We start from the raw sequence: 144,179 nt of genomic DNA on the forward strand, positions 1-144,179 counted from the left end.
TGTTGTTGACATTATATGCACTTACGCGTCGATTGCCAACAAAACACAGACATTTGATGCAGTTTCACTCACCGCCTACGGTTTCGACTCATGACCGGGAACAAACAAACACAACCTGCTTCCGTAACCCGAACGAAGCTCATTGATGGGTGTGCTCTTGCTCTCATTCTGGTTGATGTGTGTCTGTGTGTGTGTGCCCATACAAGGAATACCGCTCTTTATGACGTCATACAGGGCCATACTCGGAAAAAACTTATTCGAATCCCGAAGAAGTGTATTTGGCACAAAAATACTCCATCAAAAAACTAATTTTTTAAAAATTTTGGGCATGTTTAGCATGAGAATCAACTCTTTAACAGTGTAAATAAGTCAGAATGCATGAAATAGCATCAGACCCCCCTCCCCTCTTAAAGGGATAGTTCACCCAAAAATGTAAATTCTGTCATCCTTTACTCACCCTCAAGTTGTTCCAAACCTGTATGAGTTTCTTTGTTCTGCTGAACACAAAAGAAGATATTCGGAAGCATGTTTGTAACCAAGCAGAGAGAGCAACCATTGACTACCATAGTAGGTACAAAAAAATACTATGGTAGTCAATGGTTGCTCTCTCTGCTTTGTTACAAACATTCTTTAAAATATCTTCTTTTGTGTTCAGCAGAACAAAGAAACTTATACAGGTTTGGAACAACTTGAGGGTGAGTAAAGGATGACAGAATTTTCATTTTTGGGTGAACTATCCCTTTAAGATAAAGACACACATAAACAGCCTTTCTTTCACAATTAAATGACAAAACTACAGTGGTGGTGGCGGTGGTGCAGGGATGACATAATTTTATAGGCCAAAACCTGGAAACGAGTTCACATTTTAGCACATTTCACAAACATTGCGTGGAAATTATGTAATATAGGCCTATACAATACTTATAGTAAGCTAAAACATTAAAAGAATGCATACTTTACAGAAGTTTCATCCCTAATGTGACGTATATCTGAGTGAAACTGCTTCTTGAACAACAAAAAATGCAGGACAGGACTTGATTTTTGTCCATCGGAATTGATTGGGTGGTTGTGGTTTGCTATTGGTTGATCTGATGTGAGTGACAGATTGCCCCGCCCTCGAGCCAGTAAACACATCATCAGAGAAGAGATGTTGCTGCAAGAGGGAGGGGAAGTTATTTTGATTAAAGATTTCGAGGACACATAGATTTAAAATAATGATGTGCATGGATAAATCATTAAAATCTGCAATATTTCTTAATAAATAAATAAGAATTATCAATTTTGATTTCATGGTGACTTGAATAGGCTACTGAAGGGGAAAACTGAAGCCCAAAAAATCTTGCACTCTGGTTTTGATGTAAACATTAGCTTCTGTTTTTGACGAGATCATGCTGTTGGTTGACAGTCCCTGAACCTCCTATTGTTCTAGCCTTGAGCTCTGACCGTGGTGCTGAAGGCTTTACACGCGCGCGCTTTACAACTGCTGTCATTCCTACATCACGCGCCATTAACTAATGTATACATTATATTGAAACGTACTGTTAGACGAGGATTTATAAAACAGTCCGGGCTATCTAAATGGATGTGCAGTGTTTGTATCCCTTGTAAAAAAAAAAAAAAAAACTAAAAAAAAACATCCATTTTATGTTGACGTTTGACGGTCAGGTCGTTATTGTCAAATCAGTTTTTTGGGGTTATTTTGCCCAGCTGAGCAATAGAGAGCAAAAATATGGTTCTAGAAATAAAAATGCAATAATACACTCTAAAAAATGCTGGGTTAAAAACAACCCAAGTGGGGTTGAAAATGGACAAACCCAGAAATTGGGTTGTTTTAAAGGGATAGTTCACCCAAAAATGAAAATGCTGTCATCTACTCACCCTCAAGTTGTTCCAAACCTGTATGAGTTTGTTTGTTCTGCTGAACACAAAAGAAGCTATTTTGAAGAATGTTTGTAATCAAGCAGATAGATAGAGCAACCATTGACTACCATAGGGAACAAAATACTATGGTAGTCAATGGTTGCTCTATCTGCTTGGTTACAAACATTCTTCAAAATATCTTCTTTTGTGTTCAGCAGAACAAAGAAACTCATACAGGTTTGGAACAACTTAAGGGTGAGTAAATGATGACATAATTTAAATATTTGGGTGAACTATCCCTTTAAGCAAACATTTAACCCAACCGCTGGGTTAAAACGACCCATTCACTGGGTTAAAACAACCCAATTGCTGGGTTAGTCCATTTTCAACTCAACTCGGGTTGTTTTTAACCCAGCATTTTTTAGAGTGTAATAATAATAAAAACACAAAGAAAAGAAATATAAAAACAGCAAATAAATATTTCGAGACAGACCTAAAAATACTAGAGTATTTACTATAGTAAACTGTTGTATACTGTATATATTATAGTATGTACAACACTTTGCTACAGCATACTGTAATGTTAACTGTAATGAACTGATAAACTGTAATAAATACTGTAGTATACTTTAGTTTTTACTACAGTAAACTGTAGTGTATTGTAATATAATATACCCTATAGTTGTAGAAAACTTAGTGCAGGTAAATTGATTTGTAAATTAATAGGTAAAGTAATTTGTTTATATTACTATAGTTGTTATATTACCACAAGAACTATAGAATTACCACAACAAATTAATTCAAGTACTTTATGGTTCAAAAACACTATAGTATTTCATATAAATTACTGTAGCATTTTTTCATGTGGAAGTCGACTTATTTTTTAACATCGAAATGGATTGGTCTGCGGTAATTGTTTACTGCATTGCAAATGACAATAAAATTAGCAAGATTTCTTCAGCAAGAATTTATATATTAAATATGTATATTAAAAAAATTGATGGCCACGTTTATTTTTTTAATCAAATATTATAAATCCCCAAAACAATTGCTGTTCAAATGAACATTATAAAATGTTAAATTCTTTGTGAATGTTAATTGATGTTCTTACAATGGAGTGGTATTGTAATTATTTTCAAGTAGGCCTATATAAATATTATATTGAGTAACAATTTGGCCTGTCGATCAAATAATATTTAATCAAATGAATTAAATGCTGCATAATGTAATTCATTGCATATCAATATTTGTAGAGAAAAAAAACATTTTATTATTGTTACTCAAGTATATATATTTTTTGCTATACTTGGACTCTGAGCCCTGTGACCCAAATGTGCCTGGTGGGATGAGATAGGTTTCAGAGTGATTTACTGTGAAAAGGTCACCATCTGCCTCTAGTGCCCCGAGATCCAGATCCAGATCCCCAACCCCTCCTCTTCCCTTCTGAGGTCACACATGCTGTATGGGCACAAAGCCTACATTATCCCAGACAAGACTGTGATTTAGATGGTCTTGAGAAAGATCTACCTTGATAATACTTGATAATTACTACTGAGTTGTTGTTGCTCACACATACGAGCAGAGAGCGGTATCACTACACTGCACCCTGCTGGTGAGACTGAATCAATGCTGTCGAGTATAAAGGCTCTTTATTGGCATCTACACCGATCAGGCATAACATTGTGAAGTGAATAACACTGATTATCTCTTCATCACGGCACCTGTTAGTGAGTGGGATATATTAGGCAGCAAGTGAACATTTTGTCCTCAAAGTTGATGTGTTAGAATCAAGAAAAATGGGCAAGCGTAAGGATTTGAGCGAGTTTGACAAGGGCCAAATTGTGATGGCTAGACGACTGGGTCAGAGCATCTGCAGCTCTCAGAGGTGGACAAAGTACACAACTCCATTACTTGAGTGAAAGTAAAAGTACTACTAGTCAAATATTACTCTGTTACAAGTGAAAGTTGTTAAAAACTATTTTGACTTAAGTAAAAGTACAGAAGTACTTGCTTTTAAAAGTGCTTAAGTATCAAAAGTAAATTTCCTTTTTATGTCAATGCATTATTTTATTATTATTGCATTGTTTTATAAATGTACGATATGCCATGGTGGTTTAAGCCAGTCAGTGATGCTCCATCTGACATGCTAGCATACGACCACCTTGAACTAATTTAAATACTTAAAAGTTTGACAGCTTTTTACAAAGCTGCTGTCACTTTAAGGCAGAATGCACAAATCCTACACACTGATACACATCCGATATTCCCCCAACTGTTTACGTTCACTTAAGACATAATCAACTTTGTTTACGTGAATACTTCCCAAAATGAAAATTTTGACATTTTGTGTGTATTGGTCTGTTTAAGTGTGAAAAAAACACAAAAGAAAGCTCTATTCAGTACTCGTGCTCTGGCATCTGAGAGGCACAAAAAAACTGACTGAACTGAGCTCTTTCATCATCCATATGTCTATGCTTCTCTTTCTCCCAGACATTTACATTTAGCAAAAAAGATCATCCACTGACTTGCAAAGCTGCTACAGAAACGACTTTTGACTTCGAGGACCTTGATAGAAATGTAGTGGAGTAAAAAGTACGATATTTGTCTTTCAAATGTAGTGAAGTTAAAGTAAAAGTTTCCCTAAAAAATAATACTTCAGTAAAGTACAGATACTCAAAAAGTGTACTTAAGTACAGTACTCAAGTAAATGTACTTCGTTACTGTCCACCTCTGGCAGCTCTTGTGGGATGTTCCCGGTCTGCAATGGTCAGAATCTATCAAAAGTGGTCCAAGGAAAAAACAGTGGTGAACCAGCGACAGGGTCATGGGCGGCCAAGGCTGGAACGTGTGGTCCGATCAAACAGACGAGATACAGTAACTCAAATTGCTCAAGAAATTAAAGGTAGGGTAGGTAAGAATGATCTAAAACACTTTTGTCCAAATTTATTTAAACTTTCTTTATATGTCAATACATAATTAAAATGTAAGTACTCTGAAAAAGAGAGTATAAAAATCGAGTGACTCTAGACTTTTTAATCTGCAATAAACACCGCTCATTATTTTCGTCCGGGACGAAACAAGTGATTGGCTTGGGCGCCTGTCACTCTCTCGTTACCATGGCTACCACCGCTTTTGCTCCAGGATCTGCCCACATGCGCACCAGTGTTGCCAAGTCGGGCTACTTCCACACTGTTGCCGCGGCTGTTTTTCATGTCCGCGGGTTGAAGCGACCCCAATTATGTGATATTTTGCCCCGGGATTTGTGAATTTTAGCAGGCAGCCCTACCAAAAAGACACATATTTTGCCCCCCAAATGCGATTTTTACTGGAGAAACACGATTGGGCTTGTTTTGGGCTAGTTTTGAGTAGCAATTGGGCGGATGTTGTTGTGAAAACCTGGCAACCCTGCCGCACCCGTTTGATTTGAGGAGTTCACGAGGCTGTATTTCTGCTGGACAGGTAATCTTTCATTTTGATTATACATTTTTTTGGTTTATGTTTTCATGAAGCATGTATCACTAGCACACGTAGCTGCCTAATATAGCTAACATAACATTACTTAGCATAAAGTTACAATGTTATACACTTAGCGAGCCATTAGTAGAGATGATAAATACTCAATATGCTTAGCTCAAGTTGATCGCTGTCGTGTTGAATTTCGCAAAATGTAACTTTAGATAACAAAATGCATGTGTAAAAGCTAGTACACCGCATCCAGGAACTTTTTTCAGAACTAAGTTAGCTTTAGCTACTACCCTCTGTCTAAACTCTTCTACCATGTTCACCGGGAACTTTACCTGCACGTTTATTTCGGCCCTTGGTTTGTTTTTATATTCTCTACCAATGTTTACTGATGTTTTTATCTTGTATCTGTGTGTGTCGTAGACACTGTGTTGTGTGTGTATTTTAAACTTTACCAGTATCGTTATTCTAGCTTGATAGTGAGTACTAAAAGACATTTTATTTGTTTATATTCATAATGATAAAGTTAGATTTTTTATTACATGTGATTCTGACATGATGTCACTACATGCACTTCTTCTCCGCTCGCCTCAGGTAAATAATGCGTCTTTCAGCTGAGCTGATCGCGGTCGGCGTGGCGCGTTCATGTGTTTTGGGGGCGTGGCTTTGGAAAGAGCCCAGAAGGGAGAAGGTGGAGTGAATGGAAATAATGAGCTGTCTTTAAAACAGTCGTGAGAGGTCTACAGACACTCAATTTACATTTTAATTATGTATTGATTTATAAAGAAAGTTTAAACAAATTTGGAAAAAAAGTTTTTTAACCAAATCTTACCTACCCTACCTTTAATGCTGGTTCTGATAGAAAGGTGTCAGAATACAGCGTATGGGGCTGCATAGCCGCAGACCAGTCAGGGTTCCCATGCTGACCCCAGTCCACCGCCGAAAGCCCCAACAGTGCATGTGAGCATCAGAACTGGACCACAGAGCAATGAAAGAAGGTGGCCTGGTCTGATGAATCATGTTTTCTTTTACATCACGTGGATGGCCGGGTGCGTGTGCGCCGCTTACCTGGGGAACACATGGCACCAGATGCACTATGGGAAGAAGGCAAGCCGGCGGAGGCAGTGATGCTTTGGGCAATGTTCTGCTGGGAAACCTTGGGTCCTGCCATCCATGTGGATGTTACTTTGATATGTAGCCTACCACCTACATAAGTATTGTTGCAGACATGTACACCCTTTCATGGAAACTGTATTCCCTGGTGGCTGAGACTCTTTCAGCAGATAATGCGCCCTGCCACAAAACAAAAATGGTTCAGGAATGGTTTTAGGAGCAAAACAATGAGTTTGAGGTGTTGACTTGGCCTCCAAATTCCCCAGATCTCAATCCAATCGAGCATCTGTGGGATGTGCTGAACAAACAAGTCCGATCCATGGAGGCCCCATCTCACAACTTACAGGACTTAAAGGATCTGCGGCTAACATCTTGGTGCCAGATACCACAGCACACCTTCAGGGCTCTAGAGGAGTCCATGCCTCGACGGGTCAGGGCTGTTTTGGCAGCAAAAGGGGGTCCAACACAATATTAGGAAGGTCAAAATGTTATGCTTGATCGGTGTATGTTTCCATGAAGTACCTTTAACATGTTTCCATCGCACAAAAGGTTCCTTATATATTTGTTATTCCATTATTTTTTTTAAATGTTCCTCACACTACACTCTAAATAAAGGTTCCAAAGGGGGCTTTTCACAGTCATTCCATTGAAGAACCAATTTTTGGTTCCGAAAGAACCTTTCCGTGAACAGATGACGTGAATATAGAAATACACTTGAAAAGATTTTGTCTAATGGGCTCTATAAGTAATAATAACTTTCAATAACATTGATTACATTATATATATATTAGTATTAGTATTAGGTACTTTACAGTTTTATTCATATTTTTTTCCACATACAAGTGAGCACAAAATGTATTTCCCTCAGGAGTAGCTTCACTTTTTGTGCAACCTTAATGTAATTAACATTTTTAAATTTGCATGTATTTATATTAAGATAATTAAATGAGAGCAGTAAAACAGTTGTACGGTTTTAGGTTTGTTTATTATGAATAATAATTGTGGTAAAATCTGCACACACTGTTCCATATCAAAGCAACATAAATGTATAACAATGACAAGTTGATCTTGAATTTCCAAAGACAGTAAGTGATCCTTTTAAGAAAAAAATAAAATAAATTATATGTATTTTATAGATAAATAGCTTCCTGTTTCATATATAAAAGCATCTTCTTATTCATCTAAAGTCTCTGCTACCAGTCTAAATGTATGTGATAATATACATACAAAATATGTACATAAACTCTCAGAAAGACAGACAGACAGACACACACACACACACGCGTACGCATGCACACACACGTTGGGTTTCCATGTATTATGGGGACATTCCATAGACATAGTGATTTTTATACTGTACAAACTGTATATTCTCTCCACTAACACTACCCCTACCCCTAAACCTACCCGGCCATCACACAAAACTTTCCATTTTACATTTGAAAAAAACATCACTTAGTATGATTTATAAGATGTTTTCATCATGGGGACCAAAGAATGTCACACACAGACACATACACACACACGCACGCACGCACGCACGCACGCACGCACGCACGCACGCACGCACGCACGCACGCACGCACGCACGCACACACACACACACACACACACACACACACACACACACACACACACACACACACACACACACACACTCTGAGAACTGAGTCAAGAGGTTATGGTAGACTAGTAGTTATAGCTGTGGGCTGGTAACAGAAAGTTCACGTTTGATCTGTGACACTAGAAACCCTTGAGTATTTTAACCGGAGGGCAATGGTCTTGCATTGTACATCGCTTTGGCTAAATGACTATACTATTTGCATATTTAATACTAATGCATTATGAATAATCCGCACAAACAATGCTGTCCTAAATGAATTCCGCCTGTGCACATATCCTTAGCAATCATTTATCAGAGGCCTGCAAAATTAAATGCACAACAAAAATGCTTTGTGCTTTCTGCTAATGATATTAAAACTGGCAGTGCTTCTAAAACGTTGATTCTGTGATGGCCATATTCGGTTAATTTATATTGTGGGCAACCAATAAAAACAGCCAGACATAAACACACAAACAAAAACATGTCACACAAAATAAATCACTAAAACATGGAACTGATATACATTCAGACAAAAGCGACCTAAAGAATGAGGATTAAATCAAATACTGCTCATCTTCTATTTATATCTCAGAAATGATGTGTGTGGACTAGATTCGATTTCTGTTCACACTGCACTCAATTCTGTACTGCTATCTTACAATTTAAGGGACTGAGACAAAACTATGTCTGTGTAAAAATCTATTACTGTTTTATGTCATTTTTTAGGCAATGATCTATGGGATTAAATTCCCGCCAAATGTACTGCGGTCACGGATCAAAAAACAATAAGTGTGATTTCAAAAATTAAAAACACGTGTAAAAATATATTGCACAAAATGAAAAAAAAATAATGCCAATATTATTATTATTATAAATGTGAATTTTTTTTTAAAGCACATTAAAAAAAAAAAGAGCATTGATCAAAGCTTCAAACACATAATCACAACTGCGCAGTTCAGTTACAAAGTTTAACTTCTTGAACTGAATATAAGATTTTTTTTCTTAAATGTCCACATAAACAAAAAATAGTTAATTGCTATAGCAACAGTAGACCAACGTTAATATACCCCCTCGTTCGCACAGGGGGGATTTAAAGTTCGAAATCATGTTTTTTTATTATCTGTGACCGCAGTACATTTGGCAGGAATTGAATCCCATAATAGTCATGTGATCATGTGCATTTACATGAAAACAAACGAATGCATTCTTTCTCTCCTTTTCACCTTCATATGCAACTTAATGAGAAGTGAAGGACGCACGTTATGCGTGTAACTGTGTGTTTTGTCATAGTTTGGTCACACAACTCCTCAGAAACGGGCTAAATGAGATGGAATACTAATTCTAATCATGTTGATTCTGATTCCAGATATGCTGATTGACTTGCAATTAAAAGAAACAGCTATGAAACACTTCATGTGTGACAAAAGCAAAAGGGCAACTTCTAGAATTGCTCTCACTTAACAATATCTTCATATATATGTCCATACTGTGGACTTGCGACATCAGTGCATTTGTTTAAAGATCATTTAAGGAATGGTTAAGTATTTGACAGTATAGTGTACTAAACAGTCCTAGCACTGCAGCTGACTCTTCATCAATAGGGAAAGAGCTCCTGTCAATCATTTGAGCCCATATGCGGAAACATTTGATAACTTTCACTGATTTCAGCTCAGTTCCAGGTGGATTTCCATTTGAACGCGACTGGCCTCTGATTGGCTGTCTCCGGAGATGCGATCGCTGATTGGCTGAGTTTTGGCTCTGGTTGGGGCTATTGTCTTTTGGCCCGCTGGGCACTTTGGGTACAGGACGCACAGCAGGCGGTCTTGTAATAGGAGTAGACGCAGAGTCGAGCCTGGACCACCATTACACAGTTATGTCGTCTGTCTTTACAGTTCTCATCTACAAAGACAGATAAGAAGAGAGAGAGGGGTTATAGTCTAAATCAGGGCTTTTCAATCTTTTAGATGCCATGGACCGCTAAACATGATCCTAACCCCCATCCTAATTAAAGGCAGCTATAGTATATTTTCATGCATAAAGATATGTTTCAAATATTTTGTTTCTATTGCATTACATCGTTGTGTCCGTTCTACTCACTGTACTGTACTGTTGTATGTAAGTTAGATGTATTTAATTCATTTATTTATATCGAATTATTTTAATCAAAAGTATGCATTTATTTAGTTCATCTTTATTTTCTTTTTTTACACTACATTTTTATTAAAATCAAGTTTTATTTATTTATGTAGTGTTTTGAAAATTTATTATTTTAATCAAATGTATTCATTTATTATTTATTTTTAAAACCAAATTGTATTTATTTATTTTAATTAAAGTGTGTTTATTTATTTATTTCTAAACAAATTTGTATTTATTTATTTTAATACATGTATTTTATCTAATGTATTATTTATTTATTTGTTTTTATTTTAATCAAATGTATTTATATATTTAGCTATTTCTTTTAATTTTTACACTACATTTTCATTTAAATCAAGTTTTATTAAATGTATTATTTTAATCAAATCTTATTCATTTTAATTGTTTTTATTTATTTATTTTAATCAAATGTTTTTATTTATGTAGTCATTTATTTTTTATTTAAATCAAATGTTATTTATTTATTTTAATTATTATTTTCTTTGAATCATATGTATGAATGTATTATATATTTTTAAAATCAAATTGTATTTATTTATTTTAATCAAATGTTTTTATTTATGTAGTTATTTATTTTTTATTAAATGTATTATTTTAATCAAATGTTATTCATTTTAATTGTTTTTATTTATTTATCTTGCTCAAATGTTTTTATTTATGTTTTATTTAAATCAAATGTTATTTATTTATATTAATTATTATTTTATTTTAATCATATGTATGAATGTATTATATATTTTTAAAATCAAATTGTATTTATTTATTTTAATCAAATGTTTTTATTTATGTAGTTATTTATTTTAATCCATTTATTTTTATCTAATGGATTGATTTAATATGAATTAATTAATTAATTTAAATTACATTTTATTAACAATTTTAATGTTATTTTAATAACATTTATTTATTTAGTTTAATCTTATTATTATTATTTTTAATTTAAATGTTACATAACTTTTCCACAGACCCCCTATCATTCCCCTGTGGCCTCTGGGGGGTCCTGGACCCCAGTTTGAAAATCCTGCAAAAACACACTCACACACACACACACCTTCAAAGGGACTGCAGGGTATGGTGTTACAGGACTGCTCATGCGCAGGTTTAGCGTCGAGATCGCAGACTGCGCTGTACTGTTTGTCTGCTGTGAGACACCGGACCTCCCGCGTCTGCACCCCTTCACCGCAGGAGCGAGAGCACTATACCGGAAGAGAGGGGAACTGAATAACAGCGGAAGAAGGGAAGATCCTGAAGGACAGATTGATTGACAGATGATGTCATCCTCACCGTGCTCCATTCGGTGGTGAACCACTGCGGTTTGCAGGGCTGCAGTTCGCACGGCTGCACTGGGGACGGTTTGTCCAGGTGGGAGCACTCACTGGAGCCGCTCACTGTGAAGTCACTTCCTGTCTTCCTCACGCAGATCACGTCCCTGCGCTGGGTGCCGTTCCCACACGCTACGTTACACTGTGGAGAGTGGACAGAGTCAACACAGCCAGTAGTTCACTGTTCTGTTCAGTTCTGTTCATCTTTATTCTATGCAGCTTTATTCTGCTCTATTCAATGTGATTCTATTTTATATTGTTCTATTCTACATTGTTCTGTTCTTTTCATCTTTATTCTATGCAACTTTATTCTATTCTACATGGTTCTATTATAGTATATTTTTTGTTCTATTTTATTTTATGACATTTCTTTGATGTCATTCTTTAGAATGTTCTAATTTGATTATTTTAATTGACCTGTATTTTGTTCTACGTTGTTGCACATTTACCTTTGTTCTTTTTCATCTTTATTCTATGCAATTTTATTTTTGTTCTATTCAATGATATTCTATTCTATTCCATTTGATTTTGTTCTATTTAATTGTATTCAGTTACTTTGATGCTATTCTATTCTACATTATTCTATTCTTTTTTAGAATTATTTGAACTTTTCTTATTGGCTAGTTCTGTTTAGTACTATTCTGTTATTCCATTCTGCATTGTTTTACATTTAACTTTGTTCTATTTCTATTCATCTTTATTCTATGCAACTCTAATCAACGATATTCTATTCTGTGTTATTCTGTTATATCTAATTTAGTTATATTTCCTTTTATTAGGTTTTCTTTAATGTTCTTATGTTCTACATAATTCTATTCAATTTTTTTACAATGATCTAATTGAATTATTTGAACTATTTGAAATAGAAGAATAGCAAATTCTATTCTATTCATCTTTATTCTATGCAACTTTATTCTGCTCTAATCAACAATATTATATTCTGAATTCTATTGTTTTAACAATTTGTTATTCTATTTTACATTATTTAATTTTGTTTAATATAATTGTATTCAATTCTGTACCGTTAAATTCAGTTTTAAATGTTGAATTATTTTAACTTTATTCTAATTCACATCTAATTGTTCTGTTCTGTACTATTCTGTTATTCCATTCTACATCTTTTTTCTATGCAACTTTATTCTGTTCTATTCAGTGTTATTCTATTCTACACTGTTCTATTATATTTTGTTCCATTTCATTTTACTCAATTCTGTTTGGTTTTCTTTGATGCTATTCTACATTCTATTCTTCCATTTTATTCTATTCTATTCCACTTAATTCATTGACATGTTCTTCAATTCTATATTCTATAATACAATTCTATCCTATTCTTACATAGACCTTTTATTTATGGATGTTTGTTGTCCTCACCTGTCCCCAGGGTCCAGTGTACCACAGGTGGGTGGATGTACAGGGACCCCCGTTACAGCCCTTCATATCAGCCGGTTTCTCTCCCACACATTCCACTCCGCCACCTCCTTCTCTCCTGCCTCCACCGGTCAAACACACCACCTCTCTCCGCTGGACACCCGGGCCGCACGTCGCAGAACACTGAGAGAGAAACAATGACCCACATTTAAAACATTTGATGAAATATCTCTACATGAATCTCACTGCTCAATACTCACAGTGTTTGTCCAGTCTGTGAAGTACCAATTAGTGACACAAGGACCCATGTGACAGTCCTCGGTGCGCTGTGGGCTGACCCTGTCATTGCACTCCCTGTCATTCACAGTGTTACCATGGTCACTGACACAGCGTACACTCCGGGTTCTCTTTCCCATTCCACAATCCACTGAACACTGTGGGGAAAAGATGCATTAACACACACACAGACAGACGGCTCAAACACATCTGTGTCTCTGGAGATAACCACATACACTTAGAGCAAAACAACTGATTTTCCACATCAGCTAGTCAGTTGGTTGCCTGAACAACTACTGTAGCCAGAACATGTTTCGTTAACACAACACAAGACACATTTTTGCATAGAAAACAGCTAGGCAGAAAGCAAAATGGAACAATACAGGGGTCTCAATTCACAAGGCTATTATCAAGCATCTTAAAAATGCAATGCTTGTGGTGGGACAAGAAACAACGCAAGATGCAGCGCCCAAAAACATCTACCTGCATGTGTGCAGCCTCACTGGAGGCTTAAAGGTGCACTGTGTCAATTTTAGCGGCATCTAGTGGTGAGTTTGCGAATTGCAACCGCCCACCGCTTACCCCTCCTTTTCGAAGCACATAGAGAATCTACGGTGGCCGACACAGGACAAAGATGTCGTCATCTGAGACAAAAAGACAGTGACTAGCGCTCTGTAGAGAAGTTTGTCCGTTTAGGGCTACTGTAGAAACATGGCGGCGCAAAATGGAGATGTCTAAGGTGATCCCAAGCGGCAACCTCCCGCAGTTTCTCTTGAAGCCAATACGGAAGTGACTTAAACTGCAGTTCATCGACTGGCCGCTAGAGACAGGCTCCAGAAGGGAGCAGAATCTCATTGAGCCCCATGTTAAAATGCCCAACTTTACAGCAGAAAAAAACACGTTTACAGTCTGGTACAAATTGTGGTTTTGGTCTATACGGCTAATTTTGCCCTTCATGACAACTGTGAGGGGGGTGAATTTTTTTATAACTCACTTGTTTACATTATATAAAGCCTTAAAGTTCTGCATAATTAAGGGCGTGGCCACTTTGAGTGACAGGTGGATTGCCGTTTGTCTGCCATTTGTCTCTCGAAAATTTTCAGTTGGCCAAATTGAATTTCTGTGAATTGATGCAATTTTATTCACAGAAATTCAATTTGGCCAACTGAAAAATTTAGATGTGATCAGTCACTAGAAAATTTTAAATTGGAGACTTTCAATGCGATATACAGTGTATTTCGATATGAAATATTAATTCAAAATCACCTACATTTATTATAGCTGCATATTTATACTTGAGAACGCTTTGACCCGCTACCACGGCGCATGATGCCTGATGCTGCGTTCACACCAAACGTGAATTGAGCGTCTGACGCGAGTGATTTAAATGTTAAGTCAATGGAAAGGCGCGTTGACGCGCGTGTGGAGGTCTCGCGGTACGGAAGGCGCGTTTCGCGCGGCGCGAAGGACGCGAATCCGCCTCCTTCGCGCGTCCAGTTCGCCCGAATGGCGCGAATTGGACGCGAATTGAGCGTCTTGCGCGATACACGCGTTACACGTGAATGGTGCTTTTGTGCATTCACGTGTTTGAAGCGAATTTCTGACGCCCGAGTTGAAAAATTTGAACTTTGGCGTCAATTCGCGCCGCGTTAACCAATCAGGAGCCTGCTCGCTGCGGTCACGTGGTAAAGTGACGTGATCAGAAACCCTGCATAATTTAAAAAAACAACTATTGTGTCACAAAATGTCGTTTTAAGACTTTTTCAGGTGAGAATGTAGTTGTTTAAAGCTCAAATCTGTGGGTTATTTATAAAGAGAGCCCCTATTTAATATAAAATAATTTTATGTTTTTGGAGTTGTGAGATCCAGGCGATCACCGGGCAATCACCGCTCATAACCCCAGCGAGGGCTGCCTTTCCTCAGCCAGTCCTTCTGCCGTCTGCTGCTGGCTGTGATGTCCTGTAGTGGTGCATCTTGTGTGGATCTAACGGGCGATCTTTGGTGTCATGAATCTATAATTTGTTGTCTGCCAAATCGTTTTGACTGAGGGCAAAGAGAAGTTTCATAACTTTATATTTTAAGGATATTTAAATATACATGCAGTGAAGATAATGTAGGAGTTGCCTGGACCACATTTGTGTGGCTATTAATGCTTAATATATATGTTTAATGAAAATGAAAAGAGGCAGAGTGGTGTTTTATGACATATTTCTTCTGGAGTGCCTTGAACGCGCGTCAATTTCGCTTCCAGCGCTCGATTTCTACTCGCGTCCAACTCGCTGCGGACGCGCAAATGCATTCAAAATGTTCGTGCATGAAACTAGACGCGGTAGACGTGATTTTGACCCTCAATTCGCGTTTGGTGTGAACGCAGCATAAGGGAACGTCTGCCAGTTCCACCATGTGGTTGAAACATATAATTTGTATTACATTGTATTAATTTGTAATTATTATTACCAATTCAAATCAAGCTTTGGAATTTGAACATGTCTGTTTTTAAATGTGAAAATTTGTTAATTTTTTTTTTAATGAATACAAATTATATGTTTCAACCACATGGTAAAATTGGCAGACGCTCCCTTAGGCATCATGCACCGTGGTAGCGGGTCAAAGCATTCTCGAGAATAAATATGCAGCTATATTGCATGTAGATGGTTTTGAATTTATATTTCATGTCGATATACAATGGTTACATACTGTTAAAATAGGTATTGATATCTTTGTGAGATTGCAGAATCTAGATCAGTGGACTAACTTTACCGCGCTCCGAGAGCCCCCTAGTGGTCGGGAGCATTTCCGTTGTGTTGTGGCTTTTTCATTGTGTTGTGGCTTAATTTCGGTGTGTTGTGGCTTGATTTTGTTGAGTTCTGGCTTAATTTCGATGTGTTGTGGCTTGATTTTGTTGAGTTCTGGCTTAATTTAGATGTGTTGTGGCTTGATTTCGTTGTGTTGTGGCTTAATTTCGGTGTATTGTGGCTTGATTTCATTGTGTTGTGGCTTAATTTCGGTGTGTTGTGGCTTGATTTTGTTGAGTTCTGGCTTAATTTCGATGTGTTGTGGCTTGATTTTGTTGAGTTCTGGCTTAATTTCGATGTGTTGTGGCTTGATTTCGTTGTGTTGTGGCTTAATTTCGGTGTATTGTGGCTTGATTTCGTTGTGTTGTGGCTTGATTTCGTTGAGTTGTGGCTTAATTTCGGTGTGTTGTGTTATTTATCATAATAAATACAATAGAAAGTGATAAATTCTAGTAAATGTGGTCAACATGAGTTTAAAAAGCTTGCAGAATGTTTTCCCCTCTTTTCATCAGTCATTGTAGTGGCTGTTTTAGATCATGATGATCAGATTCAACCTTCTCTGTAGTGTTTTACTACATTCTCAATAGAATTCAAATGGGTCGCACATTTTATCATCAGTGTCGCATAGGAACGGCATGCGCAAATCTTAACACTTTTGGAGCGCGCTGGTAAACGCACCTACAATGATTCGCTCGCCACTTAATTAAACATTTGGGCTTCGGTCACAGTCATATTACACAGACAATGGATCCGTTATAAAAGCGAGAAGTAGCGGTACACAAGAAAAAGTGCAGGTACGCTTAAGAGTAAAATGTAGAAGTGAGTACCGGTGAGTACCGCCCCACTTCCAGCACTGATTTGACATATAATTTTTACAAAATAATAAAAAAAAGTGAGCAAGTCAACCTCACACACACGTGTCTTACCGCGCTCCAGTTGGTGCTGACCTCCCAGTGGGAGCAGACGCGCGGGTGGCAGGGCTGTGTGGCATTGGGGCGGGAGAGACCGGAGCAGCGCTGAGGGTGAACCATCGTTGAAAGATTCCCAAAACTCAGCCTGCACTGTATGTGACGCTGCTGCACACCCCAACCGCAGGAAACACTGCACTCCGACCACACGCCCATATCCCAGCTACACACACATAAACAAATTAACTGAGATATACATATTAACCCAAACCAACAATCCATTCATGTATACAATGCCTGCTACAGACTCTGTGCTTTCATCAATCCTATAAGATCATTACATGTACGATATGGGTCTAATAAACTTGAGTACGACATGTATGTAGACTGTATGACGGTGAATGTCATCAGCATGTGTTAGTGGTAAACAAATAGAGCAAGATGAATCGCACTTTGGCAATTGTGGTTTTTATGTGCACTGAAAAAAGAGGAGGAAGCGAAAAATGGAGCTTGAGGTAAGTGGCTTTAAGTTTTAGCGCCATGTTGCGTTGATCAATATGCCATTTCATGTTGCATTTTTATTGGCTAGTCAGTAGACGTAGGTCGTAGCAGCAAACACACTGTGAGATGATCATGATAAATTTCTGACATTGTCAGAAAATGATCGCTGGCTATCTTTGGTCACAAGACCGTCTATGAACCTCTCTCACTGTATGACGTAGGACCACTGTTTTATGGGGTTAAGGGGGTTACCCTGCTTTTATCCATGCTAGGGAGTTCTTGCCCAGAATAGAACCATACCAAATCTAATGCTTTATGGAAAGTAACAGATGCTGTTTCATTAACACAAGACACCCTTTAAAAACAGCAAGACAGAAAGCAATATGGAACAATACAGGGGTCTCAATTCACAAGACTATTTTCAACTTGACACAGCTTCTTAAAAAATGCAATGCTTGTGACAGGACAGGAAACAATGCCAGATGCAGCGCCCAAAAATATCTACCTGCATGTGCTTTATGGAAAGTAACAGATGCTGTTGACAGAGCTTACATTGTATTTACCTGGAATATATAATAGATGGTTCTTGCGAAGACTTTTTAGTTAACTTTACTTAAAGCTGCAGTCCGTAACTTTTTGCGCTCTAGCGGTTAATAAACAGAACTGCATGCGTTTTGCGGTCGAACATTGCAGCCCGAGCTACTTCTCTCTGTTTATGTCTATGGTGAGTCACTCAGGGACTGTGCTCCTCCTCCGCTTTGAAATAGTCCCAATATAAACACTTATTATAAGCGTACCATAATGATTCAGGTTAAGACAAAAACACGGATTCCTGTTGTACATTCTCGTTATATAATTTTTGTAAAATTTGTCAAACTTACTTACATTTTTTTTGTAATCTGTACTGTTTGCAAGCTATGACTTCATTACTCAAAAAACTAGAGTAAACGTTACTTGACTGGTCATACATGTATATATATATATATAGTATTTGTGAATTAATTAATTAATGATATATAACACCTATTTCATGTCAGATAATTATCTTTTAACACAGGGGTTTTCAATCTTTTAGATGCCACGGACCCCCAAATATGATCATCCCTGTGTGAGGGACCCCCATCCTAAAATTTAAAAGGCATCTTTCTTTTATCAACACTACATTTTTACACAAAAAATGATAATAATCTAATGATCTAAAATTAGTTTAATTTACATTATTATATATTTTGTTCTGCATGTAGTAATGTATTATTATATATATATATATATATATATATATATATATATATATATATATATATATATATATATATATATATATATATATATATATATATATATATATATATAATTTATATTATTTTTTTTAATTCTTTATTAGATTTTGATGATTAATAACTAACTAATATTTTATTTATTTAGATCTAATTTATACTCATTTATTTTAATCTAATTATTATTATACATTTTTTTGTGCACAGTTTTTTAGACTTTTCCACGGACTCCCTGTCACTCTTTTGCAGCCCCCTGGAGGTCCCCGGACCAGGGTTTGAAAACCCTTGTTTAATCATTTTATCACTAACACTTATGGCTTATTAACTTATTAAATTATAATTGGGTTGATATAATCCCTCTATATTCCCTCTATATTTGTGACAATATCTTGCAATTGACCATGCTTGAGTCACACTCAGACTTCAACATTCAGCATGCAAAACACAACAATGGTGACAATTTTTTTTTTTTTTAATTAATAAGACCATTACCACTTTATTTGCTGTTGTTATTGGGGTTATACTGACAGCAAATAAAATGGTAAAATAAAGCAAAAAGTAATAAAACAAAGCAATTAATTTATTCCTGTCGCAATGCACTTTCTCAGATCACAGATATAATTAACAAAACTTAAATGGGTTAAGTAAGAACAAATTGGTGCAGCTTACTTAATTGAATTAAGGCAACGAGTTTGCACAATTTAAATAAACTGAACTTTTTTTTTTTACGGTGTACTTATTAAACTTGTCAAATGTTTTTGAAAGAAGTCTCTTCTGCTCACCCAAGGCTACATTTATTTGAATAAAAATACAATAAATACAGCAATACTGTGAAATATTATTACAATTTAAAAAAGATGTTTTCAATTTGAATATATTCTAAAATGTAATTTATTCCTGTGATCATTACTCCAGGCGTGTCACATGATCCTTTAGAAATCATTCTGATTTGATGCTCAAGACACATTTTTGATTATTATCAATGAAAACAGTTGTGCTGCTTCATATTTTATTTATTTAAAAGTATAAATATTTTGTAACAGTATAAATGTCTTTACCATCACTTTGATCAATCTAATGCATCCTTGCTCAATAAAAATATTAATTTCTTAAAACAATCTAATTGAACCCAAATGTTTTTGTATGTATTGTATGTACATGCACAGTTACTCACAATGGTGGACAAGGATGAACATTACATGGTTCCTCCTCTGGCCCGGGTTTGGTTGCAGAGTCGCACCTCCTCTCGTGGACTTCCTGCTCTGTGTGTCTGTTCACACACACAATCTCTCTGTACTGAGAGCCTGGATACACACAAACACAAATGTACACGTCAAACAAACAAAAATACACATAATACAACATTTTTAAGTGGTGAGTGGTGTAAAATTTGATGCCAAGGTGTTCTGGGCGGTTGTTTATGTAACCCCTCCTGATCGAACCGCCCACTCCAAGCGGGATTCGAACCCTGGTCCGCCGGCATGAGAGTCGGAAGCTCTAACAAGGAGGCTAAAGGCTGCAACCTCTAGTGTCAGTCACTAGAGCGTCTCTTGAGATCAGAGGAGTGAGGTTTACTTGCGCAGCAACTACTAGCTGGCCTCCGTTACATTTACACCCTCAAGTCACTGTGATTTTCTGATCTCTACATATATCTCTGTTTTTTGGGGTTTTGTTTAAATCACTAACTCTAAATCTGTGGAATAGATTGAGCAGACACCACTAACAAGAGTGCACACACTGGCTGCGTCCGAAACCTGGAAAATGCCGCCTTCGGAGGACAAATTTCACGGTAGGAAGGCATCAAGGCACATCCGAATCTAATGTTAGCTTCACTTCCTGCCTCCTGAGAGACCTTTATCTGATCGATTTTTGAAGGCAGCATAGATGTATCCTTCGCTGCCTTTGATATCCCACAATCCTGTGCTTTCCATTCTGTGACCGTTGAGCTGGAAAAAAAAGATGGCGTCCGAAAGTTGAGTTTGCTGGTCAGTCCGTGTGTAAATGTACGTTTTTTTACCAACATTTTCCACTTCTGATGTAATTTCTAGCGAGAAATTACTAATGTTTAAATATTATATTAAATAAAATTTATAAATATATTAAATATTTGATAAGTTCTCACCAAACCTCTCTTTATTTTGCTGTAGATCATTAAACTGTTACACTGCCTTAGAAGTCTGTCTGAAATTAGTTTTGAGAGGTGCCTTCATGCACAAACGCTGCCTTACAAGCCATTGTCTGATAAAGCAGTCAGGAAATGAGTCAACTGCCTAGGTTTTCGGACACAGCCACTGTCAGTTGTGGCAATCTGCAGCTCTTTAAACACACCAGAAGGAGGCAGTATAGAACAAATTCACACTGGGCAAATCAGCTTAATAAAAACCAGTGGTGAGCACTGAGAAACCCCCTCAAACACACTCACAGCCCTATAGAGAAACTCCCTAATAGTCTGGCACAAGTACGTTCTGTTCCACAGAGCTTGGCTTTCTTCATATGTCAGTAGGCAACGGGTTCATGTTCTCTGAGTGTTTCCAGCTCTCCTATTTCAAATAAACACAACATTAATCCACCACGTCCACTCTGGATCACAGGTTATAGACGAGCCACTCAAAGCAATAGTGTGAAATCATGAGAAGAGATTCATGTGAATGTCATGTGACTGATCACTCACTAATAGAGCTCCATGGCTTGTAGCAGAGAGGGGAAAATATAGGTATATATAAACACTCCGGTTCACAAGTTTGGGGTCAGTGAGAAAATTCAGCTTTGATCACAGGAATAAATTACATTTTTAATTTGACAGTAGCCTGAGTTGGGATGCAGATGTAAATTTATGTTCACTAACAAAATAAGTAACATCTGTAAAAATTGTAACAACCTAATTTTTACAAGGTAACATTTTATAAGGTAAAATGTGACCTTCTATAGTATTTGTATTACGTTAACCATAGGTAAAACCATGCATTGCACTTCACTACCATGGTTAACAAAAAGTAACTATATTGTTTCTGTTATTTGATATGAACAAAAGTTTAAAAGTAGCCATAAGACATTTACCATGTTGTTCCAAATATAAGATGACCCTGATTATAAGACAACCCCCCTTTTTCAAGATGTACCTTTTGGAAAAGGCTTTCTGAAGACCAAATCTTGTATTTTATAAAGAAAATGCTTATATTTGAAAATAATTTTCCTATTGCATATTTTTCATATTTAAATTTTTGTATTGAAAGTATGGTAAATACTGGTAAAATGTACAAACGATTACATTTAAAAATATTTTTTGGCATACTATAAAAATAACCTGTAGCCAATCTGAATTATATAACATCTAGGCTATCCATCTCATAGTGAAAACCATGTAGTCTACCAAAAGTTAATTAACAGTAGAAGTGAATCTGGGTACCATCTTATGTTTTAAAATCACGTACGGGGGAAGTTTGATACCGTCAGTGTGGCACGCAAACATGACAGTCGTGCGGCTCTTAGACGGTAAGATTTTCTTTGACTGTTAGCATTTTTAAGACTTTTTTTTATAATACACTATTTTTTTTTAGCACTTGCGATCTTCTAACATTTCACTCTGACACACAATATTTCTTGGCACACTCTTTTTTCGCGTATTTGGCAGCACCTATTGTTGCAGGTGTATTACTGACATGTAAAAGTCCAGACCCTGAATATAATATAAGACTAACCTGTTTTTTCAGATGTATTTCTACGAAAAAAATATTGTCTGCGTCCGAAATCGCGTACTATGTGAGTAGTTACTACATTTGAATTTGAACGAACTTCGCGACCATTATAAAAGTAAGTTCTATATAGTATGAATGAATGTAGTATGAATGTAATCCGGACCTACTACATCCGCCATGTTGTCATTATCATGTGACCTACCAGCGTCAGTTGCGTCCCATCACCTCCATTCATAAATCCACTTCCATGGCTTCATGGGATAGTAAAGTGTCCATTGTATGCACACTTCAGAATCTCGCCGGAAGTAGTAGCCTCGCCGAGTACTTTTCACCTACTTTTTTCAAATACTATGAATTCGGACATACTTCTCAGTTGGCGTACTGTTTTTCGCATACTATAGACTTGGTCGGCATTACTGGGAATGCCCACAAAACGTCATATCCGCCATATGCCGTGGGGGAAAACAAGCCATTAGAATGAATGCACGTAGACCTTGTTAGACACTTTATCTTTACTCTTTGTAATGATTACGATTTATTTTTGCTTGGTGCAGTCCCAAAAAGTTGCCATGTGGTGTTCTGCACCTCTAGTAAGTTAAAAAACCCTGATCTGAAGTTTTATACTGCTAAATAAACAGATGGAGCCGCTCGTCAATTCCAAAAGCCTGTTCAATACGTCCATTACAATTAACATGATGCTGGTATTATTGTAAAGAGTCGCATTTCATTAATTGCAATGGCAAAAGTTTGTTGAACAAAACGCCAATAAAGTCATACTTGTCACGTATGGGACTCGTTAAAGCAGTTTTTCATAATGCGTGAGGTTATTAATGTACAAAACATTCAAAAGTCTTCTTTATTTCATGATGGGAAGGGCTGGGCTCATGCTTGTGCTTCAAGCTGATAATCACATTATATGTACGACACTTGTACATTTTCTCGTCAAATGCATGCTGCTCCCACAAATATTACACGGCATAATAGCCTTTTGATGAAGACGGTTGCTATAAAAAAGCTAATACATTTTTTCCGCTATTGTCAGTAATTCTAATATTGTGACACTGACAACATATTGTCAACTCCAAATATCAATTTCATAGCACAAGACACGTTTTATGGTCATTTTAAAACGTTAAATGTATGTAATACATACTTTTAATCCATTAGGAACACTGAATTAACGTCTTCATGGAAAGACTGGGTAGTTTATGAAGTAGGCATGTCATACCTTTATGGGGGTCGGCGGAGCAGCATGTATTTTGATGAGAAAATGACACCTCTGGCCATTGATTCCGTCTAGTCGTCACAGATACTGTATGGACAATCTGGCACAGTTTTTCTTGATATCTTGCTCTGTCGAGTGGCAAAAGTGATTCTACACAGGCTATACTGGGTTACCCCATCCATTTACATTGTGGGGGAATGGACTGTTTTCCCCCACGTCGACTCCGCCCCCACGCCACGCCCCCAGCTATGACATGACACCGACCAGGTCTATAGTATTCGATTTCGGATGCAGCTATTGTCTTATATTCGGAACAATACGGCAGTATATAGGGATGCACCGATATGATTTTTTGGGGCCGATACCGATACCGATTTTAACAAACAATTATTGGCCGATACCGATATTTGCCACTTGCCCCCTATTAGAAATTTTGTCATTTAAAATAGTGTTTTTAAAGTAAAAAAACAAACAAAAAAAACATTATTAACTTATAGCCTACTAGCTAGTTTATTGCTGCATTATCAAATAATTTCTAATGAACATACACTGGATCCTTTTAACATTCACCAGGCCAACATAAATATTATATATATATATATATATATATATATATATATATATATATATATATATATATATATATACATACAATGAGTGTGTTTCAGTGTGTGTGTGTGTGTGTGTGTGTGAGAGAGAAAGAGGTAACATTAGGCTAAATGAAGTCGCGCGTCTCCATTCATTTACAGAGACAGAGAAACATGCAGGATATTTAAGTATTTTTGGGGCTCAATATTCACAGACACTAGTATGCATCGCGATTGATTTAAGTGTACTGACCAACGTTTTATTTATTCATCAAAACATTCCGTGCCATTCCGCATTATGCAGTAAATTCCGTTTTTATGACTGGATTCTGTCTGCGTTGTCTGCATCGCGGAAATGAATCCTTATGAAAGTTTAGTCAAGAGTAGTGAGCGATTTATTTTTTTGTTTGTTGGTCTTTTGTTGTTTGATAAACATTAAAACACAGACAGCAGCGCAGCAGGAATATTGCATATAATCTTGGATTATGCTGCAAACATTACACAGCTCAGTGCCTTCACGCAGTTCATTAATAAACCATCAGCTTGTTATATCGGCCTTTCTCATGATATAGCCGATATGCCGATGGTTGTAAATTGATAAAACAATTCGGCCGATATATCGGTGCAGCCCTAGTAGTATAATACAAATGCACAAAAACGGCTATAGCTTAACAAAAAATACTGTAATTATATTTCATTACTGCTTTGAAACATTTAATGTCTACATTAATAATATAATAACATTAATTATGAATATCCCACATTTCTGCCACAATCCCATGGTTTCAGTAAGTGTTACTACAGTAAATCATGGTAAATGTTGGCGACTTGTGGATTGAAAAGCCTTCTAACTGTATCGATGTGGCTCAACTTTTCTCCTATTTTGCGCGTCAGTGTTGTTGAGAATGTCAGCGCTGTTTCATCTGTCTTTAAACCTGTTTAAATCACGTGGCATTTGATTTGTGGTTTGTATGGGAGAACTCTGCAACAAACTTGGACGCATTTCATTACATCTCACAGCTGTTTAGTGGTCACGTGATCGAGGCGGTCAACAAATTCGCTCTAAGCTCGCACTGCGGTGTGTTTTCAACAAGCTGATAAATGTTCTGTGAAGTGTGCGGAAACAAGCGTACCCAGCATTTTTTGCATAGTACATAAACAATATATCGGACACTTATCAAACTTTTGTTATAATTTTAACGAGGACAATTATATGACGAGTTATCGTTTTATCACCAAGCCCTAATTCATATACTGCAAAAGATTGAATTTAGTCTGAATAGTTACTTTTGAATGGTCATCCATAGAGAAACAGGCCTTTTGATTGCATAATGGTGTAGTTATGGCATCTACCAGCAAGGGCATACCGGCCAAACATTGACCCCTTGACAACAACTCATATATATAAACTATGGCGACCTCTGACCTTTGCCACAGGTAGCAGTGCATTCTGTCAGCGCGCCTCTTCGCCACATGAATGCAGGCTGATTGTCCAGTGGGAGGTCCGTTCTTGGAGGGATCCGAGCATTACGGTTGGGTCCTAAACCCTGTGGGCGGGGCCTCTCAGGTAGCCGTCGATCAGATGCAGAGGAAAATGAGGAGGAAAATGGAGACGAGGAGGCAGAAGACAACACAGGAGGAGGAGCAACAGGGTTCTCGATTCCCCCTGAGACAGCACCTGCAACACAGAGATAAGCATGATGAGTCCTAGGCTAAATCCGACATCGCCCCCTGTAGCCTCAAATAGGATGTTATTTGAGTGGACGTGTCCGAAACCATAGTGGACGTTATTGAGTGCACTCTTTCAATCCCACATTGCACCGCAATAATGAGTATACAGCCGATATACACTCAACAGCTCTCCGAATTCACTCACTCGTTTTCATTCGATTTCGGATTCAGCCCTAGTGTGCTGCCTACCTAGAACAAACGCTAAACAAATAAGATTGGCTGAAAAAGTTTGTGATGCAACATTAAAACCCTTGTGAAAAAGAAGTACACTAAAGCCTGCTTTTAAAAAGAGTACTTATTAGGGAAATAATATACTTAAGTGCAACTGACTGTAATGTTTTTGAACACTTAATTGTATGCTAACTGGAATTCAATGAAAATGTTTTATAGTTTAAATTTACATTAAATGCTTAAGAGTGCTATTTCACCCACTTAAATAGGACTTAAGTCCATCTTTATAATATCTGCAATTTCATAATTACTTCGATTGTCTTTGAAATCTAATTAAAGTACAGCTGAATATAAGATTTTATATACTTTTTATACTAATGTCATTTCTATTGAAACTTAAATGTCATGTATTTAAATCTATTTGTAATGAAACTTTTGTAATGATAAAGTAACAATTGAGCACATTTAAAATGTATTAACTTTAAATGTAACATCAAATAACACACTAGAGTAAAAATACATGTGCTTTAGTATGTTAGTCAACACCTCAAAATAAGTGCATTTCTTTAAAGTACAACAAAAAAATATTAAAACATGATTTGAAATATACTTTAAAGTAAAACTTTACATTTGACATTATTACAAAGTGCACTTTTTAAAAGAGTACTTAACTGTGTTAAGAAAGATAGTGATAGGTTGCCACCTGTGCAATTCCAAGTCCATTCGTGAAATTTCCTCACTACTAAATATTCTACGGTCACTGTTAGTGGTATTATAACAAATGTGGAAGCAATTGGGAACAACAGCAACTCAGCCACGAAGTGGTAGGCCACGTAAAATCACAGAGCGGGGTCAGCGCATGCTGAGGCGCACTGTGCGCAGAAGTCGCCAACTTACAGTATAGCTACAGTAAATAGCTACAGACCTCCAAACTTCATGTGGCCTACAGATTAGCTCGGGAACAGTGTGTAGAGAGAGTCATGGAATGGGTTTCCATGGCCGAGCAGCTCATCCAAGCCTTACGTCACCAAGTGCAATGCAAAGCCTAAAGTGTAAAGATCGCCACCACTGGACTCTAGACTATTTTGGGTAAAACGGTACTTGCCTGACTGCATTGTGCCAAGTGTAAAGTTTGGTGGAGGGGGGATTGTGGTGTAGGGTTGTTTTATCAGGGTTTGGGCTTGGCCCCTTAGTTCCAGTGAAATGTACTCTTAATGCTTCAGCATACCAAGACATTTTGATACATTTTAGAAGAATGGTCACAGTTCCAATAAACACACTTCTAAACTTTGTAGAAAGCCTTCTCAGAAGAGTTGAAGCTGTTATAGCTGTAAAGAGTGGGACAACTCCATATTAAACCTTACAGATTAAGAATGGGATGTCATTCATGGCAAGTTCATGTGCATGTAAAGGCAGATGTCCCAAAACTTTTGGCAATATAGCGTATTATCTGCAAGTAGTGTTTTTTTTAAAATATACTTTTAAGATTTGAAGTGAACTACTGCACAAGTGCACATTCAATGCAATAAAGCACACTTCTCTTTCACAAGGGAAATGTCTGATCATCCTTAGAATATGCTGTTGTTATCTTAGCAACATTCAACATCAGACTGTTTAAAAAAATCGTGGGTCAGGTCAAACGAGTCAGGAAGCTGTCTCAGAAGGTAACTGCCTCTGTAGGGATAGTCAGCAAGGCAGCTCACTAGGTTTTAATTCCTGTGGTGTGCTGGTATTAGCTGGTTTAAGCTGATTTAGATGGTCTAGTCTGTTCCCAAGTTGCCAAAAATTGTTTTTAGCAGGGTTGGCACAGAACTAAAGCCTGATTCATGCTTTTTGGTTCATGTCACACACTCTCACAGTGACCCCATTCTCATAAAAACTCTGTTTAACATCATCTGATGTTACACACACACAATCATAGGCCCATTCTCCTGTAATGACCTTAAAAGGTTTCAACGGTGGCCAATAAGTGATGAGAGAAATAAGAGAAGACCGCTCAAGTGAAATATATCTGCGCGGCACACACATATAAACACTATAAATTTAGAGTGAGAGAGAAGATCATCAGGAGAGAAAAATAGAAACTGAGATGGCGAGAGAGAGAGAGAGAAAGACTGTGACAAGAAGACTGTAGGAAAACTCACTGATTTCTCGGAGAGCTGCCCGTCCTCGCTCTCTCTCTCTGTGTACTTCTCTCTCTCCGTCCCTCTGTTTCTCCACTGGGATGTAATATTCATAGTCTATGCCTGGATTCTGCCTGTGGAAAATAATCTACAGCAAGAGAGAGAGAGTAAAAACAGGTTAATAAACTCCAGCATAAGGTAACGTCTCGCTCCATGACCGCATTCCAGTTAGTATCAGCCGTATATCACTGATGAAAACACACTCGAACACACTCCTACACACTCAGCACTATGTGGACGCTCTTTTTCTTAACATCTAAATGAACTTAAAGCTGAAGCATATGAATATGAACTATTATTCATCACATTCTTCCAAGACCAAATGATCAGAGCTGTGCTATTCACGGTACGTTGATACTGTATGTCAACAATTGACTCTGACACCTAAACTAAACCAATGTAGAGCAATACTGACACTAGTATCACAACTTAAATACTGATATTGTGTGTATTTTTATTCTTTTCAAATATTTTCTTGTATTCTAGTTCTGTTAATTACTTCTCCCGGTCTACTTATACCCTGAGTTCTGTCTGTTCATTGTTCCTTGTCGTCTTTATGTGGTTCAAGATTCAAGATTCAAGAGTTTTATTTGTCACATACACAGTTATATACACAATATACAACTGGCAGTGAAATGTAAACAGGTCCGCTCCATGGACAGTGCAAATAACAGTTACAAGAAATTAAATAGAAATAGAATAAAATTAGAATAAAAAGTATTAACATAAGTAGAATTATAAATAAATCAAGTAAAAGATAAAAATAGGAAATAAGATAAAAATAAAAATATAAAAAATATGTGGATATGATAAGTGAGATAAACTGTAGACTTAAAAATAAGTGGTTAACATAAAATATATAATATGTATATATAAAGAAGTATAATGTGCAAGGTTTATTACAGGTTGTTACGCAGTAACAATAGGGACGTAAAGTGCAGTGCAATTGCAGTATGTGGATGTTAATGTTAAAAGACTGGATGTTTATGTGTGTGCGGGGGTGAAGTGAGTCACGTGACTGAGTTCAGGAGTCTGATGGCCTGGGGGAAGAAACTCCTCCTGAGTCTTTCAGTCTTTGCCATCAGGCTACGGAAGCGCTTACCAGATGGCAGCAGGGTGAAGTGAGAGTTTGCAGGGTGATTAAAGTCTCTGATGATTTTAGTAGCTCTACCTCTGCAGCGTTTGGTGAAGATGTCCTGCAGAGACGGGAGAGCTGAGCCTGAGATGCGCTCGGATAAGCGCACCACTCTTTGCAGGGCTTTGCAGTCGTGACTGGTGCTGTTCCCGTACCACGCTGTGATGCACTGAGTCAGGACACTTTCTATCGCCCCTCGATAGAAAGTTTTCAGGATGGCTGGTGAAACCCTGAATTTCCTCAGCTGGCGCAGGTGGTACAGTCTTTGCCTGGCTTTTTTCACCTGTGTCTGGATGTGTGTAGTCCAGGTCAGATCCTCGGAGATGTTCACACCCAGGTATTTGAAGCTGCTCACTCTCTCTACCGGTGTCCCGCTGATCATGAGAGGGGAGTATGACCGATGCTGTCTCTTCCTGAAGTCCACAATCAGTTCTTTGGTCTTGTTAACATTCAGAGAGAGACAGTTGTCCTGGCACCATGATGTCAGTTGCTCCACTTCGTCCAAGTATGCCGTCTCATTGTTGTTGGAGATGAGACCCAGGACAACAGTATCATCAGCAAACTTGATGATCGAGGTGGAGCTGTGTGTGGACAAACAGTCATGGGTGTAGAGAGAGTAGAGCAGGGGACTCAGCACACAGCCCTGTGGAGCTCCAACACTCAGGGTGATGGAGGTGGAGGTGAACTGGCCTACTCTCACCGCCTGGGGTCTGCCAGTGAGGAAATCTTCAATCCAGAGGCAGAGAGAAGAATTCAGGCCTAGATCCAGGAGTTTGTGTGTTAGCTTAATGGGAACTATGGTGTTAAAGGCTGAGCTATAGTCAATAAATAGCAGCCTGACATAGTTCCCACTTTTGCTGTCGATGTGAGTGAGGCAGGAGTGAAGGACGTGAGAAATGGCATCTTCAGTCGATCTATTGGGACGATAGGCAAACTGAAGAGGGTCCAAAGTGTCAGGAATGGAGGAGCAAATGTTGTTTTTAATGAGTCTCTCAAAGACCTTCATGACTAAAGATGTGAGAGCCACTGGACGATAGTCATTTAGGCAAGAGGGTTTACTGATCTTAGGTACAGGGATGATGGAGGATCGTTTGAAGGAGGTGGGGACAACAGATGTAGCAAGGGACTCGTTGAATATGGATGTAAAGAGCCCTGCGAGCTGATCAGCACAGGACCGCAGAACACGACCTGAAATACCATCCGGCCCAGCAGCTTTCCTGACATCCACACGTTTGAGTGCCCTCCGAACCTCGTCCTCCGAGACAGAGATCACGTGACCGTTGCTGCTCTGAGGGACTCTCTCTGACGCGTCACTCGCCGGAGTCGCGCTGCCGCGATTACCATCAAAGCGAGCGTAGAAAGAGTTTAACTCGTTCACCAGTAACGGATCAGCTCTCACCTCTGCAGAGGATTTAGTTCCAAAAGCACAGATGGTTCTCAGTCCCTGCCACATCCGCCGGGAGTCGTTGAGTTGGAAATGAGATTCCACTCGGTCTTTATAGCGGAGTTTTGCGGCTTTAACGGCGCGCCGGAGGGCGTAACATGAAGCTTTGTACTCCCTCATATCCCCCGTTAGGAGACCGGCATTGTAAGCGGTGGTGCGCGAGTTTACTGCAGTGCGAATTGAACTGTCCACCCACGGTTTCTGATTAGGGAAGGACGTTATAGTTATTGTTTGTGTGGCTTGCTCTGTCAGTGTGTTAATAAAGCAGAGCGCCACTTCTGTGAACTCGCTGACGTCCTCAGAACTCGCGCGGAACATGTCCCAGTCGACGTCATCAAGAGCTGCCTGTAGCGTGATCTCTGAATGGGATGACCAGCGTTTGACTTCCCTCCTCACCGGGGGCTCTTGAACGAGCCTTTGTTTATATTCCGGTGTGAGGAAAATGGCGGCATGGTCCGATTTGCCAAAAGCTGGCTGTGAACGAGCTTTGTAGGCGTTCTTAAACGGAGAGTAGCAATGATCCAGTGTGTTTGCTCCTCGTGTGGGACAGGAGACATGCTGGTGAAAGTTTGGCAATACTTTCTTTAGGTTTGCTTTGTTAAAATCACCCGCGACGATGAAAGCAGCGTCGGGGTGTTTGTTTATGAAGCCGCTGGTCACATCATGGAGGGCAGATAAAGCCAGCCCCGTGTCTGCTTGTGGTGGAATATAAACGGCAGTGGAGATGACCGAGGAAAACTCCCTCGGTAGGTAGAAAGGCCGGCACATGATAGTTAAATGTTCCAAGTGAGGCGAGCAGGATCGCGAAAGAATGGAGATGTTCCTAGGATCGCACCATTTCTTGTTTATCATGAAACACACTCCACCGCCTTTAGATTTCCCGGCCTCGGCTGTTCTGTCCATCCGAAAAACAGAGAAGTTCTCGGACGGCGTCACGGCTGTATCCGGGACCGCTGGCGTGAGCCATGTTTCGGACAGACAATAGATGTTGCAGTCTCTCATGTCCCGTTGAAAACTTATCCTGGCTCTAAGATCGTCCATCTTATTCTCCAAGGATTGGACATTTGCGAGCAAAATGCTCGGGAGAGGAGGACTGAATGCTCTTTTTCTCAGTCTGTTGCGGATCCCAGCGCGTTTCCCGCGGTGTTTTTTGAATCTTCGCCGTCGACTCGAGTGGCCATTGTTCAACTCGGCGTCCCGGCGAATCTCAGATGGAAGATTGGAGAAAGTGTCCTGAAACAGGTCAGTGTAGCGGTAACCAATTTCCAGAAGTGTTTTGCTGTCGTAACAGATCAAAGCAGATGATCCGTTGGAAAAAATAGAGAGTAAAAGAGAGTAGAATAATAAATAAAAGCAAAGTCTTAGCGGAGCGACCTGAACGGCGACCGAGCACGGCGGCGCCATCTTGTCATCAAGATTTGTGTTGTTACACACAAAAGTTGTGTTGTTACACACATTAACTGATCTCCTGAGTGTTCCCGTTTGGACTTATTAAAAAAAAAAGGGGGGGGGGGGGGTGAAAGAATGCTATTTCATGCATTCTGAGTTTTTTACACTATTAAAGACTTTGATGCCCATGCTAAACATGGCAAAAGTTTCAAAAAATACGTTGGACGTTAGATGGAGTATTACTGTGCCAAAAATACTCCTTCCTGTTTCTCACAAGTTTCGTAAAGTTTTTTCCGGTGCTGTGTTCCAATTCGTTTTTATCATGCCCTTCACTTGCTAACTTCCCTCCGTCTCGTTCATTCGGATGTGCGTCATTGCTTACGTTGCATGAGTGCCCACTACTGGCGGAACATTTGCAATGGACTGAACTAGAAAGTTCTAAGCCTTTGATCACTTGGAATCCACCATGGAGTTGATTTATTATTTATTTTTTTCCTTTACGAAATTGTTTAATGCAGCATCTTATATGTATATAGGTGTGTTTGGGTTGTTTTACATGTTTTTAAAAATAATTTAAATATCACTGTTGTTTGTGATGGGGTAAATTAAACACGATATTCGGTGACGTCTCAATCGTGTTGCATTGTGGTCATAATCGAGAGAGCGAGGGTCTGTCCATATAAACTTCCCTCGTCCACTTCACAAAGTGGAACGCACTTCAAAATGGCGGCGAGGATTCCCCAGAGGGGAAGTGCTTAGGGAAGTTCACAAGTGTGTGTCTAAAAGTGGATTTGAACTAGAGCTGCGACTAACGATTATTTTTTTCGATTAGTCGACTAATCTAACGATTATTTTTTCTGATTAATTTTCTGATTCTTTTTTTTACTGATTATTGTATTTCAAAGAGGGTAGTGAATTTGTATATTATTTTAACATGAAATCAATGAATGATGACAATATTAATTGTATTTCAGGAAGGGTAGTGTACATAGTATGCCATTTTATAATGAAATATATGGACACAAGAAGCATTTTAAACATCATGTATAATGATACTATTCATCATAAAATGTATACAGAGTAGGCCTAATTAGGAAAAGTTGTTTACTGTAGTAGTTGAGTATGATTTACTTATTGATTTGTGTCAATAGTAAACGAAAATGCACTTGTATTTATCTGCAAAAGGTTCACATACAGGAGCTTTCAGCATAGTTTTAATGTATAACTAGTCGTCTATTTTGAAGATATACATGTGCATAAACAACGACTAAAGCTGCCAGAAGTTTTTGCCCAAATTTCAAAGACATATTTAAATGATTGAAGCTAGAGGCATATCTTAACGTTAATGTTACTTTAATCATCTAAACTACCTATATACAGCATGTTATTATGCATATGTGTTTGGGACAGAGGGGAACCAGGTCGCATTTACAGCAGATATATGCAGCCCATAATAAATAAAAGCACGAGACGTACTGGGGTCGGAGAAGAACCCCGGAAAATGTGACCGTCTGTTGCAATACACGCGCCACGGTTCAGCTGCGCGAGACGAACACTGGCAGCAGGGTTGCCAGGTTTTCACAACAAAACCCACCCATTCGTTACTCAAAACTAGCCCAAAACAAGCCCAATCGCGTTTCGGGGAGGTTCTCCGGTAAACATCGCGTTCGGGGGGTTAAATATGTGGTTTTTTTTTGCAGGGCTGCCTGCTAAAATTCTCATTCCCGGGGATAAATATCACATAATTGGGATCGCTTCAACCCGCGGACATGAGACACAGCCCGCGGCGGAAAAAACGCGGACCTGGCAACACTGACTGGCGGTGGGAAAGCTCTCGCTCTCCACGCGCACAGCTTCTGCTCTGCCACCGCGTGCAGTGTGAAACCGGCGTTACAGAGCAAACAAAGCACAGTTTTATTCTGCTTCTGTTTAAAGTAGTCCCACACTTTTGATGTCTCACTTTTTGTCTGGCTTTATATGATAAATTATCATTTTCATTATGCCCGGGAGCAGAAGCTGCCATTATTCTAGATCTTCTGTTCTATTCTAGAACGTAAATAATGTGCCGCCGACGCGTCGACGCATTTCACGCACGTCTACGTATTTTCGTAGTCGATGTCGTCGTCAGCCCTAATTTGAACACAGCCCGAGTATGGGCCTATGTGACGTCAACAAAGGCGGAATTTCCTTGTACGGGCACTTCTCTCGGAAGGGCGCATGCGTGCACATCAACCAGAACGAGAGAGCAAACGCACGCCCATCAACGCGCTATCCTTGGCTTTAGGGAACTCGTCGGCTGCGCTGCACAGGTCACAGGACTTCACGAAATCAACAAAGTCACCACAAGTGTGTTTTTGGTTGTCAGGGCAAGACAACCCTGTTCAGCTTCCCAAAGAACCCAGCGTTAAGGGGACAGTGGATGGAGTTTGTTTTTGTTTGTTCCCTGCATTTCGGCGATGATAGTTTTATAAACAAGGCCCAGTTCAACTCTGGATTTGCAGATCGTCTAATGCTGAAAGATGCAGCGGTCTCAACGATAAATGTTCACGGTCATGCGTTGGAACCGCAGGCGGTGAGTAAAACTGCTTCAAATGTCTGAGTGTTGTTGTCTATCGGCGCAAGTGCACATCAAGTAAACAACATGAACGTATAGTTAATTTATCAATGGAGCATATGATGTATGGTGTGTGTTTAAATACATTTGTTTAGCTGACCAGACCACTATAGGTGTCTGTTTGTTTGTTGTAAAACCACTCCTAACAACAATACACAAAGAGAGGGAAAATATGTTGAACTAAATTAATTATTTCACACTGTAACTCTCAGGTTCTAGGAAGATGAAGACGAAGAAGATGAAGATAACTCAGGGTTTTAATAATAAGATACCAATTACAAGCCAACATTTGAAACAGTGTGCTCGTGCACAGACAATACCAGACAAAGAACTCAAGACAAGCAGGACCTTAAATACACAGATGATTAACTAAAATGACAAACAGCTGTGATGAATGTGGTTAGTGTCCATGGTGACAGATTGTGGCGGGAAATGGAACAAAGGAACAGATGTGACTGATGAAAACAAACTGAATGACACACACAGAGCGCGCTTCTTCATTCAAATGCACTACTATTCTTTTCTATGTAAACACGCACTGACGGGCAAAACCGTTCCTTGCTACTGGTAAGTCACATACAATAGTCCATAAATCAAATCATGTCCTCATAGACCATGAGTAAACACACACAAATCTCTTTAGCTCCGCCCACACGATTTATTCGGAAAGACTCGGTACAGCGTATCTGTCTTTTATAAATATGATATAACTAAAGACATTTCTGAGATATGAAGGATGCAATACTACTCTATAGGTACTCAAGATTGACACGAGATTGGCAGAAACTGTGTGTGATGCCCCCCCCCCCACCCCCCTTCAAAGACTGTTTTTGTTTGATTTGTTTGATTGTTCATCTTTGTAATTTGTTACATTTATATAGCGCTTTTCTAGGCACTCAAAGCACTTTATATAGAACGAGGGAATCTCCTCAACCACCACCAATGTGCAGCATCCACCTGGATGATGCCACGGCAGCCATATTACGCCAGAACGCCCACCACACACCAGCTGATTGGTGGAGAGGAGACATGAAGGAGTGATGAAGCCAATCGTATATATATATATGGGGATGATTAGGAGGCCATGATGGACAGGGGCCAATGGGCAAATTTGGCCAGGATGCCGGGGTTACACCGAGGGCTACTCTTTATCGAAGGACATCCTGGGATTTTTTTAATGACCACAGAGAGTCAGGACCTCGGTTTAACGTCTCATCCGAAGGACGGATGATCATTCGTGTGATCATTATAGCCACCTATCTGTGACTTGTGTTTTGCTCCTGTGAAATTTCACTGGTATTGGTATTGACTAGTGAAATGTTGGTATTACAACAACCGTAGAGCAAGAAAAATCCTGTTTCATGATATGAGCCCTTTGAGGAGAATAATGGAGGTCCTAACATGAAATCAGAAGTGTTATGCTTATTTATTATCATCCTTAATAAACACAATAGGCACATATTTACAGAGCAGGCTGCTCATTCCTTCCACCCATACCTGCAGTAAAACCTCCCGTATTACAGTTTATGCTCCATAACACACGAGCCAGACATGTCTAGCTCTTTCCACATTACTGTAATATACAGCATGAACACACATGTGTGCACTTACGTATAGCTGCAGCTGGGTGGTTGTGGGTCCAGGCGCTGTGAGGGTCTCTCCTCTCTCTTCTCCCTGCTCGCGAGGCCCAGCTTTGGGTCGGCTGTACAGGAAGGTGGTTCCTCCTGCCTGATACTCTCCCGGCGGATCGACCGCCCAGCGTCCGTTCACCACAGACTGACCTGTTCCACTGCGCAGGGCTGTAGACACAAACACAGCAGGACACAGGATGTGGTCACACATTTACACATGCAGTAATGATATGAGGTACTCGCATTCACAACATGCAGAGCTTCAGTTTTTCAATTTTGTTTTTGGACATGTTATTAAAAGTTTTTTTAAGATTCAACCGACAGTCATTATTTGTTTGTGGAGCGTGTGGAAGCCTGTTTTTAGCTGTCTGTAATTACAGATCTCAGTTCTGCTTGTGATGATCTTTTTATGAGTTTCCTACCACCACACACATCACACATCATATGCAACTAGGAATTCTCCTCCATGAGAAGTTCATAGCAAAAGTGTCAAAGAAAGAGGAATGAAAAGGCACAGATATCAGAAAACTAAAATGACTGAGGAAATGTACCCATTCATGAAACATATCTCTAATAATGAGTTGTCTTTCATATCATAAGTGTTTGTCCTCACCTTGCTTTGAGAGTAAACTGATCTGAAGAACTGAAGTCTTAAAATGTGCACAGTTTTGCCAAGACACTGATGATGGCAATCAAAAAAACTCATTCATCAAAATCTGTCACGACCAAATGATCAGATCTGTGCTAATATCATGATACACTGTTACTGTCAACAATTGACTCCTATTGACACCTAAACCGGACCAATACTGATACTCTAAACTAGTATAAACTAGTGACACCTAAATAAACTAGTCACATCTAAAGAAGGTACAAACTGACACTTAAACTAGTATGGCTACTCAAAACTAATAAAGACCAATACTGATACTTAAAGGGTTAGTTCACCCAAAAATGAAAATTCTGTGATTTATTACTTACCCTCATGTCGTTCGACACTCGTAAGACCTCCGTTCATCTTCAGAACACAAATGAAGATATTTTAGTTGAAATCTGATGGCTCTGAAAGGCCTCCATTGGCACAATGGCACGGTTCACTCTCAAGACCCATAAAAGGTACTAAAGACGTCATTACAAAGTCCATCTCACTACAGTGGTTCTACAATAACTTTATGGAGTGACGAGAATAGTTTTTGTGCACAAAAAAACCCTAAATAACAACTTATATAGTGATGACGATTTCAAAACACGGCATCATGAAGCTTCGAAGCGTTATGAATCAGTGAGTCGAATCATGATTCGGATCGCGTGTCAAACCGCCAAACTGCTGAAATTTGGCGATCCAAACTGCTGAATCGACTCACTGATTCATAACGCTTCGAAGCTTCATGATGCCGTGTTTTGAAATTGTCATCACTATGTAAGTCGTTATTTGAGTTTTTTTTGTGCACAAAAAATATTCTCGTCACTCCATAAAGTTATTGTAGAACCACTGTAGTGAGATGGACTTTGTAACGACGTCTTTAGTACCTTTTAAGGGTCTTGTGTACCGTGCATTGTGCCAATAGAGGCCTTTCAGAGCCATCAGATTTCAACTAAAATATCTTCATTTGTGTTCCGAAGATGAACGGAGGTCTTACGGGTGTCGAACGACATGAGGGTAAGTAATTAATGACAGAATTTTCATTTTTGGGTGAACTAACCCTTTAATAAACTATTATCACTACTTAATATCACTAAATAATGAAAATTAAACCAGACAAAAACGAATAACTAAAGTTGCATGACTATCTAAACTACTGACATCTAAACCAGACCAAAATGGATACTTAAACTAGTTTCATTAAACTACTGACCCCAAAACTAGACCAATACCAAAACTCAAAGCAGCGTTACTAGTTAAAATACTGATAATTAAACCAGACTAACACTGATAACTAAAGCATTATGACTACCAAAACTATTGACACCTAAACTAGACCAATATTAATACTTAAACTAGTATGGCTACTCAAAACCAATGACACCTAAACTAGACCAATACTGATCCTTAATTATCCTTGTTTAAGTATCAGTATTGGTCTAGTTTAGGTGTCAATAGTTTTGGTAGTCACAATGCTTTAGTTATCAGCATTTTAACTAATGATACTAGTTTAGACTATAAACAAGTGACACCTAAATTAGACCAATATTGACACTTAATAAACTATTATCAGTACTTAAAATACTGCAAATTAAACCAGACAAAAACGAATAACTAAAGTTGTATGACTACCTAAACTACTGACATCTAAATCAGACCAAAACGTATACTTCATTAAACTACTGACACCAAAAAACTACTAGACCAATACTGAGACTTAAAGTGAAAGTTCACCCAAAAATGAAAAATACTATGGAAGTCAATGGCTAGCGTCAACTGTGTCACTAGTTAAAATACTAATAATTAAACCAGACAAACACTGAGAACTAAATTAGTACCAAACTACAAAAAGCTACGGACACCTAAACAAGTCTCTGCAATGATGCCGGAGAGTTAGAGGTGGTTTCCAGGGCATTGCCGAGCACAAACACTGGCGGACGACCCACGCACTGAACTTTAATACCCAGTGTTAGAGGAAATATAAACAATAATAACAGTGATAGTTAACACCTCCTGAGCTCTGAAAGAGCAAACTCTAAACAATAAAACTGGGGCAGACGGAATCACAGAGAGACACAGGAGAGAGAAAGAGCAAATGCCAAAAAAGGATGTCAGAGAGAGAGAGAAAAAAGATGATTTCTCACATAACCCTGTAAGTGTTTTGTCTACTAGTCTACTTTTGTCTGCCTCCAGGGCACACTCACACCATACTAGAGCACACACAGAAGCGGCCCTGGGTGTACAGCGAAACAAACACAGACATGTCCATGACTCTGACTCAGGGTCACATTCACTTAAGAAAACATGCCTGTATTACCTAACACAGCCCAGAGAGATCCCACACATATAAAAGATCATCATCTGTGAATACAAGCATTCCTGAATCATGTTCAGGCTAATATTAAGATAACATCCCTCTCAGGACAGTGACTCATTGCTGCCCCAAAATGCACCACGTGCTGAAACAATGGGACACTGTCATCTACAGACACTCTGAATTTAGACTTACATGCTCTAGATCATCTGAAGTGATCAACTGCAGCTGCATCTCTCTGCTAATGATCTGTTGTTTATAAGCTGAATGTTTGGCTGGAGGTCTGAGCTTAGCTTGGGCCACTAAGACAAGGAACAATGACCAATTCACACTAATCTCACACCAGCAGGTGGAAACATACCCTGACATGTGATGTAAGCAAACATGCATTCACAGTCAGTCACACACACATGCGTTCATGAATGTGATGTTTTATGTCAGGACGAACGACCATCAACTTTCATTGTTTTAAATTAAGATTTGAATTATAATTCCTAAAAAAACGAATCCTGCCCGTGCCAGACAACCAGTGTTTTAAAGGGCTAGATCATCATTTTGTCACCCTCATGATGACGCAAACCTGTATGATGACTTATTTTGTACATTTTTGCAGCCCCTATTTACTTTAAATTTGAATAAATACATTTTAATTTCTGGGTGAACTACTCTGAAGGCAAAATGCAGTAACTACATATTCTATCATAATTGAGTTATGACTGAAATCCTGATATCGTTCCAGTGTTCATGTAGTTCCTGCATTTGTCTCTGTAGGGCGATATTCCAGAAAAAAATTATATGAAATAAGATATAGGCCTAAGTTATTTCCTTTGTGAAGCTGTTTTCCACTACGTAGGTTTGCACAATGAAAGCATTTCAGCTTTTTATTATTGTAGGGTCATTCAGTCAACATTAGGAAAGACAAACAGAACATAGATGACGACACACACACACACACACACACACACACACACACACACACACACACACACACACACACACACACACACACGCACGCATTTCTATTAAGGTGGGGACTTTCCATTTTAGTTAGTGACATTTTTGACACCTAAACCTGAAAATGCTTTATGTAGTTTTACATTTTCATTAAAGGTCACCTAATATACCTTAGTCTTGATTTTGTTTTTGAGCCCTACTAGAATAGAATAGGTGTGAATGTTCAAAAAACAACTTTTTAACATTGTTGTAGCTCCTCACTTCCCAGTCTGTCAGTAACGCTGTTTAGCTACGAAGCCCCTCCTTCTGAAAAGAGCAATGTGCTCTGATTGGTCGGCTGGACCAGTGTGTTGTGATTGGTCAACCGCCAAATGTCCCGCCCATTACCATAACCGCGAGTTTCAACACACTACTAACGTACCGGTATCTCAACCAGGCTTCGCTCCTTTTTTTCCCTATGCCTTGGGTGGGAATTAAATTGTGACGTCTTCAATAAATTGTGACACTTTTTAAATATACTTAAATATACATTATACATCTTATTATTTAGACATATAGTGAGGACTATTTATGCCTCGTAAAGCTTTTACAAAGGAGATATAAAGGCTCAGTTCTCTTCTGCACTGCTGTTCTCTAATGTTTTATAGTTAGTACTGTTTTGACAATGCAAAATATTTTATTATATTATTATTGTTTTATCTAAATTTTATTTGTTGTATTTTGGCACTCCTGTCATTTTTATTCAGCAATGTTTACGCTTTACAGAAATGTATTTTTATATCAGATTGCAGAGGCTTAGTTTCAATGGCTGGAGTTATGGTTTCTGGCGGTCTACAGGAATATTATTTTCTATGACATAAAAGAGGTTTAATTTTAATTTGATATTACTAGTTGCATAGTCTCCATTTTTGCATTTCGAAATAAATATTTCTATGTGCTACATTCCTCCTGTGTTGTATTTGTTTCCTTTTTCTGTTCAGAAGAGAACTGAGCCTTAAACCTCCTTTGTAAAAGCTTTACGAGGCATAAATAGTCCCAACTTTAGATGAGCTCACAGATATAGTTAACTGACAACTAGTAAATGTTTTATAACTACCTGAATTAATCATGAAACACAGTAGCAATACATTTTAATAAAGTGTTTAGAAACACAATGAGTAACTATTACAATATGTCTAAACTAGGGGTGCACCGATCCGACTTTTTCAGTCCCGATACCGATACCGATGCCTGGGCTTTGTGTATCTGTCGATACCCGATACCGATCCGATATATTGTTGAATTAATAATAAACTGTATATCTTCCACCTTATACCTTCCTTGAAGAGACTAAAGGCACCAGACTTTACTAACTAAACATAACTAAGACAAAATAACAGATGTATGTAAGGTGTTGAATTCTTATTTATTTAAAAAACAATTGTGCATTCAAATCTAAAATAGAATGTAATCTAACTTCTTTAAATAAATAAAATGTAGCAGTGGAAACAAAAAACAGTGTATTGGTCAAACATACAATAGTAATCTGACAGTTACCAAACATTTTTTACACTACAGATAATTGTTTTGGTATATAATCATATCAATATTAAAAAGTAGCATTACAAATTAACAAATAGTCTAATTTTCTACCATATGCAATTTAATAAAAATTTTCAGCTAGCTAATAACAACTTTGTTCTGGTTTCACCTCACTCCAGATTAAATGATTGTAGGCTAGGCCTATTTATTTTACTACACATTGTCAACAGAAATAAGATGAAATACTGTTGATAATTAAAAATAATTCTTACTACCCACTCTTGCTAAAACGGGTAAGCACACTTGTGTTCTCATTTCAGTTGCGTTCTGAGTAAATTAATATGTGTTGGACAGATCAGTTGTTCTGGCCAGTCGTTAAAATTATTCGGTTCAAAGGAGTCATTAGGTGGCGAATCGGACATTAGCAGACGCGTTGTGTGCGAATCCCGTCTGTTAGAACATCGCGAAAGATGTCAACACACAGAAAACACTTCATAACTGGATATAATTTGTCTCCCGCTTATTGAAAGTATGCTTTATGTCAGCTGGTCAGAGAAGAGTCAATGTTTTTTGAGCGCAATTCACACCCAGTGATAATTCAAGGACAAAATTGTCCGAATGTGTCACGTGCAACATGGTTTCGGTCTTCCGAGCTTTTGATTTGGATTAATATGTGAAATATGAGAGCGAACACTGATTATTTTGAAGACCCAGAGAGCGCGCGCGGGGGAGGAGCTCTCAGATCGGTCTCTCTGTCACTCAGTCACAAGCGCAGCATCTGTTCTACATCACTCGTAAATCACAATAACTCATCAAATTAGGCTTTGGCCGTCAAAAAAATGTCAATACAGGAAAGACCCTGACTTTGCAGTAATACCCTCGAAACAGCGACGAACTAGTTGCCGTGGCAAGCGTGAAATATCTCCTCCACACAGCCGACTCTCTGGCTCGCTCCCTTCTAGCATGCGACACACGTGAAGCTGACGAATGACGTAGGTTCTGCTGCGACGGAAAAAAACACCTGGATCGGCTTGTGGATCTGTTAATTTTTCCGATCCCCGATCCAGCTATTTTGTCAGTATCGCGGCCGATATCCGATCCTAATATCGGATCGGTGCACCCCTAGTCTAAATAATAAGATGTATAAATGTATATTTTAATAGTTTATTAATCCTTTACTTACACTTTCTAAATGATCATATGAACCACTGACAACTCCTAAATAACTGGTTTGTAAATAATGCAATACTTGATTTAATTGATCATTTATAAAGTATGAAAATACAATTATTAAACACATTATAGATATGCTTATAAATCATGAATAAAGCATTTATAGCTGTATTTATAAACTGCCTATTAATGTCTATTGATGCTTTATAAATGATGAATTAACCATTTACTAATGCTTAAAGGGTTAGTTCACCCAAAAATGAAATTTCTGTTATTAATTACTTACCCTCATGTCGTTCGACCCCCGTTCATCTTCGGAACAGAAATTAAGATATTTTAGTTGAAATCTGATGGCTCTGAAAGGCCTCCAGTGGCACAATGCATGGTTCACTCTCAAGACCCTTAAAAGGTACTAAAGACGTCGTTACAAAGTCCATCTCCCTACAGTGGTTCTACAATAACTTTATGAATCGGCGAGAATAGTTTTTGTGCGCAAAAAAATCCTAAATAACGAAGCGTTATGAATCAGCGAGCCGAATGAGCAGTTTGGATCGCCAAATTTCAGCAGTTTGGCGGTTTGACACGCGATCCGAATCATGATTCGACTCACTGATTCATAACGCTTCGAAGCTTCATGAGGCCGTGTTTTGAAATCGTCATCACTATATAAGTCGTTCTTTAGGGTTTTTTTGCGCACAAAAACTATTCTCGTCACTCCATAAAGTTATTGTAGAACCACTGTAGTGAGATGGACTTTGTAACGACGTCTTTAGTACCTTTTAAGGGTCTTGAGAGTGAACCGTGCATTGTGCCAATGGAGGCCTTTCAGAGCCATCAGATTTCAACTAAAATATCTTAATTTGTGTTCCGAAGATGAACGGAGGTCTGACGGGTGTCGAACGACATGAGGGTAAGTAATTAATGACAGAATTTTCATTTTTGGGTGAACTAACCCTTTAACTAATGCTTCATAGTGTGTAGTTATTAAAGTGTTACCGAATATGGTGGCATGTTCACTCAAGACTTAAGACTACAATGGAGACGTTTCAGGGAGTTCAGAAACAGTGACATTGATATAAAATGAACAATTTAAGATATTATTTAGTAACATTTAGAACATTGCCCAAAGCATCACACCTTGGCCAACCATGACTGTGTCGCCGGTTCACCACTGTTCCTTCACTGGAGCACTTCTGATAGAGACTGACCACTGCAGACCGGGAACACCCCACAAGAGCTGCAGTTTTGGAGATGCTCTGACCCAGTCGTCTAGCCATCACAATTTGGCCCTTGTCAAACTCGCTCAAAACCTTACGCTTGCATCAAATTTGAGGACAAATTATTCACTTGCTGCCTATTATATCCCACCCACTAACAGGGGCCGTGATGAAGAGATAATAATGTAATAATAATGTTATAATTACAGTTATAATGTTATAATAATGTTGTAAGAGATAATAATGTTATAATAATGTTATGTCTGATCTGTGTGTGTGTGTGTGTGTGTGTGTATAGAGATATTTGGTCCAAACTTGACCCATACACACAGAGTTCGTACCCAGATAGTTTGGACTGGCTCGTCTCTCTGTGATGTTGATAGCTGTGGCTCCGGGAGGGATATCCAGGATTTTGTGGTAACCCAGCGGAAAGCTTGTGTTCAGGAAACTTCCTGTGACCCTCTTGCAGGTGCCGTCTTCACCGCCACACACGCCACAGCGATCCGGAACCAACCCTGAGCCCAACACACCGTCACAGCCCTCACTCTGACAGACAGATGGAGGAAAGATGATTTTTATTAATATTAAAGATATGAATGCATGAGGATGACAAGATAGAACATCAGATTATATCCTTGTGAAAAAGAAGTGTGCTTAATTGTACTGAATGTGCACTTGTATTGTACTTCAAACCTTAAAAGTATAGTTTTAAAAAATGTAATTGGAGATAATATAATGAAATAAATGAAATGAAATAAGTGTATTTAAAAAGAGTACACTTTGTTCAAATTAAAAGTTTTATTTTTATGTACATCAACATACCTCAACATACTTTCTTTTAAGTATAATATTTCCAAAAAACAATGCGTAAGTGTAATTCTTTTTTCACAAGGGTAGATCTACAGATCTTACAATTCCGAGATATTTAGCAGATATAGACTTTGAATTGAATCGCTGAGGTCAGACCTCTTTCCGGTGACTATCATTTGTGTGCATGTTTTCTCACCAGACAGCGTCCTCCCACACACACATCATTGGGTGTGTTATTTGCGCACGGCGTTCCATCTCGTACCCTCTCCGCCTGCCGCACATAGAAACGGTACCCGACCGGCCGACAGGTCAGCTCACACTGCTGCTCTAGACCCACTGCCAGAGAAAAACAGATTAAAACATTATTCAATTTTCCCTGATATTTCATATAACCTATTGTACTTTATTAGGTGTCTGTCCCTATGTAAAATGATGATGTTTATGACATTAATAACTAATAACAGCTCCCAAGCCTACCCAAACCATTTATTGAAAATAAACTGCAAAAATGAGGCATTCAGCCACAGTATTGACATCACTACCGTGAGCTTATTAACGTATGAATGCTTAAATGTCATGTATCACAGAATTATAACATTTGAGTATTTATCAGCTTTGCTGTGGTCACTTCATTTGCAAATAGCCAGGTTATCTAATTATAACAAACCTCATCTTCAAATAGGAGTTTTAAAAGTACAGTACACCCTTCCTAATTTTAAGGGTCAGAGATACAGTGGAAAATGGTAATTTGGTGAGTTTATGGGCCACATGAGTGGACGGAAATAAAGCTGAAATTAAATAAAATACAAATATTCGATCAAATTAGAAACTTAAAGTCCTAGTGAACCGGAAGTTGCAACTGGTTTTATTTTAGCACTGTGACCAGAGGTTAAATTGGGCCGGAGCGCAGCTCCGCCTCCTCAGGTCCACAACACACCCTGCTGGAGCTCAGCTCCGTCTCCTTCAGCACAAAATATTGTTATTAGACTTTAATTATTGTTCGTCTCCTGGCAAATACAGGCTACATGGAATTATCAGACTATGTTCTCTGGCTCAGCACAGCGCCCACAGCCATCAAGGTAACACCGTCACAATTCTAACAGTGAGTTACCATGGAAATCCGCGAACGGCTAGAGCCGCGGTCGGGAACCTATGGCTCGCCAGGTCTCTCACACTTTACCAACATATCTAACATTTACTAACATGATCGATAAAAAGATTAGACACACACATCAACAGAACACACATCCGTTCTCTGCAGAAAAAAGCAGCCAATTACAATTCCCTTGTTGAACAGCCTACCGAAGTTAATGACAAGTTTATGATAATAATATTCAAGTTGTGTTTTCAGTGCTGTTCGCGAGTGTCACGATAAAATAAATAATAAAAGCATGATAAGTCACGAAAGACAACTGAATTACTGACATGATGCTGTGCGCACGCTCCGAGCGCAACACGGACAAACGGACAAGCATACTAGCCTTTGTCTTCGGTTGCGCGCCTAAACGGCCAAATAAACACAGAAATATCAAAATGCCAAGTCGAGTTTTCACATAAACATAGTAGATGTAAGCACTCTGGGCGTTCACACACACGAAGAGGATTAATACTCATCAGTTGGTCAACCTAATAGTGAAAGCCCTGCACAATTAATTCCACATTGCAACTTATTTATTTTTTGCTGCATAATTGTTTGTTTTTAGTTATGGACCTAATAATTACTGCTGTTGCTAAATGCTTTTTAATAATAATTTTATATCATTTTTTACTGTGGCTCTTCTGGAAAAATGCATTTACCAAAAATGAAAAAAATGGCTCTTTGGTCCAAAAAAGCTCCCAACCCTTTTCGAGGACACAGATGGAAATGAAAAGACTACAGTCAAAGCTCATCTTTAGGGGGGTATTGTCAAATAATCTGCTGCCCACTGACATGGTTTTGAAAGCTATTTATTATTAATTTAATTTTTGGCCTTCCACTTATTAAAAATGCACATATGTAGATCAGAGAAATCAAAATTTCCTCACTCATTTTAAAAACCCTGCCTATGGCCCTAAGTTAACTGTAAAGTATTTCTCTTTGTTTGAATAACTACTCAACCCTACCTTACACATTAATACTGGAAAAAGAGTCCCTTTGGTGTAAAAACACATTAAGTCTTTTTCTGGCGCGATTTTGAAAGACCATTCACCGTAAATAAGGTCTCCCCCTCCCTACAAAAGCCAATTTAACCACTGGCTGTGACGTATTTCCAAGTGAAACGGAATATTGAATAGAGGGCAGGGTTTTACTTCAGCGCTCCTCCTCTCCATCTCTCACTCATAGCAGAATAACGGTTGGAGGGGAGTGGTTAAGGACATTCAAAGCCAGAGCCGTCAAACTGCCGTCATCGGAAAGGGAACGCCATTCCAGACCAGAAAGTTACTTTTCAGAGTTTGATTGAAGATTACAACGGCAAACTATTTTTTTTCTGTGTATTAACTTGCACGGATTAATTGTTCAGTCTAAGACCTGTAATGTGTGCTAATGTAACCCCTCCTGTTCGAACCGCCCGCTCCAAGCGGGACTCGAACCCGGATCCACCGGCATGAGAGTCGGAAGCTCTAACAAGGAGGCTAAAGGCTGCAACCTCTAGCATCAGTCGCTAGAGCGTCTCTTGACATCAGAGGAGTGAGGTTTACTCACACAGCGACCACTAGCTGGCCTCCGTTACACTAACAAAGTAAATACGATTGATTTTGATTTCACGAGGACTTTTAGTTTAAAAGTAAAACTGAAATAAAAATAAATTAAAGCTAAACAGATATATATATATATATATATATATATATATATATATATATATATAAAAATAAAAGTGACAAAGGCACATAACAGAATTACTAAAACCTAAACTAAAATGAAAACTGAAAATATAAAAATAAAAGCCATTTCAAAATATGAATAAATACTATAATAGTATATATAAATAATACTAAAATAACGCTGATGGACGTGAGGGGGAAATAAACAGTTCCAAGAAAAAGTACGATATGGCTATTTTCATAAATACTTTATCACCATGGATCTTCTGCCCTCATGAATGAAACTCTTTCTGGAAACTGCTTGTTTTTTCCGTTGTATCTGTCCTCTTTATGAACCTAGTTAAATCCCTCGGGTGCGGAAGCTGATGCTTCAGTCTCTCTCTTTCACAAACACAACACAGTCCTGAGCAATTAATTACAGCCAATCAATGTCATGATCAAAACCTCCATCGCAAACACAGGAAACAGTCATTATTAAAGGTGTTTACTAACACAAATGTAACACACTTGAAACTTGCCAATTTAGGATTTTATCTGTTTGCCTGGAAATCACAATTATACAATTCCCTGATACCTCCTGGCTTTCTGTGGGAACCTTGTGGATATCAGAGACTTTAGCTCCAAGTAACACAAGTTGAGCACCTTCTACAGTACATGTGAGCATAGTTAGAAACTGCACCATCAGCATCTGCTGAACAAAACAGGCACAAGTCCATCGTTAAAGGTCATTGCTCTTTTTTTTTTTGCCCTCCAGTCTCTCTTTTTATTTTCAGTCTCAGCTGGCCGATGGTCTGTTCACAAAAACAACATGGTCTCACTCCTATTCGTCACATATTGACACTTGGTGAGGACCCCTTGGTGTCACTTTTTAATGCACAGGGTACCCCTTTAGCATCGTTTTCCGACGCACAGGGTACTCCATTTGATTTCAGTTGTTTGCCCAATGCGTCAGATCAAGAAACATTTAATTCTTTGCATTTGTTAAAGCAGACATGAGTTTATGAATATTTATAGGCTACTTTTATATTTTGGAGCAACTAACCAAACTCTTACCCTAAACCTACCCCCTTCTCAACAATATAAAACACGTAACAGTCAAATAAAAGTACAGTCACAGGTCTTTATTGCAAAAACTGATCAAAAACAGTATAATAGTATTATCTCATGTTGCATTCCAAGCCGTCATACGATATCTTTGTGTGAAGAACAGAGTTGATCTTAATGTTTTAATCGCTGAAATGATGATCCCGCCGCTCCGTGAACGCACGCATGCACTCAGTCATATCTCATTCAAATGATACACCTGACTCTTTAGCATGATGCGATCCATCACGAGACACAATGCAAAAATTTTCCTCAGAACACTTGAAATATTTGTACTTTTTGAATAAATTGTGGCAGCAGTCGTATCTGCCTGTTATATCCTGTTTTTTATCATACACAAATGGGTAGGTTTAGGGATGGGGTTGGGTCACATGTTCAAACGTGTCTGAATACCGTAAATAAAAAAAGGAAAATAAATGTAAATAAAATGATGCTGGCTGATTACATTGAGAATCACACTCCATGTCATAATGACAAAATCATAACCCAATATAAAGTCTCATCATGATGATAACCATGCCCAGCGCGTCTGTGTATGACGCCATGGGTTTCTCATTGAAATCAATGGAGTACCGTGCACGTCGGAAAATGACGCCAAAGGGGTATCCTGTGCGTTAAAAAGTGATGCCGAAGGGAACTGACCAAGTGTCAATATGTGATGAGTTGGCCGTGAGACCATGTTAAAAATAACTTCCCTGGCGTTTACTGGCATGAGGGCGGGGCGACATGTCACTCACACAACCCTCGACGCACACCTTGGCAATAGAATCGCCTTTGGCTAGTACATTTTTTTGTTTAGTTGCCAGACTGATATACTTTATTTTATTATATTATACTACAAATATTATATATATATATATATATATATATATATATATATATATATATATATATATATATATATATATATATATATATATATATATATATATATATATATATATATATATATATATTTGAACATACTAGCTTAACATCAGTCAGCATTAGACTATGTTATGATATTATAATAATCAAGCACTATATAATGATAGAACTTTAGTAATTAGAACTAAAACTGTTGGAAAGCATGTATTAATGCATATTTGTCAATTAACTGAACTTTGGACTGTTGGACTGTAGATATTGTTGGTGTTTCTGTAAAAAAATAGATAATAGTAATTATATTATATTATTAAAAGATAATAATAATACTACTAATTCTACTACTAATAAAAATATGCTACGCACTAAGGATTGATGAGCTGCTGGGTTCATGAATATTAATCATGTTGACAGCATTCGCTCAAACTGATTTGCTGAAATCAAAACAGGGACAGGAAAAGATGAGCGCTAGCCAATGGGATTGCCGTTTGTACATTAGTTCCGCCCACTACCGGAAAAAAACGGCATATCTTCTGCTTGTTCTTAAAAGCTGAATAATTCCAAATGAATTCCAAATGAATATTGTTAACATGTAGCACGTCGATTTTGCGTGGTATTTAAGACTCTCGCGCGCTCTCTCTCTCTCTCGCGCGCGCGCGCATGTGTGGGTGAAAAACGCGGAGTTCTTCACACTAGAGTTCACGGTACATCAGATGAGCTGATTTGAAATCATATAGATCGCTTGACAAGAGCGAAACTCTCAAGCGCTCATTCAGAGTGTTCAGCGAGTAAAAATATATTTATGCTAAACTTATTCTTAGCATCTAACACATACACTAGCGAGTAAAATCTGAGAATGTATTAGCCAATGGCTAATGAATGATATTATTTAATCGCCCAGAGTGACGATTTACTCGCATTTTCGAGTGTTTTACTCGCATTGTAGAGGGATGCTCACATGAGATCGACCAATAGCAAACCACAACCATCTAATCAAATCCCCATTGACAAAATCAAGCCTTGCCCTACATTTATACTTGTTCCTGAAGCTGTTTCACTCAGATATTCATCACAATTGAAAAGAAAAGAATATCACAACTTCTGTTTCATGCAGACTTTAAGTTTACAGACATTTCCTTTAAACCTAAAACACAATGCAATGCGTCATTCAATATATGGGAAAAACAACTGTAAAAATCAATATCAATGGACATTTCCATATTAAACAGACTTTTCCTATATGTTGTGTTTACTTTGTTGGAGCTGAACTATAATTGGACTTGACAAAGTTTAGTAAGTTAAGGGCCAGATTTACTAACAGCTTGCACCATCACAGACCCTCTTTTGACATTAAAAAAGTCTCAGGTTACAACTATAACCATTGCTCCCTTTCGAGGGAACTCGCACTGTGTCGGAATCAGTGATGCTATGGTAGGGCAATGCAGTGTCTCGTTCCCTCAATAGGTGACGCCCCTCTCTCTATAAAAATGGGACATTATTTAAATACATTGTTTTTATGCTGGTCTATTATTGTGCCATGAACTGATTTCAGATAACCCGCCCTAAACAGCACGTTAACACATGTCAGTCAGATTAGTTCTCTTCCTGTCTAAGTGGGCGGTTCTTAACCACAAAAGGCTGGAATGTGGACCAGACATTACGCTAATAGTCAAAGGTCGGGTTACGTGAGACTCTTGCTGTCTGTCTGTCTATCAGAATCAGCTGACACTGACAAAAGAGTGAGAGATTCCAAGCCCGTCTTTTCCCATTCCGTCACAGTTATCTTTGAGAGATTATGGTGGAGACAATGGGAGAGAGAGAGAGAGAGAGAAAGAGAGAGAAACAAGTCTCAGAGACAGACAGAGAGAAAAATGCACAAGAAAAAAAAGTAAAAAAAAAGCTATACAAATAGGACAAAAATGCTCCATTTTAAAGAAGGGCAAAAGGGTAGAAGAATTATCTTCATCGCACTCTTTTTTTTGCTCGCTCTCTCTCTCTGGTGTGCAGACAGTGGAGTCTATTCAGACTAAATATACTTCCCCACTATCTCTGTCTCTAAACAAACTCAGAGAGAGAACCAGTGCACGAGACAGGAAGACAAGAGAAAGAAAGAACAGCACAGGATGAGAGAGGAATCTGTTCAGGGAAAGAGGGATATACAGAAAGACCAAAAGAAAGAAATGGAATGCCAGAAGAAGAGCGTGTGCGCGAGACACGGTGACCCTGAACACGGGACATTTAAGCCTCACTCACACAGAAAAAAATAGTGACATCTAAATGACCTAGCTTTATTCAAGTCAAAAATATTACAACACTTTTGTTTTCGTCCCCATTTTTCATGAGCTGAATTCAAAGATCTAAGACTTTTTCTTTGTACACAAAAGGCCTATTTCTCTCAAATATTGTCCACAAGTCTGTCTAAATCTGTGTTAGTGAGCACTTTTCCTTTGCCGAGATAATCCATCCACCTCACAGGTGTGGCATATCTAGATGCTGATTAGACACCATGATTATTACACAGGTGGGTCTTAGGATGGTCACAATAAAAGGCCACTCTAAAATGTGCAGTTTTATCACACAGCACAAGTTTTGAGGGAGTGTGCAATTGGCATACCTACTGCAGGAATGTCCACCAGAGCTGTTGCCCGTGAATTGAATGTTCATTTCTCTACCAAAGACGTTTCAGAGAATTTGGCAGTACTTTCCAACCGGCCTCACAACCGCAGGCCACGTGTAACCACACCAGCCCAGGACCTCCACATCCAGCATCTTCACCTCCAAGATTGTCTGAGACCAGCCACCCGGACAGCTGCTGCAACAATCGGTTTACATAACCAAAGAATTTCTGCACAAACTGTCAGAAACCGCCTCAGGGAAGCTCATCTGCATACTCGTCGTCCTCATCGGGGTCTCGACTTGACTGCAGGTCGTCGTCGTAACCGGCTTGAGTGAAATACTCACATTCGATGGCGTCTGGCACTTTGGAGGGGTGTTCTCTTCACGGGTGAATCCCGTTTTTTCCTGTACAGGCCAGATGGCAGACAGCATGTATGGCGTAGTGTGGGTGAGCGGTTTGCTGATGTCAACGTTGTGGATCAATTGGCCCATGGTGGTGGTGGTGGGGTTATGGTATGGGCAGGCATATGTTATGGACAATGAACACAGGTGCATTTTATTGATGCCATTTTGAATGCTCAGAGACACAGTGACGAGATCCTGAGGCCAATTGTTGTGCCATTCATCCACGACCATCACCTCATGTTGCAGCATGATAATGCACGGCCCCATGTTGCAAGGATCTGTACACAATTAATGGAAGCTGAAAATATCTGTGTTCTTGCATGCCCAGCATACTCACCGGACATGTCACCCATTTAGCATGCTTGGGATGCTCTGGACAGCGTGTTCCAGTTCCTGACAATATCCAGCAACTTCGCACAGCCATTGAAGAGGAGTGGACCAACATTCCACAGGCCACAATCAACAACCTGATCAACTCTATGCTTGGAGATGTGTTGCACTGCGTGAGGCAAATGTTGGTCACACCAGATACTGACTGGTTTTCGGACCCCCCCCCAATACAGTAAAACTGCACATTTTAGATAGAAAAGGAGAAGTGCTCACTAACACAGATTTAGACAGATTTGTGAACAACATTTGAGAGAAATAGGCCTTTAGTGTACATAGAAAAAGTCTTAGATCTTTGAGTTCAGCTCATGAAAAATGGTGGCAAAAACAAAAGTGTTGCATTTATAATTTTGTTCAGTGTATTTAACATTACAGAATCAACCTTAATACATTAATTTATGCCAACAACATTTTTATGGGTTCAATTCAGGCAAAACAAGTTTGTTCAGTTTGAAATAATAAAACAATGGTTACACTTTTTTTCAATAGTCCACTTTAGGCATTCTACTAACTATAAGTAAGTAACTCTCAACATCTGGGGCTGTCGTGGCCTAATGGTTCGAGAATCAGACTTGTAACCCGAAAGTTGCGGGTTTGACTCTCAGTACCAGCAGGAAACGGCTGAGGAAGGCACCTAACCCCCAATAGATCCAATGGCTGCCCACTGCTCCAGGTGTGTTTGTCCACTGTAGTGTGTGTTCACTTCTAACTGCTCCTAATGTGTGTGCACTAATTTGGATGGGTTAAATGCAGAGGACAAATTCTGAGTTTGGGTAGCCAAACTTGGCCTACACGTCACTTCACTTAGAGTAGGATAGGGTTAGGTGTTAAAGGGTACATAACACAGAGTTTCTGCCAATCTCATGTGAATCTTGAGTACCTATAGAGTAGTATTGCATCCTTCATATCCCTGAAGAGTCTTTAGTTTGATCATATTTAAATAAGACAGATACGCTGTACCGATTCTTTCCGAAAACAGCCAAACTCGTAGAGTGCAGTGGGCGAAGCAAAAGAGTCACAAGCACACCCACGCACCCAATACATCATGGATTATCATCATTATCCTGGATAGCTTCCAAATTCACTATAAAACGGATCCGCAGGGATTTCTTATTCGCACACATGCTCCAAAATACATTTTATAGTTCACACACACATCTATTTTTAGCCACAAATGCGAGTGAAATGGTCACACTGTCGAGCCCTGCTCCCCTGGCCTCAAGAGGTGCACAAGTGACTGATGCTAGAGGCTGCGGTCTTCAGCGTCCTTGCTAGCGCGCCGATGTTGGAAATGCTAGTTTGAATGCCGCTCGGAGCGTTGCGAGTAGAACCGCAGAGGTAACATTGGTGCCGTGACCCAGATTGGAGTGAGGTTTAGGGAGGTAAGTGTACTGGAGGCCAGCAAGTAAGAGCTGTACAAGTAAACCTCACTCTCCTGGCCTCAAGAGGTCCACTAGAAGCTGCGGCGACCTTCAGCGTCCATCCTGGAAATGCTGGTTCAAATCCTGCTCAGAGCGGTGTGAGCAAAACTGGAGTGCAATGGAGAGCAAGTAAGTGCAATGCTCAGAATAAACATTTAACAATTTATTTACTTTTCACTTAAAGGGGACCTATGATGCTCCTTTATACAAGATGTAAAACAAGTCTCTGATATCCCCAGAGTGTGTATGTGAAGTTTCAGCTCAAAATATTTAAAATATTTTACAGCATGTTAAAATTGACAAACAGTTTTTGTGTATCCCTTTAAATGCAAATAAGATGGTGCTCTGGGCCCCCTTTCCGGAAGATGGAGGAGCTTCAAGAGCTCATGCTTCGGTGTTCTCTCACACACTGAAAACTTTCAGTAACGGTGTTATTTGTTCAAACCAGAGTCGTTCTGATGGAGAGACTAATGAAGAAGTGACAACATGCAACAGGACATTTCTGAATGGTTAATTGAGGAATTTGTGTAGTTGATGTGGAGGTAAAGTCATAGATTAGCATTTTCCGACATTATAATCTATAAATCGCTTGTGTGGGAACTGTAATAAAATGCACAGAGCCAGGGAATATGCTGCATGAAGATAGAACGGGTATAGTTTAGTTTAATTACGGTTATAACTTATGTAGTCATCTAGCTTTTATGACATACTATTGCATTTGTGTTACCTATTGTATTGCATTAAAAAAAGGCGAAAGGACGGATGCGGATGCTCGAGCAGACTCCCAAATGTATGACTGACCATCCTGGACAGGAGCCTGTTTATTTAAACATGTACTCTCTTCAGAACGCATGTAACATTTATCGAGCCGTCATATGGTCTATAAGACATTAGCAAATTTTCATCGACAATGAAATTGAACCACGATGTCCTCAGTGACTCAGATAGCAGGAGTCTATGGAGACTCTTAAGTGCATTGGTAATCCCAAAACACAACACAAAAAACAGACATTGTGCAACTCCAGCTGCTACAGCGAGGAAACAGAAATGGCGGACTCTGGGATTCTCACTCAGGGCTGTGTCTATGCTGATAGGGCAGATCGTCACCGGCTGTGGGCAGGCCTCAATGTAAAGGGGAATCTGAATCAGCTAGTTTTAAGAGACTGCTTCTGATTTATGGGAATTATAAAAACTATAAAAAATGATTGCGTGTACCATTAAAGGCTGGTTGCTCTCACACACTGTAGACACACATCACATCAGTGTTCAAACCTCATAAAAGTGAATTTTGCATAATAGGTCCCCTTTAAATAATGTATGACAATCTGCATATGTTTAGACAGTAAGATTATGGGCCCTATTTTAACGATCTGAAACGCAAGTGTAAAAACGCGAAGCGCAAGTAACTTTGTGGGCGGGTCTCGGCGCTGTTGCTATTTTCCCGGCGGGATAAATGGCTCTTGCGCCCGGCGCAAATCTAAAATGGGTTGGTCTGAAGTAGCTTCATTATTCATAGGTGTGGTTTGGGCGTAACGTGAATAAACCAATCAGAGCGTCATCCAACATTCCCTTTAAAAGCAGGTGCGCAAGTTCCATAATGGATTGCTATTATTATGGCGTATTTACCAGGCGCACGCCAGGAGCGGTTCACAGCCGAGGAGACTGATGTTCTAGTAAGAGCAGTGAAAGACAGAGAAGTGAAGTTGTAATGTTGTACATTATGGTAAAGGTGATTTCACAGTCTTTTTTTTTTTCAGTCTTTCAGTTTTTTCAGTTTTTCAGTCGATTTTTTTTCCTGGTTCTTGACGGACAAACCAATTTGTCAGATGTCCTTATATACATATATGTCTTGCCACTATTGGGCAAACAGGTCTTATCCTTAATTATTACAATTAGCCTGAATAATTTGTAAGCTATGCCTATTTTTTCACATCTTCGTGGCACACCACAATGATTTCCGTCATCTCATGTGTTAATATTTTTTTAGTGTAACAATTTATGATTTGCAAAAATAACTGTTGCATCTGTGTAGATTACATGAGCAAAGTGTATGCGCGTTGTGCACGCTATACATTATGGTCAAGCATGCGCCCTTAAAATAGCATAATGAACAACGCGCAACGCGCCACTGACTTTAGACTAGGTTTTTTCTGGTCAGTGGCGCAATTGTTTAATGGAACAGCAAAATAGCACCAGGGATTGTTTGCGCCGGAACACGCCTCCTTTTTTGCGCTGAACCGCCCAGGGAGCGCAAGTGCATTCACTAGTTTAGCGACGTGCTTCTGTGGAGGGAAAAGCGCGCTTTGCGCGGGTGCAAAATAGGAATGACACATGCGTCGGTGTACAAAGTCAATTGCGCTGGGTGCAAGATAGGGCCCTATGTGTAACGGAGGCCAGCTAGTAGTTGTTGTGCAAGTAAGCGATTGATGCTAGGAGTTTCAACCTTTAGCCTCCTTATTAGAGCATCTGACTCTCCTGCCGGCGGACCCGGGTTCGAGCCCCGCTTGGAGTGGGTGGTTCGAACAGGAGGGGTTACATATGTCAACTGTGTTTGGGCATATTAATGTAAAATATCTTGTTTTAAGCTTGTTTTTTAATTATTACCTGCTTAAATATAGGTCAATTAAATAAAAATAAATTGTTGCTAACTTGTGATTGGCTAAGCAAGAGTTGGTGGTGTGACAATGAAACCTGGCCTACCTTACTGAGAAACCAAAACAGACACATTTTCAGACATTTTGGATGTGAAAGCCGACAGAGTGGGCAGAGGTTATGCAAAGACGAGCCCAGATTTACCGATCAAAGGTGTTTTGATCAAAAACACACACTCTTCATCCTACGCAGACTTCTTGCGGACCGCAGCTATTAAAGGTTGTGTGCTCTGTACAGAAAGAAGACTCACAGAGTCAGCATTTAAGCCAAAGATTTTAGACAGATGACACACTCCAGTGCTGTTCGGAATGAAATACTAGCTTGCTACTAACTAAAAACTGACAAAGCACTCGAACCAGTGTTTGCAAACTTCTCAAAGAGTAGGCCTAGTATGCCCTTGGCCTTGAGTACTCTTTTAAAAAGAGTACAGCAGTAACAAATCATTTGCTGTCTTAAAACAAGCTGCTTTTTACAACTTGTTAATCCAACAAGGGATCAGTGCCTCCAAACACAGAAAAATAAAACTGTAACGGGACACCAAAGTGCACTACACTCCTGGAAAGCATCTACTGCAGTAAGTTTAGGAGGACCTCCAGGTGTAAGTGTGGTCACAGAGGGTTGAACGCACTAAGAGCATGTTAGTATGTTATTCTGATCATAGCCCACATGTCTCTCACTAACAGCTGTTTCTCCATCTCTTTCTCTGCCATCCCACCCTCAAACTCTCTCTCTCTCTCTCTCTCTCTCTCTCTCTCTCTCTCTCTCTCTCTCTCTCTCTCTCTTTCGCTCTGGCCAGTCAAACGGCTGTCCTTCTCAACTCCCCTAAAACCTTGTTTACAGTTTTCTCTGTGTCCCCACCCCCTGTGCACTATCACACTGTTCTCACTCCTCAGTAAACGGCGCTTATTCAACACATCCCTCTCTCTAATAATCTCTGAGCTGGGTGGAGAGATTTTGGCAGCGGACGAACAGGGATTTGGACGAACGCAAGGAAAACGAAAGGAGGGAATGTTTAGTGAGAACTAAACGAGGGAGAGAGTTCGGTTTCATGCACGCTCTCTTTCTCCTCGTTCACTTGGATCTTCCTCCAACTCTCCTTTAAGCTCTTACAGTGATAGTTCACCCAACATTTTCACCTTAGAAAAAAAGACGAAATTCGGAAGACTTGTACATTGTAACCCCACATTATATTACCCTATGAAGCTTACTGTATCATAATTGATACACAAAACCCCTATAAAATGATCAACATGATCAAAACTTCAAAACTTGTTGCACACAATCTACTACATGCCTTCTGTCGTCTGATTGATACAGTAGTTAAGACTTTTTTTTAACAAATTAAAAGGCTTTAAAATGTATAATTTCAGGTCGTGATTCATGTCTTTTTGCTGTGAAATCTTTACTGGTTTTAAAAATTAAACGTAAGAATAACTTTTATATTTTTAGTAATATTTCAAAATGAACACTTCATTTTTTGCTTGATTATTTTTAGTAAAATCATATAAAAATGTCAGTATAAAATATGATCCATTAGGCTTTTGAGGAAGGTTTATTTGTTCATCTCACAATTTACAAACATTTGTAAATAGGTCTTACGACAAGCAACCTCAATTGTATGACTGCCTAACATATGGGAAAATGAACTCATGAAATATTATGTTACATAGTGTTATTTACGTGGGAGCATGTGTACATTTCTTTTGTTCTCACTAACATTTCGAAAATACGACCACTTTCATGAATCCAAAAATGTACGTCAGTATGGCTTTATGACGAATGATAAACACAAAAATTAGTTCCATTCGTGTTTCATGAATGAGGCCCAATAAATCTGTAGCATAGAAAGTTGTCATTTGTGAGGAACAAACTGAAACTTTAGTAATTATTCACTAAAAATCTTCCCCTCTAGTGAAGCAGATGAGTCTGAGTTATTAAAAGAATAATTAAAAATGGTTTTGTGAATTGATTCATAGAAAATATCCATCTGCAGAGGATAATTAGTTCCTTTGCTATTTCTCTCATGAACTTACCAAGGAGAACTAAAAGTAAATTATTTTTGTAATGACAGAATTAAAGGGGTCCTATCATGCCCTTTTACAAAGTCTTGATTTTGTTTTTGGGGTGTACTAGAATATGCTTTCACGCTTGATTGTTCAAAAAACACATTATTTTTCCAACGCTATCTCACAACCAATTTGTATGTATTTTACGAGATGGCTAATTCTTACGAATTTGTACGTTTTGTCTAAACCCCACTGACGGGTAGTTTTAGGGGCGGGGTTTGAGGTAGGTAATTCGCATGAATTCATACGAATTTGGCAACTCGTCAAATATGTACGATTTAACAAAAAATCGCACAAATTCGTATGAGTGAGGTCGTACAAATTCATATGAATTAGCCACCTCGTATATGCCACGTATATTGAATATGTACGAATTGCCGTGAGATCGGGTTGTATTTTTCTATTTTATGTTTAATTTTTTACATTATTACAGCACCTCTCTCCCCAGTCTAGCTCGGACATGCTATTTATATTGTTTTCCTCTCCTTCCGAAATTAGAAATGTGATGTGATTGGTTAGCTGGCTCAGTGTGTTGTGATTGGCACCACTTAGCACTTGTTCGGGAAATGTCACGCCCCTTACAATAACCGCAAGCTCTAGTACTCAGATGTAGGATGGCATCAATTTCAAACCAGATTGCCTGATTCAGACTTAAAGGGTTAGTTCACCCAAAAATGAAAATTCTGTCATTAATTACTTACCCTCATGTCGTTTGACACCCGTAAGACCTCCGTTCATCTTCGGAACACAAATGAAGATATTTTAATTGAAATCTGATGGCTCTGAAAGGCCTCCATTGGCACAATGCACAGTTCACTCTCAAGACCCATAAAAGGTACTAAAGACGTCGTTACAAAGTCCATCTCCCTACAGTGGTTCTACAATAACTTTATGAATCGGCGAGAATAGTTTTTGTGCGCAAAAAAACCCTAAATAACGACTTATACAGTGATGACGATTTCAAAACACGGCCTCATGAAGCTTCGAAGCGTTATGAATCAGTGATTCGAATCATGATTCGGATCACGTGTCAAACTGCTGAAATTTGGCGATCCAAACTGCTGATTCGGCTCACTGATTCATAACGCTTCGAAGCTTCATGAGGCCGTGTCTTGAAATCGTCATTACTATATAAGTCGTTATTTAGGTTTTTTTTGCGCACAAAAACTATTCTCGCCGATTCATAAAGTTATTGTAGAACCACTGTAGTGAGATGGACTTTGTAACGACGTCTTTAGTACCTTTTAAGGGTCTTGAGAGTGAACCGTGCATTGTGCCAATGGAGGCCTTTCAGAGCCATCAGATTTCAATTAAAATATCTTCATTTGTGTTCCGAAGATGAACAGAGGTCTTACGGGTGTCGAACGACATGAGGGTAAGTAATTAATGACAGAATTTTCTTTTTGGGTGAACTAACCCTTTAAGAATGTTAACAAAGAAGAGGATCATCCAGAACTGGCCTGGCATAACGGATTTCACTTTGTAAGCACAGATTTCATATGACGTTTCAGAGTGGTATGTTGTTTTTTGTAATTTTCTTATACATTTTAGATATGAAGATACACCATTTAATCATGATACTTGTCGGAAAACTATGGTAAAACAAACGAAGGGGCGGTGAACCGTCTTACAAAAGCTACAGTAAACACTATATCAACATTAATGTTGGCTAGCAGGCTAGCGGAGGCAAAGCTCTGTCCTTTATTTACATTGTAACAACAACAACAACAACATAAAACTTATAATTGAACTGTTCACACAATCACAAATAATAAGACATACTTGCAGACTTGAGACAACAGATTGCCCCAACAAAGTGAGAACTGTTCCATTTTAGGAGAAGCTTTTGTGCGTAGCCTGCATTGTGGTTCTGAAAGCTGTTCTCTGTAAAATGTGCAGCGCACAGATAATTTTTTTGGGTTACATCTATAATGTTCAGAAACAGTGTTTAAAATAAATTTTAACCACTCTAAGTTCGTCAGCCTTAGGAAGGTCAGACAAATGAGTTTTGGAAACGGGGTGGAAAAAACAGTGTCAAGGGGATTAGTTTAACATGGAGTGGTGGGGTACAGTAATTATTACCAGAGCTTCTCAGGGATTTTAGTCCCATCCGAATGTGCCATCTCAGTAATCATTACGGACAATGTCAGTAAAGATTATGACGACTTTTACCTTCTGTAAAAAGGCCCAGAAAAATGACCTCAGGTAATACAAATCCTGTGTGAATAGACCCGCAGTAAATTTGTACACAGATATTCAGTAATTTCCTGTTTAAAGTAGTTTTCCGCAGGTTTTCAAGTATAGAGGCTCTTGAAAAAGCATTCAGTTGCGTTCAAGGCGGTGGGACAAGTCTGTGGCAAACCTCAAGTGTTTTCTGTTTACCATTCAGATAAAAAAAAAAGAAAGGTTGAAAGCATTTGTCAGAGGCACAAAACTTCTTTTAGCTGTAGGTAAGTGCCTATTACCAACAGAATCCAATCAGAATTGAATTAATAAATCGTTCGACCGGACCTACCTTAGGCTTTATATAGATAATATGTGTTTATGCATGTGATATCAGGAAGCAACTTAATACGACAGGGAGGTGATGGCGGTGTGTAAATTGAGTTACCCCTCCCACTTCTGCCAGTTTTACTGAGATTTCTTATCCCGTGAGAATTGGCCATTGATATTACAGACATCCTGTGGTAAAATTACATTATTCCATCTACCCATGTTAAACTAATCCCGTCAGAATAGGGCTTTTGACATAACGAAAACACTGTCTTCTCTAGCGCAGCTCAACCAGGCCTCGCACCTTTTTTTTGTGTATTCCGTGGGCGGAGATTATTTATATGAGTAACATTGTGACTTCATAAGATTCGGGAAAAAACGCGTTGTAGCCCAAACGAGTCGTAGTTTTTGGAAAGTGGATTCTGTTAAATAAAGTATCTCCTTTTGGAGGGGACTTTGAGCTTAACCTTGCAGATCTTTCTACGCTTAAACAGCAGCATTACACACTAAGTTAAAAAAGTGGAAAAGCATAAAAAGACCCCTTTAAAATGTTCTATACATTTTTTCTTATGAATGTCCCTTAAAAACCCCTGGCACACTGAGAACAAGCCAAATCATACACAGAACTGCACAGCAGCGCCATGCAGTAACAATTACTGCACACACAATCACATAATGATCTTTAGAGTTGAGCTGCCAAAAAAATGATCTCCAAGGGACAACAAAACAAAAGCATGTGCACGCGCACACACACACACACACACACACACACACACACACACACACTCCAAGGGACAACAAAACAAAAGCATGTGCACGCGCGCACGCACACACACACACACACACACACACACACACACACACACACACACACACACACACACACACACACACACACACACACACACACACACACACACACACACACACACACACACACACACACACACACACACACACACACACACACACACACACACACACACACACACACACCATACAGCCAAACCCCCAATGTCCTGTCCAACAATAGCTCACATAACTGCTGGAACCTACAACAGTTTTACTTCTAATAAATCGAAGCACATTCTTGTACCTCCTCACCCACGGCACAATCACACACAGTCCCAGTGTCGCCTTGTCACACTGAGGCCTCTTTCACAACAGCTCATGGCCTGAATACCCCTGAGTGTGATTGTTTTCATTTCATTTCTACATAAAAGCCGTTTCAGAACAGATTGTAAATAGAGGGGTGAATGCCTCTGTCATTTCAGTGTAACTGAATTCTTACACTGAACTTTTCCTCATACTGAACACTGTGGGATACAGCACTGTCCGATACTCAACTTTGTCCGCTATTGAACCATGTCCGATGCTGAGCTCTGCATGCTGCTTAACTTTGTCCCATACTGAACTGTGTCTGATGCTGGACCTTGTTCAATACTGAACTTTCTACAATAATGAGCTCTGCCTGATGCAAAATTTGTAGAAAAGTGAACTAACATCTGATACTGACCTTCCATACCTACGTCTGGTCTGTGCTGCCACAATTTTCAATTTTAAGATTTTGGTTCTAGATTTAGCTTCGGCTACGTCTACACTAATCCAGATACATATTTTTCTCTATGTTTTGGTCTTCCATCCACACTGAGACAATGGTTTTGAGGACAGTGAAAAGGTATTTGAAAATGATGACTGTCTCGTGATTTAATGCATATTGTATTTATACGTATATATACTGTGATATATATAAACATGAGTGAAATACCTTTTCACTCATGTTTATACCAGTATGTACCTGGTACATATGTGCTATTCACTTTCATAGTGTTGCTAAAGATAAATGTTATACATTCTTGCAAAGATGACAGAATATTTATCCGCAATTGACCTATCGGTAAGCCCCTCCCCTCGATTGCAGATGAGCCAATAGCAGATGAGTATCTGTTGTATGGGGATCGGAACTCGGACATCTTTAGGTTTCAGCGCCATAGAGAAACATTGGAAAATCCGAAGCTCTCATCGGTTTGATGATGTTTATGCTACAAAAATGTTAAAGCGATGTGCCTGGGGTCAGGGCCGGACTGGGACACAATTTCAGGCCGGGAAATCCTACACCCATCCAGGCCAAATTTAGAATTTAGAAACACGGACAACCCTATTTTTTTCCTAAATAATTAAAGGCTTTATCTTGAACGGTACCCTCACTTCCCATTTCCTTTTCTTAATTTTCCCTAATATCTCTCTGTCTCTCCCTTGCACCAGGATCATCAGCCTCATACACTAAGTAAAGAGGAGTACTAGGGTTATTGGAAATTTAAACTAAAATATTAATATAATAATAATAATAATGCATAATATGTGAATGCATGTATAACGTGTGTGTATTTTTCTCGTACCTGTCTCTTCTTGACCTGTCACTTTTTCTGGCCTCATGTTAAAATCAGAACTGAAAATCAACCACCTTATAATTAGTTTGCCCAGAATCCACATCTATTTGAGTAAAAATCTAAGTATTATATTTAAGACAAAATGTTGTTTTTATGTTAAAATGTAATTAAATATCCAGAATTTAGCAACACTATATTGCATACAGTATGTAAAAAAAGAAAAACGTTTCTTATTTTGTTTCTACTCCTGCCTGACTGATTCTGATGTGTGATCACTGCACCACAGCGAGTGATAGGTTGATTATCTCTTCTGTGATCTGTAAACACACGCTTCCAAATTAATCTAGTTACCCACCATATTTAGTTTAAAATCTTTTATATATCCCCCCATGGAATATTTAAGTCTCACTTGAATGCTCCTTGACGAGAGGTGGTCCTTCTGTGTCCAAAAATCTTGGGACAAGGTTTTCACACTTTCAGCTGTCATTGTAAGACAGTTAGCGACAGTATATAAGGGGGGCGGAGCTTACCGATAGGTCAATTGCTGTCCTGTGTCAAAACATAAAGCAATTGTGTTTTAGGGGCCATTTACAAGACACCATTTTTAACTGAAAACGGAAAACTTTTTATGTGTTTTGGGGTGTTTTAATGTTCCGTCAGTACACGAAAAACGCAAAGGAAAAACGATTTAATACATTATGGTCGTGTAAACATACCTTTAGACCATACATTAACCCTTAAAAGCATACCTCAGGTCTTAAGTGACCCGGGATATCATTCACTACCCTCCTCATTTATTTTTTAAAGTTAGACATCCCCCTTCTTATTGTTTCTTATTATCAATTAATTATAAACAACTATTATAAAAGAATGCCTGTTTTCCCATTCTTTTTTTTGTAAGAATTGTATAGGGTCGCTTGTGACCCAAGGTGTGTAACAGTGTAAGTATATTTTTCTGCACAACAATAGTTTTGATGACTGAATAACTGCAGTTCACCTTTATTTTACAAGGTGGCAATGTCTGATACACAATGATGAAGTGACGTTTCACTCATAGTTACCGCAGGCAGAAAACAAGAGAATAGGAAGAATCATCAGCAAAACGTGAAATGGCTCAGCCATTTACTGCTAAACACAATCAAATATTTGTGTCACTGTCACTTGATGGTAGCCTAGAAATCTGGACGCACCCTAGCGGCAGCAAATCTAATTTGCAGCCAGGGTAGTCTAGCAACTCTCCGTTGGCGTGCGAGCTGGAAAAAACAAACTCTGGTCAGGCCAATCACATCGTGTATAGAGTCGGTGGGTGGGCTTAACATAATGACGGCAGAGTTGCGGCAGTTCCGCGTGCTACTTGTAAACAAAAAAGCTGGAAAAAAAGCGGTCTTTCGAACTGGCTTTGGTCGTGACTCTTGAAGATTTTGGAGTTATGCTTTTATTTGAGAAAAGAACAACGAACGGCACTGAAGTCATTCTTAAGAAAGGAAGATGTGTTCGAAGTTTTGCCGACCGGATACAGTGAAAGTTGAATCTATCAACTAGCTCTGCTTCATCTTCTTCAGCTCTCTGGTTGGTAGTAGCGCTATGCTATTGAATGTAGAGGGAATTTGAAAGACAACCGTTTATCCTGCCCCTCGGATTGAGCCCTGCCAATGGTGAGTTCCCAGATCCAACATCTTGATGTGGGTCTGGCTTGTCAGGTGGATCTGGTGAAGAAGCTGTCAAAATACTGATTTTGAAGATGTTGAAATTGATAGTTTAGAATATGTTTGAGATAGTTTAGAATATGTTTGAGATAGTTTAGAATATGTTTGAGATGGCGAATATGAGCCAGATGCTGAATGTACTGGGAAATGAGCTCCGACGAGGACAGTGATGATGGTATAAAACATCTGCTCAAACTGAACCCTTCCAAGCTCCAAAAGATAACAAAATATGCTTTATTTTAGTCTTCTGTTATTGTTACTCTAATGTCAGGAGAGTTTTATATTATTGCAAGAGGTAGAGATCGAACCATGTTAGATATAGATACGGGTCGCTAAAGACCCGGATATGTAAGAATGATAGGCGAAACAGTCATGCATTTAAGGGTTAAATGGTGATTAAGTACAACCGGTATGCACCAGTAAGTGCTGAGATTTTTCTAATAAAATTGAATTGAATAAGGCATATATATAGTGTTTTGCTATGTACTTCTGTACACCCAAAGCGCTTTACAATCAGAGGTCTCTCCTCACCCGACACCATGGTACAGGATCCACCTGGATGAGGCGACAGCAGCCACAGAACAATGGTGCCACTGAGCTCACCACACACCAGCTATAGGTTGAGAGGATAGAGAGTGATAAAGCCAATTCAATTGATAAGGGCCAATGGAGGGAATTTGGCCAGGACACTGGGGTTACACCCCTACTCTTTTACGAGAAAGCAATGGGATTGTTAATAAAATGATTGTGCCAGAAGAATAGTGTGAGAACTTGACTATGTCTGGTCTCTCAGTATCATCATAAGCTTTATTACGTTTTACACTTGCACAGTATAATGATTTTCGTGTTTTACCGATGTTTCAGTGTTGACAAGAAACTTCTGGAAAAATGGCGTGGAGTGTGGAGGAAGAGTGTTTTTGAAATGTATCCAGATTAATAGCATTTCAGAAATGCTTTTGACTCACACCTATTGACATACTTACCCTTAAACCATAAAACATAGTGTCACACCTACATCTCTGTTCTAGCTTGTACTTTTCCAAGTCATTTAGGAAGTGTGTATTGTCCCACTTCATGTTACATGATCTCCTCAGGATGAATTACTTGTTCTGAGGCAATCCTCACTTATAAATCACTTTGTATTAAAGCATTTGCTAAACGAACAAATCACTATTGGTTTAATTACACTTAAACAAACATTAGACCAAATTGATCTGTAGTTCAAAGCAGACATTCTACAGTAATCTACCCAAAAACAAAATGTGCCAAACCTCATATCTGCATTGTATTGTATATGATTTCTTTTCATTGATTATTTATTGTAATACGATTTAAGTTGGCACCCGTCTTACTTAGGTTTGGAGTACATATAATTTAATCTCATTTCTCCACGTATTAAACTATTCCTTTAATGTCACACAAGATTTTCCTCATCTAGAAATGATTAACTGACTATGACTGGAAGCAGCAGCGAGATCATAGTGACTCGATGAAAAAAAGCTCAGTAATAAAAGACACAGATACAGTACAAATAACTCTGAAGCTGCAACAACTCATTAGCAGCACTTCATCAACAAATAAATGAAAGCTCTAGCGTAAGTTCTGCCAGGAAGATTCAATGTTACGTCACTTATTACATTCAGACCTAACCAATCATGTCCTAATACTCAGAGTATAAAAGATCGGTACTTGCACACGTCTGAATTCGCAGATGCTGACACCAACATTTACCTCCATCCTCCCCATCACCAACAGGATCGTCCCTGCCTATACCTCCCAGGGGGTCGGCTGCGCAGAGGAAATGCAGAGTCCGTTACCCTCGAGAGCTACTATGCCAAAGAACCTCTGAATATAATAATTGCTGGTCTGTTAATAAATTAATGCATTGTTACTTCATCTGGCCTCCCGAGTCTTTCTGCTAGAATTTCAGTGTTCAAAGATCTAAATACAAGACTCAAGTTTCTAACTGAGGAATCTTCCCAACCCCAAAATGAAGGATTATTTTCACAAGATTTGACGTTCTAAACTCATGATTCAATGCTTTAACTCAAGATTGCAAATTTAAGATTAAATTGTCTGAAATCAGTCTTTCAAATTCAAGGTTCTTAAGGTTTTAAACTGAAGTTTGCAGGTTATAAACTAAATATTCTAACTGAATATTTGGTAACACTTTAGATTAATATTTAGGGTCCAATTCTCACTATTATCTACCGGTATTAACTAAGACTTTTGCCTTAAATAAACTTCTAATGACTGCTTATTAATAGTTAGTTGTTAAGTTTAGGTACTGGGTAGGTTTAATGGATGTACAATAAGGTAATGCAGAATAAGGCATTAATACGTGCTTTATAAAGTACTAATAAACAGCCAATATCCTAGTAATATGCATGCTAATAAGCGACTAGTTAATAGAGAGAATTGGACCTTAAACTAAAGTGTTACTGAAGATTGTAAACAATATTAGGTTCAAAACTCATTATTCTATATTCAGAATTTAAGATTCTAAATTCAAGGTTCCACACTCAAGATTTGAGGTTCTAAACTCAAGAAACAAGATTTTAAACACAAGATGTAGTATTTTACACTTAGTATTCAAAATTTAAGATTCTAAACTCAAGATTCTAAATTCAAGATTCAAGTGACAAGGGTGCGTTCACACTTGTAGTTTTGGTTTGTTTGGTCCGGACCAAAAAAACAAAACATATAGTCCTGGGCCGCTTAGCGTTCACACTGGCATTTTTAACAGCGAACCTAAAGTTACTGAACCAAAGGCATAGGGATATGGTCACAACCTGATTGGTCAGCTTTTATGACGTATATTTTGTGACGGAGCTTGCTTACTTAGGATTGAAGATTGCAAACTCAAGTTTCAAAGTTATAAACTCAAGACTCGAAATTCTATCCGAAGTTTCTAAACTCAAGATTAAGGGTCCTTAACTAAAACTTAGCATGATTCTAAATTCCATTCCAAGGTTCTACACTAAAGATTCAAGATTCTAAACTGAAGATTCAGGGTTCTAAACTCAAGAATCAAGATTCTATACTCAGTATTAAAGATTCTAGATTCAAGGTTCTACACTCAAGAAACAAGATTCCATACTAAATATTGCAAAGATCGCATGGATCAGAACTGCAGATTTAAGGTTCTGTCCTAAAGATTTGTGGTTGCCTCTGTCAGAGAGGACGTCCTGCACACGTGAGGCTCTCTGTACTGGGCCAGACGGCTCCTCTCCTCAGCAGTAGATTGGGTGTCACTTCAGTAACGTCTGTCCTCACTTCCCCCTTTTTCAAGCCTCTCACTTACTATTCAGGCCTTTTCCTCCATTCAGGTCTTTCTCTTCTCATTCACAGACCTTTCATCCCATCCATCCATCCATCCCGAACAGCAGCATTTTTCATTCGGTTGCTATGACTCCCTAACCTCTGTCCTCTCAGACTCCTCCTCCCTCATCCGATTTCCCCACTATAAGTCCCTCTTTCTCTTTCTCTCCTCTTTCTGTATTGTTGATTTATAGTCATGGTCTGGTACGTGTGTTCTGTCTCGGTGACTTTTATAAGGGTCTGTCACACATTCCTCTGTTTTTAACTCTGTGTTTCTCTTTAACTTCTCGTTCTCTATCCTTTTCCCTCACAAAGACACTTTGCTTGTACAGTAATACCCATGACCCCTGTGGTCACCCCCTCCTCCTTCCTTCATTCATTCTACATCTACTTTGTCTTCTTAAGGCTCAGGTCATTTACAGCCTCTGAAAAACGCCTTTATTCTTGCTTATCTGCTGTTTAAAGCCATGGCAGTCTAAACTGAATCCCTGCACATTTTGCACATTTTCTATGCTGATTGTGAAGTAAAATCTGCAGAATGTTACATTCTTTTTTCTTTTTCTTTTTTTTTACACAGAACTGAAAATTCTCCACCATGTTGATTTGGTAGATAAAAGTGCAATCAAAAGCCTAAATATTCTTTTTTTTCCTTCTTTTTGTAATATGAAATCAAAATTCAGTTGATATTTTCAGAGATATCAAAAAAATGTCTCAACCTAGAATTTTTTTTTTAAACATGTATATGCAAATCACAATGGTCACACTTTAGATTAGGGTCCAATTCTCACTATTAACTATGACGTTTGCCTCAATAAACTCCTAATTACTGCTTATTAATAGTTAGTAAGGTAGTTGTTCAGTTTAGGATTAAAGGATATAGAATATGGTCATGCAGAATAAGGCATTAATATGTGCTTTCTAAGTACTTATAAACAGCCAATATTCAAGTAAAATGCATGCTAATAAGTAACTGTAGTCAATAGCGAGACCCTAAACTAAAGTGGTACCATCACAATGAATTGCAAGACTGCCTTTGTTAAACTTTCATTGCTGCTTTATATTTTGGCAAAAAATAAGAAGGCAGCATTTTGGAACACGTTTTGTGTCTGAAGTGCAACTAAATTGCCGTTCAATAGTTTGAGGTTTCAGTTTTTTTGTTTGTTTTGTTTTTGTTTTATTTATACGAAATTGATACTTTTGTTCAGCATTATCTAACTACATATGAGCCAATTAAACAGTAACACTTTGTTAATTACAGTGACAATGAATAAAGAGCTCACTATTTGTATTAATATGGTTTATAAACTATTAATTAACTATAAACTAATAGTTTGCAAATGATTTATAAGTGCTTTGTTACTGTATACTTATTTTAAAGTGTTGCCAAGATTTCTATTTCAAATAAATGCTGTTCTTTCTTTCATCCTGATTATCAATATTGATAATACTAATCAGAAATGTTTCTTGAGCAGTAAATCATCATATTAGAATGATTTCTGAAGGATCATGTGACACTGAAGACTGGAGTAATGATGCTGAAAATTCAGCTTTGATCACAGGAATAAATTAGATTTTTAACATATACTCACATTGGAATAATATTTCACAATAATATTTATAATGTTATGTATAATATTTATAATTTTTTTTATGTTGTTTAAACCAAATTAAAAATATGCCTACAACACTTCTTAAAAAAAAACAAAAAAACTTTTGAACGGTAGTGCCTTAAAAAAAATTCTAGGTAGGCAGCACACTAGGTATTGGAACAGAGCTCATTGGTACCTCACAACTTAACAGTAAAAGAACATGGTCGGATATAAACATGTTCATTGTGAAGAACTAAGTGAGAAGAGGTAAATGGAAAATGTTGTGTGAGCAGATGTCCAGTAAACTTGATAATTAAACAATAAACTCTAAATGCTGCTCCACAATGGCAGAGAGGTGAGTAGCAGGGTAATATTTCCACCACACCTCTGTTATTGCTTCTTTTTCCCCTTTATACCCCTTCAATTTCCGTTTCTAACCTTCTGTGAAAGGCTCCCAGTCATACACGCGTCCCATAAACTCTTGACTGTTGAACGCGGCACACTGCTCAGCCCTGGAGTTTACTGGAGCACCTGGACATGCCTGGAGGGAGAGAGAGAGAGACAGACTTAAGTTATGGTGTCTCACTTTGACAAGCATGACAATGTGTGTGTTTGTACAGGTATATGTTTACGAGGACACAAATGTGTCCTTGTAAACCAAATGGCTTAAAAAAACATACTAAACTGTTTTTTAAATACAAAAATGCAGAAAGTTTTGTGTGATGGGTAGGTTTAGGAGTAGGGTTTGTGTAGGGGGATAGTTTGTACAGTATAAAAACCATTATGTCAATGGAGAGTCCCCATAAACCACATATTTTAGAGAGAGTGTGCAAGTGTGTGTGTGTGTGTGTGTGCATGCTTTCGGTCAACCTGTGACAGACAGTGATACATTGGCTACCATATGGAAATAATGGTGAACCTGGAAACACTCACATAAATCTCTAGAGAGTGAGAGACAGACGGAGGCCAGTGTTTACGGAGCCAAGAGCCCTGAAGAAGACGACTCAAAATGACACAGATTTTAAGGAATGAAAAACTGACAAACCAGGTCACCGTGGTTTTGCCAAGTAAGACATGTTCCTGGATCAACATATTTTGTTTATCTTGGAATAACATTCCTGTCTGAAAATGTAGTCCTAACCCTATCCCTACCCCTTAACCTAACCCAACCCATAACCTATCCCTGAAATCAGAGGGAAATGATAGACAAATGACACTGATGTAGAAGCACCTAACCCTGGTTGTAAGCCTCAACTTGACATAAACTGTTAACTTGTCCCTCGACTCTGATTGGTTGATTGGAATGTTGTTCCAAGATGTTGATTCAGGAACATGCTGTACTTAATGAAGTCTGTAAAACTTAAGAATACTGTTCTGTCATTAATGTATCATTAACATTCTAGTAACTACAATTTACTAACAAGAAACTCTGATGAACTAATTAGTAAGTAATAGCACTCAGTTGAATGTGGTAGTTCACTATTAGCTAATCAAAAACTACTATTTTTTCCATGTCTTCCAGAGGACTACTAAGAACTACTATATACAGGTTCATACTAAACATGAATAATGCATTATGTATAATTAATTCTAAAATGAAGGTCACAGTAACCCATTAGTAATGACTCAAGTGTCACCAAATCAATCAGAAGGAATTACTAATGATTTGGATCAGTATTCTAAAGTGAAAAACACGATAACTTTCTAGTAATGACTGAAGTCATTGCAAACATTGTATGTTTTTGTAAGGTTTTGGGTAGTAATGACTCAAGTGTTACTACATCCTTGGAATTACTAATGATTTGGATCAGTATTCTAAAATGAAGATCATCAATAGTAATGACTCGAGTGTTACTACATCCATCGGAAGCCATTACTTTCCAATACTGTGATCACTTTAGAATAATTTTCCTCCTGCACTATATGAGCTCCCTATATCAATGATTCCCCCTATATATATGATTCTTACTATATAAAACTATATGAGCCATTAAAGCCAAATATGATATATCTATATATATATATATAATAATATTATATATCAAATATAATGTTATCAAATATGATACTTAACAAAAAGCACAAATGCATTTAGTTTTTAGTTTTAATAAATTGTTCCATTTAAAAACGTACATTTTTTGGAACTTTTTTTTCATATGTCAGGGTTTACAAAGTTAAGCAATAAGTTCAGCTGCAAAAATAACCCTGTCCTCGCCTTTTCAGCACAAAATTTTCACTATGTGTAGTAGTTTAGTAAATTCTGACAGTAGTTTTTTAACGCAAGAACAGTGTTTGCGCTAGTGTAAGCTGTTAGTAAATCTGGCCCTAGAAGTCATAGTTTTCATGTGACGTCAACACTACATTGGCTCCCTATTAAACATTGCATACATTTTAAAATATTGCTTATTACTTACAAAGCACTAAATGGTTTAGCCCCCCAGTACTTGAGAGAGCTCTTAATGCATTATAGTCCTTCACATCTATTGCGGTCTCCAAATTCTGGCCAGTTGATAATACCTAGAATATCAAAAACAACTGCAGGCGGTCGATCCTTTTCCAATTTAGCATCTCTGGAACAGTCTTCCTAGCATTGTTCGGGAAGCAGACACACTCTGTCAGTTTAGATCTAGACTAAAAACACATCTCTTTACTATGGCACTCACATAGAACATTTTTAATTTATATTATTCACTGTGTATGAAATGTGCTATACAAATAAACTTGCCTTGCCTTGCCTTGCCTATTCAAATCAGTTAAATGATTGTTTTAGGCTGCATTAACTAGGTCAGCCGGAACCGGGAACACTTCCCATAACACCTGATGTACCCGTTACATCATAAAAAGATTGGCATCTACGCTAATGTTAGTCTCTCTGTTTGTCCCGAGGTTTACTGCAGTCTGCCGGATCCGGGCCGTATCCAGATCAGATGGTGGACCTGCGCCGAGACACGACCAACGCATCCCTGAAGTGTCAGAGAGAATGTGTCAATTAGACCCCCTAAATTTGCCTCATCGACACGGCATCCTCAATAAACTTGTCTCTGGCGTGATGACTCCGATCTTTCAAATAGTCCTATCTAATAATTGCCTCACCGACACGGCATCCTCAATAAACCCGTCTCCTGCGTGATGACTCCGATCTTTTGAATATTCCGATCTAATAATTGCCTCACCGACATGGCATCCTCAATAAACCCGTCTCCGGCGTGATGACTCCGATCTTTCGAATATTCCGATCGAATAATTGTCTCACCGATACGGCATCCTCAATAAACCCGTCTCCTGCGTGATGACTCCGATCTTTCAAATATTCCTATCTAATAATTGCCTCACCGACACGGCATCCTCAATAAACCTGATGACTCCGATCTTTCGAATATTCCGATCGAATAATTGTCTCACTGACACGGCATCCTCAATAAACCCGTCTCCTGCGTGATGACTACGATCTTTCGAATATTCCGATCTAATAATTGCCTCACCGATACGGCATCCTCAATAAACCCATCTCCTGCGTGATGACTCCGATCTTTCGAATATTCCAATCTAATAATTGCCTCACCGACACGGCATCCTCAATAAACCCATCTCCTGCGTGATGACTCCGATCTTTCGAATATTCCAATCTAATAATTGCCTCACCGATACGGCATCCTCAATAAACCCATCTCCTGCGTGATGACTCCGATCTTTCAAATATTCCTATCTAATAATTGCCTCACCGACACGGCATCCTCAATAAACCTGATGACTCCGATCTTTCGAATATTCCGATCGAATAATTGTCTCACTGACACGGCATCCTCAATAAACCCGTCTCCTGCGTGATGACTCCGATCTTTCGAATATTCCAATCGAATAATTGCCTCATCGACACGGCATCCTCAATAAACCCGTCTCCTGCGTGATGACTCCGATCTTTCGAATATTCCAATCGAATAATTGCCTCATCGACACGGCATCCTCAATAAACCCGTCTCCTGCGTGATGACTCCGATCTTTCCAAAATTCCGATCTAATAATTGTCTCGCCGACACGGCATCCTCAATAAACCCATCTCCGGCGTGATTCGGCCTTCGAATATTCCGATCTAAAATGACTTCAGACCTGTAATGTTGCCAGAATAATAATCATACACTGTTTGTTAATTGGCCAGAGGAGAACTGGCACCCCGACTGAGCCTGGTTTCTCCCAAGGTTTATTTTTCTCCATTATGCCACCTGATGGAGTTTTGGTTCCTTGCCACTGTCGCCTTTGGCTTGGCTTGCTCAGTTGGGGGACACTAAATATTCAACTAAATTTTCAACTAAATTACTGATCTGCCCGCATTGTCACTATATGATAATTGAAATGAGCTGGAGAACATCACAGATTAGCCTGCTGCTTGATCAGCTCTATAATTTTAAAGTTTCACTGTGTAAATTAATCTATGTTTAAAATTAAGTGGTGCAACAACTCGATTTAAAATAAAACCCATATCAACAAATCCTAGATTAGCGTTAAACTTTGCTTAATTTAATCCTTATTGGTGCAACTCACCCTATAGTGTTTTTCACGTTAAGCGTTTTAAAAACGACTTAAAGGTCCCGTTCTTCGTGTTTTTTTGAAGCTTTGATTGTGTTTACAGTGTGCAATATAACATGTGTTCATGTTTCGCTTGTAAAAAAAACACAGTATTTTTCACACTATTTACTTATCTGTATACCGCTGTTTCCAATGTCCTAAAAACGGCTGGTGATTTCCTTGTTCTATAAAGTCCCTCCTTCAGAAACACGTAACGAGTTCTGATTGTGCCAGCGGTTCCTGTGCTGTGATTCGACAGCAGCTTAGCGCACGTGAAAGCGGTTCCTGTGTTGTAATTTGACAGCAGCTTAGCGCACGTTGGAAAGGTAACGCCTCTTAACGGAGAGATGTATGCGTTCAATAATCTCTACAGCGTCCCTGGGAAAGCCAAACAAAGGTGATTTGACTCCTGGATGAAAATAACAGCGTCTCGATGACATGGCGATAAACACACTCAACGCAACAGTTCCTTTTCTCCACGCGACCGTCCGCTTCTCCACGTGGGACAGCAACAAGACCGCGCCCCCTTTTTCGCGTTTCTTTGTGGGCGGAGGTTAGTCTGTTCTACTGCTCTACTGACGTAATTAAAGAAGGAAGTACCAGGATGTAGTCCAAGCCAGCCGTTCGCTGTAGGCTTTGAAAGGGAACTTCTGTTAAATAAAATATCTCGCTTGGCATTGAACTTTGAGCTTTATAATTTTACAGGTATTATTTATGCTCTAACAGCAACATTACACACTAACTAAAGTTTGAACAATGGAATCGCGAAGAAGGGGACCTTTAAAATACTGCAGCAGGTGCTGTATATGGATCATAAGTGCCCAAAACCTGCATCTTGTTCACATATTTTTGTTTTAAAATGGAAAATTGACAGGCTTGTGCTGCAGTTCTATTGAGTTCTATGGCGGTTTTGCCCTCCAAGGCTCCGCGACAGTCACATGACTGAAAACTATGAATTGTTAAGTGGAAACTGAACCAGAATCGATAAATTCCTTACAATTCCCAAACCACTACCATCAGGATAAAAACATATGGCATCATAAATCAAACCTATATCAGCATTGAGAGTGCTAGAGCACAGCTCTGGTTCGGACCAGATGCTCCTCTGAAGATCTTCCACGTGTTCGTTCACAATGCCAATGACATCAGGAAACACTGCTGATTCTCTGTTGCCTTTTTCCTTTTCCCGTCTTTCCCCGTCCCCCTTGAACACGACAGGAACCACCCACCGAGGGAGAGATTAAGCGGAGGGATATTGCAGGACACTAAAGCGGGAGGCGGGACAGGCAGAAGCAGCTGCGGACGGTAACAAGGGTGAAATTAAGCTGCCGTGGGGTCATTGAGGTGTCAGCATTTTACCTCACAGACCACAGAAGACCACTGCACACATGGCCATTAATGACCAAACACCGTCCCATTAATGCACACTAAACTCACTGTGGCTATCCACAAACCTTCCCTAAATATTTACAACACGTCTGCAACGTCTGAGTGTGTTTGCTCGGGAAAACTCATGCAAGGGGTTTAGTGCTCAAACTCATGCTTGTTGATTTACTTTAATCTGTGGTTTGGGGGCTTACGGCATAACTTACGATGTTAAGATACATACATATGTTTAATTAGGCTACATCAATGCTGACGAACATTTATAAACATTCAGAATATTGGGTAAGTTTTGAAGTGTTTGAAAGCCCAGGACATATGATTGCTATGAATAAAGATATATAAAAGGCAAATAATACAAAGAAACAGTTTAGCCAAAAAACCCCCAAAACAAAACATTTATTCACCCTCATTTTGCTCCAAACCCGACTGTTTTCACTCTTTTTGCTCTGCTCCTGTTTTCCTTAGTTCCCTAGTAAATCTCCTTGGTTTTTTAATTAGTTTTCATGGTTCTTAATTCCACACACCTGTTCTGTTTCCTAATCCACACGACTCCAGTCAACAAATACGGGTCTTCTCTAGCGAAAGTTTTTCCTCCAAAACCTTCTCTTCGGCTGAGGAAAAAAAGTCATATACATCTTGGATGGCCTAGGGGTGAGTAAATAATCAGGACATTATGGGGTGAACTAAGGCCCCGTCCACACGGAGACGCGTTTAGCTGTAAACATCAAAAATGTATATCTTATCAGCGTTTCGTCCAGACGGATCCGGCATTTTAGGAGCCTGGAACCAGTATTTTTTTAAACTGGGTTCCAGAGTGGATAAATCAGAAACCGACACTCTTTCGTGTGTACAGCCAGTCCGTATATTTTGTGAAACAGTGATGTCATCACACCACATCCCGCACGTTAAAGACTAGAAGGGATACAACTACGGCCACTGGGCATGCGCACATCAATATTGCGTCATTTTCTTTCTTAGAATTGAAGAAAAGTTGCAATTGCGAGTCATAAAGTCAGAATTGCGAGATATTTTTCTCAGAATTTGACTTTTTAACTCAAAATTGCGAGTTTATATCTCACAATTATGACTTTATTTCTCGCAAATTGAGAGTTTATATTTCACAATTATGACTTTATAACTCGCAATTGAGAGTTTATATCTCACAATTATGACTTTATTTATGACTTTATTATGACTATTTCTCACAATTGAGAGTTTATATCACGCAATTGTGAGAAAAAAAAGTCAGAATTGTCAGATAAAAAGTTGATAAAAGATAATTGTATTATTATGTGGCGGAAACAAGCTTCCATAAAAATCTGTGCTAGTATCATACTTGTAAAAGTGACTAAATTGCCCCACTTTTTAGTTTATAATTTATTTAGTACATTTGTTCTTTAAGTGTAACACTTGTAAAAATTGAGTACACAACTAGTTTACATATACATTTTTATTTTATATTGCAACTATACTGTGAACTGTACTACAAGCAAACTTTTAGGCATATTGATAGATTACTAGTTATATACTTGTAGCCCACTTTCGAGTTTATGAAACTACACTTTGATGTATACTCTTGGTAAACCCCTAGTTAATAAATTTGTATTCTTTCTTGATGACAAATATTTATAAACACATCCCATTCTTAAACTGTAGGGTTTAATATGGAGTTGGCCCACCTTTTGCAGCCATTACAGCTTCAACTCTTCTAGGAAGGCTTTCCACAAGCTTTAGGAGTGTGTTTATGGGGATATTTGACCTTTCTTCTAGAAGCACATTTGTGAGGTCAGACACTGATGTTGGACGAGAAGGCCTGGCTCACAGTCTCCACTCTAATTCATCCCAAAGGTGTTCTATCGGGTTGAGGTCAGGACTCAGTGCAGGCCAGTCAAGTTCCTCCACACCAAACTCACTCATCCATGTCTTTATTGGCCTTGCTTTGTGCACTAGTACACAGTCACGTTTGGAACAGGAAGGGGCCATCCCCAAATTGTTCCCACAAAGTTGGGGGCATGAAATTGTCCAAAATGTCTTGGTATGCTGAAGCATTAAGAGTTCCTTTCACTGTAACTAAGGGGCCAAGTCCAACCCCTGAAAAACAACCATACACCATAATCCCCCTCCACCAAACTTTACACTTGGCACAATGCAGTCAGGCAAGTACCGTTCTCCTGGCAACGGCCAAACCCAGACTCGTCCATCGGATTGCCAGATAGAGAAGCGTGTTTCGTCACTCCAGAGAAGACGTCGCCACTGCCATGAAAACCCATTCCATGAAGCTCTCTACGCACTGTTCTTGAGCTAATCTGAAGGCCACACAAAGTCTGGAGGTCTGTAGCTATTGACTCTGCAGAAAGTTGGTGACTTCTGCGCACTGTGCACCTCAGCATGCGCTGACCCCTCTATGTGATTTTATGTGGCCAACCACTTCGTGGCTGAGTTGCTGTTGGTTCCAATTGCTTCCACTTTGTTATAATACCACTAACAGTTGATCATAGAATATTTAGTAGTGAGGACTACATTTCATTAATGGACTTATTGCACAACCTATTCCGGCTTGAATTCACTGAGCTCCTGAGAGTGACCCATTCTTTCACCAATGTTTGTAGAAGCAGTCCTTCTGCCTAGGTGCTTGATTTTATACACCTAGAAGTGATAGGAACACCTGAATTCAATGATTTGGAGGGGTGCCCCAATACTTTTGGCAATATTGTGTATCTTATCTGTGGACCATAAAATGCTTGTCCTACCTGCTTGTCAACATATGTATTTTCAGAGTTAGACAGACTGCAGTCACTGACACCACAATCGAACAGCAGCCGCTTTTTACAGTTCCTCCTGAACCATAACAAGGAGCTTATGCTGCGTTCACGCTATAATCACAGTACTTTGGAGGCGATGGAAACCTGTGACGTAACACAGTTAGTGACTCGATTGTATGAGTTTCAATAGCAACACTATCAACGCCGAAATGAATCTGCAGCCGTCAGGTGGTACAGGCCAGTGCTCTTTAAGTTCTTTATGTTCATTATTATTGTAATGTTATGTGCTTTGAGACATGAGGTAGTTTAACGGCGCTTTTGTTTGGCCCTACTGTGCGCATTCATGTGTTTTGAAGGAGGCGTGGCTTGTGAGACGCTCTGAAGGGAAGTTGGGATCTTATGCTTTTAAAGCTAGCTTGCTATTGCTAGCCACTCCGATAATGACCTACCCTACCTTTAATAGTGACTATGTGTTCCCCAAACTAAAGTGTGACCAATGGTTTTATATCCTTTTAAAAGATTATACAAGAAAACACAAAGCTAAGCATACAAAATGAAAACAGGCAAAACATTCGTGAGATCTGACCCAAAGAAGACTTTTACTTGTTAAGAGTGCAAAAGGGTGACACAGAGCTGATATAGTGTTGATATTTACCAGTCAGAGAGTTCAGAGGAGTTCCTGTAATAAGGCAGAGCTACTAGAACTCAAGCTGAGAGAGAAAGAGCTAAAGCTTTACTGCCTTTCCTTAGGCCACATTCACTTCCTCGTTAATAGGGCCACTGTCAAACAGGGGCACACACGGGTCAGACTGCATCTGCACACACACACAAAATAGCAGCTCAATCGGATCTTATTACCAGGAGAAGCCAAGCGCTTAGCTCAGTGGGAAATTAGGGTGTAGCGTTCACACACACACACACGTAATGAATGTATGGCTGGCTCAGATTCATCCATGGCGGTTGAATGTGGCGGGAGCTCAAGATTTTCTCACACATGTTGTGAACACTAATGACACAACAGCTGTCACTCATTCACTCACACACACTTTCTCCACACACATCTTTTCTCTTTCTCCCTGAATACCTCATTCTTTTGTTTTTCTCTGTCCAGCTGACAAAAGCAGTTGGTCAATGTAAACACATTTAACAAAGAAGCATGCTGAAACATGCACGAGCACACTTCAAGAAAACAACAAACTAAAAACACCTGAATACACACAAATGAAATGTGCACACAAAGACGTTTCTATGCGCAACATGTTCCATCTGCACAAATTCTTTGTGCCAAACTTGGTGCATATACTGATATTTATATGGTCAGATTAAATTCTGGTAGCTTGTATTGTAACAGTATAGCAGACTGGTGGCCAAAAAGTGATGCCCGGGCTGGATAATTGTTTTTAATGACGCAGCGTTGTGGTAGCTGAGGTGTTCTGAGTGATTGCTCGATGGTTAAAAAAGAGTCCACCCACAGAATTTGGTGTACAAATGGTGCAGGATGAGTTACACAACAAAGTGGAATTCTAAGTGGCTTGAGCAAGAGTAGAAATAAGAGTCTAATAAATAGTACTAGTGATGCTTGACTAAGCAAACGCCACTAACTAGATTACACACACAAGCTTTGAGTTTATGTGAGAGTGTGTGAACATGTGGGGATCATTTGTGCAGCATACAAAGAATGTGGGCTATACACTTCTTTCTTTGTGTCCATATGTGTGTGTGTGTGTGTGTGTGTGTGTGTGTGATGTAACATACATGTGTTTTTAATATGTGGATTATGACATACGTCTGTAATTTTGTGTAAGTTTGTTTAAAACTAATGCAGAGTAAAGTCAGCACAGATATGTTTTAAACAATGTTAGTCCTAGTTAGGAAAAAGAGCAAAAATGATTTTCTTTCTCTGTATTTTTGTCTTGATTGCCAGTACACATATATAAACATATTGAAAGGAAGATGCAATTACTTGAGAAGCAAAATTACGTTTTCTGAAAAATAGGTCAAAATTAAGTTACTTTGCACTTAAAGCAAGAAAAATATCCCCTCAAAATTACATTTATTTTTCTTAACCCTTATGCAGATTTTTTTCTTGTTTTAAGTATGAAGAATTAATTTTGATTTTTTTTTTCAGAATACAAGGCTTAATATGTTCTGTGTTCACACTTGTAAAGTTTGGTTCGCTTGGTTTGTTTGGTCCGGACCCAAAAAAAAAAAACATTAGAGGGTTAGTTCACCCAAAAATGAAAATTCTGTCATTAATTATTTACCCTCATGTCGTTCGACACCCGTAAGACCTCCGTTCATCTTCAGAACACAAATGAAGATATTTTAGTTGAAATCTGATGGCTCAGAAAGGCCTCCATTGGCACAATGCACGGTTCACTCTCAAGACCCTTAAAAGCTACTAAAGACGTCGTTACAAAGTCCATCTCACTACAGTGGTTCTACAATAACTTTATGAAGCGACGAGAATAGTTTTTGTGCACAAAAAAACCCTAAATAACGACTTACATAGTGATGACCGATTTCAAAACAATGCATCATGAAGCTTTGAAGCGTTATGAATCAGTGAGTCGATTCAGCGGTTTGAATCACCAAAGTCACGTGATTTAAGCAGTTTGGCGGTTTGACACGCGATCCGAATCATGAATCGACTCACTGATTCATAACGCTTCGAGGCTTCATGATGCATTCTTTTGAAATCGGTCATCACTATATAAGTCGTTATTTAGGGTTTTTTTGCGCACAAAAACTTTTCTCGTCACTTTATAAAGTTATTGTAGAACCACTGTAGTGGAATGGACTTTGTAACGACGTCTTTAGTAGCTTTTATGGGTAACGCTAAGTTCCGTCATTACCAACACTATTCAACGGAACTTGCGACAATAGTTGGCTAACAGTGCTTTTGGGAAACGCACCCCAGTTTAGTTCCTTTTATATATGAAGCACAATGCACTCTGATTGGTCAGCTGGACCAGTGTGTTTTGATTGGTCAACCACTTTGACTGTGCCCCACCCGTTTTATTGTATGTGCCTTGGGGAGGAATTATAGCCTGACGTCGTCATACTCAGATTCTAGTCAGAATATGAGTCTGATACGGCAGTGATTATGGGGAGTGTTTCAACCGAACCAGGAAAGAAAACGCCTCTGCACTCAATTGGATAGACCTACAACCAATCAGAGCAATGGAGTAAGTGACGTATGTTGAACGACGCATAGTTGTCAACAGAACTCAACTGCACACACGCTGGAAGAAGTAGAAGAAGAAGATGAGTGTAAACGATCTTTGCTGGTGTTGTAAAAAGAATTTAAGGATACACGGAGTACTTACCATCACGATCATCATTTTTGAGAGGAATAGTAAAGGTGAATGCATATACGAACAAGTTCTCCGTTTAGTAAACTTATTCAACACAAACGCTCTTTGGTGACGTGGATGATTACGTTACTGTTGATCATCTGTCCATCATTGTATAAAACCCACACTGACAATTTGATTGGTCCGAAAAGCTCTGGTTCGAGCATAGTTGCTCCACAACGGATCAAGTCCACACCGAACTTCCCAACCTCAAATGTTGTGGGCGGAGCTAAGATCGGCTGGCATCCAGGCTATACGAATTATTTAAATGAGAATATTGTGACGTGTTCATTCCTGGAAGAAAACGCAAGACTACAATGGAGGCACTGACACTGATATAGAGAATAACTGCCTTTGCTGTGACTTTTTTAACTTTGCAGACCTTTCATGCTCAAACAGCAACATTACACACTAAAGAAATTTGAAAATGTAAAAAAGCATAATAGGACCTCATTAAGTAGTTTTGGTTCTCAAGTAAGTGTACTGTTTCAAGTGTACTGAAAAACAAGACAAAAACACTGAGGATTTTTTTTTCAGTGCACAAAAGAGGGAAGAATCAGACAAGGAAAAGAGAAGATGAGGGAAGGGAGGAGAAGAGCAGCTGTAAAACAGTGGGCCTTTACAAACTCAACCTAAAGAGAGTAAATGCTGAGAGTTATAGACGAATAAACGTGACCGCTTTAGGCCTCCCTCGAGGACAACAGAAGAAAAAGGCAGAAGGAAAACGAGAATATCAGAGGGAAACTAAACAAACTTATTCTGAAACAAAAGTTTAGCTAATTTAATAGTAAAGTAAATAAACATTTTGTCAAATACAATGCAAACAAAAGATTACAAAACCCCACTGGGAATTGAGTCATTTGCGGCGGGTCGTTTGCACAGGTGATGGACAGCTGTCCGAAACACAGTCCCAGCTGAGATTTGAGCTCATTTCCTGACAAATTCCTGATTTAATGTCCCATATCAGCATTATGGCCTAAATTCTTTAAATCCCCACAAAGGAAACTCTCTCCAACAATTTAAAGCACAAGAATTCGGCAGCATCTGTAATGTGTTTCGATTTGAAAACATCGCCTTCAGCATGAGGACAATGATTGGACAGGGACATGTCACATGGTGTGCTTTTGATGAAATAGACCCTGTGGTCATATTCGAACTAAAGGACTAGTTCTCCCAAAAATGCTAATTCATGCCACTTCAAACCCATTATGACTGCATGTAAGAGATTTTTTAACAGAATGTTGATGCTTTTCCAATATTTTGGAAAATGTATTTTTTCCCTTGCACAATGAATATAGTGCACACGTTGAACAGACAACTGTTATAATGCTTTTCAATTGATCATTTTTGGAGCATTACGGTATCCATTGACTTTCATTGGGCCCCCATTCATGAAACAACACATGATCACGTTACAGATGTTACATTATCACAAGACATTTTTCATCATGTGACAATTTACATAGAAATTTGTTCTGCTTGTGATTCCAGAAAGAGGCCGTTTGATTAAAAACAGGAGTCACGACATACTGAGAAACTGAATTTACAGAAGAAAGTCATGCAGATTTGAATTGACATGAATAAATGGCGAGTAAATGATGCCAGAAATGACATTTTTAGTTTAAACTATTGCTTTGAATTTCCTTTTACATTTGAAAAATTTGATTGACATGTCAGATTTTTTGTTTTTGCAGGATAACAATCACATATTTTCAGATCACATGTACAAATCACTGTGTTTTCTCAGTCAGCATTTGAATCATATGGTAAATTTGAGATGAGATCTCTCTTTTGTTTCTGAAAGGCCATTGTGAAGAGATTTAGCCTTTGACACGGCAACGTAAATGTTTATTTAGCGAGTACAGAGCCCACCCTTTAGTGACTTCACACTTTTTTTCTTTACATCTTCTTTCTCTTTTACAAGTTCCATTCCTCTTTTCTCTTTTTCTTTCCATTCCCTCTCTCAGCAAAACTCTTCCTTCCTTCTTCATCTCTGCTTCACTCCAGGCCCTCTTTTCCTCTATCTGTTTTTCTGCCCTCTCTATTTCTGGAGTGTGTGTGTGTGTGTGTGTGTTTTAAACAGTGCCGTCTTTCACTGCGCTACAGCGTAACTGTGTCACACCCCCCGAAAGCCCCTACACTCCTCTATTTCACTTCCTCTCCTCCTCTACTCTCAGTTCCCCACTGCTCACGCACACAAAGTACACACACACGGATGATAAAGTACATATAACTATAATTTAGTATTCCTCCAAATAGAATGCTGTACACCCAATAACATTCCTGAGATATCTAACCCATAATAAAACACACACACCAACACACACACTAGTTTCCGCATACAGAACAAGCTATTACACAGTGTAACAGATGAATTAGAAAGAAGAAAACCACGTGCAGAAGATCAAAATCAAAGATTACGTTCAATTTATGGATAATTTTGGATGAATCTGTTCATCATACTCAGAGGTTTTCATGAATGCTAGCAATTTTTGGATTCAGATACTGAAATATAAACACTGACAAATATATCATTCACATCATGACGGAGCCAAACTGACCTTCTATTGAAGAAAATCTTGAGGAGAAAATCTCAAATTCTTGATTTTGTACACATAGTTTTTTTCTGGTATTGATACATAGCTACTAATAGGACCTACCTTAAATGAGCGAAATTACCTGAAAACACTAAACAATATCTTTAGTATGACAGTGTTGAAATATCATAGCTATGACAGAAAATATAAGTGAAATAACCCTAGACAACAACAAGAAATGATTGAACGCCACAGAGTCTGTGTGGAATTTTATTGCATAGCATATGGAAAGACCCTCATGGTAACTTTATTTGTGCTTTATTTCATAAAAAAAAACCAAAAAAAAAACATAAATATCTGACTGTGCTGACAAAAAGTAGAAACACAGCTGTGGTACCAGATTAAAGAGGCTTGTATTCTTTTTTAAATGAACCTATTCCTTCTTTCAGGACATAACTTAAATATTTATTTTTAAATATATCATTTTCTTAAGCATATATTTTAATCTATAATATTAAGGAAAGTAAAACAACAGAGTGAGAGAGAGAGCGTACAGGATGGTCATCAAGTTCTCTCAAGTGTTCAGAAGCTCCACATGCAGTCAAAACATGTGAGTTTGTCTTTCTATGCCCAGTAATCTCACCGTTCCCTCAACACACACTCCAAACTGAGATAAACACACACACATACACTGCTATGTATAGCCAAACAGAGGGGCCAATAGAGAACTTTTCCTGGGTTCCACCTCCATATGTGAAGTTTCAGTGCCCAGTTATAACCAAAGTGTTCAGTTATGCGTTTAAAAGCTTTTAGCAACCATTCCACTGAAAAAAAAATGAAGGGGTGCTTCACTTGACAGAATGGCCTTTAAACAGAATGGGCCCTATTTTAACGATCTGAAACGCAAGTGTCAAAGCGCGAAGCGCAAGTAACTTTGTGGGCGGGTCTCGGCGCTGTTGCTATTTTCCCGGCGGGATAAATGGCTCTTGCGCCCGGCGCAAATCTAAAATGGGTTGGTCTGAAGTGGCTTCATTATTCATAGGTGTGGTTTGGGCATAACGTGAATAAACCAATCCGAGCGTCATCCAACATTCCCTTTAAAAGCAGGTGCGCAAGTTCCATAATGGATTGCTATTATTATGGCGTATTTACCAGGCGCACGCCAGGAGCGGTTCACAGCCGAGGAGACTGATGTTCTTGTAAGAGCAGTGAAAGACAGAGAAGTGAAGTTGTAATGTTGTACATTATGGTAAAGGTGATTTCACAGTCTTTTTTTTTTCAGTCTTTCAGTTTTTTCAGTTTTTCAGTCGATTTTTTTTCCTGGTTCTTGACGGACAAACCAATTTGTCAGATGTCCTTATATACATATATGTCTTGCCACTATTGGGCAAACAGGTCTTATCCTTAATTATTACAATTAGCCTGAATCATTTGTAAGCTAGATTTATGCCTATTTTTTCACATCTTCGTGGCACACCACAATGATTTCCGTCATCTCATGTGTTAATATTTTTTTAGTGTAACAATTTATGATTTGCAAAAATAACTGTTGCATCTGTGTAGGTTACATGAGCAAAGTGTATGCGCTATACATTATGGTCAAGCATGCGCCCTTAAAATAGCATAATGAACAACGCGCAACGCGCCACTGACTTTAGACTAGGTTTTTTCTGGTCAGTGGCGCAATTGTTTAATGGAACAGCAAAATAGCACCAGGGATTGTTTGCCCCGGAACACGCCTCCTTTTTTGCGCTGAACCGCCCAGGTGGCGCAAGTTCATTCACTAGTTTATCGACGTGCTTCTGTGGAGGGAAAAGCGCGCTTTGCGCGGGTGCAAAATAGGAATGACACATGCGTCGGTGTACAAAGTCAATTGCACTGGGTGCAAGATAGGGCCCAAAGCAGTAGAAGGCAAAAACATTTTTGAAATTGGTGCTACCTGACTATAGAAAACAGAGAAAAGGCTGTTGTGTTCCCTTTTGCCAAATAGATAGGAAAACCTAAATGCCCATAATGCACTGGGCAGGCTGCCGTCCATGGCATCCGAACACCACACTACACACATACAACAAGGGTTGCCAGGTTTGCGTAACAAAACCAGCCATAATGTAATTTAAAGAGCAGACAACGCACGATACAGTTTTCAGTGATAAACCTACTCTTGCAATAACTTAATACATTTATTTAAAGGGATAGTTCACTCTGAAATGAAAATAAAGCCATCTTTTACTCACCCTGCTGTTGTTCCAGTGCTCTATGTCCTTCTATCTTTTCCGGACCTCAAAAGCATACATTTAAAAAATAGTCCTGCACGCGCTCCTCCATATAATGGCAGTGAAGAGCAACCAGGCTAAAACATTACAAAAATGATACAAAAGTATCACGTAATGATACAGTGAGATGCGCGCCATAAATGGAAAGTGTTCAGGAGGCATACTATAAGGTTTTGCGTGAAAGAAACCGCATTATTCAGTCAAAATACTGAGCTCGGCCGTTACTCTGAGTGTTCCTGTGATGAGTGCGAGCCGTCAGCAGCCCCTCACGCAATGTTGTCATGACAACCGGTACACAATATTCACTTCAGGAGGTTTACCTTATTATTAGTATTATTTCTTATCCTTATAGAAAGGACTAGAGTCGTGCTTGTTTCTATTGAGCCGGATTTCTCAAAATGGTGGGTGTGTGTGCTTATCCAGGGTACCGTGACAACAGTGTTATAGTAAGCATGAGCGCCGGCGCCTGCTGACGGCTCGCACTCATCACAGGAATAATGGCCAAGCTCAGTATTTAGACTGAATAATACGGTTTCTTTCTCGCAAAACCTTATAGTATGCCTCCTGAACACTTTCCATATATGGCACGCGTCTCACTGTATCATTGCGTGATACTTTTGTATCATTTTTGTTATGTTTTAGCCTGGTCGCTATTCACTGCCATTATATGGAGGAGCGTGTGCAGGACGTTTTTTTACATTTCTGGTTTGAGGTCCAAAAAAGATAGAACAACAGCAGGGTGAGTAAAAGATGGGTTTATTTTCATTTCAGGGTGAACTATCCCTTTAATATAACCCTCTGTCGATCTGACAGACTGTGGGCAGAAGTACAAAAAACGCGGAAGTATAATCTGTAGTTTTCACGAAAGCCCTGGAGCTTTCAAAAGACTTTTGCTTACAAATAAATGTGAATTTTTCTGTCAAGGTAACACAGATAAAGAGTCAATATTGTTAATTTACATATACTATCGACATTGTAAAATTACAAAGCGGGTTGAAAATCTGTGAAGTTACACTGTAGGCAATGGTTGACTGAGTACAATTACTTGAGCAGTAAATGCCTTATGACTGATCACTTGTGATTTATACTGTATACTGCTTGCAAAAAAAAAAAATGAAAAAAAAAAGCCACATAGCTACCTAGCTAAACCCTGACCCTGCAGGCATAACAGTTAGAATCTAGCTTTGTTGTGTTGGCAGATGTTGTAACTATGATAAGAACATTTCTAATTCTGTGTTGTGACAGAAACTATTGTGAAATGTTTAGTATAAATGCTTAGGTAAGGGCGATAGACACGATGTTGTAATGCGTCTGAGGAATCCCTTGCCTCAGGGATTTTTGGCCTTCACGTCCAACTACTTAAAGACATGTATCCCTTGTGAACTTAAATGCATGTTAATCACGATTAAAGGAAAATATATTATAGTTTAAATTTATATTAAATGTAATTAGATTAACTTAAAAGTGCTATTTTGACCACTTTACATAGGACTTAATACATCTTTATATGTCATTTCATAATAACATCTATTGTCTGTGAAATATGGTTAAACTGCAGAATACTGACAAGCATATATTATGGTTAACTAAAATATACTTTAATGGCACTTCTATTGAAACTTGTATGTCATGTATATAAATATATTTGTCATTACACATTTGTAAAGATAAAGTTAAAATGTAATACATTTGTAATATTGAATAACACACTATAGTTACATTTATAATCAAGTACTTAACATGTGCTTTATATGTTAGTCAACGCATCAAAATATGTGTACTTCTTTGAACCACGACAAACTATTATTAAAAGATAACGACTAAAAATGTATTTTAACATAAAACTTAAAACATTTTTTTTCATTTTTAAAAAGTGCCCTTAAGTGTGTTAAGAAACAGTCATGAAAGATGTACTCTCTTTAATCACACTTAAAGGAACTGTATGTAAGAAATGTATTTCAATTAATCATAAAATGGCCCTGATATGTCACTAGACATTAAGAAATCATGTTAATTTCAAATACTTATATCACTGACAACGGTTGTCCGGCCAAGATATTGTAATTTTAAAAGTGAAGTTGCAGCCCTCAACTGATGTTGATGTTGACATGTTGTGTTTTGGCCTGAAGCGCCACCCTCCACCTATCTACCAATCACGAAGTCAGTAGTGTTTCTGCATTCGGGTTGCCAGCTCTGCTCTAGTTACCACAGCTGCAGCTACAAACTTTTTGGATAAACAATGTCTAACTTTACGAAACCTAAACGACCTCGTTATGAATCAGAAAAACGTTGTGACAGTGTCCGAAATAAAACAAGGATTTGTATAAGAGATGCCTTTGAAAGATAGAGACGGCTGAAAACAGAGAATAATTTGAAGACTGATGCCAACGTTGCTAATTTTCTCGCGGACAGGTAAGGTTCATCTATGTTTGGCTAACTTGTATATAATGTAAATGGACATTTCAAATATTCATGACAGTCGAACAAAGTTATGCATGTTAGTGCAAAGTAACGTTAGGTTAGCGCAGATGCGGAGGTGGGTCATTGAATTGAAAAGGTAACGTTAAGGAATTGTTTGGTAAATAAAAACGGCGAGTCGTCATTGCTAGCATTAGTAATGTATTTTCAGAGCCCGTTCCCTGTCATTATGCTGGATACTGAGGAAAACAACATTAGCACGCCTATTATGGCAATGTGAAAACGTATTTGAGACAGTAGCCTAACGTTACCTCTGTAAAAATTATTCCTCATTCGTTCTTCGCATATATAGTGGACAAAACATGCTCCAAGTTGACCTGTATGACCATTGCTAATGTTATTAAGCTTTGCTGTAATTTTACTATAGTATTTTTTCATGTGGCAATGTACTGTCTGTCACATACGAGCGTTCATATTTACGATTATATTTGGCTAATCGCCATTAGTAAATTTTTGCGATTCATAATTACTTCACAAAACATCGCTCTTGAAGCATAAACATAATTAACAGAAGAAAAAAAAAACGTACTGTGTACGACTCGTCACTTGAAAGCTCCGTGTAGCAGCCTACGTTCCTGCTGCATCCTGCAGCCTATCTGGCAACCTCGAGTCAGGGGGAGGGGGAGGGGGGACACACCGCTCTACAGTCATTTGAAAGTGATTGCAGTACCAGTTTTGGCCACAGTCCTACATACAGCTCCTTTAAAGGTGGGGTAAGTGGAATTTCAAAACCGCTTTATAAAAGTGTCTCGGGCCGAGTACCAAAACAAACTTATAGCCAATCAGCAGTAAGGGGCGTGTCTACTAATGACTGGGAGAAGAGCGCGCTCAGTGCGCGTCACTATTCAAAAAACACGACACAGGACGGACATTAGGCGAGCGACGACAGAAAGAGAGAGATGGCAGATAAAAAAACATGTGGAAGATTTCTGTGGAACAAAAGAAGGCTTACAATCAGGCAAGAAGTATCAGCTTTCCAGCGCTGGAGAAACTCAAGGAGCGAAGGCCGAGGTTGCTTTATTTCTTCTCGATAGGCGAGTAACATTGGTTTTGTTTTGTTTCACAGAACTAACATATGCTAGCTTTTGCTTGAATATGCTCATGTTTGCTTGCTTGTCCATTTGCGATCGTATTGTGGTTCACTTCAGCGATGATAAAGACCCATTCCTTTCTACACCCGATAAGCCTGGAGCGTCTAAACCTCACTGTCTGTTTCAAGCGTCAGCTCCAAAAGTGTGTCCGAAAAGTTAGATAATAAACTTCTAATATATGTTTGTTTCCTTTGGTTCCTCTTTTCGTGTCGCTCTCGTGCTGTTGAGAGAGAACTGTGTTTGTGTTTTTGGGATGGAAGGGATGAAGTTTTCACTGAACATTCGATCTGAATTTCCATAGTAACACACATTGCTTTCACTTATTGATGACATCATACCCTCGGCCAGCTGGCACAGCAGATTCCTCCATAGTCGTTGCCTGGGTTACGTATGTGTGGGGCGGAGCTATCAAAATAGGGGCGTGTTTGTTTTGGTGATTTGAAATCAACAAGTATAGTTTTTTAACAATATACTTTTAAGATTTGAAGTACACTACAAGTGCATGTTTAAAACAATTAAGAACACTTGTTTTTCACAAGTGATAATTCATCCAATGACATTTTCTTTCCTCCAGTCTGTCTTTCCTCCATGAAACACAAAAGAAGACGTTGAGCAGAATGTCAGAGCTGCTCTTTTCCATACAGTGAAAGTGAGGAAAAGTAATATATACTGCCATGCTCCAAATAGCACCATAAAAGCAGCCCATATGACTTATGCGCATATGAAAATAATATTGGCTGACATGAGGGTGAATAAATGATGACAAAGATGTCATATTTGGGTGAATTCTTCCTTCATTTTCACACAACCAGACTAGACAAACACGGAAAGCAATGCAGCTGAAGCACGCCTACTACCAGAGATCTTGTTCAGATTCCAGCACTTGTTCACGGCCCAAAAGAGAGACGTGTCCCGGTAACACAAACATTGTTTGGATGTATCTGAAGTAATCCTTCTAAAAATGTGTCACTCGTTTCTGGTGTGTGTATCACGCCACCAACAGCAGGAAACTGCTTTACCACATCAACTTGACCACAGTTCAAAAAATGACTAACGCTGGTTTTGAAAGCTCACATGCTACCCTGGGCCGCTGGAATGGCTCAGAGATGTATAATATAACTACCGCCCAGGCTGATCCTGGAAAGTTGGATTAAAGGGAACTGGGTGATTTATGTTTCGCAAAGAATCTGGCTCTAGTCAGAGTTCGACAGGGGAGTGAGAACGAGACTCAGCTCAAATGAACCAAGTCGATCTGGAAGGAAAGTTGAAGAAAAAGGTTGTGAGAGATGAAGAGATAGATGGAGAAGCAGCTCCTTGAAGAGGGGAAATCCAGCCCTTTGACGTGATGAACGCACTTTGGGCTGAAAGTGTTTGATGAAATCTTTCAGAAAATCAGCGGTAATTGCTACTGGCTTCCTTTATGTCAGATGATGAACTTTCACCAAATTGTGGTTAAATTTGGGAGGTCGAGCAAAAAAAAGCTTCTTGAGTGATATAACATGGGACTTTCCAATGGGATTTTTTTTGCGTGCTTTAATCAGTGCAAGTTAAATGGTGTCACACTAAACAAACCAGCATATATAAAACTGAAGTCTGTCATTTAACCAAACAGGGGTGCGTTTCCCAAAAGCATCATTAGCCGTTCTGACGTTATCAGCATAGTTCTACGAGCCGCGTTATGTTTCCCGAAACCATAGTTCGAACGAACATTCACAAAAAGCATCGCAAACCTGTGTGATTTGAACGACTGTTTTCGACTTGTGGTTAGAAGCAGAGTTTCTTGTTTGCATGACATATGGTAAATCCTTATCTTGAGCAAAATAAGCAAGCTGACATTCAGTCCGATCATATCTTTTATTTTGAATACATACAAATGTAATTTATGTCTTTTAGTTTGTCAAGAGATTTAAAGCACCTTTTTTGAAGAGTGCGCGTAAGTGCCCTAGTACGTAAGAACAAGCCTATGATTGAATCTGGAAATAAAGCAAAATAACTGAGAAAAATTTGAATTAGTCCTCAGATGCCATGTCCATAAAGAATTCGATCTCAAACTAATCCATTAAAAGCAGTTATTACTCCACCACCTGTATGACATCATTAGGGACAGAGATTTGCGACAGTACGGTTTCGGGAAACAGTCGTGACTAGTTAATTTCTTCAACGATGCATCGTTCTATGGTAGTTAAGCAGTGATTTACGTCGTTGTACAGGAAACGCACCCCAGAATAGCAAAAATCAAGAGCCTCCTGCTCTTCTCCTGCTCTGGTCACTGAGTCCAGCTCCAATCTAACTCCATTGGTTGAGCCAACATATCTGGCTGAGTGGATAGTCTGACATCATTCATAAACACATGCAAACTCCATTTCAGCAGCTGAAGTCATTATATGAATGGTAAATATTTGGTATTAGAAAGACTAAAGCAGCCTGAACCAGATTAAACTCAGATTAGCCCATTTAGAAAGCCAGTTAAAGGGCTCATACTTTTGTAGCATGTCATTTACAATATTATTTAGGGTTTCCTGCACCAAAACAGTCACAATTTAGGTTTTTTTCTTCAATTCTGAAAACTTCCCAAGCTCTCTCTGACCCGTAAAATGAATCATGTTTTTGCTGCATTTGACAAATGGCCGCTCTTATGACCCAACAAAGTTCCAATGTGAGCCAAGTATATTAATAAATGCTACATAAACACTAATATGTAAATATGAATGTCATAGTAATCAAGGCAAGACAATCATAATTAATGAGCCGTTATTGTAGCTTATGTATAAACTACGAAAACAACCGAGATTTATACTCCCCAATATTTCATATAGCCTATAACAGCAACATTTTGAATACATTTCTGCCCAAACACCATATCTCTACAATGTTTGTAGTTGCAAGGTAAATCAGTCTATAATAAGGGTGCTGGGTTGAAAATTTACTTTGTCGTGATTGTAAGTTGTTTCTGCTGTCATGAGGAAAAAATCCATCAGAATGTGCAGTTAAAGAAAACGTAGACTATTTAGTTTCATATTTATGTTTAAATAGTAGGCTATAATATTTTTTTTAATTTCATCTATGTTAATTATGAAAAGTGAACAGCATGAGTAAGATAGGCTGTAATTTCAACAGAGTCTGTGGGAGCTTTGAGGTTTTTTTAGTGCTTGTGGAAAAGAAGTGCACTTTATTATAATGATTGTTCACTTGTAGTGTATTTTTTTATATTTTTGCAGATAATATAATATCAATAAAATACAAAGGCCACTTAATACTTGAGTACACTTCCATGACTATATTTCTTAACATACTTTTTTCTTAACACTTTTGTAATAGAAAAGGTTTAAAAGTTGAAATCATGTTTGTATAACCATCTGTATATATTTTTTAATCTATATATTTTTTTACTGTCGTGTGTTATTCGATATTACTATTAAGTAAATATGTACCAAATTGCAACTTTATCATTACAAATGTGTATAACAAAAGTTTCTAGAGAAATGGCATATTAGTTTACAAAGAAAATGCTTTCTAAAGAAGAAAACTTTAACTTTATTTAAAAGACAATAGAAGTAATTATGAAATTACAAGTTATGATGTACTTAAGTCCTACTTAAGTGAGTCAAAACAATCACCTTAGAGTTCAGATTCAAATTGCATTTAAAGGTAGGGTATAGGCAATATTTTATACTGCAATATACTGGTTGAAACTCTTTTCAAATCCTGATATTAATCAATAATAGATGGTCTAAATATAAAAAAAGTGGAAGTCTCAGGACAAAAATGTTTTGTCCAATTATTGTGTTCGGACCAAGTAGGATTTCCTAACTGCCTGTCAACCTGTATACCTTCGTGCCTCTGCTCACACGTCATCAGCATGTTCTAATAGGCTATACACTCCTTTCTGAATCAAAACAAGGAGCTTATGCTGCGTTCATGCTATGTCGTAACTATCGTAAATTACAAAATGGCAACTCGCGACATTCTACCCGGAGCTCTTCACGTCCTCAAAATTATGCATTTCTATGTCAACACTTTCAACGGCGAAATTAATCTGCAGCAGTCAGGTGGTACAAGCCAGAGCTCTTTAAGTTGTTTATGTTCATTAACTCTTTCCCCGCCACTGAAGAGTTATCTCGTCTTTTATGAGAAATTGACGAGATTTTACGGCTTTCTGTGTTATCACGGAAGGTAGGGGGCGCTATTACGCATCATCTGAACGAGTACAGTATCTCCAGATCAAAACACAGGCAAAGAAGAAGCAGATACAAGCAATCTCACATGTAAATAATGCGATCATCAACAATAAACAGCATATAAATCAAAATCGGCCTGTAACCGAGTGTAATGATGACCCAGGAAGAGGTTTAGGACTGTGCAAGCTTTGGGGTTATTGATGGACCTCATTTACTCCATCTGAGTTTTGATCATCTTTCTGAATCCTATCCAGACGTAGTCTTTGACAAAAATGCGATTTTCTCAACTTTTTCCTCAAAAGGTTGCTTTTTTAATGAAACTGTGTCGATACAAAAAAAAGAGGCACAAAGCTAGAATAAAACAGGTTGTTTTGTTTAAAAGCAGAGGCTCTGTTCTTTCTTTTGATATATTGTGTATCTATGTTCATATATTCATACAACAAAATATTCTGGGGGCCATGAAATGTTTGTGAAAATGACCAAAAACTGGTCAGCGGCTGGCAACTTAAAAAAAAAAAAAAAAAAGAGTTACTATTATAATGTTATGTGTTATGTAATGTTATTTCAAAGCTAGCCTCTTTGGAGTTGCTTACCCTACCATTAATATATATTCAAACTCCAATATATATTTTTCATTCATGTTAATTGCAATTAATTATTATTTTACATTGTTCACACAAGTGTATTAAGTAATAAGTACTCTTTGTAAAAGTATGCTAAAGTGTACTTCTTTTTCACAAGGGTTCAAAAGAGGAAGTCACCAACAACAGAAAACTAAAGTTTGTGGCGGTCTCACCTGTAGACTGCACCTGCGATACTCTCTGTCCCTGCCAGAGCATCTGTAGTTGTGGGCCGATGCTGGAGGCCTCCAGTCCCTCTCGGCTTCGTTTCTGGAGGGCTGGGCTGCGTTCTGCAGGACCCAGGGCTCAGGGTTTGGGTTTGTGGGTGTCTGGACGCCGTAGGGAGTAGGATCTCTGGGAGTGTGCGCTCGGCGGATAGTGTGCGCGTAGGAGTGTGGGACTTGGCGAGAAGCACGGCCATCGACGCGTCTGTCACGGGCCACGTGCCTCTGGGTCAGGGGCCGTGAATGGCCGCTTCGATCACGTTCCCGCACTCTCTCTGCTCGTCTGTTTGTCTCTCCATCGGCTGCAGCATCACTCTCCACGTCTGATGTCGTGGCAACCGCCTCTGTCTCCATTTCAGCCCGGTCTTTCTCTTTTCCTTCTCTGTTAACATTGGCAACGTCTGTAATAGCTTTTTCTACTTCGCCTAGTGTTTGTTCCACATGTGAACTGGAGTTAACACTGAGAGCATCAAGACTGTCTGTGGTGGTGGTGGTGGTGGTGTTGTGGTGATGCGTGTGGCGCGCATGTCGATTTTGTCTGTGTAGAGGAAGAGAGAATGGCACTCTGCCGTACCCAAACTGTCCAGGGCGAATAGAAGAACCAGACCTGTTGTGACAGAGAGAGACAAAACATGGCATGAGTATGCTAGAAACAGGTCTGCATGACAAATACAGCATTGGTGATTTGAACTGTGCCAAAATAAACATGTTAGACATCAAAGTTAAAAGAATAAAGTATCATGTGACACTGACGACTGGAGTAATGATGCTGAAAATGCAGCTTTATATCACAGGAATAAATTACATTTCAAAGTATTTTCTAATAGAAAATGTTTTCTTTTCAAATGTAATAATTGTTCACACAATTTTTGTGATCAAATAAATGCAGCCGTGGTGAACATACGATACAGTACTTCTTTCAAAAACATTAAATCTTACCAAACCCAAATTTGGAACAGCACTGAAATACTGAATTATTAATATTATATACTGAAGATTTGAATTATTACACCATATTGTAACAGTTAGAAATCTTTGGAATTAAGTGAATGTGGAATAAGGGAATATCTACATTCATAATGCACAATATATATCTAAAGTGGCCACTAAAAGCCCTGTATCATGAGCTTCGCTTGTGCTAGGTGTAGTAAACGACAAAGCCTCACCCATTTCTTGTCTCAGAAGCGTGCAGCAGATTCAGACTATGGGCCAGATTTACTAAACAGGGCAAATTAGCGTGAGAGCGCAATTACAGGAAAGCACCGATGGGAGTGGAAAGTTCAGCGTGTGATCTACTGACGACACGCAAATTAAAGAACACAGACGCAGCCGAAACATTTCCATAATGACCAACACAATCTTCCAAGAGCAGCGCAAATTAGCGTCTGGTTTAAAAGGTTAGTTCACCCAAAAATGAAAATTAGCCCATGATTTACTTACCCTCAGGTCATCCTAGGTGTATAAGACATTCTTCTTTCAGACGAATAAAATTGGAGTAATATTAAAAAAGTCCTGGCTAACCCAAGCTTTATAATGGCAGTGAATTGTTGCATCGTTTTTGAAGTCCATAAAAGTGCATCTGTCCATCATATAACTGCTCCACACGGCTCCGGACTAACGGAAAAAGTGTAGTGCCTCTCGCAGTTCAGAATGCTTACGCTACATCTGACGGGCGTAACTGGTGTGCAGTGTCGTCAGACGTAGCGTTAGCATTTTGAACTGCGAGAGGCACTACACTTTTTCAGTAATTTGAATACGGAAGGCGATCGGCCAGAAGCTAGAAAATTGACTTTATAAAGTTTTAAATATGGATATTTTTCTTACACAAATGCATTGATTCGCTTCAGAAGGCCTTTATTATAACAGCAAAATACCGCGCAAAGCAGTTTCCCGGTGTGTTGACCGATTTCAAAACACAGCATCATGAAGCTTTGAAAGCATTATGAATCAGTGAGTCGATTCAGCGGTTTGGATCGCTAAAGTCACGTATTTCAGCGGTTTGACACGCGATCCGAATCATGATTCGACTCGCTGATTCATAACGCTTTGAAGCTTCATGATGCCGTGTTTTGAAATCGGTCATCACTATAGAAGTCGGTATTTAGGTTTTTTTCTCGTCGCTTCATAAAGTTATTGTAGAACCACTGTAGTGAGATGGAGTTTGTAAAAACGTCTTTAGGACCTTTTATGGGTCTTAGGAGTGTAAAGTGCATTGTGCCAATGGAGGCCTTTCTGAGCCATCGGATTTCAACATGAGAAATGTGTCGCTTGAAATGATTACTTTTAAACCAAACAATTCAAAACGAAAAGAAATATGCTACTCTGTGATTATGTAATAAAATGTGCGTTTCTCTCTTGGCGCGTCCACTACTGCGGAGATGGCGAGTCAGCCAACATGACACAGAAAACTCTAGAGTTTATTAATAAACAATTAAAATGTCTCCTTGCTATTTTTGACACATTCATAATCAATACTTTTGCCGGTTCTTTGTGGCAAGCTTAATGCGTGCGCTTGAGGGGGGATAATAATAGGTATTATATCGGTAGCATACTCATTACGGTAATATATTCATATATTACGTACGCCTGGGTTTAGAATTATCTCATATTTATATAATTAAATGAATAAAAGTGCTTAGCCAACGAATGGCTTAAATGAACAACTACTATTATATAAAAAACTTTAGTCGGGGACAGCCCTACTTATTTCACATATTTTTGAACCAACATGTCACAATGTGCATTCTGGGATGAGCGAGCAGAGCTGAGCGGAGCGGAATGAGCAAGCTCGAGTAATAGGTCAGTATTAGATTTTGGATAGCTAGCTTGGCTTGTATGTTTGGTGCTGAATGGGGGGGCCCAACCTCATATTCTTTCATAGGGCCCAAAATTGCTAGTGGCACCCCTGCCAGTAAATCACCTTGCATGATTCATTTAAATTCTCTCCTACCAAAAATGTGAAAGGGAAACTCCTACAAATGCATATGCAATAAGGTCAGCCGCAAAAATAACTGTCCACGCCTTAACAGCGCTCATTTTTCACTGCGTGTCTTTAGTAAATCCTGACAGTAGATTGCCTGCCATTGTAGGTTGCGCTGGCGCAAGCTGTTAGTAAATCTGGCCCTATATTTTTTATTTAAATCACATCCTTTTGTTGGACATATTACAATTTTTGATTTTATTTTAATAGTGGAGACTTATCTAGGAATGAGCTATGCTCGTGTAAACAGGAATGTCCCCCCTAATGGCGACCAGACCTGCTCACCTTCTTACAGACGCTGGATCCCTATTGGTGGAAACTGACCTCCTGCTCCCACTGCCTACAGCTCTTCCGTGACTGGGCGACCGTCCGGGAACTCTCCCGTAGGGAAGTGAAGAGGATGAGGAAGGTGAGCGGTAGACTGAAACTGGCTCCTGATTGGGAGGGCTGAACTGATCTGGCCCAGTGCCGCCGGCTTCATTTCGGTACAGTGGTATTCCAGGATTCTGATTGGCTGGGAGAGATGGGGAAAAGTACGGAGGCCTCTCAGCACCGCCTGCTCCATATGGAGGGGGCTCATTGTTGGGATACAAGGAGTTGTAGTAGGGTCTGACTGCAGAGATCACAGGAGTGTTGTTCGGGACACCCTGTGGAAGATAAGCTGGTCTGTTCCACATAACAGGCGGGGTTTGGGGTGGTGGCATACACTGTCTCGTCCTCTCAGACACGCCCACTCCACAGCTCTGGGAACACTCCACCCACTCGCTCCATGGACCCCACACCCCTTCAAGCCCCTCCTCCTCTGCCTGACGAGACTGTCGTCCTGGCGCCTGTCAAAGGAAGGCCTCATAATTATATAAGTTGTAGATCTCTGCAAAATATGTATATGTAAGTATATGCAAAATATACAGCGGGGTCCAAATGTCTGAAACCACACTGAATGCAAAATCTCATTTCATTTGAAGCTTAAACTCTTTGGAGATTCTGTCTTAAATCATGCTGGAAAACATGGCCATTAGGTTTTGGTTCATGTGAATTGTATCAAATCAGATTTTTTTTTCATGTGTGGTATCAGACCACTCATAGATACATACAGACACACACACACACACACACACACACACACACATACACACATACACACCGATCAGGCATAACATTATGACCACTGACAGGTGAAGTGAATAACACTTATCTCTTCATCACGGCACCTGTTAGTGGGTGGGATATATTAGGCAGCAAGTGAACATTTTGTCCTCAAAGTTGATGTGTTAGAAGCAGGAAAAATGGGCAAGCGTAAGGATTTGAGCGAGTTTGACAAGGGCCAAATTGTGATGGCTAGACGACTTAGTCAGAGCATCTCCAAAACTGCAGTGGGGTCCGGCCAAACAGACGAGCTACTGTAGCTGAAATTGCTAAAGAAGTTAATGCTGGTTCTGATAGAAAGATGTCAGAATACACAGTGCATAGCAGTTTGTTGCATACGGGGCTGCATAGCCACAGACCAGTCAGGGTGCCCATGCTGACCCCAGTCCACCACCGAAAGCCCCAACAGTTGGCACATGAGCATCAGAACTGGACCAAGGAGCAATGGAAGAAGGTGGCCTGGTCTGATGACTGCGTTTTCTTTTACATCACGTGAATGGCTGGTTGCGTTGCTTAGCTGGGGAACACATGGCACCAGGATGCACTATAGGACATACCAACTACCTAAGCATTGTTGCAGACATGTACACCCTTTCATGGAAACGGTATTCACTGGTGGCTGTAGCCTCTTCCAGCAGGATAATGCGTCTTACCACAAAGCAAAAATGGTTCAGGAATGGTTTGAGGAGCACAACAACGAGTTTGAGGTGTTGACTTGGCCTCCAAATTCCCCAAATATCAATCCAATCGAGCATCTGTGGGATGTGCTGAACAAACAAGTCCGATCCATGGAGGCCCCATCTCACATCTTACAGGACTTAAAAGATCTGCGGCTAACATCTTGGTGCCAGATACCACAGCACACCTTCAGGGGTCTAGAGGAGTCCATGCCTCGATGGGTCAGGGCTGCTTTGGCAGCAAAAGGGGGACCAACACAATATTAGGTCATAACGTTATCCCTTATGCCTGATCGGTACATATATATGTGTGTGTATATAATATATATATATGTAACGAGGTATGTTCGTGTGGGAAGAAGGAGGCGGGAACCGGCGAACAATAAACATACTTTTAATAAAATAACTGAACACAAAATGAAAGTAAAAGTGGCAGCCCCTCACGGACGACTGCCGCGCACATACATAAACAAAACGTAAACAAAAATACAAATTAAAGTCCAGGCCTGGTCCTCTCTCGTCCCTCACTGTCGTCGCTCCTCCTTTATACTCCCGTCACTCCTCCGTGAGACACGAGGCCAATGCGGCACGCAGCTGGCGCTCATCATCATTACTAATGACTGCGGCCTCGTCCCGTTCTCACGGTCCCTCGGCCTCGCCACAATATATACATATATATATATATATATATATATATATATATATATATATATATATATATATATATATATATATACACACACATTACACCCTAAATATTACACATGCATTGGAAGAATTCACAGCTGCACAACTTGCAACACTCCTGAGTGCTTAAACTGAAATCTAATAACCAGCTGTAATTAAAATGATTTAAGAGTCTGATCAATATCAAATTACATAGTGTAATTCAAATCACAAGATTTAACAAGAAACGCATGAACAATTGTTTTTGAAAAAGACAGAATAATTCCCACTAACCACACCCAAACAACATGCAAGTTGAAGCACATGTCCTCTTCCATAGCGCTCGGTCATGAATGACATTATGACTAAGAAAAGAGGCATACTTAAACTAATGGCGTGTGCTGCATTCAGGAAGAGGCTGGAGTTCAGCCCAGTGCAGTGACATTCTTTACAATGCTGGACGAAGATTTGATCTAACTCCAGTTACTTATATAACCTCACTTCATCAATCAGGAGCGAAGAATTTGAGCGTCTGCAGGGCAGGCAGAGGTAGAAGGGAAGAGACCAACAAACAAAAGAATCCATTGAGTTCACAAAAAAGAGGGGAGAAAACAAGCGAACAAGGCCTGTAATGCACCTCTGATCCTGTACAAACTGCCATCAAGGGCACACAACGCCAAGCCTGTATCTACACTCGTGTGTGTGTGTGTGTGTGTGTTTGTGTGTGTGTGTGTGTGTGTGTGTGTGTGTGTGTGTGTGTGTGTGTGTGTGTGTGTGTGTGTGTGTGTGTGTGTGTGTGTGTGTGTGTGTGTGTGTGTGTGTGTGTGTGTGTGTGTGTGTGTGTGTGTGTGTGTGTGTGTGTGTGTGTGTGTGTGTGTGTGTGTGTGTGTGTGTGTGTGTGTGTGTGTGTATAATGCAGGTGAGGTGGACTGACAGACACACATATAGGCAGATAGACAGACAGATGGACAGACGGATAGACAGATAGATAGACAGATAGATAGATAGATAGATAGATAGATAGATAGATAGATAGATAGATAGATAGATAGATAGATAGATAGATAGATAGATAGATAGATAGATAGATAGATAGATAGATAGATAGATAGATAGATAGATAGATAGATAGATAGATAGATAGATAGATAGATAGATAGATAGATAGATAGATAGATAGATAGATAGATAGATAGATAGATAGATAGATTTGATAGAATTGTTTTTGGAGCTGCTGTACTCTGCAGTAGCCAGTGTAATCTGTGTGTGTGTGTGATTTCCTGCCCGTTATAACATCTAGCATGCAGTGCTGTTTGAAATGCAAGAAAAAACAACAAACTCATTTCCAGTTTTCTATGGCATTTGTCTCCGAGTATTTCTACAATACACTGCTGTTGTTCTAATGGAAATAGAGCATAAGAGTGTGCTGAACAAACTACACACACACATCAACTCCCAGCGAGAGTCTGCCACTGCATCACTCGTTGACTCTGGTGGTCCTTGTCCTGTGTGTGTGTGTGTGTGTGTGTGTGTGTGTGTGTGTGTGTGTGTGTGTGTGTGTGTGTGTGTGTGTGTGTGTGTGTGTGTGTGTGTGTGTGTGTGTGTGTGTGTGTCTAACACACTAAACACGTGCATTAAAGCGCGCTTGCTTACATGTGAGAGTGATTTTTTTTCTTCAAATCAACGCCCAACTCACATGCTCCCAAAGGACAATCCCACATCAGAGGCCAGATGACCAAACAATGGAAAGTTCAGCTCATGTAGCGTTATTTAATGGTCAGATGCAGCACTGGCCGCAGGGGCCGATAGAGTTTATCTGCGTTTCTCTCAGAGCCACAGAAGACTCATTCAGCTTCAGCTGGTCAGATGAGACCTCCACAAACATATTGTGTAAAGCCGGTGAAATAAAAACTTGCTCTGAAGGACACCAGAACAAAACTGGACCCAGAGAACCCTAGCAACACCTTAACAACTGTACAGCAACACAGCAACCACTTCTCTCTAATAGCAGAGTATGCAAATTATATGTCTCTCTCATGTTCTCTAAGTTCTGCTGTCAAATGTAAAATCATCATCATCTTCATCACTCACCGGCTTCTCTGCTTCATCAGCTGTTGTTAAGGGCAGCAGAGCCAATGCACAACACCAGAACGCACACAATCTGTGAGGAAGAGGAGAAATGTTTCACATGTGAAAATGAGTATTAAAACACGGTATTTCACTTCATTTATGTTGTGATGTTAAATGATACTGTGACAATGAGACACTATCATATCACATGATTAGCACATTATAGAGTTTAGAGTGAACAAGAGGCTGATTAGATTATTATCTGGACAATTAGGAAAATGTGTTAGCAAGCTGATGAGTTCCAATGGCTTTCCCAGAATTCCTCCTGACAGACCATTCTCCACCCTGCCCGGCTCCTATATTGGCAGCCTCCTCTGAATATGACTTATCCTCAAAATATTCTCATATCAACCACATTCATGCTGCCATTTCAAAACGAAACGCCTATAACCCACATAATAAGGTTCTGGTTGGAGGCTTTTAATTGTTCAAATACATAACATTGTATCATGTTCTTTCGTTGACTAATTTTATGAAATCTGATTCTAAACAAAATTGCAAGTTGTTTCAAAATAACGACGGTTTCAGATATCCATCAAGAAAAATCTTATAGATTACTTCTGTTTAAGACGTCTCAAGTGTCATTTTTAACCATGGCCAAAAGTTTTCAATACTGTAAACAGAAACGTTTCTCATTGCTCATAATATACCGGGGGTTAACCGTTAATCCTGGGTATTCATAAGATGCCGTTTCACACTGTACATTCCTAAACTGGGTTAAAGGGGTACTTCAGCGCTGGAAAGATTAATGTGTATATAGATTGGTTCATTTATGTTGTAGAAATGTGAAATTATTTTAGAAGTTGGTGCCTTCTAGACTGAGAAAAGCCAGAAAATTTATTTTTGGCTCATTATGGATGAAAGACAACTCCCAGAATGCACTTGCTTCGCTGCCCTACGAGACCACTCCCAAGCCACGCCTACCAGTTACATCTCTTGCCCACCGCGGCACCACCCCACCGTCGTTTTGATTTTTATAGTAATAAAATAATTTAGTTCAGTTAGAGAACAGACACTGCAATTAAAAACTGAACGTGTCTGCTCAATACACAGCACAAGCCGAATGAGAGTCGCAGATTTCATTTCAAAGCGAAATGCGCCTATTTAAGTGAGTTTGTCATTGTACCGTTTTGTTGTTGTGTTTTCATGAAACCACAATTCAAGCAACCCGCCCCCGAATTGGCGCTAATTTTAAACACGGCCAACCGGCATTCATTCACGGCAGCATTGTCATTAATTCACGGCCTCACAGTCATTCACGGTGTCCAGTCTGGTGCGTTTTCAGTTCATGCCTGTGGAAGCTAACTTTCACAGGAATTCATTGAGAACACTCGCTTTGCTCCGCACCGATCAGTTATGAATGTCCATGCGGCCGCCTGGGTCTTACATTCTGTGAGTGAGATCCCACCCCTATGGGCGAGTTGAAAACATGCGGAACTAGCTCTTACTACTGGCTGTAGTCTTTAGCCTCTGGCCAAAAAGTCTCCAATGATGCAAAATGACGATATTTGCGTCATCGGAGGCTTTTTTCCAGACATAAAATACATAAATCTCTCATCTCAGGGGGATATGAGCGGCGGAAGCACGATCATTCAAATATACTCCCGGTCCGATCCTGAATGGACTTGTTGGATTATAAAGGTAGTCGCGTTTATTAGTCGCGTTTTCTGTCACATTTTTTTCTGTGACTGTCCAAAGCACGTGAATATGAGGCATGCGATTGGCTGTCTGTTGCTAAGCATCTAGCCATAACATTCTAACACCGCTTTGTTTCACATAGACTTGGTCGCTGGGGCGGAGTCGGCGTGGGGAAAAACAGTCCATTCCCCGACACTGGAAATGCATGGTGTTAACCCAGTTTAGCCGGTGTAGAATCACTTCTGCCGCTCGACAGAGCAAGATATATAGAAAAACTGAGCCTTATAGGGTCGGATTTTTAATGCAGTATCTGTGACTGGAAAAACGACCCAACGCAATGGCCAGAGGTGTCTTTTTCTTGTCAAAATGCATGCTGCACAAATATTACTTGCCCAGTTCATAAATCACCCAGTCTTTCGATGAAGACGTTTATTCAGTGTTCCTGAATTGAATGGATTTAATGTAGGCCTATGTATTACATACATTTATCGTTTTAAAACGATCATAAAACTTGTCTTGTTCTATGGAATATTTTTCTGAATATGCCGTGTGCAATGCAAAGGGTGTTTGTTTATGTATTTGTTTGGGCTAGAATATAGACATGAAATGCACAGAGTCTATTGTCAAACGTTAATGTAACGTCGCAGTGCCACGTTTAACAAACATTTGTCAAAAGCCTAAAATCCAGTTAGATGATGAGCTGTTTGGCATCAATGACACATCAGGTTTAGATAAAGTTTAGACATCCATCAGTTTTCTGTTGTCTTGCATGCATGTAGCTTTATCTGTTTATTTATTCGTTTTTCTTGTTAGTACAGCCATGCACGAATGAATTAGTACAGCATTTACATTTTACAAAGCAAATTTGGAGTTGACATGTCAGTGTCACAATACTATTCTCAAATTACTGACAATAGCAATTGTTTTTAGGCTATTATGACGTAATATTTGGGGGAGCATGCGTGAAAACTGCTTTAATGACAAGTTGACTGCTCTTTGACAAACTTAAGACTATATTGGTTTTTTGTTAAACAAACATTTGCCATTGCAGTAATAAAATCTGTTATTTTTTCATCTTTATAATAATACATCATCATGTAGTGCAAATGTTTCATTGTAATGGACGTATTGCACAAGCTTTCGGAATTGACGAACGGCTCCGTCTGTTATTCGGCAGTATAACTATATATTTTTTTTACTTATTAGAGGTGCAGAACACCACACAGCAACTTTTCGGCATTGCACCAAGCAAACAAGCAAAAATCAATCATAATCATTACAAAAAGCAAAGATAAAGCATCTAACAAGGTCTACATGCGTTCATTCGAATGGATTGTTTTCCCCCACGGCATACACGGATATTATGTTTTTGTGGGTGTTGCCAGTAATGCCGACCAAGTCTATTGCACTTGTTTGACAATGTGGGGTTAACAGTAAATGCAGTGCTAGCCCTGCTACAGAGCAGTTTCATAACCCCGGGTAAAAAGCGGGGTTTAGAATGACGATAAGCCAGGGTTAAGCGTAGTGTGAAAAACCAAGAGTTGGTTTCAAGATTTTGTATTGTATATTCTAGTAACTTTACTTAACTTGGGGTAAGGACTTTTCTAATCCACTTTTCACCAGTGTTGGGGAAAGTTACTTTTAAAGTTACTTTTTTACTAAAAAGTAACTAATTGTGTTACATTACTTTTGCGTTACTTTTTCTCACCTGGGGGGTATTCCAGAAAGCAAGGTTAATTTACCGTACCATATATCTTGACCTCTCGGTTGATTAAAGCTACACTGTGTAACTTTTTTAGTTTATTCTTTGCTAAAAACACTTAGTTTTTTCAAAAATATATGTGCTCATTAATGTATATTTACTTATTTCAAGTAATAAAGTATTCTCATAAGTTTATAATATGCCATTGAAAATACATAAGGTAATGGGATCTAACGGTGGTCGCCATGTTGCCACTCCATCTTGAAAGTACATTAGCCAAAGAGGGACATACCCGTAAATTCAAGCTTCGCCTTTCGCGTTTTACCCGGTTTTAATACTCGATGGCACAGTACAAAATATCTTGTTCAGACTTGTCTGGTGCATGTGCAGAGAGTTTTCATCTCAGCAGCGTCCAGTAACAGAGTTATACAGAGTTTTCCTGGCTTGTTTATTCCTCAAAAGTCTGTTTTTCCTTGTGTGGTATTTCTGTGCGTTAATAACTCTGTAAGTAATAATAGTTATTGTCATTGTAGACGTGTATCAGAGTGTGTCATCGTGTAATTCAGTTGATTTCACCTCAGAAGTATTTTTGTGTAACATACAATAGCGTAATGCTCACCTATTTGAATAATCATTCAGTTATTTTGTTATCAACAATGTTTATTCGTTTTTAGAAAATATTTGCTTGTAATGTATGTTGATGGAAATATGTATCAGGTCTGATCGGCATATTAACAATTGTTATACAGAGCGCACTGCAGTTTTGTAACCCGACACCGCTTGTTAGCAGCAGCAGCGGCAGCTCCGCTCCTTTTAATGCAGCTGCATTTAGCACCTATATATGGTACAATAAGCTCTGGTTTACGGTTACATTATACAAATGTAACTTATAAGTATAGTTATACAGTTCTTAACTGTGTATGTATATTTACCATCCTTATTTGTTCTCTCACAGAAACCACATTATGTACATATCCACGCAAACCTGTTTATGCCTTGCAATTGGATGACTGAATAAACATTACTATCATCAAAGTTCACTCTGGATTAGCTGCAGTTCTTTCCAGCCGAATAATTAGGCCAGTTGAGTTCCAACCATCCCACTGCGCACAGAATATCCTACAGGCACCGTGTCCAATGTGGACGAGGTCGAACTGGAAACCATGTTAATCTTGGACTAAATCGGCCACCGTAGGAGTTGAAACGAAATCGGAATTGAGAGGAACAGAAACTAAAATTCACTGGATGGTCAAATACCTTTTCACCACTAGATGGGGGAAAATATCACACAGTGTAGCTTTAACACAAACCTTGCTTACTCGAGGTATGCTGGTTCCAAAAACGCGTCCGTGAGTAAGTTCAGACAACTCAGAGTATGTTAACCGTGAACTCACAAGACATTCTCAACAGAGCAAGGAATCGATGATTCACCATTGAAACAGATGCTAAAGAAAAAGCATGCCATTCAACTTCCTTCTTTTGTTTAATGGTGATTTACATAACCTACTTAGTGCACATAGCCACCTATGGCTGTGCAATTATTTTTTTCAATCTCTTCGTTTAATAAGTAATCTTTATGCACTGAGCATAAGGATTATATTGTTTGTTTGATGCTAATTAATTGAATGCAGATCCATTGGTGAGATGACAATTAAATAAATAATAAATATATTTGAATTGAATTAACATTTAAACATTACCTTGTTATAATAGTGCTTTAGAATTAATATATAATATTATATGTAACTATATAACAAATTTAGTTATATTAATATAACTATATTAATTATATAACACGCATCTGAATACCTCTCAAGCAAACTAAGCCTGGAACATGAGCTGCTCCGGAGCAGGTTATGTTCAGAGAGTGAGTTGTTATGGCTACTTACATACCCTGAAAGTTATCTCCGTTTTTGGAACCGAAAGTTGAGGCTATCCGCTTACTTACCCTTAAACATACCCAGGTATGTCACATAACCTGCTTTCTGGAATACCCCCCTGGGCTGGGCTTGCTTGTTTGTTTGTTAATAAAAACAAAAACTTTCTATTTTTGGAAAATGAAAAGGCCCTTTCTCACCAAAAGTGAAATGAATACGCCTCAGGCTTGTACAGTAGAGGATGCAGTTAAAAAAACAAAAACGTTCAGCTGTGCTGCCATTCTGGACTAAAGAAGAATAGGATGCAGGAGAAGAAAGCTCAATACTTACTTCAGCAATAAAAAAAATTAAAAAAAATTGGAACACAAATGTGGTTTATCTGAAGTCATTTTTTCTTCTTAGTATGGTTGAAGTGGATCATTGAATGTCAGCAGCAAAGACATTGGATAATAAAGTGAGATTAAATACATAATGTATATTTGTGTAATTTAATATATTACATGTTTGCAGGTTTGCGTAATATTCTGAGATTGCATTTCATTGGTTTTTTAAATAATTTTTTGAGTAACACAGAATCTGTTTTTTGTTGTTTTTTTGCAAGTGAGATGAGTAAATGTCTGCTCACATGTATTCTAAAACTACAATAACCATCATGTTTAGACACAACACCTTTCCACTTCCCACTTTCTCTCAACATGCGAACAGGAGAGCTGTCAGTTAATAAATGGAAAAACAAAGTAACTTGTGTTATTTATTTGAAAAAGTAACTTAATTTAAAAGTAATGCGTTACTTTATTAGTTACTTGAAAAAAGTAATCTGATTATGTAACTCAAGTTACTAATGTGTTACTCCCAACACTGCTTTTCACACTAAAAGTGTGGTTGACCGGGTTTAATGAAGTAAGGTGAAGCAGTGGAAACCCTGAATTGTGGTGCCAAAGATATACAGTGTGAAACAATGATGTGTTAGAACGTTGTTTAGCAAGACAACCAATTATGAACAGTCTCAGAGTCAGTGTTAACCCATTAAATACCCATAAGTAGGATAAGCATCAGAGAGATACTCGAGCAGTGACAGCAAACGCATTAACCATGGCTAATGACGACACCGTGTTGTTTATTAAGGGATTTATATGAAGACATTGGAAAAGCAGTTAATGTATGCACATAATTTTTTCAATAATTCTGTTTAAAAAATGTTAGTGAATAAAAGTCCTCGATCAAGATCACCCAGAATTACCTTTGATTGGACGTGTGCAGATATAAATGAATGTTCGCATTACTGTTTAACATAAGTCAGCTGTTTTATTTCCATATTTCCAGTCAATATGATATATATATTCAATATGATTATGGCAACTATGAAATACATGTTCAGAAAATTTACACAAGGTTCAATTTATGCTGATTAATATCAGAATAAATTCAGAATATAATATCAAAATAAAGAAGGATTACAAACACAGAGTAACATTAGGATTAAAAATATTAAGTGTTTTCTTGCAATCAAATCGACCCAGAAACCATAACTCTCTTGGATAGCAAAACAAGTCTGAAAGTGCATGAGCACTTTGTGGTACAACAGAAGCTTAAAGGTCCCATGGCATGGCATTTTTCTATTATTTTATAATGTTTCCTGAGGTGTACTTATATTGTTAGTATGACTTTTACATCATAAAATGTCATAATTTAGAAATAAAAGGCATTTTTTCTATACTGCTGTTTGCCCTGTGGCTGAATGCCCTGCTTCAAGAGGCGTGTCTGCTTTGAGACTTCAGTAAAAACGCCCACTGTTGTGATTGGCTGACATCTTTGCATTTTTAATGAGCAGAGGGGGCGTGGTTTAACGAGGTCTACGAGGCACGAGCAGGCACGAGCTGCTGCCAGAGAGACGGATGGACCTGAGTTCACTTCTCATCAGTTCTCAGCATGTCTGAACTGTTGTAGTTACAGCATATACTTCAGGTTATTAGTCTATTTCTAGTCGGAGGGACTGTCACTCATGTCAGAAAGTTAGTAACTTTAGTAAATTATGGATCAGCGCTGACTGGAGACGCGAACCGTTTAGAACGATTCAGTCCGATTTGGTGAACTGATTCGGTTCACTAAAAAGAACCGGTTCAAAAGAAAGATCGTTCGCGAACCGGACATCACTAATGTACCAGAGATGGAGCTCAGCGATTGCTAACAAAGTTATTTATAGTAACTACTGAGTTATGAGAGCACTGTCAGTCAGCGTGAGTTTATTGTGTTTATATCTGAGAGTTCTGAATAAACACGAGTCCCAGTCACACCGAGTCCGTCTTCATCATTATTACCAACTTTGTAACACATGCAAAGTACCATTACAGCTGTCGAGATGAACGAGTTACGAGTAAGTGTTGATTATAGCATTATTTTTTAAATAAAATAAAAGTGTCAGTGACGCGCGTTGAGTACACAGCGCAAACAAAGACACAACAGCAGTAATCGAATGTAATCCAGTTTATTGTGGGGCTAGGCTGGCTAGCCCGGATATGCTCACGCTTACCCCCCTTCTGCTTAATCTCACGCCGCGTTTGGTGACTCCGCTGTGGGCCAGATGCAGTACTGGGGGTCGGGGATGTTGAAGGCCACCGGCCAGTGCAGCCCGAGCTTCGGCGTGTGTTAGGTTTATCTCTAAAGATGTTACTCTGCCGATGTTGAGCAGAAACTCATGACTGTATGCACATTTAGAACCGATAGACACGACGAGGACGTACAAAAACACTGACTCACAAGATAGAAAACACGAAAACACCGTTCTGTCGGGAGAGAGAGAAGCCGCAGCGTGTGCACGAATAATAAATAATTAGCTACACATCAGAAATCACTGATCACAGATCAGAAGGAACTGAAAAAAGACTTCTGTTTTCATTTGTACATCCAAACACTGAGAAACTGCCAGCGTTCACTCGTTCACAAGCCATGATCTGGGCGTGCCAGATTCTCTGGGCGGAGGAAAGGGAGGTAACCGTTCCTGCTTGGACGTCAAACCAGGAGACTTCAGGATTGGCTCGTCTGGCCTGTCATTTTCTCAAAGGCAGAGAGAGACAGCCAGAACTCGGTTTTACACCGATCAACATTTCTATCCACTTGGGGACAATATTCAGGCTAGGGGAACTCATATTAATGTTGAAAAACCTCATAAAATGAAAATTTCATGCCATGGGACCTTTAAAGCTTAAATCTGCATGAAGTGAAGATAGTAGCCTAAGTTAATTTCAAAATTCCTGTTATTAGTTTACAGTACAGCACAGGGGTCGCTGGGACCCCAATCACTTAAGCAATCGGTCTCAAGAGAGCATGAGGGTTGTTTGTATCAATAATGTTTATCTGCTAAATGAGTTTCCACATCATCTGTGGTTTACTATTAGTATTTCAGAACAGTGTAAAATGATTCATGACATTTTGAGTGCAGCCGCAGACCCGTAATCATAGATGTGGGTTAAAGCGGCGCACCACGGAAACCTCAGGACACCAGCAGGCCAGAACTATAGAGTCCCAGCGCGCGGAACAGGGTCGCTCAAGCCGCAGTAACGACCCCCCGCCTCCGGCCACGTTTTTCACCCGGCCGCTGCAGTCTATCGGAGAAACCCGCCACAAAAGCCTGCGTCCTTAAGAACTACAACACAAGTGCTCCGCTTCTAGCTCTTTAAACACGCCAAATAATCCTAAAGGAATGTTCGTGGATCAGAACTCGAACCAGCACTGCATCCCACTAAAACGGAGAGTTGAATTGCTTCTTCTTTAAGCATATTAGGATCCATGCCAAATTATAATTTAACAATACACTCATGAAAAAAAAAGGTTCTTTATTGGCATCTGGTTCAATAAAGAACCTAAACCATTCATGGAACCAAAACGTTCTTTATAGTGAAAACAAATTCACTGGAACATTTTAGAAGGTTCAGAAGGTTCTTGTAACTGTTAACTGAAATGTTGTTTGAGGAACAAAAATGTGTCTTTTATAGCATATCGGGGAAAAAAGGATTCAGTTATTTATTTTGTGTTTATGAACCGCCGTCCAGCCTACTGTTTAAGTTTTGGCTATACACTGCCGTCCAGTCCAGTCGTCTGATCTGGTCAAGAACTGTATAGCCTAATTGAACCCGGGACAGAATTCCCCCCCGTCCCGTCCCCTTGCGCCCGGAGCCAGTGGACACACCGTCTCTCCATCCGAGAAAGTTCCAAACCCGCGCGTCAGTGTGGCGTGCTGTCATTCCGCGCGGTGTTGTGCATGTGCGCGGATGGTGCTCGTGTTACCTGCTCACAGATCCAGTCCTCATTCTCTCCTCCTCACACTGGCGTCCGTGTCGCGTACAGATCCGTTCTGCGTCAAGTTTGAGAAAGGGAAAAACACAAGATCCACGGAGTTGCTTGGCGAACTTCTCCTCGCTTCTTCAGACTCGTTCTCTATTCTGTTGCACACTCTCTCACACACTCCCCTCGGGTAAGAGAGGGAGGGGTGTAGTTTTTCTTTTTCTTTCTGTCGTTCACCCTACAACTTTTTTTGTCCTTGTGTAAAGCTGGTGTGACGCTGGACAGCTCGGGGGCCTGTAGGGGCCACACTGACACTATACGCCTCTCTCTCTCTCTCTCTCTCTCTCTCTCTCTCTCTCTCTCTCTCTCTCTCTCTCTCTCTCTCTCTCTCCCCCCCATCTGTTTTTCTCTTTCCCTCTCACAGAACTCCATTCCTTTCACTGGTTACTCTTCATTTCACTCTGACACACCCCTGTACACCATCACTTTTCAGCAGACTTGCTCAGCAATGAACACGAACACCACATCAGTATCACACAGATAGCACAGCTTTATTAATAGTGCATACTAATGTTTACTTTCAATGTCACCATAGAAGAGACTAGGGTTAGCTGCTGCTGTTTTTATTCTCAGGCTGGGTTTATTACGGAAAATCTTTTTTTGTACACACACTGACCTTTTGACCAATAACCGGGCATGCTGTCACTCCAAATGATGGAATAATGGAATTGGCAGCAACATTTAACAGTAAAATAATAATGAAAAAAATACGCAATGTTAATATTTTAAGAAATGTTATTTCATGAAACACTAATGAAATTTTAAATATTCAGCAATATAAAATTATGATAAAATAAACTAAAATAATTAACACATATTTTTTTATTGTTTCAGAATTGTTATACTATTTAAATTTAGCTGCTTTTTTAATTCCAGGTTACATTGTAACTTCCCCTAGCCGCACTTGTGTTCAGTTTTTACATTACTGTTATTACTGAACCATGACGATTGTTACATCCAGCAGCTGGAGTGCCCTTGATTCCCACTAGAGGGCACTCCTCCCGTCTCCTTGGCTTACCCATCATTAGTCTTATATGGCACATTTATCCAAGAAGCACTTCGGGAGTTTTGAAGTAGTCATCTGATTGGTTGAATTCTACAGGATGTCCGCTCGTGTGTTGCGTTCTTTAACGGTCCGTCTGGAAACAAAAGCCCCTTGTTGAAGAAGAACGGCATCGTGTTTACAAATGTGACAATGAGCGCTTACCAGGGTCATCTAAACGCTGGATTTTCAAAAGTATGTGAAGTTCGTGGCTCCATTGTTGCAGTAAACTTGCAAAACGTTCTTGAATGAATAATTTATAGATGCACGCCGGTCTGTTATTGCAGGGACATATACTTTATATTTTCACGCCCCTAAACATGATGCGGAACAAAACGAACTGTGATCGGTTGCGTTACATGTCAGTCAAACGTCCTCTTGGGCGGTCCTCGACCAATGAAAGCTGCGAAAGAGTCCAGACCTTCTGCCGTCAGTCTGAAGATCCAACGCTATCTCACGACCAATTCGTACGTATTTTACGAGGTGGCTAATTCGTACAAATTTGCACGACCTCACTCGTAAGAATTTGTACGTTTTGCCTAAACCCCAGTGACGGGTAGGTTTAGGGGCGGGGTTTGAGGTAGGTCATTCGTACGAATTCTTATACGAATTTGTCAACTCTTGGCAACTCGTCAAATACGTGCGATTTAGGAAAAATCGTACACATTCGTACGAGTGAGATCGTACAAATTCGTACGAATTAGCCACCTCGTAAAATATGTACGAATTGCCGTGAGATGGGGTTGGAAGGTCTGGCTACGCGAGACTAACCCATCATGAACTACACTTCCCATAACCCATTGCCTGGGCTCATTATTGTTTGATCACTTACACCTGTGTGTCATTACCCTTGTTAACTCTATCTGGCTGTTTCTCAATTCCAAGAGCGCAAAGAGCGCACTTGTGTTGTCGTGGAAGACCGGTCTCACCAGGCAACCTTGAAAGAAAGAACTCGTAAGGACGCAAGGACACAGAACGCATCTTTGTGAGAATTGAGATGTGCTGCGATCTTGTTGCTCAACTGACCATCCCAGCATATTAACTAGCGGCTAATGCACAATAAATACAACATAACACTACAAACAAATGTCATAACCTATTAAAGCATTTCTGTCATATTATTATTGACATTGTTTGCATATCATTTTATCGATATTTTTATTTTACAGCTTGTATTTATGAAAATGAGTAGCCTATGTGTTACCTACTGTATGCTTAGTCAATTTTAAGATTCTTTTTAATATGCCAATAAACAGAGGTGGAAAGTAATTACATTTACTCGCGCTACTGTAATTGAGTAGTTTTTCTGCGTACTTCTACTTTTTTAAGTAGTTTTAAAAATCTGTAATTTTACTTTTACATAAGGATGTTTTGTTTGAAGTATTGTACTTCGCTACATTTTAAACCACACCCGTTACTGAGTAAAAATAAATAATACAAAGGGGGGAAAAACGCGATCCGGAAACGACTGCATTGAATTGAAGGCGGGAGAACGAACGCAAAAATCACAAAAAGATGGAGACGGACGGACAAGACAGACGTCAGACCCAGCTGAAAGCGAAACGCCGTCGTGAACCCTTGGGTAGTATGGAAAAACTTTGGATATAGACCAGAGGTGGACAAAGTACACAACTCCATTACTCGAGTGAAAGTAAAAGTACTACTGGTCAAATATTACTCCGTTACAAGTGAAAGTTGTTAGAAACTATTTTTACTTAAGTAAAAGTACAGAAGTACTTGCTTTTAAAAGTACTTAAGTATCAAAAGTAAATTTCCTTTTTATGTCAATGCATTATTTTATTATTGTTGCATTGTCAAATAAATGCACACTATGCCATGGTGGTTTAAGCCAGTCTGTGATGCTCCATCCGACATGCTAGCATACGACCACCTTAAACGAATTAAATACTTAAAAGTTACAAAGCTTTTTACAAAGCTGCTGTCACTTTAAGGCAGAATGCACAAATCCTACACACTGATACACATCCGATATTCCCCCAACTGTTTACGTTCACTTAAGACATAATCAACTTTGTTTACGTGAATACTTTCCCAAATGAAAATTTTGACATTTTGTGTGTATTGGTCTGTTTAAGTGCGAAAAAACACACAAAAGCAAGCTCTATTAAGTGCTCGTGCTCTGGCATCTGAGAGACACAAAAACCAGACTGAACTGAGCTCTTTCTTCAGGCTTTCTCAGATTCATCCATATGTCTATGCTTCTCTTTCTCCCAGACATTTACATTCTGCAAAAAAAAAAAAAAAACTGTTAAAGAAGAAAAAAAATTCATCTACTGACTTGCAAAGCTGCTACAGAAACGACTTTTGACTTCGAGGAACTTGATAGAAATGTAGTGGAGTAAAAAGTACGATATTTGTCTTTCAAATGTAGTGAAGTAAAAGTAAAAGTTTCCCTAAAAAATAATAGTTCAGTAAAGTACAGATACTCAAAAAGTGTACTTAAGTACAGTACTTAAGTAAATGTACTTCGTTACTGTCCACCTCTGATATAGACAAAAAAATAGCCGGGTGTTGTCCTGGAGGATATCAAATTAGCAAAAAAATGTTGATGCAAAGGAGGAAACACATAGAACATGTTCGGGAACACCATCCCTCTGTGTACATAAAGGTACGTTTATAACTTAAGGCCGAATGTTTTCTGTGATGCAGAGGGAATCCCGGAATTACAGTATAATGCAGATGTCACGTAAAACACGCAAACTGATGGATGAATGAATACATTGACAGTAGAGCTGTACAATAAATCAAATCGCGACATGGTCTGTGAATATTAAAGCTCAAAACACTGCTATATGAATATATGATCGGCTTGTTCTGTCTCTGTGTGAATGAGCAGCGCCGTTTCGTCTACTAGCCTACATACTTAAGTAGCCTACGCGATGCTTGTGGTGTTTAACGTCTCAAAAAACATATTTGGGCATGAATATACAGTATGAACATTTCCAGAGCTGATCTGAGACCCCGCATTTTCATCATTTTATTTGATTAAAAGCCATTATCAAATACACTCTGAAACAGATCTTCCCTGAAATAGGTCCTCACTAAAACCCATCAAAATAAATGGTTTAACTAGATGAAATTGTGACAGAAATATTACTATTGTAGGCCTACAATAGAACTGAATACTTGTCAAAATAATAATAATAATAATAATAATAATATTAACAATAACAACAACAATAGTAATATTATATAATTTAAACATTATTTAAGAATATATTTTTAAATCCATGGTTTAATTTAGTAAAACAGCAGCGCTTTGCCCAAAAAAAAGTATTTGATTACCACCGTTTTGGTAATGTATTTGTATTAAATCATAAAAAAGAAACATTTCTTAGGACTCTATTATTCTTAAAGTTGTTAATCTAATCCATAATAATTTATTTAGTTCATTAGAGATGTTTTATTGAAATTTTTATTTAAAAAAATCGTTTCAAGTTTGTTATAATAAAGCATTTGTTCAACCAAAAAAAAAACTGTTTTCATTAATTTAATACTATTTTATCTGGTGATAATAATAACCTTAATTTAATAATACAGTTTATTTATTAAATAATTAATACCGTGATGCTGTGAAACTGATGTTTTTATATCGTGAAAATCTCATTCTATTACAACCCTACACGGGAGAGTCCCCCACCCCGCTGTTAAAAAAAGTAACTCAGTAACTTTTACTCTGAGTACATTTTAAATGAACTACTTTTTACTTTTACTTGAGTACATTTTTAGACCAGTACTTTTACTTCTACTTAAGTAAAATTTCATTGAAGTAATAGTACTTTTACTTGAGTAGAATATTTTGTTACTCTTTCCACCTCTGCAATAAAAATACCACAGGCTTTCTTCAGGGTATCACTTTATCACAATTAAGCAAGACAAACTAACAAATGTTCACTTTCACGAGCCGCCACGTTTTTGTGAGCTTGCAACGTGACTCTCTTAAAGGGATAGTTCACCCAAAAATGAAAATTGTGTCATCATTTACTCACCCTCAAGTTGTTCCAAACCTGTATAAGTTTCTTTGTTCTGCTGAACACAAAAGAAGATATTTAGAAGAATGTTTGTGACAAAGCAAATAGAGCAACCATTGACTACCATTGTATTTTTTCCCTACTTGTAGGTTGTCTAAAAACCAGAAGGTTGGTGGTTCAATCCCAGGTCGATTGCCCTCAGCGTCTTCTGGGATTTCTAACGGTTTGATTCTCTCAAGTCTGCATTCGATGCATCCTCGATATCAAGAACACATCCTGGGAACTTTCATGCGTCCTCTGTTCTTGCATTCTTGAGTATTGGAATTGAACTTTGACGGTTGATGATGAGCCCAGTTTATTCAGTCATTCATTGCAAAGTCTTGTTTGTGTCACCACTGCATTTCTGAGCGTTTTTCTGGTTTCCAGTGTAACGGTCATTATCTTCTGCGTGTTTCTCTGGATTTCCCTGTTTGCCTGTGTCTTGGACCCTGTTGCTATCTGGATTGTTTGCCCTGTGGTTTCGACCTTCTCCCTGTTATTTGGATTATGAGTTTTGATCCTCAACCTTGTGTCTCGGAGCAGTACATGACAATGATATTGTAATTGTAGTTTAAATGCTGCTGCTGTCGAGCAAGTATAGACTTGCTACTTCTTATAGACACACAGACATGCTGTGAGCATGCAAGATATGCTGGTGCTGCATAAATAGACATACATTAATCCTGCAGCAGATCTAGGCAGATGGAGCTGGAGGGTTTCAGAGGAACTATTTAAAGGGTTAGTTCACACCAAAATGAAAATTAGCCCATGATTTACTCACCCTCAAGTCATCCTAGTTGTATATGACATTCTTCTTTCAGACGAATAAAATTGGAGTTATATTGTAAAAGTCCTGCCTCTTCCAAGCTTTATAATGGCAGTGAATTGTTGTTTCATTTTTGAAGTCCATAAAAGTGCATCTATCCATCATGTAACTGCTCCACACGGCTTCCGGGGGGTGAAAGGCCTTCTGAAGTGAAGCCATGCGTTTGTCTAAGAGAAATATCCATATTTATAACTTTATAAAGTAAATTATCTAGCTTCCGGCAGATCGCCTTCCGTATTACACTTGCGGAAAAAGTGTAGTGCCTCTCGCAGTTCAAAATGCTAACGCTACGTCTGACGACATTGCACACCAGTTGCGCATTTTTCCGATCTGGCGAAAGCTAGATATTTTACTTTATAAAGTTTTAAATATGGATATTTTTCTTACACAAATGCATCGCTTCACTTCAGAAGGCATTTATTAACCCCCCGGAGCCGTGTGGAGCAGTTACATGATGGATAGATGCACTTTTATGGACTTCAAAAACAGAGCAACAATTCACTGCCATTATAAAGCTTGGATTAGCCAGGACATTTTTGATATAACACTGATTTAATTCGTCTGAAAGAAGAATGTCATATACACCTAGGATGACTTGAGGGTGAGTAAATCATTGGCTAATTTTCATTTTTGGGTGAACGATCCCTTTAAATGTTGAGCAAGCAATCTCATTGGCTGCAGGATCAGCAGAGTCCAAACAGCTTGTGCCATGTGATAAAGATGTGATTGCTAAGTGGCGTTTTACTCAAAATCTTGCAGTTAATGAGATATAAGCCTTATTCGGACGGTAATTGTTTCTCATGTGGTCGCAAGGTATTTTCATCATTGACTAGTCTGTGATTGTATTGCCATCTCTTTCTCCCACCACCTGTGTAAAAATTCCTGGCCGAATTACCTACAGTTTTTTGAAGAAGAGATCTCTTCAAAATTCACTGTTTATATCCTTTTTGACCACTGCAGAGCACCGTACGTTTGCGCTTCACTGTAATTTAGATGGATTTTAAAGATCTAGCCTATACTTTTATTACTTAAATGCTGGAAAGTATTTACAAGAACAATATATTTCATCATCGCTCAAAAGAGAAAGAGAAGAAAAGCACGTAAACATTTGAAATGGGCCGACCAATTCGTACGTATTTTACGAGGCGGCTAATTCGTACAAATTTGTAAGACCCTAAGCCGGATGGACACTGTGCGATTTATAATAGTCCTTCAAGATTGTTCCTTGTCGGACTGGACGAACATGATCCCTGCTGTAAGCCATGTCACACTGTAAGATCTAATTTTTCATTAATGTAAAACTGTACGATAGCCAAGGTGCGTTAAAGCAAGAAAACTCGTCCAGAGTTTTATATCATCAATCAATGACGCGTTCAGTGTTAGTGAGCTGCATCACACGCGGGATTGAAATGGTGGCTACAAAGAAATCTCTAGCGCTCATTTTGGTCATGGTTTGTCTTGAAAAACGAAGATAATTTGAGGGTCTTCGTAGAAGTCACACTGCAGGATTGTGCGCCAAATCTTCTGACAGTGCCAGAATTTAATCTGAGATAAAAATTTGATCGCCACGATTCTGAGACAATCTGAAGTCTTTGATCGTTACTTTGACATGTTCACCGACAGCCGATTAATGACCGTTTCGATAAAATTTTATCTCTGATTAAATTCTGGCAGTGTCAGAAGATTTGGCGTACCATCCTGCAGTGTGACTTCTCCTACGACGACCGTCAAATTGTCTTCGTTTTTCAAGACGAACCATGACCAAAATGAGAGCTTGAGATTTCTTTGTATCATATTTTATCTCAAAATAAAGAATGTCATTTTACTCCACATGTGGAAATGAGCAAAAATAAATTAATACCAACCCAGTCTCACGGCAATTTGTGCATATTTTACGAGGTGGCTAATGTGTACGAATTTGTACGACCTGACTCATACGATCAAAGACTTACGATTTTAGCGTAGGATCAGAGGAATCTTTTAGGATTTGCAATGATTTGTCTAAACCCCAGTGACGGATAGGTTTAGGGTTGGGGTTAGGGGGAGGTCATTCGTACAAATTTATACGAATTGGGTAACTCTTCAAATACTGGGGTTTAGACAAATCGTACAAATTCGTACGAGTAATGCAGAGTATACACTGTGCGATTTTTGGGCCACGATTCTGAGACAAATTTTGCAAATCCTAAAAGATTCCTCTGATCCTAGGCTAAAATCTGAAGTCTTTGATCGTATGTGTCAGGTCGTACAAATTCGTACGTATTAGCCACCTCGTAAAATATGCACGAATTGCCATGAGATCGGGTATTAACTTATTTCCGCTCATTTCCACATGTGGAATAAAATTACATCCTTTATTTTGAGATAAAATATAAGACAGAAAACCATTTTAACTATAATGCGTCTATATCTTCCTATTCTTTAAACAGATTTAAATATTTTAATAATTATTAGGATATTATTTTCCTATTATTAAATTAAATATGAATTTATTCTTATTATACCAAGCATATGCCATTTTATGTAGAGCAGACAATCATACTAACAAACACGTGAGCAGCGCGTGCATAGGATCACAAAACTCGCGCCTCCACCGTGAATAAATCGCCATCCGAATGAGGTGGCATGCAAATTTATTTTAACCAACTGTAGTGAGTGACAGAGACAGCGGTGTGGAAACATTCCATAATAGGCTACTTGTTTTAATATTTGCTAAATCTTGGTATCCAGATTTTCAATGTGGTTTACTTTTTCACCAATGTCTGAGACCACGTTAAATATTTTAGGACTGAAAATCAAATCTATACCGTAATTAATGTCAATGAATGCTTAAAACAACACTCTCAATAAAGCTCAAGAGAGATCAACATAATGATTCCTAATGACTACATATTTTTATTTAGACCTCAAAATGATCAGATATACATCAACGTAATTCCAATGAGAATGAATGTTCACTCGGCCAGTCTGAGTGGTCTCAACTGCACAGAAGTCTTTAACAGGGGATACAAATCTCGAAATCGCACTGAATGAAAAACATGGTGGCGTGAAACCGACAGCATTTGTTTACTGTTAAGGGAGGGGTGGATTGATCATAAAACACTGAGAACAGGGCTAGTCAAGTTTGTCAAGGTACAACGAGGGTTGATGCATCATGCATGAGTGCCATGAGATCAGAGGAAATCTCTATATATTTATAAATCTCTGAAAGCAGAGCTACTGCATGATTCCGTCTGTGAACAGTGTTGTGAGAGGTGAAAGGAAACTACACAAGAGACGTTCAAAGCCTGTAATCATACCAACATAGCAGAACAAAGATAACTTGTGTATCTAACAAACAAGATAGCATATCGTAATCACGCTGAGAGAAATGTTGTGTGACCGCTGCGCTTCAGTGCTTATACACGTCTGATTCTGTGGGTGTAATCTGACCTATCTTGGATTAAATCATACCCTCGAGATATAATGGAAAATCTGAGGAACGCAGAGAGGAAAGTAGCTAGAGACACAAAAGGATTAATGAAAAGAATGCAAAGAAGTCAAAAGCTGAAAAGAAAGACAAAATTAATGTTGAAACATTATGCAAAGGATCTCAGAACTCTTATTTACCCAACTGGTCAAACGTTTGTGGTCGGTAAGATTTCTTAATGTTTTTGAGAGAAATCTCTTCTGCTCACCAAGGCGAAAATACAGTAAAAACAGTAATATTTAAAAAACATTAAATAACTGTTTTCTATGTGAATATATATTTAAATGTAATTTATTCCTGTGATGTAAAGCTGAATTTTCAGCATCATTACTCCAGTCTTCATTGTCACATTATCCTTCAGAAATCATTCTAATGTGATGATTTGCTGCTCAAGAAACATTTCTGATTATAATCCATGCTAAAAAAAAAAAAAAACTTTTGTGCTGCTTCATATTTTTATAGAAACGGTGATCATTTTCCCCAGGATTTTTTAATGAATAGAAAGCATTTGAAATCCTTTGTAACATTATAAATGTCTTGTCACTTTGGATCAATTTAATGCATCCTTGCTGAATAAAAGTATTAATATATTTTATAATGAACAGTAATGTACTTATAATGTCATATATGTCAACATGCATTATTGATGTACGTGCATACTTGTGTGTTAATATCTGTATCTTAATCTTAAATGAGTGTTATCTCACCCTAGCGCAGCGAGACCCTTAGGTGACCCGACACCATCTTCTAAATGACCTATCCCATCCTCCAGAGGGTTAAACTGCTGACATTAACCCCTCCTCATGTTACAGCAGACAAAATATTTGAAATATGTGCTTTTTAAAAGCCAGGGAGATCACAATTGGGGAATTGTTTATCCATATTGAACACACAAGTGCTAGTGCAATCCTAAAAGTTGACAAAATTACCTTTTAGAAGGGTAACACTTTACAATAAGGTTGTATTAGTTAGTTACATTAGTTAATGCAGTTAATATGAACTAACCATGAACAACACCTCTGTTCAGCATTAGTTAATCTTTGCGATTTTCTAGACCGATATGGCTTGGAACAATGCTCTCATTCCTGCGTAATAATCCATGAACTTTGAGCCGTACCATGGGTGCAGCGGTGCAATGATATTACACAGTGCCTGTAAATAGGCTAACTTCCATCAACATAACCAACGTGACAACCTGCTATCACAGGGAGCGTACTGGGGACTATTTTCAGGCGCTGTGAAATATCATTGCACCGCTGCACCCATGGTACGGCAGCAAAGTCCCTTGATTATTACGCAGGAATGAGAGTATAGTTCCTAGCCATATCAGTCTAGAAAATCGCAACTTTTCATTTTCCTTTGTCACTTATTGAGATGTCGGCTAGCTGGAGCCATTTACCTCCAGTCTTTGTGCTAAGCTAGGCTAACAGTGGGTGTGTTAGACAGAGCTATGGCACGCACAGGGAGATGAGAATGGTATGTATGGGCTTATTTAATTCTGGGGGATAAGGTGAATAAGCTAAATTCCCCAAAAGTCGGTGTGTTCCTTTAAGCGCTTATGGTGATGATACACGGGGGACTTTTTGAGCAATGTTGCCTTCAATGGCCCATGACTGAGCTAAAGTATCCAGATAGAAATTTGTTGCCCATTCTCAATGGGAAAGTGCCCATCGCAACATCGCTCGGCAACATTGCTCAAAAATTTACCATGTGTATCATCACCTTTAGTTTCCTCAGTTCTTTGTTCAGTCTCGTCAATGTGTGATAGTTGTGTTCTCCTGAATATTTTCCGTGGTTATCTTATTCAATCCAGTTCATTTCACCGAATCTCTTGTGTTGTATATTTCCCTGCAGCCTAACGTGACAAAAGGTTTGTGAAAAAGTTCACTTTAGCATACTTTTAAAAAGAGTACTTATTACAAGAAAAAATATTAAAAGCCCACTGAAGTGCCTTCGCAACATTAGACTGAAACAGGAAGACAGGGCAGGACAAATCGAACAGCTCCTCCCATTTAATCTCTAACCATTTCTCCTCCATATCGCTTTAAAATATAGCATTCTGTGCAGAATTCAAATTGATCTGATACGTTTTGTATTCTCTGTGCACGCTGCGGTGGTTCGCGTGACACTAACGTGAAACCAGACTTAATTCGCCCCAATGGAAAGCATATTTACACTGTCTGAATTGTTCCCTATCCCCTATATAGTGCACTACATTCACCATGTAGATGTGTGAACAAAATGACAAGGCTAACATATAACATACAAGGCTAACATATTCATACTAAAAGCCGAAAAACAATGTTGATTTCATGGGGACTTTGTATAATTTATTCCTGCCATGCATAGCTGAATTTTCAGCATCATTACTCCAGTCTTCAGTGTCACATGATCCTTCAGAAATCATTCTAATATGCTGATTTTATTATCAATGTTGGAAACAGTTTTTTTTTCAGGATTCATTGATGAATAAAAAGTTAAAAAGAACAGCATTTATTCAAAATAGAAATCTTTTCTAACAATTTAAATCTTTACTATCACTTTATCAATTCAACACATCCTTGCTGAATATATATATTGTTACACAAAGATTTACATTTTAAATCAATTGTTGTTCTTTTTTTTCTTTTTTCTTTTTATTCAATCAAAGAATCCTGAAAAAGTATCACAGGTTATAAAAGTAATGGCTGTTGAAAATTCAAAATTGTATTAAATTGTAGTAATATTTAATGCTTTTTTTTTCTCTATTTTTGATCAAATAAATGCTGGCTTGAAGAGCATAAAATAGGCCTACTTCTTTTAAAAACATTAAAAATAGTAATGTTTCCAAACTATAGACCGGTAAAATATATCATCTTTAAATGTAATATCGAATAACACACTAGAGTGAAAATGATAATCAAGTGCTTTTGCAACCTGATCTCACAGAATTCCGTGAAATGAACACGGGTCCCTTAACTCAAAATCCGTGGCAGTTTCACGGAATCGCCGAAAATTCCGTGATGGGTCCACGGAAGTGATGCCTATATAAGTCAATGACAGTATACAGACGCGTTGGGCATGGTTATCATCATGAAACTATGATTTTTGCCATAATGACATGGAGTGTGATTCTCGATTTAATCAGCCAGCATAATTTTATTTATTTAATTTTTTTTTTTACAGTATTTAGACACGTTTCGAACTCGTAACCCAATCCCTTCCCTAAACCTAACCATATGTGTATTATAAAAAAACAGGATATAACAGGCAGATACGTCTGCAGGCACAATTTATTCCAAAAGTACAAATATTCCAAGTGTTCCGAGGCCAAACGATTAATTTGTGTGAAGAAAATCCCCAAAAGCGATCAGCAGCGTCGAGTCCATCCGCCAAAGATCAAAAATACATTTCAAATTTGCCGCCGGGAGAAACGTTACGTCAGCTTTGACAGCATTGGCTGTCGTATGTCTCGTGACCAATAGCGTCATTACGTTGGCTTCGATTGTAAAATGCCATTGGCTCTCGTGTGTCTCGTGACAGAATGCGTCACGCTGAAGACGCGTGTGTATTATTTGAATCAGATATGAATGAGTGTGTTCACGGAGCGGCGGGATCATCATTTTAGCGATTTAAACATTAAGATCAACTCTGTTCTTTACATGAAGACATCGTGTGACTTCAAAAGACTTGGAATGCAACATGAGTTAATACTTTTATACTGTTTTTGGTCAGTTTTTGCAATAAATACCTGTGACTGTACTTGTATTTGCCTGTTATGTGTTTTTATATTGTTGAGAGTGGGTAGGTTTAGGGTAGGAGTGGAGTTAGTTGCTCCAAAATATGAAAGTAGCCTATAAATATTCATAAAATCATGTCTGCTTTTTACTGTCATTGACTTGCATTGGAATCACTTCCGTGGACCCATCACGGAATTTTCGGCGATTCCGTGAAACTGTCACGGATTTTGAGTTAAGGGACCCGTGTTCATTTCACGGAATTCTGTGAGATCAGGTTGGCTTTTTCATGCACTTTTTAAAAGTGTACTTAACTGTGTTAAGAAACAGTAAAAAGTGGCCTTTTATTTCATTAATATTATATTATCTGCAGGTACAGTTAACAAATATGATTTGAAGTATACTGCAAGTGCACATTCAGTACAATTAAGTGCATTTAGCTATTTAAAAGTCATACCAGAGTTAAGTGTTTCACATCTATAACATTAAGCATGTTGTTCATAATACTAATAGCTTAATAATAATAGCTCACCCAGCAAGCAAAAAACGTGCTTGGTTTGGGACACTGGCAAAAAGAAAAAAAGAAAAAAGAAGACTCAAGTGTGGAAAGAAGCTAAAGTGAGAGAAGAAAAGAAACATGCCTACTAAGAAAACACTTTTCAGAAGCTAAGAAATCCTTTGCAGTAAAAATAATCTACATTCAGCAAACAGAAAAAGTGAGCGAGAGGGTGAGACTGAGACAGGAATGATTGGTTTGGGTCAGATGGAGTCAATATTTGCCTCATTCCAGTGATATTATGGCTGTGGAGATCAAAGAAAAGACTGTGTGCTCTTTTAAGAAGAGAGAAAGAAAAAAGAAAACAGTCAGTCTACTAATTTCCATCCTTGAAGCAAGGAGACAAGATTCACAAGGGGGCCTGTTAAGGGGACACCCACTAGGGTGAGCGGCTTCAGGGGTCACTGAGGCCAATGGGCGACTCGGAATGGATGTTAATTGGTTGACAAAGAGTCTACTGATGTTATTCCAATTATCAGCACAAAACGAGGGTCACCCTCTGCGATTCAGCTGCATATGGAGACATAATAACAACAAACAGAGCAGACAGAACATGTCTGTTCAACAGTCTGAACACAGCATAAAGCAGATCAAATCTAGAGCAAAGACCCGATTCTGCTGTTGACTTATTCAGAGCCGAATCACATAATTGAGTTACCACATGAGTGTCATTCTGAAATGTCTTAAGAGCTTTTGGCTTCCCATCTGATGGCAGTGTTTTGCTTGCAAGACTAGTGAATTATCTGACGGAGCAATTGATAATGCATAAAATTAATTTAGATGATGTGGATAGAAATGTAAATCAACAGGAAAAAAGTCAGTTGGATTTCTTCAAGCTAGAACTAAAATCTTAGTATGTATTTACAAAAAAACAAACAAAAAAAACAAACTGTAGGCCTAATTGCAGATAATATAACAATGAAATAAATAAAAGACCACTTAAGTGCACTTAAAGAGAGAACACATATACAGTATACTATGTTTCTTAAAGTGCAAATGTGCAATATGTAATGTCTGAAGTTTTACTTTAAAGTCAACTTTAAATCATTGTCCTGCTTTAAAGAAGTACACTTATTTTGATGTGTTGACTAGCATACTGAAGCACATGTAAAGTACTTGATTATAATTTTACCTGTACATTTAGTCATTTAGCAGACCCTTTTATCCAAAGCGACTTACAAATGAGAGCAAAAGAAGCAACTAGAACAGTCGAGGGCAACAGTATACCTGTAGTGTATTATTTGATATGGTGACGCATTGCTGCCACATACATATAATTTTTTCCACTCAATTATGTCATAATAACGAGATGTTGTCATTATAACGACATTGTGGCGAGGTGGACGAGCGAGAGACATGGGAGGAGCGAGTGAGATCGGTGTGCATGATTGAGACTGAGCGTCACCTGCGAGGCACACCGGTCTCGAGTCCTCTTATGAGGGAGCACGGAGGCATATAAGGACGAGTGACACGAGTGAAGGACGAGAGAGGACCATGCCTGGATTTTAAGTTGTGTTTTGTTTACGTTTTGTTATGTGTGTGCGTGGCAGTCGTCCGTGAGGGGGCTTTCATTTTGTGTTCATTTATTATATTAAAGTTGTTGAATGTTCGCCGGTTCCCGCCTCCTTCTTCCCACACGAACAAACAACGTTACAGACATATTTTTCTTGTTAAAACGACATATATTTTCTCCTAATAAATACATGTGTTGTATAGTGATGTGTAAACAAAAATATGCCTGTATCCACATTAGAGAATTGATATAGCCTTCGTCACACTTCCATGTTTAAAAAGCAGAAGCAAGCTCAGCGTAAAATAGGCTCTTCCGCTGCCTGTATAAGTGGCAGTGCCCATAGCACAAAATTGTTGTAATTTATTGATGTAGCCTACATTTCTTAACAGATAGCCATGGGTAACAGGTGCCATGAACCACTCATGATTAGCCTCAGTGGCGTAACTTTAACCTAGTAATGACGGAACCGGTGCAGCCACAAATATCATAACTATCTATAGGCCTACTGTAATTAAGACATATTCAAGAAATGTATTAAAAACAGAAAGACACTAGTTTCAGCCTTACTCAAAGGCCGGGGAAACATGGCCAGTGGGTACGCACGTCAATTCATTCCCGGCGTTCTTGGTTTGCTTCCTATTTAATAAATATACAGGCAATTAGTTGATGAAACCTTGATCAAAATTAAAACACAATTTATATAGAACGAAATTCACTTTAAAGAAAGACTTTCTACGAAACAAAACTCAATGAAATGGTCAATATCATGTCTGACCCCACTCCATGTCTCCAGACATATTGCACGTCTTATTGCCTATCTTCCTCATGCTGGCAAAAGCGATGGTGTCATAATTTCATAAATTTCCTTTATGACAGCGGAAACAACTCACAAGTGTTTTTACCATTTCATTATTTTGGCTCGGACTTTCACACAGGAACAGACTCGGGACGTTCTCTCACAGGAACAGACTCAGGACGTTCTCTCACAGGAACAGACTCGGGAAGTTCTCTCACAGGAACAGACTCAGGACGTTCTCTCACAGGAACAGACTCGGGAAGTTCTCTCACAGGAACAGACTCAGGACGTTCTCTCACAGGAACAGACTCGGGATGTTCTCTCGCAGGAACAGACTCGGGACGTTCTCTCACAGGAACAGACTCAGGACGTTCTCTCACAGGAACAGACTCGGGATGTTCTCTCGCAGGAACAGACTCGGGACGTTCTCTCACAGGAACAGACTCGGGACGTTCTCTCACAGGAACAGACTCGGGACTTTCTCTCACAGGAACAGACTCGGGACGTTCTCTCACAGGAACAAACTCGGGACGTTCTCTCACAGGAACAGACTCGGGACGTTCTCTCACAGGAACAGACTCGGGACGTTCTCTCATAGGAACAGACTCAGGACGTTCTCTCATAGGAACAGACTGGTGAAGTTCTCTAACAGGAACAGACCCAGGAACAGACCCATGAACAGACCCAGGAAGTTCTCTTACAGGAACAGACTCAGAAAGTTCTCTCACAGGAACAGACTCAGGAAGTTCTCTCACAGGAACAGACCCAGGAACAGACCCAGGAAGTTCTCTCACAGGAAAAGGCTCAGGAAGTTCTCTCACAGGAACAGACTCTGGAAGTTCTCTCACAGGAACAGACTCGGGACATTCTCTCACAGGAACAGACCCAGGAAGTTCTCTTACAGGAACAGACTCAGGACATTTTCTCACAGGAACAGACTCTGGAAGTTCTCTCACACTGGAACAGCCCCTTCATGAGTTGGTAAGTAAGGTCACGGCCAGCCAAGTCCAGATGGAAGATGGCATGGGGCAGGGTGTAACCCTCATAAATGGGCACAGCGTGGGTGACACCATAACCAGAATCCATCCTTCTGCTGCAAGATCCAATTTGTAAAAGGTCAGTTCATCTGTCACACGTTGGTTGCAGCAGAGATTCAGAAACAAACTCAAAATCTTACAAAACACTCTCAAGAACAGGAACGGAAAAGATCAGGAACAGAACAACCAACATATCACAACGTAGAACTGACAATGAACTGAAAGACACACAGGGCCTAAATAGACAGAACAAACCAGTCAAAGAAATGTGAAACACCTGTAACAACCTAATAAAACATTTTGTAATCAAGGAGAATAACAGGGAGGGAAACAGATGATGACCAGACTAATTAACAGAACAAGAAAACTAACCTAGAAACTCAAAACTAAACTCAAACTGTGACAAAATTAATACATTTTCATGTAATTGCAATTAGGATTCAATTAAAGGGACACTCCACTTTTTTTGAAAATAGACTCCCCTAGAGTTAAACAGTTACGTTTGACCTTTTTCAAATCCATTCAGCCGATCTCCGGGTCTGGCGGTAGCACTTTTAGCATAGCTTAGCATAGATCATTGAGACCCTTAGCATCACGCTCAAAAAATGACCAAAGAGTTTCGATATTTTTGTGTTTCAGTGTCTGAAATCATTACATTTAATTCACACATCTATTTAGCCAACAAGTATATTTTTCCATAATAAATAGGCTGCTCTTTTAAAAAATGTCTTTCAGTACATTCAGCAGTACATTTTAACCATATTTCAAAGACAATATAAGTAATTATGTACATATAAAGATGTACTTAAGTCCTTCTTACTCTTTAAAAGAGTGCTACAGCATACTTCTTTTTCACAAGGGTAGTCAGGACATGGAAATATTCTTAACTTTTGCTTGTATTTTCAGAAACCTTAGCTTTTTCCTTCAACATTCTTGCACATGCCTCATTGTAATTAGTGTGTATAGTCACCTTAAAACAGTCTTATCGACGTCACATGGACTCAACAGATATGGCATGTTTCCAGATGCATTATTTCATACCTCGACCAATCTTAATCTCTTGGTCTAAAGCACTGATACATGCTTTGTGCGAACAACATTGAAGTGTGACAGTGCTCAACAGTGCGCGCAAACATGACACTCGTCAAAGCAATTCACGCTAGTTAATGACAGATGGCTTTTCACTACCAGTCCAAATGCCTCATGCTGGTGTAATGTGTTTAACAGGATGCTCAGCATCTTCATTCATCCTCGGTGTTGGGTCTGCAACAGGAAATGCTTAGCACACATCCATACACCAAAATATTGCTGGGAAAGTTTTAAGACGGAAACTGACAGCAATTGAAATGGCAATAAAGACCTCATAAGAGCTTCAGTGCATAATCATAACTCAGAAAGCGCTCCATCTCCCATGACAGCATAATGCCATCGAAATTTCGGTTATTTGTCATTTTGCAGATAATTTTCTTTTAATGTGAAGTAACATTGAGCCATGAAACACATGTGGACGATGCAAGCTCAAATTGCTAAAGACATTTCCTGATCATTTCCACCATCATTTCCTGTCTTCTAGACTGTGAATGAAATGGCCAAAAAAACTAAATTGAAAACACCATTCGGAATGGGTTATTAACATTTTGCTTACTGCGTGCATACTGCCTTCTATTAAAAAAAAACACTTGTTGAAAAGATGTGCACTTAACTGTATTGACTGTGCACTTGTAGTTTTCTTATGTTTCTTAACACACTTAAGTACATTTGAGTGTGTGTGTGTGTGTGTGTGTGTGTGTGTGTGTGTGTGTGTGTGTGTGTGTGTGTGTGTGTGTGTGTGTGTGTGTGTGTGTGTGTGTGTGTGTGTGTGTGTGTGTGTGTGTGTGTGTGTGTGTGTGTGTGTGTGTGTGTGTGTGTGAAATTACACTTTTAAATGTGCACTTTGTGTAATAATGTCAGATTAAATGTTTTAAATTAAGTATACTTATTTTAATGTTGACTAACATAATAAAACATTCAAAGTACTTGATTATAATTTTAACTATGTTGTGTTATACGATATTACATTTAAAGTTAATACATGGTACCACTTTATTTTACAGTGTGTCATTGTTACATGTAGTTTGTAATATTAATATTAACTATAAATTACATTACATTACATGCAATTAACCCTAAACCAAACCCCAATCCTAACCCTAGTTTATTATTATTACTTTGTACTTAAATGTATAATTAGACTTACCTTAATAAAGTGTAACCTAATACATTTTAAATGTACACAATTGCAACTTCGTCTTAACAAATGTGTAATTGAAAATATATTTAAATACATGAAGTGCCATTTAAGTATATTTTAGTTTACCATTCAGCAGTACACTTTTAAAGGGGTCATTGGATGCAAAATTCACTTTTATATGGTGCTTGCATATAAATGTGTCTTTGCAGTGTGTGGACACAACCACCCTACAGTGAAAAAAAATAAATTCACTCATTTTTTGAATCCTCAAAAAGCTTAAACACTCTCAATAATCAAGCCGTTTTAATTTTCTGAGCAATATGACGTCATATTGCTCATGCTCCACCCACAACCGCTGACGGACTGTCCCATATTAGCATATTTCTGAGCTCAGCCAGGTGTACAATGTCCACAAATGCTGCACTTCATGGCTACGTCTGAAACCTGGAAAATGCTGTCTTCGCAGGACACATTTCAAGGTAGGAAGGCATCAAGGCACGTCCGAATCTAATGTTAGCTTCACTTCTTGTCTCCTGAGATACCTTAATTTGATAAATTTTTGAAGGCAGCATACAGGTGCTGGTCATATAATTAGAATATCATCAAAAAGTTGATCTATTTCACTAATTCCATTCAAAAAGTGAAACTTGTATATTATATTCATTCATTACACACAGACTGATATATTTCAAATGTTTATTTCTTTTCATTTTGATGATTATAACTGACAACTAAGGAAAATCCCAAATTCAGTATCCCAGAAAATTAGAATATTCCTTAAGACAAATACAAAGAAAGGATTTTTAGAAATCTTGGCCAACTGAAAAGTATGAACATGAAATGTATGAGCATGTACAGCACTCAATACTTGGTTGGGGCTCCTTTTGCCTGAATTACTGCAGCAATGCGGTGTGGCATGGAGTCGATCAGTCTGTGGCACTGCTCAGGTGTTATGAGAGCCCAGGTTGCTCTGATAGTGGCCTTCAGCTCTTCTACATTGTGGGGTCTGGCATATCGCATCTTCCTCTTCACAATACCCATTTCATTCTATGGAAAAAACTCCATAAGATTTTCTATGGGGTTAAGGTCAGGCGAGTTTGCTGGCCAATTAAGAACAGGGATACCATGGTCCTTAAACCAGGTACTGGTTGCTTTGGCACTGTGTGCAGGTGCCAAGTCCTGTTGGAAAATGAAATCTGCATCTCCATAGAGTTGGTCAGCAGCAGGAAGCATGAAGTGCTCTAAAACTTCCTGGTACACAGCTGCATTGACCTTGGACCTCAGAAAACACAGTGGACCAACACCAGCAGATGACATGGCACCCCAAACCATCACTGACTGTGGAAACTTTACACTGGACCTCAAGCAACGTGGATTGTGTGCCTCTCCTCTCTTCCTCCAGACTCTGGGACCCTGATTTCCAAAGGAAATGCAAAATTGACTTTCATCAGGGAACATAACTTTGGACCACTCAGCAGCAGTCCAGTCCTTTTTGTCTTTAGCCCAGGCGAGACGCTTCTGACGCTGTCTGTTGTTCAAGAGTGGCTTGACACAAGGAGTGCGACAGCTGAAACCCATGACTTGCATACGTCTGTGCGTAGTGGTTCTTGAAGCACTGACTCCAGCTGCAGTCCACTCTTTGTGAATCTCCCCCACATTTTTGAATGGGTTTTGTTTCACAATCCTCTCCAGGGTTATCCCTATTGCTTGTACACTTTTTCTACCACATCTTTTCCTTCCCTTCGCATCTCTACTAATGTGCTTGGACACAGAGCTCTGTGAACAGCCAGCCTCTTTTGCAATGACCTTTTGTGTCTTGCCCTCCTTGTGCAAGGTGTCAATGGTTGTCTTTTGGACAACTGTCAAGTCAGCAGTCTTCCCCCATGATTGTGTAGCCTACAGAAGTAGACTGAGAGACCATTTAAAGGCCTTTGCAGGTGTTTTGAGTTGATTAGCTGATTATAGTGTGGCACCAGGTGTCTTCAATATTGAACCTTTTCACATTATTCTAATTTTCTGGGATACTGAATTTGGGATTTTCCTTAGTTGTCAGTTATAATCATCAAAATGAAAAGAAATAAACATTTGAAATATATCAGTCTGTGTGTAATGAATGAATATAATATACAAGTTTCACTTTTTGAATGGAATTAGTGAAATAAATCAACTATTCTAATTTTTTAATCAACAATTTTGATGATATTCTAATTATATGACCAGCACCTGTATATGTATCCTTCGCTGCCTTTGATATCCCACAATCCTGTGCTTTCCATTCTGTGACAGTTGAGCTGGGGGAAAAAGATGGCATCCGAAAGTTGCCTTTGCTGGTCAGTTTATGTGTAAATGTAGATTTTTTCATAGCCTGGATGCCAGCTGAACTTAGCCCCGCCCACAACATTTGAGGTTGGGATGTTTGGTCGGCACTTGATCCGTTGTGGAGCAACTATGCTCGAACCAGAGCTGTTCGGACCAATCAAATTGTCAGTGCAGGCTTTATACGATGATGGACAGATGATAAACAGTAACGTAATCATTCACGTCACCAAAGAGCGCTTGGGTTGAAATCGTTCTAATCCTCAACGGAGAACTTGTTCGTATATGCATTCACCTTTACTATTTCTCTCAAAAATGATTATCGTGTTGGTAAGTACTCCGTGTATCCTTAAATTCTTTTTACAACATCAGCAAAGATCGTTTACACTCATCTTCTTCTTCTACTTCTTCCAGCGAGCGTGCAGTTGACTACTACGTGTCGATCAACATGTCACTTGCTCTGATTGGTTGTAGGTCTATCCAATTGAGGGCAGAGGCATTTTCTTTCCTGGTTCGGTTGAAACACGCTCCATAATCACAGCCCAATGACTAGAATCTGAATATGACTGAATATCTGAATATTTTCCGCTTCTGATGTCATTTCTGGCGAGAAATTACTAATGTAGTAATTCAATATTTGTTTAGTTCTCACCAAAGCTCTCTCTACTTTTCTGTAGATCATTAAACTGTTTCACTGCCTAAGAAGTCTGTCCGAAATTTGTTTTGTGAGGTGCCTTCATGCACAAACGCTGCCTTACAAGCCATTGTTTATAAAGCAACGAGGCAACGAGTCAGCTGCCTAGGTTTTCGGACGCAGCCACTGTGTCTTGTGTCTACACGCCCCACAGAAGAGAGGGGTGGGGTGAGCAGTAGCTCATTATCATTTAAAGAGACATGCACCTAAACGGGTCGCTGAGAACAGAGAGGTAAAAAGAGTGTTGTTTTACACAAACATTGAGGAATTTTAACCAAAGTATGTTACAGATATTAGTGGTGGGAGAAAAGGTTGATGCATCGATGCATCGCGATTTGTTATCCAACGATTCTGAATCGATTCTCAAAAATTCAGAATTGATTCTGTGTTCAATTCAAACAGCCACTTCAACATTGTGCGCGCGGTCACCGGCCAAACAGAAAAACCTGTTGATAGGCGAACGTCTGTATGCTGGTGAATTGGCTTCGTTTAAGATAAAATGGACAAACTACGACCTGCTCAGGGGCGTCGCACCTGTGGGGACACTTTTCCCGGTGAGAGGGTTCAACACCCGCACTTTTTATGCAGTTTTTCCGCAGTTTTGCTCAAACGCCTTACAGCAGTCGCTCCTCCGTTTCTCTGGCCGCTCTGTGTCTGCGCTTGCTGCGGCTGCCTCCCCATTTAAAACAATTATTTTGCTTATTAAATGCAAAGATTTTAATTTCAAACTTATTTCTAAATTAAGTTCATATTTCCAACAAACGAAATTCTGAGCCAAAATAAGAAGTGGTGCTCAAGTAGGCTATAAGGCGCTTTCCTTGCCATTAATGCTTAATAACACTCCTATGTCTCTGATGTGGTGGCCGGGACATAAACCTACCAACATCCGTGGCATAATTTTTGGAATGACTTATCGAATATTGCTGAACTACTGCACAATGTTTCAAACGAATGGAAAATTCTGAACAAAGACTTACGCACACACTGAATTTGGCTTCTCAGCGAGCGCTAAAGTTGTTTTTCTTCTGCATTAGCCTGTTTTAAAGATATTTTTTGGCTTTAACCAAAGTAAACTTTTTTTTGCTTTAAAGACATTTTTTTTTAAATGTTCTAAAGAAACTGAAAAATTGTCACACTTAGTTGTAAATTGAGAACTGTTTATTCTTAACGATTGTTCTTTGCAATTGTATGGCTTACTATGTTTCATTAGAGCTTGTTAATCTTGAATATAACTTTGTTAATAAAATAAAAGTATTGAAAGAAATCTTCATAATAATTTTTAATATGGCAATACTGTCAAACAAATATTCTAACTAAAAACAAAACACATATTAGCTCCAATTTTTGTTAAAATGTAAAGTTCATGTATTTGCACAGCAGGATAATCAGTTACCAAAAATGTATGTTAAGAATTGTTTTGGGAATCGGATCGTTACTCCTAGAATCGGAATCGGATCGAATCGTTAAGTGCCTTAAGATTCCCACCCCTAACAGACATTACATGAAAACCCTAAAGAATCATACCAACTTGTGGAAAATGGGCATCCGATGACCCCTTCAACCATATGTCAAAGACAATATAAGTTAAATTATGTACATATAAAGATGTACTTAACCGTCTGGTGCCGTTCAATCACTTTTGATTGAAAAATTTTATTGGAATGGTGCGAAACTTGGTAAAGGTTTTGGCACATGCTACATAAAATAAAGAAAGAAATCATGGACATGATTCGAAAAGGTTAAATGGTCCTATAGTCACTCTGTATTGTTCACTGCCAAGTGTTGTCTTTAAAAAGAGACCAAAGTTAGGTCTGTGCTGTAAAGCATTAAAGATTTATGACCGTTTAAATTGGAAATTTAATTTTCAGATCCATGCTCAAAAAGTGAATTAATGGATTATAACTACTGCATAAATATTATTTAGTACCATAACCCCCCCTAAAAATACAAAATATAAATTGAAAAAAATATAGTACAATCATTTCATGAAATAAAAACAATAATTTTCTGTCATTTTTGACCAACATGAGAACAGTACAGTACAGGGTTAAAGGGATAGTTCTCCCAAAAAGGACATTTCTGTCATCATTTACTCACCCTCAAGTTGTTCCAAACCTGTATGGATTTATTTCTTCGGCTGAACACAACAGAAGATATTTGGAAGAATGTTTGAAACCAAGCAGATCTCGGCAGCCATTGACTACCATAGTGGGGGGAAAATACTATAGTATACTTTAGTAGTCAATGGCTGCTGAGATCTCTGGTTATAAACATTCTTCCAAATATCGACAGAATTTACATTTTTGGGTGAATTTACATTACATTTCCCTTTAAGTTTTACTTACAGTAAGTGGGTCAAAAAAAAAACATTTTGAAATACATTTAAAGTTTGCTGTACTACAAATACTGATGTAGTACAGTATGAGGACTATGGAAGTGGCTATTCCAAACAAAACCTCAGTGTTCTTTTGAGTAAAGCATTTAAAGTGCACCAAAGGGACCATCCTGGATCTGTAATAAGTAAACTGTACTTTGGACAAAAAGCATTGGCTGAATGACGAATACCCGTGTCATTCTACAGACACGGGCTGCATCACATATCAAACATTTTTGGCTTCAGAATGAGCCAACTGATAATCCCACTGTCCTAATCCTACAGCTGTTCCTCATCACCTCACAATGCTCTCTGTCGAATCCTGTACGTTCTGAAGACGGCGCTCACATGAGGGGGAGGGCAGCGTCTGATCTGTGGGAGCTCTTCTAAGAGTCTGTTTCAGAAACTGCGGTCACAATCGATGCGATAGCTGCGCCATCACGCCTTTTACTGAAGCCTTCAGCGTAGCTGTATCTAATTGTGATCATACAGATCTTAATACGACAGGTCAAGAGCGGTCATTTGCAGTGACAAAGTATTGCTTGTGTGAAGAACTTTCTCACGGGTAAGAATATGAACATGGTACTACTGAGCTCTATTGTACACATGGCAGGCAAATATTCTGCTCTTCTGATTGTAATTGGGAGATGATTCCATGACAGCACTCGTGGCTACAGGCCTATTCCTTGAGCACTCTAGGATGAAGTAATCCAGCACTAGAGACGTGTTTTCTCTGCCAGTGCTGTGGAATCAGAGCATGGACCTGATATAAACATGGACTGTAAGGGAAGTTGCTCATCAGACCCAGAGCAGGAGGTCTTACTTTAACTCATATGTCCTTAGTTTCCTGTTTACACTGTCAATATGACCCCAAAATTTAAAGAATGATTGTAAAAAAAATGTAAATTTTTAATAATACATATAATATATTATTTTTTTTGTTTACTTCTCATCTATACAGTAATGCTGTGTTTTTGGATATACAAAGTACTTTTGTACCTATTTACCACACAATTCCTCAACTATACCATTAGCTTGCGTGTGAAATATTAATTTTTTATGAAAAAAATACTTAAATGATGATCTAAATTAAATATAATTTGTTTCTGGATATTGATCTAGGTGTTAGCTGTACAATTCTGCCATCTGTTGGTCAAAGACAAACCTGAAGGAATTACAATTTAAGAAAGAAATTGTTTTGTCCATAGAGACCCAGCAGAGGGCCATAGGGATCCATTCATTTTACTGGATGTGGCCAACTGCTCATATCATAACTTTTGTGATACATTTTGTGAATTTATACATGTATACACATTATACAAGACATTAAAAATAAATATTCTTTCAAATAGTAGAATTTTGGTAGATTTTGATGCGTTTTGAAATGTCTGTTTTTACAAAATACCACATAAATCGCCACATAAGAAACACCTAAAGTTTCTCTTGAATCAAGCAAGTAATTCAAAGTCTCCAGGAGAGTGTATTTCTTTGCCATACTGCCACAGAACTGTGTGCAGGACACCAAAGACCCTCTTGTATACCTTTCGTGTGGGAACAATTTATTTATTTTCAAAACAAAGTTGCAGCTCTTAGATCTCAGTGTAAACTTTCTCAAAGTTGAACAGGTTAGTTGCCTTTCATCTCTCCCTTGCTCTCTCTGCATGTGTGTGTGTGTGTGTGTGTGTGTGTGTGTGTGCATGCATTAGGTCTCACTGATTCACTCACATGTGTTCTACATTTGATAGCTGATTTCATTTGACAAATGATTTCATTTGCTGATTTCTGATTTCCTTTGACAAATTCCATACAGATGCTATTTGTGACAGTCACACCTCTCTCTCTCTCTCTCTCTCTCTCTCTCTCTCTCTCTGTGTGTGTGCGTGCGAGTGTGTGTGTGCTGTGTGTGTGTGTGTGTGTGTGTGTGTGTGTGTGTGTGTGTGTGTGTGTGTGTGTGTGTGTGTGTGTGTGTGTGTGTGTGTGCGCGCATGTGTGTATGTGTGTGCCCGTGTGTGTGCATTAGGTCTCACCCCTTTTATCTTAGTTCTGCATTTATGGCTGATTTTATTTGGCTGTGGCAGTCATACCTGTTTGTGTGTATGTGTGCGTGCGGGTGTGTGTGTTTGAGTGAGCATGTCTTTTCTACATTAAATTTTTGCTCTAGTACCAGGCCTTCATTTCTGTGTGGAAATTTTCAGATTTATGCTGGAATTATTGATTTTATTTGTCAATTTCTAAAAAAAATGCTTTCAATTGGAGTCACACCTGTGTGTGTGTTTGTGTGCGCGAGCATGTGTGTGTGCAAGTGATCATGTTCGTTCCACATTACATTTGTGCTCTAGTACCAGGATTTCATTGTGGTATGGAAATTTTCAGATTTATTCTGGATTTATAGATTTTTTTTGACAAAAGAAAAATAAAAAACAAATTTTTTTCGATTTTTCCATTCATTTCAATGTGGGGTCATATTGACCCCAAAGGTCATGAGTGTGACTTTTTTTTTTACATCCCTTTAGAACAACCGAATCAAGCCCAGTTTTTGTGTGTGTGTATAGTTAGATAACTTAGAAAAAGTCACAAGATTTCATTCCACTGAGATATAGGGAAACATTATTTTTAACTAAAGAAAAGTCGATTGGGGTCATATTGACCCCAAAGCACAAATGAGGGTTAAAGGAACACGCCGACTTTTTGAGACTTTAGCTTATTCACCGTATCCCCCAGAGATATTGGTCGAGAAAATCGGAACTTTTCATTTTCCGTCAACCTTAGTACACGATGTAACTATACACATCACAACATGCAAATAGGAAAATGTTGGCGTTATTTTGTCACTTATTGAGCAGTAGGCTAGCTGGAGCCATTTACCTCCAGTCTTTGTGCTAAGCTAGGCTAGCAGTGAGTGTGTCAGACAGAGTTATGGCACGCACAGAGATGAGAATGGTATGTATGGACTTATCTAACTCTGGAGGATACGGTAAATAAGCTAAAGTCCCAAAAAGTCGGCATGTTCCTTTAAACAGTGTAAGAAGGAACTTCTGAGCTAAACATACATGCCGCTTCCCTTTTTTTTTGTAAAATAACCTAGATATCATTTAAAGAAGGTCTTCAAAAGTCCGTTAAGATACTCCAAGATGAGCCTGAAGCGGAAGAAACTCTCAAAACAGATCATCAAAAAAGTCTGGAACAAAACAGTAAGTTTCCTTGATTTATTCTCTCTCACACAAACATTTAATTTCCATCATACACACAATTTTTAGTTAGCGCTTACCCACGTCAGTACTTAACAGGATCTAAACACAGACTATCAGTTATGCGCTATATATAAATAATTGTACCATTTTCATGACCTCAAGGATGTCATGGTGATTCAACAAACCTCTGTAGTCCACGATTGTTTGGTTTGTTTAATGTATTTATAAACAGTTAAACTTACTATCAAGTATGAGCTCATACTTAATTTTCTTTTAATCTCTCAACACTGTTAAAGTTCAGACTCTGTGTGTTCATTCACTGGACCATAAAGCAGATGAAAAATCCCAAAGACACACATCGAAGGAGGGACTTGAGCCATGTCTAGAGACCAGATCACAAAGACCTGAGGTCAGTGCTCGAAGTGGGGACACATACGCATCACATCCAACCCCAACACATACACCCCCCTAACCTACCTTATTTTTCACTTCAAGCAGTGCCTGAGGGTGCAAGACTCTTTTCAGTCGACAGGAAGAAACCACTTAGCAGCCCAGTAGAATACCATAACAACCACTTAGGAACATCCGTGGAAACTATTAGTACCGTGCTTGAGCTGATAAATATATGTAAAACTGTACATGTTTTGCAGGTTTGTTGTTTTGCTGATATTTTTCAGCTTATCTTATATTACTATACGCTTAAAAAAAAGTGCTTTACAAACATGTAGGGTTGGGAATCGAAAATTGAAGACAAGTAAACACTTTGTGTGCATTTTATGACTTTAAACCATTCAAAAGTATGAAGACCTATACGCTGTTTTCTGCGCTGCACACACATCCAAAGTGCATAGCATTATTTAATGTGTTGATGTCATTTCTATAGAAACAGGAAGACAGGGCGGAACATTTCGAACAGCACCTCCCCTTTTTTAAAATAGCCAAAAGCGTTTCGTTCATAGCTCGGCCAGGGCTGTTGAGCTCAGTAAAGCCGCAGTTTCCTCCTAATCTCTAACCGTTTATCCTCCATATCACTTTAAAATACATCAGACTGTGCAGAATTCAAATGGGTCCGGTATATTTTGTGGTCTGTGCCAACTTGCGCATATGATCCGCTCTGTGCTATCATGTCTCTGGACCGGAGCTGCAGCGGTTCGTGTGACACTAATGTGAAACCAGACTTCATTCGCCCCAATGGAAAGCATATTTACATAGTCTGAATCCTTCCCCATCCCCTATATAGTGCACAATGAGCCATTCACCAAGTAGAAAATGATAATTGTGTGAACAAACAACTGATTTTAACTGCAGCTTCAGCCTCTGTTTATAATGTAGCAGAGGCTTCAGATTCTAGAGAGCATTTGATTGGACAGAAAATCTGATGAGAACTAAAGTGCAGAGTGATGTCATCAAAATCATTCATCCATACTGGTGGAAGTGAAAGACTAAGTTTTGAATGCTTTTATTTTCTAAATGCGATTTTTTTTCCATTGTTTTGGAGCTTATAGATAACAGTAAGGCTAGCATATTCATACTAAAAGCCAAAAAACTATTTTTATTTCATGGGGACTTTAAGTAAACATTGAAGCAAAGAACAAAGAAACCGCATGTGTAACAGTATATTGGATCCGTGCAGCTCTTAAAGTGACAGAAAATTCACTCTTGTAATCTCTCACATTTTTGTAATAATATAGAACCATTTGTTATGTATACAATATTTTATTTATAAAATGCAGTTTTATTTTACATTTGATGACAGATACTATACCTTCATACCTGAATTTTTTATTTTATTTCAAACGTATCTTTGTTCAGTTGTATTTATTTGTGTGGTTGCTAATTTGTTTATATTGAGTGTTTACTTGTCTTTAATAATGCTCAAAATTGAGCTATTTTTATTTATTTTTGGGGTATTTTTAAACCATTGGCAGAAGTTCCTTGTGTAAGTGTTCTTTAGCCTGTTGATTTTTGTTCATGGTATTCAGCCACAATAAAATGTAGTGCATTAAGACTTTTTCTTATAACATTACCAAGTGGCAGCATATACAACCCAAAATCAGAAAAAGTTGGGACAGTATGGAAAACGCAAAAAAAAAAAAAAGAAGTGATTTCTAAATTTACTTTGACTTGTATTTCATTGTAGACAATATGAACACAAAATATTTCATGTTTTGTCTGGTCAACTTCATGTCATTTGTAAATATGCATCCTTTCCTGTCATTCAGACCTGCTACACATTTAAAAAAAAGTTGGGACAGGAGCAATTTAGGGCTAGTAATGAGGTAAAATGGTTAAATAATGATGTGATTTGAAACAGGTGATGTCAACAGGTGATTCTAATTATGATTTGGTACAAAAGCAGCATCCAAGAAAGGTCTAATCCTTTAGGAGCAAAGATAGGCGAGGATCGCTAGTTTGCCAACAAATACGTGAGAAAATTATTGAAATGTTTAAAAACAATGTTCCTCAAAGAAAGATAGGAAGATATTTGGATATTTCACATTCAACAGTGCACAACATAATTAAAAGATTCAAGGAATCTGGAGGAATTTCAGTGCGTAAAGGACAAGGGCGCAAGCCTAAGCTGAACAACCGTGATCTCCGATCCCTCAGGCGGCACTGCATCAAGAATCGTCATTCATCTATAGGCGATATCACCACATGGGCTCAGGACTACTTTGGCAAACCTTTGTCAAGTACCACAATACGTAGTTACATCCACAAATGCCAGTTAAAACGGTACTGTGCCAAAAGGAAGCCCTATGTTAACAGCAGTGATGGAGTACTCGAGTCCTGGACTCGGACTCGAGTCCTTATTCTCTGGACTCGAGTCCGACTCGAGACTCCGTTCTCTGGACTCGTGACTCG

General features: G+C 38.8%; 1 protein-coding gene across 2 annotated transcripts; it reads right to left on the bottom strand.

The window, feature by feature from the left end:
- Positions 1-7,401: 7,401 nt before the first annotated feature.
- Positions 7,402-113,828, bottom strand: adamtsl4 (ADAMTS-like 4). Of its 2 annotated transcripts, none has more exons than XM_079836998.1 (17): positions 113,467-113,828; positions 103,927-103,996; positions 99,671-100,176; positions 96,319-96,973; positions 71,337-71,439; positions 45,279-45,418; positions 44,614-44,818; positions 36,431-36,618; positions 28,199-28,325; positions 25,579-25,830; positions 19,820-19,949; positions 16,886-17,090; positions 13,149-13,322; positions 12,892-13,071; positions 11,483-11,662; positions 11,250-11,394; positions 7,402-9,937 (listed from the first exon to the last, which is right to left on the bottom strand). In XM_079836998.1, exons 1-17 carry the CDS (start codon positions 113,487-113,489, stop codon positions 9,807-9,809), a joined length of 3,414 nt encoding a protein of 1,137 aa, XP_079693124.1. In that variant the 5' UTR covers positions 113,490-113,828; the 3' UTR covers positions 7,402-9,806. The 2 variants fall into 2 exon arrangements, with proteins under 2 accessions (XP_079693124.1, XP_079693123.1); XM_079836997.1 differs by having other exon boundaries at positions 99,632-100,176; positions 113,467-113,655.
- Between the last annotated feature and the right edge of the window lie 30,351 nt (positions 113,829-144,179).

This window comes from Gobio gobio (assembly GCF_949357685.1).
Source record: "Gobio gobio genome assembly, chromosome: 15".
In the NCBI taxonomy this organism is placed as follows: domain Eukaryota; kingdom Metazoa; phylum Chordata; class Actinopteri; order Cypriniformes; family Gobionidae; genus Gobio; species Gobio gobio.

Bases quoted from the DNA above. Each gene is read 5' to 3' on its own strand.
- adamtsl4 (XM_079836997.1), bottom strand. From the start codon at position 113,489: ATGAGGACTGGATCTGTGAGCAG. The intron at 44,819-45,278 runs GTGAGAAAACAT...TCTGTCTGTCAG, and splicing joins GTGTGGGAGGACGCTGTCTG to AGTGAGGGCTGTGACGGTGT. The intron at 13,072-13,148 runs GTGAGTATTGAG...TTTCTCTCTCAG, and splicing joins TCACAGACTGGACAAACACT to TGTTCTGCGACGTGCGGCCC.